General features: G+C 39.1%; 12 protein-coding genes and 1 long non-coding RNA gene across 31 annotated transcripts in view; 7 read left to right on the forward strand and 6 right to left on the reverse strand.

Annotated features, from left to right (window-relative positions):
• The window catches only part of cnp (2',3'-cyclic nucleotide 3' phosphodiesterase), a 5567-nt gene extending 3949 nt beyond the window's left edge, over nt 1-1618 (forward strand). For both annotated transcript variants that reach the window (XM_053615452.1, XM_053615461.1), the window contains exon 4: nt 63-1618. In XM_053615452.1, coding sequence (XP_053471427.1) covers nt 63-539 — 477 coding nt within the window. In that variant the 3' untranslated portion in view covers nt 540-1618. The remainder of the gene's footprint in view (nt 1-62) is intronic.
• A 3912-nt stretch (nt 1619-5530) lies between these two features.
• aclya (ATP citrate lyase a) lies at nt 5531-32872 on the forward strand. 2 transcript variants are annotated; one of them, XM_053615364.1, is made up of 28 exons: nt 5531-5904; nt 11093-11270; nt 12091-12213; nt 12962-13024; nt 14422-14612; nt 16742-16821; nt 18317-18447; nt 20850-20968; nt 22328-22464; nt 22892-22953; nt 24217-24334; nt 24591-24745; nt 25759-25852; nt 26778-26919; nt 27100-27268; nt 27459-27563; nt 27679-27875; nt 28306-28387; nt 28562-28672; nt 28831-28958; nt 29048-29141; nt 29326-29480; nt 29601-29751; nt 29832-29975; nt 30780-30893; nt 31008-31090; nt 31194-31270; nt 32042-32872. In XM_053615364.1, exons 2-28 carry the CDS (start codon nt 11112-11114, stop codon nt 32134-32136), a joined length of 3279 nt encoding a protein of 1092 aa, XP_053471339.1. In that variant the 5' UTR covers nt 5531-5904; nt 11093-11111; the 3' UTR covers nt 32137-32872. The 2 variants fall into 2 exon arrangements, with proteins under 2 accessions (XP_053471339.1, XP_053471347.1); XM_053615372.1 differs by lacking the exon at nt 5531-5904 and having other exon boundaries at nt 10944-11270.
• Nucleotides 32873-33139: 267 nt separating this feature from the next.
• Nucleotides 33140-38368, reverse strand: si:ch73-141c7.1 (coenzyme Q-binding protein COQ10 homolog, mitochondrial). Its single transcript, XM_053615470.1, has 5 exons — nt 38054-38368; nt 36647-36799; nt 36373-36565; nt 35389-35490; nt 33140-34177 (listed from the first exon to the last, which is right to left on the reverse strand). The coding sequence occupies exons 1-5, from the start codon at nt 38152-38154 to the stop codon at nt 34025-34027; spliced, it is 702 nt and encodes a 233-aa protein (XP_053471445.1). The 5' UTR covers nt 38155-38368; the 3' UTR covers nt 33140-34024.
• Nucleotides 38369-44947: 6579 nt separating this feature from the next.
• Nucleotides 44948-49343, reverse strand: hsd17b1 (hydroxysteroid (17-beta) dehydrogenase 1). The gene is made up of 6 exons (XM_053640790.1): nt 49097-49343; nt 48811-48972; nt 47997-48176; nt 47396-47489; nt 46413-46593; nt 44948-45118 (listed from the first exon to the last, which is right to left on the reverse strand). The coding sequence occupies exons 1-6, from the start codon at nt 49191-49193 to the stop codon at nt 44948-44950; spliced, it is 885 nt and encodes a 294-aa protein (XP_053496765.1). The 5' UTR covers nt 49194-49343.
• A 1196-nt stretch (nt 49344-50539) lies between these two features.
• On the reverse strand, nt 50540-53557 carry LOC128602025 (heat shock 70 kDa protein 1). Its single transcript, XM_053615538.1, has 2 exons — nt 53254-53557; nt 50540-52871 (listed from the first exon to the last, which is right to left on the reverse strand). The coding sequence occupies exon 2, from the start codon at nt 52848-52850 to the stop codon at nt 50919-50921; it is 1932 nt and encodes a 643-aa protein (XP_053471513.1). The 5' UTR covers nt 52851-52871; nt 53254-53557; the 3' UTR covers nt 50540-50918.
• Nucleotides 53558-54005: 448 nt separating this feature from the next.
• LOC128602031 (heat shock 70 kDa protein 1-like) lies at nt 54006-56809 on the forward strand. The gene is made up of 2 exons (XM_053615548.1): nt 54006-54298; nt 54680-56809. Exon 2 carries the CDS (start codon nt 54701-54703, stop codon nt 56630-56632), a length of 1932 nt encoding a protein of 643 aa, XP_053471523.1. The 5' UTR covers nt 54006-54298; nt 54680-54700; the 3' UTR covers nt 56633-56809.
• A 322-nt stretch (nt 56810-57131) lies between these two features.
• LOC128602066 (uveal autoantigen with coiled-coil domains and ankyrin repeats-like) lies at nt 57132-73059 on the reverse strand. 10 transcript variants are annotated; one of them, XM_053615631.1, is made up of 14 exons: nt 72739-73058; nt 71572-71642; nt 71082-71195; nt 70408-70578; nt 70133-70204; nt 69687-69758; nt 69271-69345; nt 67907-68077; nt 67694-67786; nt 67181-67278; nt 66804-66957; nt 63481-63577; nt 62850-62946; nt 57132-58480 (listed from the first exon to the last, which is right to left on the reverse strand). In XM_053615631.1, the coding sequence occupies exons 1-10, from the start codon at nt 72884-72886 to the stop codon at nt 67186-67188; spliced, it is 1080 nt and encodes a 359-aa protein (XP_053471606.1). In that variant the 5' UTR covers nt 72887-73058; the 3' UTR covers nt 57132-58480; nt 62850-62946; nt 63481-63577; nt 66804-66957; nt 67181-67185. The 10 variants fall into 10 exon arrangements, with proteins under 10 accessions (XP_053471606.1, XP_053471637.1, XP_053471573.1 ...); XM_053615655.1 differs by lacking the exons at nt 57132-58480; nt 62850-62946; nt 63481-63577 and adding exons at nt 66273-66324; nt 66454-66519 and having other exon boundaries at nt 66825-66957; XM_053615662.1 differs by lacking the exons at nt 63481-63577; nt 66804-66957 and having other exon boundaries at nt 71082-71153; nt 72739-73059.
• On the forward strand, nt 58493-61351 carry LOC128602036 (heat shock 70 kDa protein 1). Its single transcript, XM_053615563.1, has 2 exons — nt 58493-58659; nt 59042-61351. The coding sequence occupies exon 2, from the start codon at nt 59063-59065 to the stop codon at nt 60992-60994; it is 1932 nt and encodes a 643-aa protein (XP_053471538.1). The 5' UTR covers nt 58493-58659; nt 59042-59062; the 3' UTR covers nt 60995-61351.
• Nucleotides 73060-76829: 3770 nt separating the features above from the next.
• Nucleotides 76830-85373, forward strand: LOC128602137 (apoptosis regulator BAX-like). 2 transcript variants are annotated; one of them, XM_053615721.1, is made up of 6 exons: nt 76830-76910; nt 78324-78372; nt 78471-78620; nt 83057-83261; nt 83818-83922; nt 84922-85373. In XM_053615721.1, the coding sequence occupies exons 1-6, from the start codon at nt 76880-76882 to the stop codon at nt 85006-85008; spliced, it is 627 nt and encodes a 208-aa protein (XP_053471696.1). In that variant the 5' UTR covers nt 76830-76879; the 3' UTR covers nt 85009-85373. The 2 variants fall into 2 exon arrangements, with proteins under 2 accessions (XP_053471696.1, XP_053471704.1); XM_053615729.1 differs by having other exon boundaries at nt 83126-83261.
• A 915-nt stretch (nt 85374-86288) lies between these two features.
• LOC128602043 (homologous recombination OB-fold protein-like) lies at nt 86289-107115 on the reverse strand. Of its 3 annotated transcripts, none has more exons than XM_053615581.1 (9): nt 106999-107115; nt 106515-106616; nt 90956-91039; nt 90630-90767; nt 90291-90399; nt 88303-88388; nt 88093-88215; nt 87773-87994; nt 86289-86505 (listed from the first exon to the last, which is right to left on the reverse strand). In XM_053615581.1, exons 1-9 carry the CDS (start codon nt 107098-107100, stop codon nt 86341-86343), a joined length of 1131 nt encoding a protein of 376 aa, XP_053471556.1. In that variant the 5' UTR covers nt 107101-107115; the 3' UTR covers nt 86289-86340. The 3 variants fall into 3 exon arrangements, with proteins under 3 accessions (XP_053471556.1, XP_053471562.1, XP_053471549.1); XM_053615587.1 differs by having other exon boundaries at nt 87796-87994; nt 90630-90863; XM_053615574.1 differs by having other exon boundaries at nt 90630-90863.
• LOC128602151 (uncharacterized) lies at nt 94835-96394 on the forward strand. The gene is made up of 2 exons (XR_008384808.1): nt 94835-94941; nt 95943-96394. It is a non-coding gene; the product is annotated as an uncharacterized LOC128602151 (long non-coding RNA).
• Nucleotides 97312-102044, reverse strand: LOC128602116 (homologous recombination OB-fold protein-like). Of its 4 annotated transcripts, none has more exons than XM_053615682.1 (6): nt 101627-102044; nt 101301-101409; nt 99326-99411; nt 99116-99238; nt 98796-99017; nt 97312-97528 (listed from the first exon to the last, which is right to left on the reverse strand). In XM_053615682.1, exons 1-6 carry the CDS (start codon nt 101705-101707, stop codon nt 97364-97366), a joined length of 786 nt encoding a protein of 261 aa, XP_053471657.1. In that variant the 5' UTR covers nt 101708-102044; the 3' UTR covers nt 97312-97363. The 4 variants fall into 4 exon arrangements, with proteins under 4 accessions (XP_053471657.1, XP_053471665.1, XP_053471674.1 ...); XM_053615690.1 differs by having other exon boundaries at nt 98819-99017; nt 101627-102027; XM_053615699.1 differs by lacking the exons at nt 101301-101409; nt 101627-102044 and adding exons at nt 99504-99765; nt 99874-100499.
• A 19380-nt stretch (nt 107116-126495) lies between the features above and the next one.
• atp2a1 (ATPase sarcoplasmic/endoplasmic reticulum Ca2+ transporting 1) overlaps nt 126496-142028 on the forward strand; it is a 19503-nt gene continuing 3970 nt past the window's right edge. The window contains exons 1-19 of one of the 2 annotated variants that reach the window (XM_053615746.1): nt 126510-126651; nt 126786-126923; nt 127621-127638; nt 128515-128597; nt 130110-130214; nt 131376-131514; nt 134510-134590; nt 134738-134823; nt 135051-135348; nt 136000-136166; nt 137655-137743; nt 137832-137934; nt 139645-139776; nt 140084-140209; nt 140287-140505; nt 140676-140787; nt 140960-141183; nt 141483-141703; nt 141854-142028. The exon at nt 141854-142028 is cut by the window's right edge and continues 28 nt beyond it. In XM_053615746.1, the coding sequence (XP_053471721.1) occupies nt 126806-126923; nt 127621-127638; nt 128515-128597; nt 130110-130214; nt 131376-131514; nt 134510-134590; nt 134738-134823; nt 135051-135348; nt 136000-136166; nt 137655-137743; nt 137832-137934; nt 139645-139776; nt 140084-140209; nt 140287-140505; nt 140676-140787; nt 140960-141183; nt 141483-141703; nt 141854-142028 (2496 nt within the window). In that variant the 5' untranslated portion in view covers nt 126510-126651; nt 126786-126805. Of the gene's footprint in view, nt 126924-127620; nt 127639-128514; nt 128598-130109; nt 130215-131375; nt 131515-134509; nt 134591-134737; nt 134824-135050; nt 135349-135999; nt 136167-137654; nt 137744-137831; nt 137935-139644; nt 139777-140083; nt 140210-140286; nt 140506-140675; nt 140788-140959; nt 141184-141482; nt 141704-141853 lie in introns of both variants that reach the window. The other variant, XM_053615755.1, reaches the window with a different exon arrangement.

Consider the following 142028-nt stretch of genomic DNA (forward strand, 5'->3'; position numbering starts at 1 on the left):
ATTTTTGTGGAAAGTCCTTGTTATACCTCCTAACCAGGAAATCTTTGTTTGGTCCTGTGTAGGTGGTTAAAGATTCCATTGACACACAAACGGAGCTATCTGTTGTTGGTCTCATTGTGACTCCTCGCACTTTCGGTGCCCGTGTGTCATTGACCCCTGAGCAGCTGTCGCTGTGGCCAACTGGAGCTGATAAAGTGGGTATTCCTCAAGCAGACCTCGCCGGTGTCGAGACTCTCCCAGTGGGCAGCCGTGCTCATGTGACCCTGGGCTGTGCAGCAGGTGTGGAGGCTGTTCAAACCGGTATAGACCTGCTTGAGATCCTGATCCTCCAGCAAGGAGAAGAGAAAGCAGCCACCGAGGAGGAGCTGGAGCTGGGCACCCTCTCATACTTGGGCAAGGGTCGCTGGTATCTGGCGCTGAGGGAGGCAGTGACGTGCGATGCCACCTTCTCAAGCTTCTCTGAAGAGCATCGTCCCACTGAACCAGCCAAGAAGGAGGGTGGGGAGAAAAAGAAGAAGCCAAAGTGCTCAATTCTGTGAGGAGATGGAGAGAGATGCTGAGGGGTTGATGGTGTTCTAGGGCTGAGACTGGTTTTGTGTATGTGTGGTTTGTGTGTGAATGTTTTTTCAGCGTTAGGGCTGAGTGTGGGCAATTGGTACGTACTACACCAACTTACCATTCCAAAGCGACCTCTCTTAGCAGGTGCCTTTTCCTTTTCGCTTGGCAGCACAAGCACCAAGGCCTTAGAAATCTGCCTTACTGTCAAGAATCACAGTGCTGTAACTTGTTCATTCTGCGCTAGGTGCTCGCTCAATTGGCATTATTCCTGTTTCCTCCTGCACTGCAGCATTTGGTCTTCCCTGCACTTAATGTAATGGATTGCTTATCTAAATGTATTGATCTATTCGGGTGTATGAGCAGCAGTCCAAGTTCCTGTTTTTCAAGCAGATTGATGATTTGATACCTCTATGTATTTTGAAATTAGGCGGTCTGTAATTGACAAATGAATGAATTGTTAGGTCTGGTACAGTGTGTGACAGTTGGCCTTGATGTGGTGTGTTTGTAGTATGTCAATGTTTTGTTTTCTTCTTTCCTCTTTCTTTTCAGCTGTAATAACATTTTGTGATGAACTTCACTCAGATTGCATGCTGTTAGTGTCCAGCTTTACAGTCACACCCAACTCGTATCCATCTTTAATGTGTACAGTCACAGACCTGTTAACAGTTTCTCCTTTACTACTAATTATCTCTCGGTATTCAGTATAGATGGCTGTTTGCCCATGGGAGTGAAACTTGCCTAACTTTCATGTTCATACAGCATTGCAGTTACTTCATGGCAGAGGAGTTCCTGTCATCTGCCACTTGTCAACTTGTATTATCACTTTCTGTAGCTTTTGAGCTAGTCTCACTTTTGCTCTTTCCAGCTGCTTTCACTTTTGACAAGCTGCACTTGGAATACTGTGACTGGCCACTGCCCTGATGCCTTCGTCTCTAATGGGGTGGTACAAGGCAGAAGCCGTGCTTATGTAGGCCTTGCACGTCGAGGCGCTGTATTTTTGCACTTCTTTTTTTTTTTTTTTTTTTGTACACTTAATAAAGAATTTGCTTGGCTCTGACAATCTCTTGATACTTGTTTTTATTAAAAGGTTGATTCTCACTTAAACACTTCCTCATTTAAAAAAAAAAAAAATAAAAAAATAAAATAAATAAAAATTAATTCTTTGGCTGTTTCAGGTTTCCTTCCAAGGGCAGCGTGTGCAATCACTTGTCACAAAAATAGTTGCACTAAAATAAACCCGTCTACTTCGACCTACGAAACTACTTTGTATTATACGAGATCAGGCGAGGCTGCAGATTTCCATAACGAAAAAAACCATGTCACTTTTTAAAGCAGAAGTAGTAGTAGTCTAATCTACAACTTCAAAAGACCTTACATTTACCAACCTTTATATAACCAACAATGCAAATAAATCCTAGACATACGAGAAATTTAACACCAGCATTATCAAGTGTCAGCTTCAATACTGCTGTAAAAATGTATAATGAATCATTTACAATCCGTCCCCAAGGTGGCACCAATTACTAAAGTGTACTGAAACCGCAGAGTGCACTGGAGGTAACTTCAGGGTTGCCAGGTTGTGTCTCATTTGTACTTTTTGTTTTTAGAAACAATTTTTTTGATGCTTTTCTTTGTGGTTATCTCTTTAAACACAATGGGTTGTAATTTTAATCAGTTTTGGGTAAAGAATAGGAAATTTCTATTAAATCAAAAACGATGGTGAATGTCTGAGCTAAGTAATGTTTCAATGGGTGAGATTTAGCATTGTGTTTGGTTAAGATTCAACTCTGAAACACCCCATAGACCAGTCAGAGACAACCAGGCAGTGAAACAGCTGATTAAACTTTTTTCAGTGATATGGTGCCAATAGGCCCTGTGTATCCTGGATGACTTGGCAAAATGATGAATGAGGTTTGTTCAACCTTTTTTATCCCCCAGCAAATTTACTCAATAAATAATTAAAAATGATCTTTAAACACCACTACGGACACCGCTGTTTTAAACATTTTCCCCATTGTTTTTAATTTAAATTGGACTTTTACATTTTTACTTTTTATTATAGTTACTGCTGCTTCCAGGGGTTTAGCCAGTTTAGACTTGATGACTTTATTGGGGTGGCAATTTAGGGTGGAGCAAATACTATTCCACATCCATAGAAAAAGACATAATGTGGCTCCATCTGTGTATGGCCTGTGTAGGATCCCCAGTGGCTCATGCCTAAGCAACATTTATTTGTTATCTAACAAGTGCCAAAAAGTCACAGCTAACATAACATTCTAATCTAACTATATTTTCTGAAGTACGCTAATGTGGCTTATTGGTTAGCACGTTTGCCTCGCTCCTTCAGGGCTGAGGGTTCAGATCCTGCTTCCGTCCTGTGTATGTAGAGTTTGCATGTCCTCCCCGTGCATTTGGGGTTTCATCCGGGTACTCCATTTTCCTCTCCCAGTCCTAAGACATGTGTAGTAGGCTGACTAACAATTCTACATTGTCTGTCGTGTGTGAATGTGTGTGCAGTTGTGCCTGCAATGGGTTGGCACCCTGTCCAGGGTGTCCCCCTGTTCCCTGGGATAGGCTCCAGGCTCCCCATGACCCTGTGTAGGATAAGCAGTATGGAAAGTGGATGGATGGACTCCCATCCCCCTTCCGCCTCCAACACCTATGCACAAACATGTATGTCCATTTGGTGTAAATGTGGTAATTTGGCAATTTTTTTCTTTCTGGCAGTAAATTCAGGATTGATAAACATCCAGTTCAATGTGCTCATTTTGCCACACTGTCTTATTTGCTTATGAAAGGTGCAATTAAAATGTTTAATCTTAGTATTTCATCATCAGTCATTGCTGCTCCCCAGCGATCAATAGGAACATTTTCTTTTAAAGCTCTTTGACTTATGTCTTCTGGCTGGAGATCTCAGACTGCATTAAGTAATCACACTGGAGGTAAAGAGCCAGACGTGCTCACTTTTATGGCCAAGACCTTGATTTGACCTCCTTATCACAAAGTGAGTCTATACATATGTAAGAAAGTAACTGCTTGGATCATCATTAATTAAAAGTACTTAAAGTTCATAAATTTGTTTTCTGCCATATGTGTGTGTGTGTGTATATATATATATATATATATATATATATATATATATATATATATATAAAATGTATATATAATGTATATATTTGTGTATATATATATAAAATAATTTTCTTAAATAATTCCTATTTATTTCTCAAACCAGTCCTTATCATGAACGTTCACATGCAAGCAGTGTGACAACAGTTTGTTTATTTTGATGATCTCATTCTGGCACAGCTGAGATGATTGCAGACAATTTTAGAAATCATTGATTTCAACACTGACTCACTGTATTTCAGTATTACTCCAACACAAATTTCATGGTAACTTCTAAACACGGAAAAAGGAGGCATTCAAGATAAAACAGTCCGATCGGACGATTGGGGTACATGGATGACAGGGGCCATAGTACTACATGGCATGACAAATATATCATGTCACCATAGACATAGTAATTTTTGAATACCAGATCAGCCTGCATTCAAAATCACATTACATCTAAACATTAATTATTTAAAAGGAGTAATGGTCAAAGCCATGCTTATTCAGCCATTTTCATGAGTGAAAAATTTATATTAGCTTGAATACGGTAAACCAGTACTACATGTTCTACCAGTGCAAATATGTAAGCAGGTAAGTTCTCAATTTCAGCGTTCAATGTTCAAGGGAAGTATCTGATGGACTGTGTCTCAAATTTCTCACATGCTCATATATTACTAGAGTCTACTGTGTTCACATTAAGAAATACAAAAACACTGAAATGATACTTTTTGGCCTATGTTTGCTGCACAAATGAAGTCTAAAGTAATAACCACTTTGTCCGATGCATTGCCTGTTAAAGTGATTGAAATCTTATTGCTGTATTGAAATCAGATCATACAATTTAAAAACCAGCTTCCTGTGGTTCTTTGTTTCTGGGTCATTTATGCTTTATGGTTGCTGCATCAAAAATGGCTGATTTGCATGTGGACCCGGTGTATAATACGGGAGCCAGGGGTTGACACTTTTGACTCTTCTGTAAAATCTAAAATGCTCAAATGCATCTCAACATCCTAAAGTGGTTTAAGGCGAGTCTTGGATGCATTTACACCTGTATCATTTACACATTCTGTGGATAATACACAGAATATCATTACACATCATTACACATTACTGTATCATTACACATTCTGTCTATAATACTGGATGTATTCACGGTAATCCAAGACATATGAAATGAACAGGGTGTTTAAGAGGTTAAAATCTTAGTGGGAATCCCAGGGTAATTGTTTTCCAAAAAAAAGAAAAAGAAAAGTAAAGAAAAAGAACAACAGTAACAACAACAAAAAGCAGAAGGGCATGTTCTACCTGCATGTAGCCTATACTTGATTTTGGACACAGGCTGATGAGTTCAACATGCCTACAACATGCAGAGTGTACAGTACAATGGGCGCTCAGTCTGCTAGAGTCGTTCACGAACGAGTCGGCTCTTTGAACCGACTCCCAGAAATATGAGCCGTTTAGGTTATTACTCTATTATAGTTCTAGGCAATATAATTTCTGTTGCCGTGTAAGTGTAATATAACGTGTTGCGATCAGTTAGCATGATAAATGGAAATGAATCGTTTTAATGAAGCCCAGACACAGCAAACACTAGAACATGAAATCATCATTCTTACTGTATTTGTCAGTGGATATTTGTAATGCCTTGCTGGCCTCACAGTTACTTAAATAGTAATGGTATTTTGTTAATTATAAAGCAGAGTAAGATTCCGTAGTTAGGCCAGGAATACCAACCAATGGATAAAAAAAGATTTCTTTGTCGAGTAGAGAAAAACAACGATGAGAATGAGTCGTTTGGGGAGCCGATTGGAAAGAGTCGGCTCTTAACTGTGAGCTGACACAAATGATCTGAGCCTGAATTCCCATCATTATAAAATACATTATTATAGCGCACTGTAGTAAATACGGTGTGAGTTCGGTCATATTTTAGGTTTACATCCGGGTTTATATTCCTCTGTACTTTAGTAACCTGTATTTTTCATTTGGGATAGAGTCCGACAAGGCCATCGTTAAGCAACGAGCGTTTAGTTGGCTGAATGTACCGGAGCTAAATCACGTTGGACTGAGCGGACCAATCAGAGCGAAGATATATCGGACCAGCCCATCGTCAGATGGAGAGGGGGGGAAGAAAACAGAGGCGTTGAAACAGAGCGCTCGGACAAGAGCAGAGGAAATCGTTGTCTGTTCTCAGGAGGAGAATAAACTCTGACGTTTCAGTTTATACATAAAACGGTGAGTATAACATTGTCAGCTTACCTGAACTTTTTCCCCCCCATTAGATTACTGTATATGATAGCACTTAATCAAAACTTATTTTATTTTAAAAGATATATATTTATGCTGCAATTAATTTTTTAATTTCATTAATGAAATGGACCATTCCGATGTTAAAAATGTTATAAATTAAAGTCTAAAGAGAACATTTCAGCGCTGCTTCTGTGCCATGCTTCATTCATTGTGAGTGCGCAGGATGTGTACAGTATGTGGATGTGGGTGTGTTTGCAAACATGTTCCACCAGTATGTCACTCATTAAAGTAAATAGTCCTGGTGTTAATTATCATATCCTTTTACGCCATCGTCTTGCATATGTCATGTACCTTTCATTTCCCTAGAAGCCTAAAGTAATATCACTCACTCCTATGGAGGTTTTTATTTTAAAAAAAAAAATTTAACAGGATACTCTTCTCAAAAATTATGGCCCTGTCTTATAATAACATGTTATTTATACATATTAGGAAACTAATATACCTAATAAATACTGATAGGTATATGGCCTTGCTCACTAATTTAACTAAGTGCACATCAGATGGGCTGGTTTCCATTTAAACCGCCACTATAAATATCTACAAAGCTATTTATTAGTCCTCTTCGTTCTTTGTGAACTCCTATCACTTCCTTGTCATAGTCTTGTAAGTCACTGATAAACCCACAGAAGACTCTGACAGTGTGTGGTAGGGGTAATGGTGTTTTCTGATGTTTTAGACACATCGACATGGTGTAATGTTCTCACTCAGCTGGTTTACTGATTTATCCAAAGGTTATAGATGTGTGTGTGTTCTGTTTGTGTGACATGGTTTGATACATGGTTGATTAAACTGGTGAGCTCAATGAGTCTCTTCTCTCCTAATTGAACACTTCTGGATCATCCTCAAGCTCTTCATGGGCCCCTGAATAGATTTGATTATTTCATTTAAGATAGAAAATAAGTGCTGAGATGCGTTTGAGGGCAATGCAATGCTGGTGGAGAGAATGAGGGAAGAGAAGGTGGTATGAAAATACAATGTTAACTCTGTACCGTCTTCATTAGAGGCAGAGTAATAGAGATATAGTAATTTGGTTTAAAGATGCAGTTTGTTATTTTTTTACATGTGAGGCAGATTGCATTTACAAGGAAGCATTGCAAAGCTTTATCCTTCCCTCACTCGACCCCACCCCTCTACTGAAATTACATAGTTCTTTTGAGTTATTTAAGGAAATGAGGTACAGTTGAGGCTGGAGGTAATTTCTGGGCCGGAAAAATGCAAGCAGACACCAGAGTGAAGAAACTACCCCTGTATACGAGATTCCTTGTATAAATATAGCTAAGTTATCTCTAGAATTTGATTATTACCACAGATGAAGAAATGTTCATTCATTTATCTTCAGTGCTTTATCCTACTCAGGGTCATGGTGGGTTCTGGGATCACTGAGTGGAAGGTGGGAATACACCCTGGATGGGATACCAGTCCATTACACAGTCCTACAGGATTTCACAGATTTTTTTGTGTGACTGTTGTGGCCAAAAATGCTTTATTTATTTATTTATTTCCCCCCCTGCTGCTTTTTAAAAAAATTTGCGATGTAACTTTTGGAGTTTTTTATGCTTTTTTTTTTTTTTTTTTTCTGCAAACTGTTTGAATTGGCAAAATCGCAATTGCACGAAATTTGAATATTTCACAGTGATATTTGTTGGTAAATGAGACCTCTTAGCTGTACTCATGTTCAACGCACGTAAATCGAAGAGGGCTTTGGTTGAATGCACGCTGTGATGTCACATAATGCCTCATGGCCCAAATTCAATTCAATTCAATTTTATTTGAATAGTGCTTTTAACAATGGACATTGTCTCAAAGCAGCTTTGTAGAAACATAAACACAGGATACAGATTTTAAGTGTGTGAATTTATACCTGTTGTGCAAGCCGGTGGTGACCGTGGCAAGGAAAAACTAACTAAGATGATATGAGGAAGAAACCTTGAGAGGAACCAGACTCGGAAGGGAACCCATCCTCATCTGGGTAACAACGGATAGTGTAAAAGTAAAAGAAAGTTCATTATAGTTTTCACATGAAGTCTCTTTTGTTGAACTAGTCCACTGTTCACCAAAGGAGATCTGAGTGCAAAATTGTATGTGGTAATTGCAGTCCCAAGGCCATAGTAGCAACCGTAGTCCCAGCAACCACAGCGAGAATGTCCATGTGGAATTGAGGTCCAACACTATTTCATGGTACTACAAGCGGTACCATCCTAAGCAATCTCCAGCCTATAGCCTCCAGTTGATGAGAGCTCCATCCAGAGGTAGGGCATCTGGATGAATCAGGATCACTGGCATCTCCATAAAATCATGTGTGGCTCGACAGAAGGAGGTAAAGAGAGGGAGAGATTATTAGGTATGCTTACTATCCTGTGATGGATAAGACTGTGTACTTTGTGTAAAAGAAATTCTACTCATGGTAAGCTTGAGTAAACAAATACGTTTTAAGCCTGGACTTAAACACTGAGACTGTGTCTGAGTCCCGAACACTAATTAGAAGGCTGCTCCATAACTGTGGGGCTTTGTAAGAGAAAGCTCTCCCCCCCGCTGTAGCCTTCGCTATTCGAGGTACCAACAAATAGCCCGCACCTTTTGATCAGTAGGCGTGGCGGATCATAGAAGACCAAAAGTTCGCTTAGGTACTGTGGCCCGAGACCGTTTAGTGCTTTAGAAATTAGTAGTAGTATTTCATAATCAATGTGAAATTTCACTGGGAGCCAACGCAGTGTGGATAAATCTCTGGAAAATCCACTGTAATTTTGAAACATTATACGCTCCTCTGAATATTGCAGAGTTTGCTTGATTTTTGCATTAGGTTCTGTGATCGCAAAATCACAAAATCCTGGAGGGACTGATTACAGCTCATTTATGCACAAACACATTCACACACTCATTCACACGTAGGGGCAATATAGCAAAGCCGGTTTTCCTACCGACATGTTGGTAGGTGGGAGGAAACCAGAGAACTTGGGCAGTACCTGGGCTCAGGATTGAACTGGGACCTTGGAGCTGTGAGGCATTAAAGGTACCCACTCCATCCCTGTGCTACCCAGATCTAGAAACCCTTTAAAAAATTTCAAAACCTTTCAAACTGCACTTTTAACACCTCGACACTAATGCTGAGGGATAATGGAAAAATTCTGAATGTGAAAATGGGCTCCTTGGCTCTGACCGATGAATGGTTATTCCTTTCCTCATTAAAATAGTCTAGACGCATTGAGACAGAAACACACACCAATTTCTGCATATGAATGTGTGTGACCTTTCTGAAGTAAAAACCTTTATAGTCAAGCTGTATTTCTGTCAGATTTTGGAAGTTCTGATTGCTCCGTGTGTATGAGAAGTGCCACAGTGGTGAAGCTCACTGACAAGCTGTTGTTCTCATTTTGATGGATGCACTGACGGGGTTCAGGGAAGTCAAGGGGAAAAAACACACACAAGGCTGCTTGTGTGGATCAAGGGTCTCACAGGAGCTCTGAGATTTGTCAAAGAGACAGCAGTGTTCATACAACATTGGTATACATGACTGTACAGACTATAAGCAAGCCTTTGTCTTGCATTTACAATTCATTAACGTTGTATCATGTGCCAATATACATTATTGCAAATATTTGTCAAGCACTGTCTTGTATTTGCACTGCCTCAGAATCTGTTTAATGAACTAAGATTAAACCTGAAAGGTATCTTCAAATGTGTTGTAAGATTTGTATTAAAGGTGCAGGCTGCATTTAAAAAAAAAAAAAAAAGGAAAAACAAACAAGTCATAATTAATATTGTCTTCGATTCACCTCAGACGAGAAAAAATAAATGACGTAGACTACCAGCATCCAAACAATCAGGACAATGTGACCTCTCTACTCATGTCAGTCATATTGCACATTAATTCAGAACCCTCCACCTCCTGCACTAGCATTCAGTTGTTCTAGCTAAGCTAGCCTACGTGTACATGTTTTGGGGGTGTGGCTCTGGTGGAAACACCGAAGCAAGGGGTTCTATTTTGCATTTTAAGTTTTAAAACATCTAGCCCTACTTAATTTTGTTAAAATCACCTGAGTATACTTTTAACTATGCTAACATAAAACATATTTACATTTCAACACCTTTTTATTCATGTATATGGTGAAAGAATGTTGGTTTGTTGCAAGAGTCGCAGCACAAAGATCCTTGTTTAGAGAGAGCATCACTTTGGACAGTCCTTGCAATTTGTAAGATCTGCCACCGCTGTGCCTCTGATTGCATCGATCAAGTCTTTCTGCAGACACTGTTCTCTTGCAGAGCTGGGCTTGGGCACTAATCATGTTAGCTTTACAATCAAGACTATTTTTAGTCATGGGCTTGCTGTTTAAAGAGAAGGTAAGAAACAGATGAGGAGGCAGAAGGGAGATGGAGGAAACGGTAAGGTAAGAAGCCACAGGTTGAGGAGCAGTATGAAGAAATGTATAATAGTTATCAGTATGCAAGTCTTTTTTTCTAAGTTGTTCTTTCTCTTAACAGTTTCTCATGTAACTAGTTAATATAGGGTGTTTCCAGTACACCATTCATTCATCTTCATTAACTGCTTTATCCTGGTCATGGTGGCTCTGGAGCCTGTTTCAGGAAGACCAGGCATGAAGCAGGAATACACACTGGATTAGATGCCAGTCCATCACAGGGCAGTGTGCACACATATTCATACCATGGAGTAAGTTAAGATTGCCACCTAGAGCTACCCAACGGCATGTTTTTGGGACGTGGTGGAAACCCACATAAACACAGAGAGAACAAGCTCGGAAACTCCAAACAGACAGCATTGGGGGGAGCAGTGGTGGCTTAGTGGTTAAGGCTCTGGGTTACTGATCGGACGGTCAGGGGTTCAAGCCCCAGTACTGCCAAGCTGCCACTGTTGGGCCCTTGAACCCTTATGGATGTTACACTCTGCCAGTCCTGCAATTAAATTAGCAGAAACAACAGTTGAAAGGCTGGGTAGAAGGATTGCGAGTGATTGATTAAACCACTAATCCTTTCATTAGCAGACTTTGTAGGTGTGTTACAGCAGGATAATCACCAAATTGTGCTTGACTCGACTCATAAAGGGCCAGAGTTGAGCTTCCTTGACTGGCACCTAAGATTGTTGTCCATTTTCCTCCAGTTGTGTGAGACTCAGCAGCATGTCAGCAAAGGCCATCTCCGAGCAGACAGGAAAGGAGTTCTTGTACAAGCACATCTGTACCACCGCCGTCGTGCAGAACCGCTTCCGCTATGCTAATGTCACTGCAGCCACCGACTGGGACCAACTGGTTCAGGAGCATCCATGGCTGCTGACTGAGGTGGGTAGAAGACAGCTGGCATCTTCATAAAACACTCATAGTTTTTAGTATATAAATAGATTGATATGCTTTATCCCTCATGTCTTTTAGGCCCAATAAGAGAACTGTAGTGTGTTTTATGTAGTGCTGTCTCAGCCAGCAGCTGTCTGAAGCAGGAGAGGAGAAAGGAGCAAATTGATCAAATAGAATTTATGTATAGTTAAAGATGTATAGGTATACATAAATTATCATCTGCCGGATACATGTAAATTTTGGAATTGGCAGGTAATTGATTTCTGGGCACGGTGGCAGGTACCATTTATGGTGCTGTTCATCTAGGAAAAAAGTTTGTGTATTAGTCATAGTTCATATACAAAACCCACTTAAAGGTATGTTCTACGTACACAGGGATGCACTTCTAGTACACAAGAAATATGTTTCAATATATTAGGTCATTGTATGTAATTGGGGACACAGCTTGTGCATCACCGAGACATCTCCCCAAAGTCTGACTCTAAAAGCTCTCTTAATCACCATTATGGTGAAGGGCAGAGTTTAATCATATTATATATGACTCATCCCTCTCTCTCTCTCTCTCTCTCTCCTTTCACCCACTCAATAGAAAAAAAAAGCGTACGGGCAGAGAATTGATTAGGAAATCCCATTTACATCCACCCTAGACACTCATTCTCTTCTGGCCTCCACCCTCTGTCCTTCCTCCATCACTCCCTCCCTCCTCAGTGGTCACTCTATACTGCCATACTGTGTATTCCTCTTTCTCATATTACTGTTAGATTCTACAAAGGATGTGATGTACAAACCTCACGTTTTCTGTTTTCAGAGATTAGTTGTGAAGCCAGATCAGCTGATCAAGCGCCGAGGGAAGCTGGGATTAGTAGGCGTCAACCTTGACTTACAGGGCGTCAAAGAATGGCTTAAACCCCGCCTTATGAAAGAGACCATGGTGAGCTCACATGCATGCACAGAATGTTCAGTCACTTCATCAGAACGTCTATTCAGTAAACAGAAAGCCAGCCAATGTGTGACATTTGTAATAAATTATCATCAATAACTTGGGTCTGAAGGACCCTCCAGATTAATAGGAATTATGCATTCTTGTGTGTGAATCATTGACATTTTCTTTTCTTTTCTTTTCTTTTTCTTTCTTCCATTCTTTCCTTGCTATATTTTTCCTCTTTCTGTAATATCTATGATTCAAGGCTCGCTGCCTAAATGATCTCCTGTCCCTGGAGGCTTTTAAACAGCTAAATACTCTTGAGTTCTCTCTCCTTTTAACTTTTTCCACCTCGTCATCCTCCCTTTTTTTTTTTCCTCCCCCTCTCTCGCTTGCTCTGAAATGTCATTCCTCCTGGCCACTTCACCCCTGTTGATTTTATATCTGGAGCCGCCTTACTCTGCTGATGTGACTGTACAGCAAGTGCGCGCGAGCGTGTGTGTGTGTGTGTTTGAGTGCCGCTTACAGCAATTGCTGTCCAGTTTTTCTTTGGCATTTTCTTTGTGAAGCCCTGAGGCCCAGTCATTAAGCCTCCAGTTTAGAAGTGTGTCTCTTTGCTACTGCATAGTACATGGTCACACTGTGCCTGCTCTTATATATTTGTTCCAGTGTAGTGTTGTTGTTATTGTTATTACTATTATTATTCTCGATCTATAGAGACTCTGCTGATGACTAAACCATTTTTTTTCTGTCTCAGGTGGGGAAGGCAAAAGGCATTCTGAAGAATTTTCTCATAGAGCCTTTTGTTGCCCATAAGCAGGTAAAGTGGCATCTTAATCTACAAGAGAATTTTAAATACGTTCATAAGAAAATTGTTCTGCGATTATCTCACAAAAAGAATCATTAAACAATGAGGCAGACCCTTCTGGTTAAAGATAGACAATATAGACCAGGGGTGTAACAGGCTACAGTATATAATTTAGTGACCAATAACACAACGTGAATGCACAAGCAGATTGAACATGCAGCACCGACAAAACAGATGAACAAATAAATTTACACATACACACACAGTGGCTTGCATACAGTATGAATTCACCTTTAACCTTTGGCATTTTGTACTGTTATGACTTGACGTGAAATGAACTTTATTGAGAGTTTGTCATGGATCTACACAAAATAGCTCTCTCTATCTATCTATCGATCGATCGATCGATCGTTACCCTGCTAATGAAGAATTACATCATTAATGCATTTTGTCATAATAAACCTGAGTTTATTAATCTTTTTTGTGCCCTACTGGAATAACTGAGAGCTTTTTGAAAAATATATTCCAGTTTAATGATTCCAAATTAATTTGTTGGGACGGATTAGATTCTTTATCTTGTCGGCGCCACCCAGCAGGCCGTATGTTTATTACCCCTGATATAGAGAGTCTGATTCAAGTTTAGTACTGCAGTTGCAAAGTAAATTATTTATTATTTTCATCATGTCAAGATGTCAAAGAATCAAACTACCACCACTGAAGTGTCAAAACATTTAGCACTAGAACATTGGAGCTGTGTTTTTCCCACTGGCCACAAACCCAAAACCAAAGGTTACCGTTATATGGTTTTTGGTACCTGTTTGAAATTGATCCCAGGAGGAACTTATTATGGTGCTTGGCGGCAGGGCTAGTAACAGTGTTTGGTCGCTGATCGGTCAGACACGCAGCTTGGTAGCTTTGATGCTACTAAAAGTAATAATGTACTGTTTCATTTCCAAACCCGCACAAAAGTTAGAATTTCTCTTATAAAATCATACCAGCACAATCATATTAACAACACAAGTGGACTCTAAATAAACCAATGCGTAAGTTTTTCAATCATTGTGGCATGCCGACCTACGGTGCTAAGTCATTATTGAAACAAAATGAAGGCTTTTTTTTTATTGAGACATGTTGTCAGTAATTTTGTTAACCAGTAATCAATCAGACATCAGCAAGCTTAATACAAGCCTTCTTCCATGTTGGTGGCTCAGTGGTTAAAGGGTCTGGGTTACTGATCAGAAGGTCAGGAGTTCAAGCCCTTGGGCAAGGCCCTTAACCCTCAATTGCTCAGTTGTATAAATGAGATAAATGTAAGTTGCTCTGGATAAGAGTGTCTGCCAAATGCAATTGTAATGTAATGTTTGTGTCTCACTCGTAACTTTATGTGTCTCTCTGTATGTTGTGTGTAGGAGGAAGAGTTTTATGTGTGTATCTATGCAGCACGGGAGGGTGACTATGTGCTCTTCCATCATGAGGGAGGAGTTGACGTAGGTGATGTGGACTCTAAAGCTCAGAAGCTCCTGGTAGGCGTAGATGAGAAACTCGACCTGGATTCAGTGAGACAGAAACTCCTTACACACGCCCCAAAAGACAAAAAAGAGTGAGTGTGAGAGGTGGGAAAAATCGAGGGAAGAGAGATGGATGAAATGGTTAAATGGTTCAAGAAGAGTTGCTGAGGTTGATATTGCTGAAACAGTCAAATCAAATCAAACTGTCTTTTTCTGTTCAGTTTATTGAAACTGATATATACATGTTTGTATGTATGTATGTGTGTGTGTGTGTGTGTGTGTGTGTGTGTGTGTGTGTGTATATATACATTGTATGTATCTCAAAATGCCTTCCAAACACTAAACTATATGTGAGCCTATAGTATACAATATACCAAAAACATGCCAAAAATATTTTACATTTTAATTTTCATACAACAATGTGAGTATAAATACACTTTGCATATGATCTTTTTATATATGGGTGACTGGATTGCAAATGAAAATAATAACAATTTCAATTAGGGAGCACTTTTATACATTAAAAAAAACAAACAAGTCTTTTAATATTTTTGCCTTAGTCACTCTGTCCACTGCAGAGAGGATGAGGGTGGAGAAGGGGAGAGGGAGAAAGAGAGAGACAATGTACCCACTTAACATAGCCTATAAGGTGTGTGTGTGTGTGTGTGTCCGTGTCCGTATCCATTAGACAAATTAAAACCTCCCTCTTTTTCTTTCCTCCTTTCTCATTCTATCTTTCCCTTTCTCTCCATTCACTTCAGTATCATTCTAATCACGTACCTGCTTCTTGTCTATTATTTATACACGCACATGCACACACATTTCTTTCTGGCTGTACTCACTGTCTTGGCTGACATTGAGATTGAGGGTTTGATAATCCAGGCCAACATTCATGCCTCTTTCTCTCTGCTTTCCCATTATTCGTATTCCTCTTAACCTATTGCTATCTGTTTCTCTCCTCTCTCTCTCTTTTTCTCTCACTCGCTCCATTTTTCTCTCTCTCTCTCTTTCTCTCTCTCCTCCACTCTGTAGTGTCTCCTGTTTGCCATGCAAAAGAAAACTGTCTCTGTTGCTCTCTCAGGGGGACTATTGGAAACAAAATGCCACTTTGTTCATGGTTGGGGGCTTCTGCTTGTCTAGTCTCTGTTTCTCTCTCTCTCTCTCTCTCTCTCTCCCGTTCTCTCTCTCACATACACACACACGCGCACACACAGACGCACACACTATTCTGTGAAACTGCTGGTGTGGAGTAAATGTACTCCTCCACCACATGCCCTCACAGTCATACAGTAGAAAAGGTAAAGAGTAAAGGCAGATTTTATTTTCTAAATTCTTATTCACTTTATTCCCTGTGTGTGGTCAAATTCAGTTTATTATATATACAGACACATAATGTACGTAATATTAAAAAAAATAAATAAATTATTCACCACACCACATTGCTCAGTCTTTCTGCCTCCTCCTCCTCTCTCAGTCAGTCTCTCAGGCGTGGAGTGACCGTTTGTCTCCCTGACGGATAAGGCACTTTTTCTATTTTTTTAATGTTTTATTTTTTTTTAACTCTCTACTCCCCTACTACTATACACGGCACACTCACGAACACTAGCTCATGCAAGCTCACAAACACCTCACTTGATCTTTACCTCTTTATTTTCCCTTCTTTCTCTTTCTCCAAATTGCCTTCACAACTGACTGGTAAAAATGTATCAAGTAATTAAACTAACTAACACAAAAACTGAAGATAAAATATATATTTTAACATTTTTTAAATGAATAGAAACTCACAAAAACATAATGAAGACTATAGTCATGAGGGAAAAAAAATATTATATTCAAAATATATTTGCAGTTTATAAAATTTGCCAAAAATGTTTAAAACACATTTAAAAATCTATTCAGTTAATAAAAACATACATGCATTTTTATACACATTTTAAATTATTTCCAAAGTGCATTTCAAATGTTTTTCAGACTAAATTATTCTCACTCTCTCTCGCCCCGGCAATTGCTGTAGATTATAGTATTGAACTTGAATATTCCTTAATTGTTTCACAAATTGATTTTTCAGTATAAGTGTAAACAGTAATGCTGATATAAGCTTAACTTTACAATAGGGCATGCTATCACATGATGCTGTACAACTCTTAACTATTTCCTATGCAAGCCTATCTGTGTACAGCATGTAATCTAATGTTGTTTTTCTGTGTTTGTGCATGTTCAGGGTTCTGACTACTTTCCTGGTGGGCTTGTTTAACCTATACGAAGATTTGTACTTCACCTACCTGGAGATCAACCCACTGGGTGAGTTTCACAACTGTAGAAAACTTCTGGCTTGTCCTCACCACCTCTCTATCAACGTTAAACACACAGGGGTCTGTAAACTTTATCAAGGTGTCTGTGGTTGGATTATAATACATTTTGTAAAATAACAAAACAGCATTAGAGATGCTAATTAATCAGGTTTGCTCACTTGAACTGCCAGTCTGTGTACTGTGTTTCTGTAAAGAAAGTAGTCCATTGATTTATTATTATAGCACAGTGCTGTTGAGTTCTTGATTAATATTCTCTAACAGCAGCTCTCTGAAGGCAACTCGCAGGTTTATATTAATGCGCTCATTCCTATAGTAACAACTTATTTACAAGGACTTCATATGATCTTGGACTAATAATTATTAGATTAATTATGTGTGTCTTTTTTTAAAAACAAGGAAAAACATATAATTGTTGATCTGGTGAGGCTTGGAGATGCGTATTTAATATTTAAGGAGTCTCTAGTGTCAGTGCTCTGATACGGGAAGTCTTCAGGACAAAGGAGTTTGTGCTTTGCAGGAACAAGACATGTTCTGGGATTCTTATTAACTTTAAGAGAAAGGAAAAAAAGAGAAGCTGGCGAGGGAACAACTGTTTAGAGCTGAGATATAGCTGTAACTACAGCATTAAATATAACCATAAACGGCAGAAAAGTAAGACATGTTGTTCTTTAATGAACAGAAAAAAAAATGTCCTCTCAAATTTGGCAAATTCCTGTGGTATAAGAAGAATAAAACACTTCTGGACATATTGTTATTAGGACATCTTGCCATGCAAGAGGGTAATGGGTGTGCTAAAACAGTATGTCCACTTAGTCCCTTATCAGAGTAGATCACTATCCTTTTAGTTAATTAGTAAATTATATTACCTCCATGAATAAACTTTAGTGATCAACTTGATATGAAGCAACATATTTGAATCACTGGTAAACAAATCTACATCATAATATTGCACATTTATTATATTACTTAATCAGACATCTGACCTCATTAAAACATTCAGTATATCACTGCTGGATCAAAGCAAATGAGGAAAAACTGCGAGTGTTTCCTAGTCCTGTGCCAGGTTTTTTAATTACATTAGGATGGCTAAGAGAGATTCGTTACTGAATAATTTATACAAGGATTGTGTGTGTGTGTGTGTGTGTGTGTGTGTGTGTGTGTGATGGTAATTATCCATTGGTTTGTGTCCCGTAGCAGCTGCTTCTGTATCTTCGATACTTCTGATGTTTCTTACCAAGTAAACACATAACTAAACAAAATAAACCTGTGAAACTTCATGAGTTATCTGTTTGCGATAGCAGTTCTATAGAAATTGTTTGCATGGTCTGTTGTTGTTTTTTTGTTTTTTCTTAACTGTCCTTTAATGTGGAGCTTTTTTGCTTTGAACCTTACAGATTCACTACATTTTATAGTTAAATGTAGACCTGCATAAGGAAAAACCTTCTGCATTACTAAAATATATATACTTTCTCTCTCGCTCTCAGTGGTGACTAAGAATGGAGTGTATGTATTGGACATGGCTGCTAAGATCGATGCTACAGCTGAATACCTCTGCAAGGCGAAATGGGGCGATGTGGAGTTTCCTCCTCCATTTGGCAGAGAGGCGTATCCCGAGGTAAGATTATGGACGGATGATAATTCTGATTAAAACGCACACAATTTCTTAAAATCGATGCTATTTTGTAATTTGCATTTGAAAAATCAATGTCTCTTTTTTTATCACCTTGCTTTTGTGTTCTGTGATTTGTTAATTGACTTGTTGTTAATCATGTCATTTATTCATGACCATTATTGCTTGATACCTTTCGTGGTACATTAATCATTTAGAAATGTTTTCAAAGTGATTATTTGCTCCTTGTGTTTTAGTACAGGAGTATTCAACTGAAATTTGCAAAGGTCCAGTTACACAAACTTCCTTGCTTGCAAAAATGTCCGGATAAGTAACTAACATGACTCAATTGAGACAACAGCACCTAACTTGCAGTGCTTAACCATTAACACTTTAGACTCATGGACTCTGAACAGATGAGATATATATTGGGAACTTCAAGTAGGGAGCATAAAAGCATACTGCACTATCCAATTATCTTTAAACATTGATTGCATCGTCAACCTTTTTTTTAATTTTTTTTTTTTTTTTTTTTTTTTAAATAAGCAATATTGTCACTTCCTTAATCAGACGACGAGGGGTAAACGGGGGAAAAAAAAAAAAGAAATGCTTGAACGGGGCGCACGGTGGTTTAGTGGTTAGCACGTTCGCCTCACACCTCCAGGGTCGGGGGTTCGATTCACACCATGGCCCTGTGTGTGCGGAGTTTGCATGTTCTCCCTGTGCTGCGGGGGTTTCCTCCGAGTACTCCGGTTTCCTCCCCCAGTCCAAAGAGATGCATGGTAGGCTGATTGGCATGTCCAAAGTGTCTGTAGTGTATGAATGGGTGTGTGAATGTGTATGTGATTGTGTGCCCTGCGATGGACTGGCACCCTGTCCAGGGTGTACCTCGCCTTGTGCCCGATGCTCCCTGGATAGGCTCCAGGTTCCCCGTGACCCTGAAAAGGCGTAAGCGGTAGAAGATGGATGGAAATGCTTGAATCCTCTCTTGTTTTGCAATGAACTTCCTTCAAAGAAATGATCTACATAAATGCATGTGATTGGCCAAAGACACAACACAACACCAGTTCTGCGATAGAAGCGCAATGGAGTTGCTGAGCTACGGCATGTGTTTTTCATATATTGATTGGCTCTGCTACAGTTTTTTTTTTTTTTGGCTCAGTTTGAGAGATGCTGAAATTATTTGCTGGGTCTGCATCTGGACTGTGATGACCCCTGTGTTTTTAGTGCATACCAGCAGCTAACACCTAGGTAGATTATTTTGATCTATTTGCATATAGAGGAATTTGGTACTATGTATAAATACATGTTTAGATTTTGGGTGAGCGATTCACACGTGGTTATACATCTACCCTACATGCAAATTTATTTATATATTTATAGATGTTTGGCTACAAGCAAATATTTGTAAAAAGGCCTATAATTTATTAGTACTAAGCTCTTAGCATTCTTCTCTTCTGAGGTGCCTAAACAGAGCTTGTGACTCAAAGGCTATACCTTTCTATCATGCTTGTTAAACATTTTCAATTCCTCTTATGTAGAAATGTGATATTAACATTTAATTAGAAGCCTTGCTTTATGAATAATTCATATTGTCACCCGTGCATGATTGTGCATGAGTAACATGTGGGGCATGTGTGGTTGTATTATTGTAGGCAGAAGGAGACTGAGCTGTCATTCTGTCTGCTAATAAACACAGTGATGTATACACCCTTTTAGCCTTCTCGAGGATCGGAAAGTGTTTTATTGCAGTCCACAGACTCTCTCTCACACACAAACAGAGACAGAAAATAGAGGCCAATAAAACTATATATTCAGTAAGCAGTGAAAAGTGATGGAATTAATAAGGCTGTCAGTTTACATCCAAATGTTGGACATCCAAACACACACACACACAGACTGATGGTTGTGTATCAGACAGAGGCCTTTAATTCTCTGTGCAGCCAGATGGGACAGGAAGGTAGGCGCACAGACGTCTTTGATTAACAGCTGAGGCATTGCTGATAGAGCTCAGCTAATCATGTGGAGTGTCATATTATTCCCACTGTTGGACTCAGTAATTTGCATTAAGTTCTAATAACTCAGAATATGATCAGATCAGTTGATCAAGCAAACTCAAACTGTCCTCTCACACCGACAGATAAACAGAATATTCATATGGATCTTATGCTTGTATATGGGGCAGTGGTAGCTTAGTGGTTAAGATGTTGGACTAGCGATCGGAAGGTCGGGATCCTAGCACAACTAAGCTGTCACCGCTGGACCATTGAGCAAGGCCCTTAACCCTCAACTGCTCAGATGTATAAATGAGATAAATGTAAGTCACTCTGGATAAGGGTGTCTGCCAAATGCCGTAAATGTAAATATCAGTAGTACCAACTTTACTATTTATGCTCCTTTTCCATTAGGAAGCATATATTGCAGATTTGGATGCTAAAAGTGGTGCAAGTCTGAAACTCACTCTGCTCAACCCTCGTGGACGCATCTGGACCATGGTGGCAGGCGGTGGAGCCTCGGTTGTGTATAGGTACAGTACTGATTAAGCATTCCTTAGTCTGCATATTAACCAGCATTAGAACTATGTAATGGATGAAACGATAAACAAGATAATTTATTGCAATTTTTCGAGTTAGGAACAAAATTTGCTTTATGCGGGCACGGTGGCTTAGTGGTTAGCACTGTTGCCTCACACCTCCAGGGTTGGGGGTTCGGATCCCGTCTCCGCCCTTTATGTGTGGCGTTTGCATGTTTTCCCCATACGTTGGGGGTTTCTTTTGTACACTTCAGTTTCCTCCCCCAGTCCAAAGACATGTGTTGTAGGCTAATTGGCATTTCCAAATTGCCAATAGTTTGTGAATGTGTGTGATTGTGCCCTGCGATGCATTGGCATCCCACCCAGGGTTTCCCCAGTCTTGTGCCCTGAGTTCCCTGACATAGGCTCCAGGCTCCCGTGAGCGACCCTGTTTAGAATAAGCGGTACGGAAAATGGATGGATAGATGGAATTTGCTTTATTGTGCCTTATCATTTAAAGGAGGGTTTTTTTGTTTTTTAAAAAACACAAAAAGTCTATTTTTATTTATTTTGGTGGGGTTTTTTTTCAGTTTGGTGGTCTCTCTATAAAATCTCTATTAAACACCATGACCATGATCACTGACATTACCCACATCATGCTATATGAATAGCATCAACAGCCTATTAAATGCATTTGATCAATCTAAAGAGTGTAAGTATAGTAGTATGCTACTTGGGAAGATACACCCGGCTCTCGACTGAGTGTGCTAGCAATATTAAAATGAATCAATGTGCTTAAAGATTTTTTTTGCTGAAAATGAGGCAAATAAATCCCTTCAAGTATCCCCCAAATGTAAAACTCTATATAGCCACTGGGTAGAGTGACTAAAAAACTGTGTTGATTTGTCATGCTGGAAGCTTCTGGACCGGTGGAGTGTGAGAAGTGTCTCTGAAATATATAGAGAGCCATGTTTTAACTGCTGGTGTCCATTAGAGCTGAACTGCATTAACCAGATGAGTCTGAGAAACGACTGTCTGGAGGAATAAAGTTCGCCCTTAGTGGTGAAGCTTTCTCATCTCTCTCCATCTGTCAAAAGACAAAATGTGAGAGTGTGGGAGCACTAATTAGTGTGCATGTGTGTGTGTGTGTGTGTGTGTTTGTGTGTGTCTCACTGAGGAATCATTTCTCTATACATGTAAACAGATAACACGTGCCTTGATGTTTGTGCTTAAAGGACTCACTCAATTATGTGGAAAGTAAACTGTCATAAAAATGACCCCATGTGTATTTGTGTTTTCATGGTGGATTAATGTTGTTATTCCTGTTCTTGTGGATCTTATGTTAAAATGATTGTTTACTTCCTTTCTTCATAGCGATACAATCTGTGACCTGGGTGGAGTTAACGAGCTGGCCAATTATGGAGAGTATTCAGGCGCTCCAAGCGAGCAGCAGACCTATGACTATGCTAAGACTATCCTGTCCCTAATGACTCGCGAGAAACATCCTGATGGTACGTCGTAACATTCAGTAATAACAAACTCCCTGCAACTGTACATTAGCAGGAAATCCAAACTACAATATATGTATGGGGGGCATTCTGGGAAAACCCTTTACATGGTGAAATCTGTATGTATAATTCTTAAAACCATCCTGAGCTCAAGTTTACATTTATTTCAACCACAAATCCACTGAGAGACGCAACAGAACACTGATTTCCTAAAAGCAAACTCTGTTTATTAATTTCATCTGAATTTAATATGTAATAAATAAGATTACAAAATGAAAACTATCTTGATCTACATTTTAGCCTTTATTCATAGACTGCAGCCTACTATTTTAAAAGCCTCGCCCATTCAATCAAACAAACATCCTTAGATCATTAGAAGTCATTATATTTTCATTATAAATGATTATATGATCTGTGTTCTTTCATGTAGGGAAGGTGCTGATCATTGGAGGAAGCATCGCAAACTTCACTAATGTAGCTGCAACGTTTAAGGTTTGGAGAACTGTTTGATGGCACATACACGTCATGTCGGAGAGTTCAGTAGGAAGGGAAAGATAAATTACAGTTATTTAACATATTCTCTGTTCTCATCTGAGAATTTTGGTCCCCTACACCTGTGATTTTGCAGACATTTGCTGCCACTTGGCAAGAATTCTTTACGTATCTGCTCCTAGCTGTAGTAGGACTAGGAGTCTCCATACATCTCCATCTCAGCCTACATTGGAATCCCGTTAGCAGAAGATTGTAATCCTGCACGCTGATTAAACGGGCTATTATAATCTCCGATACAAGTATAAAGGCACTTTATATTCACATATGCCACAGTCTCATGCAGTTAGTTGTTTGGAAATTAATGAGTGAGCAGTTTTATCACTGTACGTTCCTTAATCATCTAACATTAGATGCTGCCTAATAAATAAACATTATCCTATGACGGGGTGGGCAATCTTATCCGGAAAGAGCCGGTGTGGGTGCAGGTTTTCATTCTGACCAAGCAGGAGGCACACCAGATTCCACCTGTTTAATCAGTTGATCTTGGCTTTCAATAGATTCAGGTGTGGCTTCTGCTTGGTTGGAATGAAAACCTGCACCCACACCGGCCCTTTCCGGATAAGATTGTCCTATGACCTTGCATGATGCAATTGCCTGGGTTTGTAGACAAAGCAACCTTTAATTGCTGTCTGGATGTGAAAGTTTTACCACGGAGGAGGCATGTAACAAACAAAAAAAAAAACCTAAATGTTATTACAAATGTCACCCAGTGAAATTCATTTCATCCAGACTTTGGAAATGTTCATGTAGGCCACCATAATGAATGTCATTACACTTCTTATATGACAGTGAGCTCTAGAATTCTTCACTTCTAGGTATGGTAGAGGATCTCTGTCCACTCCTCAATACAGCTTCTTTATATTTTTTAGCTTTGGGCATTTTAAATCTGTCAAACACTGATTTTATGTCCCTTATTTGTTTCTGTTTATTCGGATGCATGTCTGGGTTCATTATGATCTCTCTTAAAAAAAAAAAAAATAAATAAAAAGACCCATCTATGGTCGAGTCTTAACCTCTTGGCAGAAGCAACCAAGTTTGGTCCCAAAAATTCTGGTATCATAGCAAAATATACGATGTCATAAATTTTCACCACACATATGCCATATTTACTACCATGTGACATTAAATCTCCATTAGCCAAAAAAAAAAAAAAAACTTGAGACGGTATTTAATTGTGTGTGTAAATGTGTTTTGTGTGTTTAGGGTATTGTCAGAGCAATCAAAGACTATCAGGAGCCTCTCAAAGAACATGAAGTCAGCATTTTTGTACGACGTGGCGGTCCAAACTATCAGGAGGGTCTGAGAGTGATGGGAGAAGTTGGTATGTTTGTGTGTATGAGTTAGTAAAAACAAGAGGTAGAGAGATAAGTAGTATATTTCACCGAGCAGGCTTTTAGAGGTTGGATTGTTATGCCAAAGGTCGAGACAGTAGGAAGAAAGATAAAATATATTTTATTACTAGCTATTTTTAGGTAGTAAATACTTCTAAGATTTTAGATAACTGAGGAAAAACTGCTTTGTAACATACATACAGCTGGGCTGTTTTGATTTCTGTGTATGTATGTGTGTGTTTCTAGGTAAGACCACAGGCATCCCCATTCATGTCTTCGGCACTGAGACCCATATGACGGCCATCGTTGGTATGGCACTGGGCCATCGACCAATCGCCTCTCAGCCACGTGTTGCTGCACACACTGCCAACTTCCTGCTAAACACCAGCGGCAGCTCCTTGGTGTGTGTGCGTGCGTGTGTGCGTGCGTGTGTGCGTGCGTGTGTGCGTGCGTGTGTGTGTGCGTACGTGTGTGTGTGTGTGTGTGTGTGTGTGTGTGTGTGTGTGTGTGTACACTACATTTGAATATTTGTAAAATTTTTGTTATAAGTTTGGTTGTTTTTTTTTCCTTTTTTGACATAACGAGGAGCAATGAATGCAAAGCTGGCATACTTTTTTCCCCACAGTCATGAAGTCCTGTCTGTCCTGCCTGCCCCATCTATCAGACTCATCTGTGTCTTCGTAAACCATGTTTTTAGTGTTTCAGTCTGCCCTCTGGAAGAAGGGCCTTTTTTATTTAAAATGGTGCTTTCAGTAGCCTGGAGCATGCTATTAGATATGAGCTGTGTCAAGGCTTTTACTAAAGTGCATACGCAGTATTGCTTTTCATTTCCTCTTTTTCGGGTTTCTGAGGCCGCTCTGCACTGCACATGTGTGTTTAAATCCGTGTCCTCCAAAATCTGCCATTCGTATGTTGACAAAATCATACTCTTGCTGCAAAAGCCAATTATACACTTGTATATATTTTAAAGAATTGAGCATGCCATTTAAGAACACCAAGGACAAAACCTTGAGCTAATATCTATAACTGCTATATTTATATATTATACATGGGCATTATGATATGAATATCATGATGAATCGCATCACAATTTTGTCAGAGTATTTACTTTAATAACTCACTATAACGATTAGATAATTGGTTGTTAAAATGTGTTTTTGACTATTTCCTTTTCTATTTTGTTTTCTTTGTTAAATGGTCTATTTTTGTATATAAGAAAAATACAACTGAAACTTTTTTTCCTTTTTTTTTCTCCCCCATTTAAATGCAGCACTACTTTGTTAGGCTTGCACTTTGTTAGTGAACTAAATATTGTGATTGATATCCTGTGTTGAAATGTCTTGTGTATTATGAAACTATATTTTTATCACATCAGTGATCACAAATATCTTTTTTCTTTACTCCCCCCCCCCAGACTCCCAACTCTAGTAGAACTGCATCTTTCTCTGAAGTCAAGACTGGAGCAGAGGCTTCGCCTGCTAAAAAAACTAAACCAGGGGATCCGCCAGGTCTCTTTCTCTCGCGCGCGCACACACACACACATACATGTGTACATTTGCAACCATGAACAGACACACATCTGGGTTTGTGCTCCCCCTGCAGACCACCAGGTGTCTCTTTAGTTTCTCTACATGCTTTTTCCAGAAACACTAGAACTAACTTTCTGAAGTAATTTCATTCGTGTCTACTAAGAAGGGTTATTTAGGAAAAAAGTTTATTAATAAAGGCTGCTTTACTTAAATAGTATCAGCTTGGCAGTGGTGCAAACCTTGTTTGCTTGGTCCTCCATACTCCAGTCTTTCCCCCAAAGTCCTTGCTGTTAGTCTGTCCTTGGAACACAGACATCTGCCAGGAGACATAAATAACCTTACAGGATCATGGGCATAATCAGGGACATAGTTACACAGTTCATTACACAATTCAAGACATAATTACTAAATAGAGTGCCATTTTTACACCAAACCTACCTGCTTTACATGCTTACAGTGTTCATGTCTAATACTATTAAATTAGATTGTCTAAAAAATATAGACATCTCTAAAAATCTATATACTGTCATTGTTGTATGTTTATTGCAGAACCTCTTTATTTTAAAATGTATTTAAAGAATACCAGTATACAGCACCAATGCTCTTTTTACTGTGTTGCATTTTGGGAACATTACTGTCCTCTTCTCTTTTACTTTCACACAGTAATAAAAGTAATAAATGTTCGGTTTGCACTATGCATCTGCATTATGCACCTGACAGCTCTATAAAAATCCTGGTTCTAGAAATTCTCAAGTACATTTTATAAAACAGAAATAACAGAACGACATGCCAGATACATTTGCCAGTTTTAAAATAAATTGTTTTCTTTTAAATGCATTTCACCTACGAGTGATATGTTCTTCTGTCTGTTTTTTTTTTTTTTTTTTTTTTTTAATCTCTGTAGTGAAAGCCACCACTCTGTTCGGCAAGCACACGAAGGCCGTCGTGTGGGGCATGCAGACCCGTGCCGTGCAGGGCATGCTGGACTTCGACTATGTGTGCTCTCGTGAGCAACCCTCCGTAGCAGCCATGATCTACCCCTTCACGTAAGTGTCCTTTTCTCTGAACCATGCAGAAGTTGGGTATTTTCTTGTAGCGAACATTACTGTACTGGCTAGACCCTCTTAGCTTCTGCCAATCACATTCATGCACAACAAACTTATTCACCGGTGAGCTGTTTGTTATTATAGAATATAATATGGTGTATATAATTGTTTTTCATACAGTGGAGACCACAAACAGAAGTTTTATTGGGGTCATAAGGAAATATTATTGCCAGTCTACAAAAACATGTCAGATGCCATGAAGAAACACCCAGAAGTGGATGTTCTGATTAGCTTTGCCTCTCTTCGTTCTGCCTTCGACAGCACTATGGAAACCTTGCAATACCCACAGGTGTGCAAACCAGGTGTCCAAATAGAAAGAACACTCTCCAATATAAAAGTTTATTAAGGCTTGTAGTATTAATGCCGTATTATGCTAGACCTCCTGAACGCTAGATTCTGGTATACTAACATCTCTAGTTCTTGCTTGGTTTGAACAAGAATCTGAATGCCATAGTGTGAGCTTTTCATGTGTCTTTCAGATTCACACTATTGCTATTATAGCTGAGGGAATCCCTGAAGCTCTGACTCGTAAGATCATCAAGAAAGCAGATGAGCAAGGTGTCACCGTCATCGGGCCGGCAACGGTACGCCACCAACACTGATATTTGTGTATATCATATACTGTTTGACTGTATATCTATTAAAAATCATTAAGGCTATTTAAGATGATGTTTTCATTAACGTGTGTGTGTGTTTTAGGTTGGAGGAATAAAGCCTGGCTGTTTTAAGATCGGTAACACAGGTGGAATGCTCGACAACATCCTGGCATCGAAGTTGTACAGACCAGGCAGCGTGGCCTACGTCTCCCGCTCTGGGGGAATGTCCAATGAGCTCAACAACATCATCTCCCGTACCACTGATGGAGTTTATGAGGGTGTAGCCATTGGAGGAGATAGGTGTGTGTGTGTCTGTGTATGTCTATATCCGTGGTCACCAACCACCTTGAGCTCTACCGTATTGCAGGATTCATTTCCAACCAAAATGTTTTAGTTGATCAAGAACTTCTTAAGGCAGTGATTAGATGGTCAGGTGGCACGATTATGGCTGGAGCTAAAGTCTTCAGGAAGGTAAATCTCCAGGAACAGGGTTGGTGAACACTGGTCTATACAGATGGGTGACCGAGTAAAGGAAAACCCATGGTGGAGGAATGAACACTGGTCTTCCAAAAGATATTCCCTCATTTGGGGATCTCCCATGGTTGTTCAGTTGGGTTGAGAGCATTTTAACAAAATGTAATAGTGGGTGTTCAAGAACATGACTGTATGAAATGTGTGTCTATTTAAAGGTGTGTGCAGTTTGATTATACTATTGGTGTTTATGCTGCAGGTACCCAGGTTCAGTATTCACAGATCATGTGTTGCGGTATCAGGACACACCTGATGTGAAGATGATTGTTGTGCTCGGAGAGGTGAGAGAACCTCACATTCATGACCCTCAGCTCTGCTGTTTATCTGTATCACTTTTTGTCTCCAGCCAAAAGCATTATAACTATAACCGCATTTATTGATTCATTTCTACACTGTTCTCTCTCTCTCTCTCTCTCTCTCTCTCTCTCTCTCTCTCTCTCTCTCTCTCTCTGTAGATTGGAGGTACAGAGGAATACAAGATCTGTCAGGGCATTAAAGAGGGAAGGATCACTAAGCCTGTGGTTTGCTGGTGCATCGGCACTTGTGCTACCATGTTTTCCTCTGAGGTGTGTATGACCAGCAGATTGACAGTACTGGCTTATCTTATTTCTAATCATTTTGATTCATTTAGTGAACTAAATTAGATAAAGAAATTTCTCCTGATTATGAAAGAAATGCGTGACATGACGTAACAAGTTTGGTTTTGGCCCATTTATGGATACAGGTGCAGTTCGGCCATGCCGGGGCGTGTGCAAACCAGGCCTCTGAGACGGCATTGGCCAAGAACAAGGCCCTCCAAGAGGCTGGAGCCTTTGTCCCCAAGAGCTTTGATGAGCTTGGAGAAGTCATAAAGTATGACTAAACATAAATCTACTGGACTTAAACTGGATCTTAGCTGATTAATTAGATGCAAAGGAATGATGTATCTTTTTGTTTTCTAGATCAGTGTATGATGACTTGGTGAACTGTGGTGCGATTGTGCCAGCTAAAGAAGTTCCCCCTCCCACAGTGCCAATGGACTATTCTTGGGCAAGAGTGAGTATGCTGGTGTCCAGAATGTAAGCTCAGAATTGTGAAGTTGTTTTTAGCTTAGTTTTAAGAATCCAAAAAGGACATATCTTTTAGATTCTGTTCTTGTACGCTAGCTATAGGCCATATGGTTTTTGTTCACATGTCTACATTACACATCCTAGACCTATTTCTGTCTGTCTCTCTGCAGGAGCTTGGTCTGATCCGTAAGCCTGCGTCCTTCATGACCAGTATCTGTGATGAAAGAGGACAGGAGCTTATCTATGCCGGGATGCCTATCACAGAGGTCTTCAAGTCAGAGATAGGTCTGGGAGGGACCTTGGGCCTTCTCTGGTTCCAGAGAAGGTATGAATGACCGGATTAAAAGTATTTTTGGTTCACGTTTGTGTTTTAGTGTAAACATTGCTTACCTTATTTTCTCATCTATATAACAGTTAAAGTGAAGAAATGTGTTGTGTATGATAGGTTACCCCGATACGCATGCCAGTTCATAGAGATGTGTTTGATGGTGACGGCGGATCACGGTCCTGCCGTTTCTGGGGCTCATAACACCATCGTGTGTGCTCGTGCAGGGAAAGATCTCATCTCCAGCCTCACATCTGGCCTTCTTACCATCGTAAGACCAGTTACTTTAATGGTATTACTTCAGTTCTTATGCAGCTACATTTGCTACATTTGTATCGTGTCTGTGTTTAGGGTGACCGGTTTGGTGGGGCTCTGGATGCTGCCGCTAAGCAGTTCAGCAAGGCTTTTGACAGCGGCATGCTGCCCATGGAGTTTGTCAACAAGATGAAGAAAGATGGCAAACTGATCATGGGCATTGGACACAGAGTCAAATCTGTGAGTAAACACAGCATAGGAAACCTAGGAGTTACCCAGTTACACCTGCTTTTGTAGCAGTGATGTCTGCTGTCATGGTCTCTGGATTTCTTTATCGTCTTCCTTTTAAGTGAGAGCTCACTGTTGTGATTTTCTGAGCCCAGATCGTTGCAGTTTTACTTTAATCCATTCATCTTCAGTAAGCACTTTATCCTGGTCAGTGTTTCTGTGGATGTGGAGCCTATACTGGGAACACTGGACAGGAAGCAGGAATATATCTAATATTTCTTATTATGAGATTATTATAAATCAAATAAGATAATTCAGCCTGTTTTTGTTTTTCAGTCATTTTAAGCTTTAAATGTTATTTCATTGGCAAAACATTTTAATAAATGTCTATAAATAACTTCAATAGTTTATTATTGATCTTATAATAGGAAATACTACATAAACTTGCTTATTCTCACGACACTGAAATGACTGACTAAAATGTAATTTTTTGGGTGATAATTTTTCATGTTTATTACAATCCCATGATGAACACATGTTGGTTTCAGTAGATTCATTTCCATTCAATATTTAATTTGTGTAACCTTTATAGATGGTTAAACCAGCTTTACAGAAATCCAGATATAGATTTATATTTAGAGCCCTAATTAAAAAAAAAAGAAGCAAGAGACAATGGCAAAGAAGCCTACCTGAGACAGCGTGAGGAAGAAACCCTGATCGGAACAAGGCTCAAAAGGGAACCCGGTGTCTTTTGGGTGACACAGAATAGAAGGATCATAATTCATGGTTATATCTTGTACTGTTTTTGTCTTTCAGATCAATAATCCTGACATGAGGGTGCAGATCCTGAAGGACTTTGTGAAGCAGCACTTTCCTTCTAGCCAACTACTTGACTATGCACTGGATGTGGAAAAGATCACCACCTCCAAGGTACAATGCCAGCATTTGTGAATGTACTTACCCATCAGAATCCTTTTTAAGACTCCTGATTGTGTAAATCATTCTATTAAGTGATAAAATCTCTGTACCTCTGTCTCCCCCCAGAAACCCAACCTTATTCTGAACGTAGACGGCTTTATTGGTGTGGCCTTCGTGGATCTGCTCAGAACATGTGGAGGCTTTACACGGTCAGCATAAGAGCTGCACACATTTACGCAGAGCTCAGATGGCAGCGATCCTTCCTCCATGATGCTACACTCTCTTTCTCACTTTGTTTCTTCATCGTTACAGGGACGAAGCAGATGAATTTGTGGAGATCGGAGCACTGAATGGGATCTTCGTCTTAGGACGCAGCATGGGATTTATTGGTCGGTGTTGTATATTTAATGTGTTTTATCGGTAATATGGTCAACTCCAGAATTATTGGCACTCTTCATGAAACTGAGCATAAATTAATAATGCACAAACATTGTGGGACACTGTATAGTTTTATTCTATCGCAATATTTCTGAAACATTAAATATTTTCTTTAGTAGTGCCGTTTTTTCTGCACAACCCTGGCACCAACCAGAATTTATATAGACTTGACTGGAGAATAACAGCACTAAGCTTCTTCCAGTAATAAGTCTGGAGAAAGGGATCTTGGAAACACCTCAATGGTGTTTGTATGATCATATATTTATACCCCAGGGGAAACAGGAAATGGTTATAGACAACACCACATTTCCTGGATACTGGTAGTAGTAATGTCTTTTTGTTTGTTTTTGCCAATCATTTGGCCAGACATGTATTCAAGAAAACAAAAACAATTCAAAATAAAAGTATGAGATTTTGTTGCAGTAGTTTTCCCTTTTGTTTTAAGCCTAAAATTTTGAATCTGTAGTTAGTTATTTTTAATTAATTATCAATAATTGATTATTTTATATGGATATTTTTGCTTGTTATAATGAAGGGTGAATGTATAGTACTGTATGTGTGTGCTGGGTTTGTGTGTTAAAATGCATGTGAATTAGGTTTGAACTATTAGCTGATGACTTTTGTGTTTATATTACTTCTTGGTAATCTGTGTATCTCATAAGCTCAGTGGTAACTGCACAGTGCTAACGCTGTCTCTCCTCCTCTCCCTTCACTGCCCTCAGGCCACTATCTGGACCAGAAGCGGCTGAAACAGGGTCTGTACCGTCACCCATGGGACGACATCTCTTACGTCCTGCCTGAACACATGTCCATGTAACCGTGGAAACCATACCATCAGCCTATCATCACCACTTCGATCAGCTTTGACCTCTGGGGGGGATGGTCATGTGTCTTTTTGTCTTAAACAGCTTAACTGTGAACATGTGTTTTAATCGTCAGTCCATTAGTCCAGTGATAGCAAATGTGAGTACGTGTCCTGCAATGCTGTGAAAATGTTAATGATCAAATAGTAAGATAATATAGAGCTATAATTTGCACATATTTACAACAGCAGTTATGAAAACTATTACAGTTCACCTGGGCTGTTGATGAAGAGCGTTTATTAGACTCTTTCTTTAGATTATGCAGCTGTGGGTGAGAAGTTTGTGATTAGCAACCAACTAGTGCAATAACTAACTACATTTAGAAATAGATAAGTTGCTATTTTTGAAAATGCCTAAATGTTAGTATTTTTGATGTATTTTTAAAAGTTCACAGTGCCAGGGCATTGTCCATAACGTTTATAAGTCATCTATCATTAGCCAATGCTGCTGTCTAAATGTAATACTGGTATTGTGCTGTTTTGGCTGTGTTACAAAAACCTGTGTAATATGTAGTGCCATTCCATTTAATTATTTATTATTATTTTTTTTTACATCTAAAATTTAAAGTTTGTGTCAAAAAAGCATAAAGTTATATAAAGCCCACATCCTGCTATAACTGAATAATAAAAAAAAACGTGTATGATTGAATGTAATAAAATGAATAAAAATCAGTTCCTTGATTGCACTGGACATGCTTGTGAACGTATCATTTGTACCTTAAAGGGCTTGTTGTATTCTACAGGTCAGAAGTATATCAAAAGTACACACCAGCACAATCAGCTTTGAATCACAGAGGGGTTTTTGTGTGTGTTTTCTTACCATTAAAATCACTTATGGTTAGCAGTCTGAATTGTCTCCACAAGGGGGCACTCTTAATCCAGTAGCCTTCACACTTGTTCAAGTACAAGTGTCTGCTGTTTCTTAAATCATTGCATTAAAATTCAAGTGGTTCCTCTGTGCCATAAAATTGTTTATTAATGAGAGGTAGAATACAGAATCAAACCCTGAGTGTGGACAGACGGAGGTGGCAGGAATCTTATTGACTTGTGGAAGAAAAGTGGGTGTGTCTTTTCCATGGGCTGCTGTGGTCACTGTTGGAATGCTTACATAACTGATCCAACCATTATGTGAGTTTCTTGGAACACCACCAGGTTTCACAAAAGAAGCAGAGTGTTCAAGTTATAACGTTCTAAAAAAAAAAAAAAAAATTCTGATAAGGCTAAATACACTTTGAACAGATACATGATAAGCTTTTGTAACAAACACTGAAAAACTGTGTGCTGTACAGCTTTGTGCAAATATCTTTAAACAAAACGGCAAACTGGCACAAATTCTGAAGTCTTGAGGTGACAATGAAGTATATAACATGTCTGATCAAACACTTAAATATCTGAAAAAATAAAAAGACACACAAATGTATGCTTGGGGAAAATAATAATAATAATAATAATAATAATAATTCCCATTTACAGTGAGTGGAATGTAATCAGAAGCCAAGAACAATTTCTCTTAACAGTCATTTTACACATTAAATCTCTCCAGTGTTCATTTCCACACACACAAAAAAAATTCACTCAATGTTTCACTTCATTCTCACAAATAAAAACATTTATAATAAAATATTGTACTAAATAAATAAAAAGTCATCATGTTTGTTGTGGGTGTGGGTGTCTGTACACATAGAAGTATGCACGAGTGAGGAGCATAGTCCAAGATCCTGGACAATATTACAAAGACGAGCCAGTCTTCTTTGGAGCTAAAACACTGTGATTGTGATTTTTATTAATCTTCTACAAAGTCCTTTTTTCCCTGAGACACCTTTTCCCCCTCACAGCAGAGTTCTCAGGCTGCGCTCATCCTGCTGCCGGTCTCTTGAGAGCGGCCGTAAAGCTTGGCTGCTCGGATCTCAAAAGCCTTCACCATCTGTTTAACCACCTCATCAAAAAACACTGTAGCTAACTGAGAGTGGAGCAGGGACTTGAACTCAAATGTCACCTACAGAGGGAAAGAGAGCAAGAGAACAAGCATTAAATGTGCGGTTTTCGTTTATGTAGAGCCCTCAACTGCCTATGAGTGACTTGTAAGTTGCTTTTTAAAAGAAAAGACGAGCTGAGCAGTTGTTCTGGCATGGTCTTAAAAACATTTTAAACATTATAAACATCATCTTTAAATTCTACCAAATCTCTTGACAACAAATACTTCAAAATGTAATTAAATCACTACTGTGTTTAGTTAGGATGTCGATGTTATAATATAATGCTGTTATACCTTCAATGTATATTTCTCCAGTTATAAAATCATTCAGGCCTTTTATCTTATCTCATAAAAGCCACGAATGAACCCATAAATCTCTTACAAAATCCCTAGTGGCATGTTGTCTGTCCCAAGATTATCGAAAGTGTAGCTGACGGTAATCCTAGTTATAATCAGGGCACAGAGTCTCTTTCCTTTTACGCCAGACACTTCCACTGCTGTATATTTCAGGAGCAGTTGAAAGAGACCCAACCTAGTAAAAATAACCACTTAATCTCTTCTAATCTGTACGTCTACTTCAGCTATGCGCTAAGAGATGTCTGAGAGCATGAAATAGATACAAGTGTCAAAAGTATACTAAAAAAAGTGTAATATATAAAGTTATCCCTCTATTGACAATTAAATAAATAAACAAACAAACAAACAAACAAACAAACAAACAAATGTTCTATCAAATCCCTAAATCTGATTCACTCAGATTCTAATAGGACATTAAAGGAGTCCTTTATTAAAGCACTAAATTGGTGCACACATTTGGTGAAGACCACTTGTAAATTACTATAAGCTGTGATTTGTCTTACAGGTAATATTAGACAGTATTAATATTAAGTATAAGGCAAATATGTTATGTGCTACAAGTGCCTAATTAGAGGGATCCAGGTGGGCCTTTTTCCATTTTTTTCCCCAACTGAATAATCACAAACATTTCTCAGTTTACTCATCCTTATTTCTTACTTACATTTTCTAATCCTAGAGTATTTAGGAGGAATCTATTTCTTGAAGTTTAAGCAAAAAATACAATAATAATAAAATAAAATAAGTAATAATAATAATAATAAAAATAAATAATAAAAATAAATAAATAACAGAAACTTTGACTGGCAGTGTGTGTTTTGGTGAACACAGAGACCTAAATCAATAAGGAACAGCTTGTTTCACATTGCAAAACATACACAGAACTCCACGTTACAGGAATCTCCTTGGTTCCCAGAAGCAGGTGTGAACTGCCACAACGTCTCAAGGTGACTAAAGAGTGATCCATCTGTACACACGGCCTAAAACATAATCACACACACAGTCACACTCAGCTATAACAAAACTAGACCAAAAAGGCTGTAGTCAGTGTAAAATATAAATAATATTATATATAAATAATATATTATATATATATATATATATATATATATATATATATATACACACACACACACACACACACACACACACACACACACACACACGCATTCAGTCATTAAAGTAAAAAAAAAAAATGTTCAAAAGGGACAGTGGGGGAAAGGTTTCAAATGAGAGAAAATCAATACTGCAATGTAAATACGGTAATGGCTTACCTATTAAATTACCTATTAAATCCCCAGAATTTAAAAAAAAATGTTTTTATACAAAACCTACAAATTTGGACATAAGAATATAAAATAATTCACCATGAAATCCAATTTGCTGACTATACAGACAAATAAATACATAAACATTATAATATAGATGGATACTCGTATTTTTCTTCTGCCAGCTGTGGTCACTTATAAAATTATATTATCAGATGTATCTGAGTAATGCATCATCCTGGTACATATCTTTAACAAACTGGAAATTTTCATGCTTTTAACACACTTTATACTTCATGTGAGAGTGAGAATAGTATACATAGCATTCACTTTTGAACACAGTTTGGATTAATATCTTTCACTCCTCCTGCAGCTTGAATACAATGTGATGGGTTAAACAAAGGTCTACAGGACCTCCTGTCCTGCCACTCCCAGCATATTTATCATACCAATGTGACCAATTGTATGGTATTTTGCTATGCTTCTTACCTATCTCAACTCTGAAGTGTTCCTATGTAGAGAATTTGAAAGGTAAATATAGCCTACATTCATTTTTCACAAATTTGTACATTTGACTCAAGAACTAGTCCTTACCCGGACTTGGTGGTTAGGGATGACTGTGACGTCAGACACATAACGTTCAATAATAGGGGGGAATCCAATTTCCAGTTCGGCTTGCACATACCCATTCCTCCTCTTTATGACCTTTGACCTCTTGCACCAAGGCACAAACTGGTGATACTGGTCCACATTGGCAACTATGCTGAAGATCTGCTCCACTGAGTAACTGGAGAGAAACACTTCATTATTTCCTTTTTGCAAAGGTTTGCTTGTATATACAAAATGGTGTGTGTGTACACTCTCTCACCTAATAGTCCTATTCTCAGAGTACTCCATTCTTCGTGCTAAGATGGGGGCAGCCAGGTTAAAGAACTTGCGAGTGGGGACAGACTGTAACATCACAGGAAACAGCGTTAAGCTGTTACTTCGTGTCCCTAACACACCAAATGAGCTCAAACGTCTGGCAGAAAAAAAAAATTATATATAAAGTACATCATCCAATAAGCCACAATACAATACAGTAGACTTACAGTCAAGTGCTTAGGTTTGTTCACCTTTTGGTGAAAATGTATATGACAAAAGTTTAATTTACATCAACAAGATATGTTAGATTTCATGGATTTTACTTTATGGTCACCAATTTTTTTTAAATGAAATGTTTGAACAGTGCATGTTAAGATACTCATAGTGGAAAAAGTAAACATGATATCAGGTTCAATGCGATTTGAATGCGATACACACATTCTCTAATAACTTGTATCCAACCTCTGTTGGATAATTAACACAAAACAACACGAGAAAACCTTTTTACAATGAGATTGTAAGAAATATAAAACACTTTCTTTACAACTTTCTCTCTCTACATACATTAGTTACAATATTGTTGTCAAATAAATATTGACATAGTAAAAAGAAATGTGTTTTTTTTTGTTTTTGTTTTTGCACTTAACTGCACATACCACATTAGACAGTAAAACCATGTGAGCACTCTAAACCTGTGGATGGACAAACATCTTGTGAATTTAAGGGAGGAAAAAAATTTAAGGGCAAACAGTGCGTCACACTGGTAGCAAAATGGAGTAATCAAAGAGTGCACAGCCAATCAGAGCCCACTTCCTTAGTATTATGTAAATAACCTGAAACCATGGATACATGGAATGCAATTTTGGCCGACAGGCGCCTGATCAGGAATATAGATAGATGACACTAATTACAACATTTAGACTACAGCACCAGAGGGGAATTAGGGCGTCTGGAATATGTAAACATGTAGAATAAAATGTACAAAAAAAATAAAAAATCCACCCACACATACTACATACTTCAGGTGGATGGAAAAAAAGCAGAAATTTAAATGTTGGGGAAAAAAGACATGTATAGGCTTTAAGTGAATGACTAAAACCCAGTTCCTAATTTTTAGATGTTGGATTAACAAGTAACAATTAGCAAACAATAAAGAGATCATTTCATTAATAATAATTTAAACAACAGCAACAACAACAACAACAGCATAGAAACACACACAAAAAATACATTGTGCCCTAAGGAAAGCGTCTAAAATATTACAAGAGCTAGCCATATTTATGAATAAATGTCTTACCATTAAGCCAGTAAACAAATACTTATGTAGCCTGTATAAGTAGGCATATAATTAAAAAAGAGCCCAAGTTAATTATTTATAAATCACAATTCACTCAAGGTAAAACGCTCATACCTGATGGGTTGGTTTGAGTTTTTTCTCAAAATACTCAAGGACCGACTCTCGGAGATCTCAGTAAGTGCTCGAAGAAAAAGCTGGGTAGATTTTGTTGCCATCAGTTCAGTGTAACAAACAATAATTTGTCCTTTATTAATTACTGCCGACTGGAGAGGATGATAATGAGAGTTCAACACACACTGTGGTACACTTTACCAGCCGACGTAAAGGGGGAGGGGTCAGAAGAGAACGCCCCGCCCATCCGGTTTTAATCTCCGCTAGAGGGCGTACCTGAAATGATTAGGCTATATGAAAATACCTGTAATTCGTCATATGAAATGTCATTAATTCAATTAAAAAATGTAAAAGTGTTCAAAAATTAGATTTTGGACTTTAAGGGATTACATTTTTTAAACCTGTGAAAGTTAATGAATCTTTCTATCTCAAAGATATAATCTGCTATTAAAACAATGATGTCAATAAGCACTTAAAATAAGCTGTTAATTTTTCATTTTATATGTTTTTTTTTTTTTTTTACACATAAAGAAAACATTACATTGTAGATTTTACATTACATTCTAAAATCATTGTTTAATATTAACTGTCTCTTTAAAGACCACAGGACTTAGTCTTGGAATTCGTGGCACAGCAAGACAATGATTTGCTTCCTACGGTCATATCAGATGACGTGGAAGGGATCCACATCTGCTCCATGTAGGTCCTCCACTGGTGTCCAACAGGGCTCAGTACTTGGTCCTCTTCTGTCCGCCCTCTATACTTGATCTCTTGGTGAGTTCATATCCTCACATGGGTTTTCATACCACTGCTATGCAGATAACACTCAACTCATCCTCTCCTTCCCTTCCTCAGACACTCATGTTTCTGCTCAGATCTCTGCATGGCTGGCTGACATCTCATCATGGATGGCAGCTCATCAGTTGAAACTTAATCCCAGCAAAATTGAACTGCTTTTCATCCCGTGTGATTTATCCCCACGTCTCAATCTTGTGATCTCTTTCACCTTCAGTCACTGCACACAACCTTGGAGCAATCATGGACAGTCAACTTTCCTTTTCCTCTCACATTGCTAATCTGACACACTCATGTCGAATTCTCCTTTACATCAGAAGGATTTATCCATTTCTATCCACACAGGCCACTCAGGTGCTTGTTCAGTCCCTTGTCATTTCGAGACTGGATTACTGCAAGTCTGCCTCTGAGCACCATTCAACCTCTGCAACTGATCCAGAATGCAGCTGCATGACTTGTTTTCAACCTTCACAAGTTCTCCCACACCACCTCATTTCTACACTCTCTCTAGTTTCCTGTAGCTGTCAGCATCAGATTTAAAACACTGTTGCTTGTCTACAAAGCCAAAAGCAGACCAGCACCCACTTACCACAAAGCACATATCACACCCCGCACTGTACCATGTTCCCTCCTCACCGTCTCTCTCGGTACAAAGAAGGCATGCATCAAGACTCTTCTCTGCTCTGACACCTAGGTGGTGGAATAAACTTCTCCTTGATGTCTGAACAGCTGAGTCGCAGGAATTCTTCAAACGGCATCTAAAGACCTACCTCTTCTTGAAGTACTTTTAAAAAATTGTGTTGTCTGTGTGCTTTTCTTACTATATTATATCCCCAACAGACTTTTTAGACCAACTGAATTCTTAGTTCATGACCTAGTGAACCAGTATCAGGATGTATTTATTGATAGAGACTTTAAAGCTCTTCTGTAAGTCACTCTGGATAAGGGCGTCTGCCAAATGCCATAAATGTAAATGTGAATGTAATTGTAAAGAGGACTCAGACAGGTAATTAACTGTCTCTCCTCTCTAGAAAGGTGTGTGTGTGTGTGTGTGTTTGTGTGTGTGTGTCTATGTTAAGTTACTTGGTACTGTATCTGTATCTGTACAGTATCTGTATTGTTCTGGACTCTATGGTATTAAAAGGTTCTTATTTCAGACACAACTGGTATGTGTAAATATCATTTCTTAATAAATAAACAAAGAGAGAGAGGTGAAAGGAACATGACAAGAAAAGAACTCAATAAACACAACAATAAAAACTTTTTAAATTCAGTATTAGAATTTTGTGTCCTTATTCATACACTTTTAGTACCAATTACACTGCATTGTTCCTTGTTGCAGGGATGGTCCTTATCTTTTATACCTTAAATATGTAACGCTCACCTGGAAATGTAGATATAGAGTACCTTTAAAATGATTCAAGGAAACTTAATTACTTTTTAGACTAAAACAATAAGTACACTAGAGATGTTACATTTGAGGCAAATTTCTAGCAACAGACAAAATACAAAATGTCTTCAGTGCTCTGAGTAAAAGTGCACATTGGCTTTGAGGATCCTTACAAAGTTAGTAACTAAATACTGAACGAGAACAGACTCAGCTTTACCTTGTAATTAGGCAGATACCTTTCTGGCTGAAGTGTTATATATCAGTGGGTGTGAAAAAGGATGATGTGCTTGAAATATCTGGTTCATTTTCAAAATGCAGTTTGCACTCTACATGTTTACAGTTTTTATGTGTATTTAATACACATGCATTAAAACACATTTAATCTCTAGTGCAATTTTATAATTCATTACATTACTACATTAGTGAACAGTGCTATTTGTGATCATGGTCTTATGAATTGATTCGATAAACTGAACAGAGCATTAAGAGTCACCAGTATTAATACAGCACTTACTAAAGCCAGAACTGGACACAAACCACAGGTAAGATCATCATAAATGACATTACCACTAGCCAAGAGTAACACGAGTAGTTCTTGAGTTTATACATGTGTATGTGAAATGAAGAAAGCAGGACTAAGACAGTGTAATTATTATTATTATTATTATTATTTTGTGTCCTTTCATCCTCCCTATAAACATGATTCAATTGTTTTGCAGGCTCTAATGATCTTTACAGTTATGCATGCTAGAAGTTACTAATATAATAACGACATAACAAGGTATACATTTGCCTACGTTTTAAGCAATTTGAGAATTGCTTATTTATGGAAGGTTCCAACCATAATAATGAATGCATTACCTCTCTCTGCACAGTGTAACAGCGCCCCCTGCTGCCTCTTCATCCACAGGTGGATGGAGAGTATTGGTGCACTGACTGAGAAAATTTATCTGTAATGTAAACATGCAGGAATTCCATAGACAAAGCAACTGCCAAACATAGTTGGCCATGAAGTACTGAGAACACGTTATATGTGATTTTGTTCAGACCTTGAGTCAGAACATACTGTTTCCCATGGATCTGACGTTTCTTGCTGGCCAAAACAAATCCAGTTTAAGAAAAACAACAGTGTGAGAAGCAGAATGAAAGTTGTGTGTGTGTGTATATATATATATATATATATATATATATATATATATATATATATATATATATATATACATACATACAATATACATACATACTTTCACAATACTATATATACATATATATACATACATACATACAGTGAGGGAAAAAAGTATTTGATCCCCTGCTGATTTTGTACGTTTGCCCACTGACAAAGAAATGATCAGTCTATAATTTTAATGGTAGTTGTATTTGAACAGTGAGAGACAGAATAACAACAAAAAAATCCAGAAAAACGCATGTCAAAAATTTTATAAATTAATTTGCATTTTAATGAGGGAAAAAAGTATTTGACCCCCTCTCAATCAGAAAGATTTCTGGCTCCCAGGTGTCTTTTATACAGGTAACGAGCTGAGATTAGGAGCACACTCTTAAAGGGAGTGCTCCTAATATCAGTTTGTTACCTGTATAAAAGACACCTGTCCACAGAAGCAATCAATCAGTCATATTCCAAACTCTCCACCATGGCCAAGACCAAAGAGCTCTCCAAGGATGTCAGGGACAAGACTGTAGACCTACACAAGTCTGGAATGGGCTACAAGACCATTGCCAAGCAGCTTGGTGAGAAGGGGACAACAGTTGGTGCGATTATTCGCAAATGGAAGAAGCACAAAAGAACTGTCAATCTCCCTCGGCCTGGGGTTCCATGCAAGATCTCACCTCGTGGAGTTGCATTGATCATGAGAACAGTGAGGAATCAGCCCAGAACTACACGGGAGGTCCTTGTCAATGATCTCAAGGCAGCTGGGACCATAGTCACCAAGAAAACAATTGGTAACACACTACGCCGTGAAGGACTGAAATCCTGCAGCGCGCGCAAGGTCCGCTGCTCAAGAAAACACATATACATGCCCATCTGAAGTTTGCCAATGAACATCTGAATGATTCTGAGGACAACTGGGTGAAAGCGTTGAGGTCAGATGAGACCAAAATGGAGCTCTTTGGCATCAACTCAACTCGCCGTGTTTGGAGGAGGAGGAATGCTGCCTATGACCCCTGGAACACCATCCCCACCGTCAAACATGGAGGTGGAAACATTATGCTTTGGGGTTTTTTTTCTGCTAAGGGGACAGGACAACTTCACCGCATCAAAGGGACGATGGACGGGGCCATGTACCGTCAAATCTTGGGTGAAAACCTCCTTCCCTCAGACAGGGCATTGAAAATGGGTCGTGGATGGATATTCCAGCATGACAATGACCCAAAACACATGGCCAAGGCAACAAAGGAGTGGCTCAAGAAGAAGCACATTAAGGTCCTGGAGTGACCTAGGCAGTCTCCAGACCTTAATCCCATAGAAAATCTGTGGAGAGAGCTGAAGGTTCGAGTTGCCAAACGTCAGCCTCGAAACCTTAATGATTTGGAGAAGATCTGCAAAGAGGAGTGGGACAAAATCCCTCCTGAGATGTGTGCAAACCTGGTGGCCAACTACAAGAAACGTCTGACCTCTGTGATTGCCAACAAGGGTTTTTAAACCAAGTACTAAGTCATGTTTTGCAGAGGGGTCAAATACTTATTTCCCTCATTAAAATGCAAATCAATTTATAACATTTTTGATGTGCGTTTTTCTGGATTTTTTTGTTGTTATTCTGTCTCTCACTGTTCAAATAAATCTACCATTAAAGTTATAGACTGATCATTTCTTTGTCAGTGGGTAAACATACAAAATCAGCAGGGGATCAAATACTTTTTTCCCTCACTGTACATATATATATATATATATATATATATATATATATATATATATATATATATATATATATATATATATTATATTCTTGTATGAGTGAGAGAGGGTTTTATGTTTTTTTAGTGTAGACTCAACCCTCTACTGCATTCATTATTACATTTACATCGGGAAATATTTTATTGAATTTGTTCAAGTATTGTTGAATTTATTGAATTGAATTTTTTAATAAGTTCAAGTAAAAAAAATAACAATTTTGATTTTATTGTTTTTGTAGAAAGTATGTGGATGGATTTACTCAGTCAAAATACATACAAAAATTAGATCCAAATATGTTTTGGGTGAAGTATCTTTTTAATTCTTCCTTTTGAATTCTTTTTTTTTCTTTCTCTTGAAACATAAACTTTAGAAAATAAGGTGCAATTGCAAAATTTCTGAAATGACAACAGTTTTCTTACTTTGAATGTCAAAAAATATAAATATACTATTAGAGAATCCTAGTGTCTTTTTTGCTGTGTAGGTTTTAATTCATGAATGCACATACCACTGTTCCATTATTGCATGTTGTTGCCATATGGCAACAATTATGTTTTACCGTTTAACAGAATACTCCATCCATCCATTTTCTGTACCGCTCATCCTATACATTGTTGTGGGTAGCCAAGGTGGGGGACACCAACACACACACACACACACACACACACACACTCACACACACTCATTCACACACTATGGACAATTTGGAAATGCCAATCAGTCTACAGTGCATGTCTTTAGACTGGGGGAGGAAACTGGAGTAGCTAGAGGAAAACCCCAAAGCACAAGAACATGCAAATTCTGCACACACAGAACTCCCAACCCTGGAGATATGAGGCAAAATTTGTTAACCACTAGGACCCTAACAGAATACTTAAAATATATCAACTTGTTTATATGACAAAAAGAAACATTGACTTGTCTCAATTTTTCCCTCTTTAAGTACTTTTGCCTAAATATTGAAAAATTAATAAAATTTTGAGAGCCCTCTGATGATGACTTTCACCATGCCATATGATTACAGAAAAGGAAGTGCAAACAGCACTTCCTGGTCATGTGACATGGCAGTTTTTGTTATGTCAAAGATCAATCCCCCTTTTCCAGTTACATAGGAAAATAGTAGTTTTGTATTATTGCCTATCAAAAAATTGGAGATAAATTAATTGTTGCCATATGGCAACACCATGCAATAAAGGGTTAATGAATCAGAATAATGAATCTAACTTACTAACTTGATTTAAATTGTTCTGAAGTCCCACTATAAAACTAGCTATTCATTTTGCCATAATTAATATATTTGGTATTTTGCAAATGCAACATGGTCATAAACATAATCAGTGTGCTCTTTTTCCCCTGTTGCCACACAATATCTAAAACAGTGGACATACCACTGAATTACCACTGAATACCAATTTTTATATTTTTCCTTTCCTACCTGTATAGAAGTAGATTCTGGTTTATATAAATTCTATTTTCATGTCATGGACAGCCATGAAGCGTTTCACTACATGTCGTACTGTGTATGATTGTGTATGTGACCAATAAAATTTTAATTGGAATTATGGTATTAATAAAAACACGAGCTGTGATCCTTGTGCATTTTTATTTCAGTAAGAAAAGATTTTGGTTATACATCTGCATGCATGTATAACAACATGCTAGACAACAAGCATGTGTCAAAATATAAGCGTGTACAGTATAATAATCACATGCAAGAGATTAGAACTGAAGCAAACTAGGCCTAATTATATAACTTCACTAAATAAAATGGAATTTTACACCTTGGCACTGATGTGTGTTGTTATTTCTGTGTGCCTGCATTTTCAGCGGAAGAAAAGATAAGCCTACTCATGGCTCTGATGTATTGTGAGCCATCATGCGCAGTCAGCTTGAGGCTACTCAGAGGGAGAAGAGCGCTGTTAGTGTAGTACCTGAAGACTGGACACTGAGCTTGGATCACCTCCATAAAGACCTAAGGGACAATTAGAGCAGCTGTAGAATAAAATAAATACTATATCCAGAGAGAATGATGCAGAAGTATACATTATATCAAATCTGGAACACACCCTCACACTGTACTGATACAAAAATATGGAGTTAGAATTCAAACCACATCCTAACACAGCTTCTCACTGGTGTCAGCATCATGGTGTATTTACATATCTACTTGTATGGTGTCTTCTCATATCATTGCTATGCTGATGACACCCAGCTCAATTTGTCCTTCCAGCCTGATGATCCAGCTGTCTCTGCACGAATCTCTGCTTGCCTGTCTGTCATCTCGGACTGGATGAGGGAACACCACCTTAAGCTCAACTTGGCAAAATCTGAGCTTCTCGTCATCCCAGCCTGCTCCTCAATCAACCACAACCTCACTATACAGCTCGACTCAACCACACTCAAGCCAACCAGGACAGCCAGGAACCTTGGGTGACTTCTGATGACATCTTGACCTTTACAGACCACATTTGAACAACTGCAAGATCCTGTAGGTTCATTCTATATAACATCAAGAGAATCAGACCCTCTCTCACTGAACAGGCCACACAGCTACTAGTCCAGGCTCTTGTCATATCAAAACTGGACTACTGCACCGCACTACTCTCGGATCTCCCAGCCAGCTCCATCAAACCCCTTCAGATGATTCAGAATGCAGCAGCACACCTCATCTTCAACCAGCACAAAAGAACCCACATCACACCCCTCTTCATCTCCCTCCACTGGCTTCCTGTAGCCACCCGTATCAAATTCAAGGCCTCACTGCTGACGTACAAGACCTTGTCTGGAACAGCACACCCTCTACCTCAACTCTCTCCTGAAGGCTTACGTTCCCTCACGCAATCTGCGATCGTTTAACGACTGACGATTAGTAGTGCTTACTCAGCGTGGCTCAAGGTCCCTTTCCAGAACCTTCACACTAACCGTCCCTCAGTGATGGAATGAACTTCCAACCTCAATCCGGACTGCAGAATCTGTCACTATGTTTCCGTGAGCACTTACTTAACTAACACCTAAAACCCCAACTCCACATTATCCTTAAAAACAAACAAACAAAAAAAAAAACCCTTACTCTGGCTCTTACACCTCTACTCTGCACACTTTGCTCCTCTAGAACTCAATTAAATATCTTGTATGGCAGCACTACATATATTGTTCTCTGCTTGATATATCGCTTTTGCTTGTATTTCCTCATTTGTAAGTCGCTTTGGATAAAAGCATCCGCTAAATGAATAAATGTAAATGCAAATGGTGTCACCTGGGCTCACCTGAATGATGTCATCAGTGTCCTGTGCTGCGTTCTGAAACATCTTCTCGCAGTGCTGCAGGTACATCTCATACAGATGGCGTGTGTGTGCGTCCACTTCCACAGACTCGTCAGTCACCTCTGTCTTCTTCAGGTTTCTCAGGAAGTCTGTATTCACCGGCCCACACTCTATCAGACTCACACTGCATCATGGGAAAGTGGATTTGAATTTGTAACGTTTTTCTTCTTTTTTGAAGTATATAGCATGTTTGCATTCTGAGTCCATGTTTTACACATAAAAGATTAGAAGATTAAACAATGATTTTTTGTTAAGGCAAATTTATTAATGATTTAATTGTGGAGTTCCAGACTATAATTTGATAGAAGTGTTGATCATAGCCTGGCATAATGGTGATGATATTTATATTAATGTTTCAATTGTAAAATGTTTCCTTCTGTCAAGCCAACTGGACTTTTGATCATTAAAGTAAAATGTGTTTCTTTCCCCCCTAGTTTAAAGGCTTTACAGTGTCATGTACTGTATCTTTCCCATTTAAACAACAACAACAACAACAACAAATAAAACAGAGAAACTGTAAATACCTAAAAGTAACTTAGGATCTGGCCACTCAGGGCTTACTTAGTTAGATTAAACCCTTAACCTTTAAAAAGTCATATCCATCATGTGTTCTGATGGAAACTTCAATAATAACGTGGATAAAAGAAGTAGGGCGTCTGCACCTCCGAATTCACAATTTTCCCCATCTCTATTAATAACTATGTAATCAAAACAAAAACAAAACACAATGTATGACCATTACACAAATATAAGAGTCAGTATGGAATGTATGGAACCATCATCTATGGTGTCTTGCAACTTAGGAGACTGATGAATTACTAGAAATTTCTCATTAAAATGAATATTTAGTGTTATGTCTCTGGTGTTCTAATTTAATGAGTTTCATATTTGTCAGTAACACACTCAAATAAACACAGAGAACTCACTGGATAGTGAACTGTTGTAGCAGGATTGCCAGGCTCTCACAGACACCCTCTATCGCAAATTTGCTAGCACAGTACACTTCATTAAAGGGAAGACCTGAGATACACACACACAAACACACACAGCTATAGTACTGCCATCAAAAAAGAGAAAGCACTATAAAAATTTATATCATATACAAATATCTTGAATGCAGGCAAATTCAACTAATAAGTATCTTTATTAGTCTTTTAATCAAATATTTATTAAGCGTATTTATAGATCATTTATAGACTGTGTCAAACTTGGAATTGTTTTATTCTATATTCTACGTGCATTTTATATCTATATGTAAGACAATGGAAAATAAGTGGAAAATAAGTCAAATCCAACCCAGAGCCTATCCAGTGCTTGTATCAGTACAAATAACATTATAAACATTATCATTGAGGACTCCCCGATTTTTGGTACTCTGTTGGATTTCAGCATCTTTCTGTATACCTTGCATACTCTCTACACACCGGATTTCAAACCTTGAGTGATTTCCTGGTGGTCTACTGCATGCACAAAATAAAAGGGGATTTCTCCCCTACAGACCCAAAAGCCTTTCTTTTAATTTCTCACCTTGTAGCCCTCCCATGCTGCCAGTGACCAAGATCCGTCCTTGTCTCCTCCTCTTCATGTCGGGTAGGAAGGTCTGGATGGTGCGGATCGTACCCAGCAGATTCACTTCTAGGATTCCTCTCATAATGTCTTCTGATTGTGCTTCCAGAGGTCCCATCAGCCCCACACCTGCATTACACACTGGGGGTTGGGGGGCGGGGGTCAACGGACAATTATAATTACAGATTAATTGCTCTAATTAAGGAAACCAAGCCCAAACCATGCAAATTTGTTATAATCTGTCATAATCTATCTGTAGCAACTGTACACTGTTAGAAAAATGGGTTTCTTAGCTAATGAGTTCTACTTGCAATCCTCTTTGGTAGAAAAACACTCAAAGGTTCCTTTAAGCATCCTCCAGAGGGACCCTGAAGATTTATTTTTTGAAAGAGTTTATTACAGCGAACAAATATACCAGAACATGTATCTTAAATTTTTTTCAGTGTAGCCATTTTAAAAACAACTGATATCAGATACAGACATATTGGAGAGCATTATAAATAACGTCATTTAATATGGTTATGTCCTTGAAGCCTCTGTAATTTGGTAACAATGCTTTGCAAGGTTTATAAAATCGTTACGTTCTGAAAAAGTACTGTAATTCCTTCACGGTTTAGAAACATATTATAATGTGTGTTCCTGTAATTTCCGTCTTATTTTCAGGTTGTGTTTCAGGACATTTAAAGACAAACCGATATAATTGACATCCAGCTATATTTTATTTAAGTCTTGTGTTTTGTTGAGGTTTTACTGAGCCTTATTTTTTTTCTCTCACCCAGTATGTCCACTCGGCCCTCTGTGATGCTTCTCTGGACTGTCCCTATGGACTGCTGGTCTGTGATGTCCATCTGCAGAATGTCCATGGTGTCGTTGTGCAGGTCTCTCACACTCTCCAGCAAGCGCTGCTTCTTATCCAGATTACGCATGGTGGCATACACTAAACAGTATTCACAAAGCAAAATCCAATCCATATTGTGTTGTTCCATCTAACAATCAAGCTCCATAGCAAACAAATCATCATATACAAGTATCGTGCATCACTCATTCAGTGCAATAATTACCCTTGTATGTTTTAGATGGATCTGATGCGAGATGTATGGCTAGACTGAGTCCGATTCCTGACGAGCAGCCGGTGATGAGAACTATTTTCTGCTCCATCAGAACCAAGCCAAAGTCAGTCCACAGTGCTGGAGAAAGGAAAATAGAGAGGACCACTTTGCAGAGGCTAAGAGCAGGAGGTAATGCTCTTGCAGGAGGTGAGACGTTTTTGTCAGCTGCTTGATGTTGTGTCTTTTACTTTCAACCATTGGGAGGGTGTTTTAGGATTCCTTTCAATCACAAGGTCAAATTGGAAGCAAACATTTTTTTTTCAAAGTCACACTGTCTAAATAGCCACACAGGTGCACTGAGAACGCATGCTTTCAGACACACATGGTCAAACACCATTTTCTCTTACAATGTCATAGATGAATACTGCCTCTGATTTTAGTTGAAAATATTAATTACATGCAATTATATAAACTTTCAGTTTTTCCCTTTGGAAATACATATTGAACAAAATCCTTTTTCTCAGAGTTTTCTTTCCTTGTCTCAATTTCTACATAAAACTTTCTCCCATAAATATAAAAAGTACACCCCTCACATTTTTGTAAATATTTGATTATATCTTTTAATGTGACAACACTGAAGAAATGACACTTTGCTACAATGTAAAGTAGTGAGTGTACAGCTTGTGTAACAGTGTAAATTTGCTGTCCCCTCAAAATAACTCAACACACAGCCATTAATGTCTAAACCGCTGGCATCAAAAGTGAGTACACCCCTAAGTGAAAATGTCCGTATATGGTATGGAAAAATGTATATGTTTTTTCAGAGCAATTAAATTAGCCAAAACAGTCGATCGTAATTGCACATATAATTTAAGTAGAGATTATGTTGAAAAACTCTGGAGTATTTTGTAACCAAAATAGTTGAAGTGGCTGTTCATATAAAGTGCATTAAACAGGCATATTTCTTTATAAGATCCATGAATTTTAGATAAGTGCTACAAGGAGAATTGTGTGGATATTTTGCAAAATGTTTGGTATTTTGTTTTGTCAAATTTGTTTGTTTGCTGCTATCTGTCCATCCATATATATATATATATATATATATATATATATATATATATATATATATATATTCTTGTGGACCAAAACATTTCATAGCATTGGTAGTTTTCTACAGCATTCTGAGCTAATGTTCATTTAATTTATTCGACAGACTCTAAATAGAGTCAAATAGACTAAAATGGGGAATATAAAACAGTAAACTGTGCCAAGTAGTCAGTGACTACAGGCTAATGCTGACCTCTGCTGTCCAAATAGAAAACCACATTTATTATTGTCTACTTGTTACTGAATATACACATAAATATTTGCAGCATTTGTTTCTATTATTTCTTTTCTCACTCATAGGGGAATTGTGTTTATGTGTACATTTAAAAATATTCCACAATGAACATTGAGACAACAAAATCAGTATTTTGACATGTAATATAAAAGTTTATTAGCAATAAGTACATAAAAAAAACTATATATTCACCAGTATTTACAGCACAAATCTTTGTATAATTAGCCCAAAGATTGGTACAGTATTAAATCTAATTTTGGATCATATTAACAATGATTGTCACCCAGACATTTTCAAGAGAATAGCTTAATATAGCTTAACGCAATGTATAATCAGCTCAAAGTTTGATACAGTACTTAACCTAAATCTCATTTGGATCATATTAACACTTATTTCCCAAACATTGCCAAGTAAATATTTATGACATTTGGCAGACGCTCTTTAGCATAACCTTTACTCATAAGTCCACAAATTAAGTCCATATAAGTTTTTTTAATCCACTTCTTCAATAGTCGGTCCCTGGGTGTTTGCTCCTGAAGCTGCTCGTGCCTGAGCTCCACAGCTTCCGGCTGGCATTCCTCCCTGGTACAGCTTAGTGATGATGGGGTTGCAGACTTTCTCCAGTTCTTTCAGCTCATGTTCGAACTCCTCTTTTTCGGCCAGCTGGTTGTTCTCCAGCCAGGTAACGGCCTGGTTACACCTCTCAATGACCATCTTCTTGTCCTCTTCACTGATTTTGCCTTTCATGCTTTCAGCTTCCACACTGTTTTTCATGTTAAAGGCATACGACTCCAGGGAGTTCTTGGCTGCAATCTTCTCTCTCTGACGGTCGTCCTCTGCTTTGTACTTATCTGCTTCCTGCACCATCCTCTCAATCTCCTCCTTGCTCAGCCTGCCCTTGTCATTAGTGATGGTGATCTTGTTCTCTTTGCCAGTGCTTTTGTCCACAGCAGACACGTTCAGAATGCCGTTGGCGTCAATGTCAAAGGTCACTTCAATCTGAGGAACTCCACGTGGTGCAGGTGGGATGCCCGTCAGATCAAACTTCCCGAGCAGGTTGTTGTCTTTGGTCATGGCTCTCTCACCTTCATACACCTGGATCAGAACCCCAGGCTGGTTGTCTGCGTACGTGCTGAAGATTTGTGTCTGCTTGGTGGGGATGGTGGTGTTGCGTTTGATGAGAGTGGTCATGACTCCTCCTGCTGTCTCAATGCCCAGGGACAGTGGAGCCACATCCAGCAGCAGCAAGTCCTGGACGTTTCCAGAGGTGTCGCCCATGAGGATGGCGGCCTGAACTGCAGCACCGTAAGCTACTGCCTCGTCTGGGTTGATGCTTTTGTTCAGTTCCCGTCCATTAAAGAAGTCCTGCAGAAGTTTCTGGATCTTGGGGATTCTTGTAGAACCTCCAACCAGGACAATTTCATGGATCTGAGATTTGTCCATCTTGGCATCTCTCAGGGCCTTCTCCACCGGCTCTAGCGTTCCCCTGAACAGATCCGAACACAACTCTTCAAAGCGTGCTCTGGTGATGGAAGTGTAAAAGTCAGTGCCTTCATACAGGGAGTCGATTTCAATGCTGGCTTGAGAGCTGGAGGACAGGGTTCTCTTGGCTCTCTCACAGGCCGTACGCAGCCTCCTCAGGGCTCTCTTGTTCTGGCTGATGTCCTTCTTGTGCTTTCTCTTGAATTCCTCCACAAAGTGGTTGACCAGGCGGTTGTCAAAGTCCTCTCCGCCCAGGTGAGTGTCTCCGGCTGTGGCTTTCACTTCAAAGATGCCATCTTCGATGGTCAGGATGGACACATCGAAGGTACCACCTCCCAGGTCAAAGATCAGGACATTGTGCTCTCCTTTCTTGCCTTTGTCCAGGCCGTAGGCGATCGCTGCAGCTGTGGGCTCGTTGATGATCCTCAGGACGTTCAGTCCAGCAATCACTCCAGCATCTTTAGTGGCTTGTCTCTGAGAGTCATTGAAGTAGGCAGGAACAGTAATAACAGCGTTTGTTACTTTCTGTCCAAGATAGGCCTCTGCGATTTCTTTCATTTTCACCAGAACCATGGAGGAGATCTCCTCAGGGTAAAAGGATTTCTTCTCCCCTTTGTACTCGACTTGAACCTTCGGCTTGCCTCCATCGCTGGTCACTTGGAAAGGCCAATGCTTCATGTCAGACTGTACGACTGGATCGTCAAACTTCCTGCCAATCAGCCTCTTGGCATCAAACACTGTGTTGTTGGGGTTCAAGGCCACTTGGTTTTTTGCAGCATCTCCAATGAGCCTCTCAGTGTCCGTGAAGGCCACGTAGCTGGGTGTTGTCCTGTTTCCCTGGTCATTAGCAATGATCTCCACGTTTCCATGCTGAAACACCCCCACACAGGAGTAGGTGGTGCCCAGGTCAATCCCAACAGCAATTCCTTTAGCAGAGGACATCTTGATTGTTTTGTCAGATGTCTATAAATGACACACACAAAAACAAAAGCAGAAGTTAGTTCAGGTACATTTTAAAAGTTGCATCTGTATGGTCAATTTAAACCAATAAACTATTCATTAATAAGTAACGACAATAAAAATCAAATACGGAAATACACACGCGTATCAAAGTTATTATTCGAGCACCCCAATTTAATTTCAGTTATTACACATGTAATGATTTCTTCTTCTACCAGTAGTAAAATGAACGAAAGGTAGTTTTGTAAAGTTATAATAAGGACTCAGAATACATTTTAATATTATTCTCCAGTCCAGTTCCTTTATAACAATATGTGTCCTCAAAAGAGATTATAAATCCTGTCATATAACCACAGTCATAGAGGAGTTAAATGATCGTACTTACATTTATTAGGCTCCTGAAATGTATGAAGATTATGTCTTATCTCTTATTAAATCTGCCGCTTTGCTCCTCTTCGTTGCTGCAACTCTCACTGCTCGTAGACGGCTGTTTGTTACACACACTTTCAATCTCGCTTTTATAATCACCAGCGGACTCAGTCAGTCTCTTCTCCATCTTTCTAGGCGCTTCTCCAAAGCTCGTGCGAATGCGACCAATCAGCAGTTATCCAGCTGACTAAGCCACGCCCACCGCTGGTTCAGGAACATACCATTCTGCCCAGAACAGAGGACTGACTTCTAGCGTGTTCTGGATCATTCCTCTCTTCCTCCACTACTTGATCCGCTGCTCTGTTAAAATGCGCAAAAATAAAAAAAAAATGTATAGTGATTATTATTTTACAGTGTGAATCAGCGTTGGAGCTGTAGGAGAGTTGGTTTGATTGTCTACCAATTTTAAATGTCCACTTTACTTCAGCATTAAGACGAAATAAAATATTATTTTGGTGTCAGATTTCCTCTTTGAAATTAACCATCTACACGTTTTAAAAATGTATTTATGGATAGCTTTATAACAACAAAAACAACAACGTTAATAATGTAGTTTCTTAAAATATATTTTTACTATTTTTAATTTTATTTGGCATATTTTATTTATTTATTTTTTTGCGGATTTTAAGATAGTTGTACTAGGTCACATTTTAACAGAGCAGCGGATCAAGTAGTGGAGGAAGAGATGAATGATCCAGAACACACTAGAAGTCAGTCCTCTGTTCTGGGCAGAATGGTATGTTCCTGAACCAATGGTGGGCGTGGCCTAGTCAGCAGGATAACTTCTGATTGGTCGCATTCGCACGAGCTTTGGAGAAGCGCCTAGAAAGATGGAGAAGAGACTGACTGAGTCCGCTGGTGATTATAAAAGCGCGAGTGAAAGCGTGTGTAACAAACAGCCGTCTACGAGCAGTGAGGGTTGCGGCAACGAAGAGGAGCAAAGCGGCAGATTTAATAAGAGATAAGACATAATCTTCATACATTTCAGGAGCCTAATAAATGTAAGTACGATCATTTAACTCCTCTATGACTGTGGTTATATGACAGGATTTATAATCTCTTTTGAGGACACATATTGTTATAAAGGAACTGGACTGGAGAATAATATTAAAATGTATTCTGAGACCTTATTATAACTTTACAAAACTACCTTTCGTTCATTTTACTACTGGTAGAAGAAGAAATCATTACATGTGTAATAACTGAAATTAAATTGGGGTTCTCGAATAATAACTTTGATACGCGTGTGTATTTCCGTATTTGATTTTTATTGTCGTTACTTATTAATGAATAGTTTATTGGTTTAAATTGACCATACAGATGCAACTTTTAAAATGTACCTGAACTAACTCTGCTTTTGTTTTTGTGTGTGTCATTTATAGACATCTGACAAAACAATCAAGATGTCCTCTGCTAAAGGAATTGCTGTTGGGATTGACCTGGGCACCACCTACTCCTGTGTGGGGGTGTTTCAGCATGGAAACGTGGAGATCATTGCTAATGACCAGGGAAACAGGACAACACCCAGCTACGTGGCCTTCACGGACACTGAGAGGCTCATTGGAGATGCTGCAAAAAACCAAGTGGCCTTGAACCCCAACAACACAGTGTTTGATGCCAAGAGGCTGATTGGCAGGAAGTTTGACGATCCAGTCGTACAGTCTGACATGAAGCATTGGCCTTTCCAAGTGACCAGCGATGGAGGCAAGCCGAAGGTTCAAGTCGAGTACAAAGGGGAGAAGAAATCCTTTTACCCTGAGGAGATCTCCTCCATGGTTCTGGTGAAAATGAAAGAAATCGCAGAGGCCTATCTTGGACAGAAAGTAACAAACGCTGTTATTACTGTTCCTGCCTACTTCAATGACTCTCAGAGACAAGCCACTAAAGATGCTGGAGTGATTGCTGGACTGAACGTCCTGAGGATCATCAACGAGCCCACAGCTGCAGCGATCGCCTACGGCCTGGACAAAGGCAAGAAAGGAGAGCGCAATGTCCTGATCTTTGACCTGGGAGGTGGTACCTTCGATGTGTCCATCCTGACCATCGAAGATGGCATCTTTGAAGTGAAAGCCACAGCCGGAGACACTCACCTGGGCGGAGAGGACTTTGACAACCGCCTGGTCAACCACTTTGTGGAGGAATTCAAGAGAAAGCACAAGAAGGACATCAGCCAGAACAAGAGAGCCCTGAGGAGGCTGCGTACGGCCTGTGAGAGAGCCAAGAGAACCCTGTCCTCCAGCTCTCAAGCCAGCATTGAAATCGACTCCCTGTATGAAGGCACTGACTTTTACACTTCCATCACCAGAGCACGCTTTGAAGAGTTGTGTTCGGATCTGTTCAGGGGAACGCTAGAGCCGGTGGAGAAAGCCCTGAGAGATGCCAAGATGGACAAATCTCAGATCCATGAAATTGTCCTGGTTGGAGGGTCTACAAGAATCCCCAAGATCCAGAAACTTCTGCAGGACTTCTTTAATGGACGGGAACTGAACAAAAGCATCAACCCAGACGAGGCGGTAGCTTACGGTGCTGCAGTTCAGGCCGCCATCCTCATGGGCGACACCTCTGGAAACGTCCAGGACTTGCTGCTGCTGGATGTGGCTCCACTGTCCCTGGGCATTGAGACCGCAGGAGGAGTCATGACCACTCTCATCAAACGCAACACCACCATCCCCACCAAGCAGACACAAATCTTCAGCACGTACGCAGACAACCAGCCTGGGGTTCTGATCCAGGTGTATGAAGGTGAGAGAGCCATGACCAAAGACAACAACCTGCTCGGGAAGTTTGATCTGACGGGCATCCCACCTGCACCACGTGGAGTTCCTCAGATCGAAGTGACCTTTGACATTGACGCCAACGGCATTCTGAACGTGTCTGCTGTGGACAAAAGCACTGGCAAGGAGAACAAGATCACCATCACTAATGACAAGGGCAGGCTGAGCAAGGAGGAGATTGAGAGGATGGTGCAGGAAGCAGATAAGTACAAAGCAGAGGACGACCGTCAGAGAGAGAAGATTGCAGCCAAGAACTCCCTGGAGTCGTATGCCTTTAACATGAAAAACAGTGTGGAAGATGAAAACATGAAAGGCAAAATCAGTGAAGAGGACAAGAAGACGGTCATTGAGAGGTGTAACCAGGCCGTTACCTGGCTGGAGAACAACCAGCTGGCTGAAAAAGAGGAGTTCGAACATGAGCTGAAAGAACTGGAGAAAGTCTGCAACCCCATCATCACTAAGCTGTACCAGGGAGGAATGCCAGCCGGAAGCTGTGGAGCTCAGGCACGAGCCGCTTCAGGAGCAAACACCCAGGGACCGACTATTGAAGAAGTGGATTAAAAAAACTTATATGGACTTAATTTGTGGACAGGTTAAGCTGTTCACTGGAAACTGTTTGTGTTCTAATCCCAGCTAGTATGATCCTCATCTTAGATTTAATACTGTACCAAATTCTGAGCCAGTTAAACCTGGAGCTGCAAAAATGTATGCTGTAAATATTGGTGTGTGTGTGTGTGTGTGTGTATATATATATATATATATATATATATATATATATATATATATATATATATATACACTTTTATTTATGTACTTCTTGTTAATAAAATTTTATATTACATGTGAAAAGACAGCTTCTCTTTTTTCTTTAATAAGAAAAGCTTTTTCATATAGTATGTGGTTCACTATAATGTTAAATTGTTACGCTAGTACAAGTTAAAAAACATTCAGCAATTGCACTTGCTTTGGATTTTCATGAGGAAACATTTAGGTAGAATTTTGTAATAATAATTGATAAATAGTATTTAATAAATGAGGAAAAAAATGTTCAGATCTGTGAATTTCCATGATGTAATTGTTACAGTGTAATAAAAACGAGACAAACACATAAGCTAGACTGAGCATTTTTTAAAGTAGATTGTGTTTATTAAAATAACAGAAGAGAAACCGATGTTTCCGCTCAAGTCACTATATGTTTATGTGATGCTCAGTGATGAACACATACATGTAGCAATGACAGTATGTTGGTTGATTTGGACAGCAGAGGTCAGTGCTTGCCTACAGTTTCTAGCACACTTTAGTGTCTTCTCTTATTCCCACATCAAGTATTGTACATGTGTTGAGGTTTTAAATCAGGCTTGTTAGATTAGGGAAAACTAAACATAAGGCTGTGTAGTGCTGTGGGAGAAAAAGAAAAGAATCGTCACTTTTTCACTGTATAATCCAGTCTTTATCTTTTTGCTTGTTTCTTTGTTTGTTAGTTTGTTATTTCGTTTGTTTTGGGTTAAAAGGAGTTCAGTTTTTAACATACTTTATAGAGACGTCATAATGGAAGGGATTCCTTCAGGGTTTTATTCATTATTGCCAGATTGCCACTTTCAAAAATGCTTCTTTTTGTTGAAATCCAATTATATATATATTTTAAATAATGTATAAAGTGTTAGTCTACAGTTGTCAGTTAATTGATATGATATGAAGGAATTGATGGCTTGAATGATTATTAAGATCAGTGGCTGTGATCTTAACTTGGAGGAAGGTCATAACCGAGAAACAAACAAACAAATAAATAAATTCAACTGTGTGAGATAACAGCTAATACCATTTATTGTCAAACTCTCAGGATGACTTTATCACAGTAATGATTAATCTACTCAGATTCTTTTATCACCAAATGCAGTTATTTTACACAGTTACTCATGTACATGTGTTGAGGGCAGATTATTAGTGATATCTACTTTCAGATCATCTCTTCATATTGTACAGAAAGGTGGATAAGATGCAGACCGTTCCTCATAAATGTGAATTTCATCACCATCGTGATATTGTAGGCATTGAATACAGACACTGTTATTTAATTAAAAGTGAATATATTTATAGGAACAACTATAGCCTTGTTTTACCAAAACACCCTAATTCACTCTCAGGTCTACAGATCAGTTTGTTTCTACACTATTTCTCTTTTATTTCTTATTTGTTGCCCATTTTAAGAAAGCTTAATTACGCTACATTATATTTTGGTATCAGAGCAGCGGATCAAGTAGTGGAGGAAGAGAGAAATGATCCAGAACACGCTAGAAGTCAGTCCTCTGTTCTGGGCAGAATGGTATGTTCCTGAACCAGGGGTGGGCGTGGCCTAGTCAGCTGCATAACTTCTGATTGGTCGGTTTCGCACGAGCTTTGGAGAAGCGCCTAGAAAGATGGAGAAGAGACTGACTGAGTCCGCTGGTGATTATAAAAGCGAGATTGAAAGCGTGTGTAACAAACAGCCGTCTACGAGCAGTGAGAGTTGCAGCAACGAAGAGGAGCAAAGCGGCAGATTTAATAAGAGATAAGACATAATCTTCATACATTTCAGGAGCCTAATAAATGTAAGTACGATCATTTAACTCCTCTATGACTGTGGTTATATGACAGGATTTATAATCTCTTTTGAGGACACATATTGTTATAAAGGAACTGGACTGGAGAATAATATTAAAATGTATTCTGAGACCTTATTATAACTTTACAAAACTACCTTTCGTTCATTTTACTACTGGTAGAAGAAGAAATCATTACATGTGTAATAACTGAAATTAAATTGGGGTGCTCGAATAATAACTTTGATACGCGTGTGTATTTCCGTATTTGATTTTTATTGTCGTTACTTATTAATGAATAGTTTATTGGTTTAAATTGACCATACAGATGCAACTTTTAAAATGTACCTGAACTAACTTCTGCTTTTGTTTTTGTGTGTGTCATTTATAGACATCTGACAAAACAATCAAGATGTCCTCTGCTAAAGGAATTGCTGTTGGGATTGACCTGGGCACCACCTACTCCTGTGTGGGGGTGTTTCAGCATGGAAACGTGGAGATCATTGCTAATGACCAGGGAAACAGGACAACACCCAGCTACGTGGCCTTCACGGACACTGAGAGGCTCATTGGAGATGCTGCAAAAAACCAAGTGGCCTTGAACCCCAACAACACAGTGTTTGATGCCAAGAGGCTGATTGGCAGGAAGTTTGACGATCCAGTCGTACAGTCTGACATGAAGCATTGGCCTTTCCAAGTGACCAGCGATGGAGGCAAGCCGAAGGTTCAAGTCGAGTACAAAGGGGAGAAGAAATCCTTTTACCCTGAGGAGATCTCCTCCATGGTTCTGGTGAAAATGAAAGAAATCGCAGAGGCCTATCTTGGACAGAAAGTAACAAACGCTGTTATTACTGTTCCTGCCTACTTCAATGACTCTCAGAGACAAGCCACTAAAGATGCTGGAGTGATTGCTGGACTGAACGTCCTGAGGATCATCAACGAGCCCACAGCTGCAGCGATCGCCTACGGCCTGGACAAAGGCAAGAAAGGAGAGCGCAATGTCCTGATCTTTGACCTGGGAGGTGGTACCTTCGATGTGTCCATCCTGACCATCGAAGATGGCATCTTTGAAGTGAAAGCCACAGCCGGAGACACTCACCTGGGCGGAGAGGACTTTGACAACCGCCTGGTCAACCACTTTGTGGAGGAATTCAAGAGAAAGCACAAGAAGGACATCAGCCAGAACAAGAGAGCCCTGAGGAGGCTGCGTACGGCCTGTGAGAGAGCCAAGAGAACCCTGTCCTCCAGCTCTCAAGCCAGCATTGAAATCGACTCCCTGTATGAAGGCACTGACTTTTACACTTCCATCACCAGAGCACGCTTTGAAGAGTTGTGTTCGGATCTGTTCAGGGGAACGCTAGAGCCGGTGGAGAAAGCCCTGAGAGATGCCAAGATGGACAAATCTCAGATCCATGAAATTGTCCTGGTTGGAGGGTCTACAAGAATCCCCAAGATCCAGAAACTTCTGCAGGACTTCTTTAATGGACGGGAACTGAACAAAAGCATCAACCCAGACGAGGCGGTAGCTTACGGTGCTGCAGTTCAGGCCGCCATCCTCATGGGCGACACCTCTGGAAACGTCCAGGACTTGCTGCTGCTGGATGTGGCTCCACTGTCCCTGGGCATTGAGACCGCAGGAGGAGTCATGACCACTCTCATCAAACGCAACACCACCATCCCCACCAAGCAGACACAAATCTTCAGCACGTACACAGACAACCAGCCTGGGGTTCTGATCCAGGTGTATGAAGGTGAGAGAGCCATGACCAAAGACAACAACCTGCTCGGGAAGTTTGATCTGACGGGCATCCCACCTGCACCACGTGGAGTTCCTCAGATCGAAGTGACCTTTGACATTGACGCCAACGGCATTCTGAACGTGTCTGCTGTGGACAAAAGCACTGGCAAAGAGAACAAGATCACCATCACTAATGACAAGGGCAGGCTGAGCAAGGAGGAGATTGAGAGGATGGTGCAGGAAGCAGATAAGTACAAAGCAGAGGACGACCGGCAGAGAGAGAAGATTGCAGCCAAGAACTCCCTGGAGTCGTATGCCTTTAACATGAAAAACAGTGTGGAAGATGAAAGCATGAAAGGCAAAATCAGTGAAGAGGACAAGAAGACGGTCATTGAGAGGTGTAACCAGGCCGTTACCTGGCTGGAGAACAACCAGCTGGCCGAAAAAGAGGAGTTCGAACATGAGCTGAAAGAACTGGAGAAAGTCTGCAACCCCATCATCAGTAAGCTGTACCAGGGAGGAATGCCAGCCGGAAGCTGTGGAGCTCAGGCACGAGCAGCTTCAGGAGCAAACACCCAGGGACCAACTATTGAAGAAGTGGATTAAAAAAACTTATATGGACTTAATTTGTGGACTTATGAGTAAAGGTTATGCTAAAGAGCGTCTGCCAAATGCCATAAATATTTACTGGGTAATGTTCAGGAAATAAGTGTTGTTAATATGATCCAAATGAGATTTAGGTTAAGTACTGTATCAAACTTTGAGCTGATTATACATTGTGATACAAACATTTATGCTGTCTTCATGCTGTGAACGTATGAGTAGAGGTTAAGCTGTTCACTGGAAACTGTTTGTGTTCTAATCCCAGCTAGTATGATCCTCATCTTAGATTTAATACTGTACCAAATTTTGAGCCAGTTAAACCTGGAGCTGCAAAAATGTATGCTGTAAATATTGGTGTGTGTGTGTATATATATATATATATATATATATATATATATATATATATATATATATATATATATATATATACTTTTATTTATGTACTTCTTGTTAATAAAATTTTATATTACATGTGAAAAGACAGCTTCTCTTTTTTCTTTAATAAGAAAAGCTTTTTTATATAGGATGTGGTTCACTATAATGTTAAATTGTTACACTAGTACAAGTTAAAAAACATTCAGCAATTGCACTTGCTTTGGATTTTCATGAGGAAACATTTAGGTAGAATTTTGTAATAATAATTGATAAATAGTATTTAATAAATGAGGAAAAAATGTTCAGATCTGTGAATTTCCATGATGTAATTGTTACAGTGTAATAAAAACGAGACAAACACATAAGCTAGACTGAGCATTTTTTAAAGTAGATTGTGTTTATTAAAATAACAGAAGAGAAACCGATGTTTCCGCTCAAGTCACTATATGTTTATGTGATGCTCAGTGATGAACACATACATGTAGCAATGACAGTATGTTGGTTGATTTGGACAGCAGAGGTCAGTGCTTGCCTACAGTTTCTAGCACACTTTAGTGTCTTCTCTTATTCCCACATCAAGTATTGTACATGTGTTCAGATTTTAAATCAGGCTTGTTAGATTAGGGAAAACTAAACATAAGGCTGTGTAGTGCTGTGGGAGAAAAAGAAAAGAATCGTCACTTTTTCACTGTATAATCCAGTCTTTATCTTTTTGCTTGTTTCTTTGTTTGTTAGTTTGTTCGTTCGTTTGTTTTGGGTTAAAAGGAGTTCAGTTTTTAACATACTTTACAGAGACGTCATAATGGAAGTGATTCCTTCAGGGTTTTATTCATTATTGCCAGATTGCCACTTTCTAAAATGCTTCTTTTTGTTGAAATCCAATTATATATATATTTTTAAATAATGTATAAACTGTTAGTCTACAGTTGTCAGTTAACTGATATGATATGAAGGAATTGACGGAATCCATTCTGCCTATTTCTGGCCCTTTCTTTCAATGTGGTGTTCATGAAAGCACAGCAAACGCTGTTGAAGCCCAGGGAAAGATATTATGTACAATGCTGATTATAAATGCAACCTCTAGAACAGCAAATGCTTTTCTCTTGATCTGGAAGAACCTTATCATTTCATTTCCATCTTATAATTCAGGTGTCACTTTTAAGGTTTGTGCAGACGTATTATAAAAAATTATAAGCTTAGCTCTTCAAAAGAAAGTGTATTACAGCTCAAAAACTCCATGGTGAGATTCCTTTAAATAAAAATCTACTTTTGTTGTTGGTCTTTTTTTGGTTTTTGGTGATAAAAGTGAAATCCATGTTAATGTTACACATGCACTACAAGGAGTTCATCTGTAACGCACATGCGCAGGATTTCACACTCAAATTTAGTTTTCTTTTTGTAGGTCTTCAGGCATTTCCTTCAGTCCCAGTCTGTTTTTGAGTGAGTGTGAGAGTGTGTGTGAGAGAGTGTGTGAGAGAGAGACCTGGTGGTGGATGACAGGAGCTCGGTTTCTCCAAATCTCACCAGGCGCGGTGTCCTCTTTTATACCTAGCTGTAAAACTGCGAAACAGTGCAGGCCTCTTGTACACACACACACACACACACACACACACACACACACACACACACACGGTGTAAATTAATCATGTTTTATTTAAACACTCACATTCCTTCAGAATTCAACAAAGTGAAGTTGGCACCCCATGAAATTAAATAATCACTAAAACTATGCCATTCATTTGTGCTGATTTCTGTGGCAAAAACAAACATTTGTTCTGCTATGGTGTTTGAGATATTAGACATTTATTGGCCGCGTGACGTCACTCTCCACCGCATATCGCTCCAAACCGGTGCTGTTTTTTTTTTGCCGATATGTGCCATTAAAATGAACATTGTATCTGTTTCCCTTCCCTAGAAATATCAAACATAATTCGGGGCAGTGACGTCACTCTCCACCCCAGAAAAACTGCTCAGGAATGGTTTGAGGAACATGACAAGGAGTTCAAGGTGTTGACTTGGGCCCCAAATTCCCCAGATCTCAATCTGATAAAGCATCTATGAGATGTCCTGGACAAAAAAAGTCAGATTCATGGAGGTCCCACCTCACAACTTACAGGACTTAAAGGATCTGCTGCTAACATCTTGGTACCAGATACCACATCACCGATTCACCTCGACGGGTCAGAGCTGTTTTGGTGGCACAAGGGGGACCTACACAATTTTAGGCAGGTGGTTTTAATGTTATGGCTCTTGGGCTAATTATAATAAAACAGATGGTATTTGTGACTTTAAAAAATAAATCATAGAGTGTAAAATCTTTTACGTTAAAAAAAAACTACATTTCTTCAGCTCTCCTGAGTAACAAGTGGTAAAAGGGTAGAGTCATATCTGTGTTCCTGCTGAACCACCATTTAATGGTGTATTTTTAAAAGTTTACATCAGTTACATGCTGTACTAAAGAAGCTGAGATGCCTCTGGCCTGGTGTCAGGGTTCACGGCTAAAGAGAGGACATTCTCTCTCTCTCACCCACACCCACCGACCCACCCACACACACACACACACACTCAGCAAAATCACAGTGAACTTCACATCACAATTTCGGCCTCATATTGACTTTTACTTTAACATTTCCTCTTTTTAGTGAGGGAAATGGACTCTAATAACCGAAATGTGAGTGTGTGTTTTGGTTATAATAACATTTAACATCTCTAGAGTTCGTGAATGCAACTGTCAGTCAATAAATACACATATTTCTGTATGACGTTCCGCAGTTAATAATTTTGCACATGGCCAGGATTCACGACTGTGAAAATCCTTCTTAAGTTTACACATAACCTCTAAATAGAATTGAGGCTATATAATTTCATCCAAAATTAAAATTGAGTTTAATTAAGAGCTTAAATCACATCATTTCAACACACCTTGGACATTGGCACTAATTGTCTGTTACTAATTACGGCTACACTAACAGGACAAACACTAAATCTAAATGAAAACAATACATACTCTGATGAGAAGCCATAGAGGCTAGACAAGCATTTTATGTGTAAATTAAAATTGCTTTTACATGTGTTGTCAACAAAATTGGGTAAAAATCCAAAAGTCCAAAATTTTACAAAACAAATTCTTTTCTTTTCTTTTCTTTTTTTTCCTTTTTTTTTGTAGATTCATGCATCTGAGTAGTCTGGAGGTCTTAGTTGTGTGATTTCTTAGTTAGCTATGTAATTTATTAAAATTCAGAAAGCAACTGTGTTGGAACATCTCATGTTGTCACATACAGTCAACGCCATAATTATTGGCACCTATAATGATAATGTAAAAAGCGATATCACATGCAACGAGTGATACTTTAACAAATGCGTAAAAAACAAAACAAAACATGGAACAGTTTTACTGGAAAACACTGTTTTTTCCCCCCACCTTTTCTGCAGACATTTCAAAGGACAAGTCATTACTTAATGCAGCAAGGAGCGATTAAAAAGTACTCATGGAAGAGCATGTAGTGAAGAAAGAAAATAATTCCTGGCTTCAGAAGGAGAGTGAAATACACTTTTCCTGACTAGCTAACTGACTGACTGATTAAAATGCTCCATGGAGAGAGATGAAATGAACTGTTCCAGAGAAATAAATTTATTTATTTATGATTTATTTCTTACATATACCATACGGTTTTTTTTCTTAAATACACTTAGATTTCTTTCTGTGGGATTGTCAAATTCTTTGTGTTGATTTCTTGTTTAAATTTTTCCTTGTAGCTTATGACGTATGAAGGGTGAAAATTGCAAAGTTAAAATCAAGCTAGAAAAAAAATGTGTGGGAGCCTAATAAATTCAACAGTACAGATCAGATCTGATAAAGACGTTCTTAGAGAGTTTAAACTGGGTTGGCACTACGAGGGGGGATAAACCTATTGATCTGTTCTATACGAATATTAAAGAAGTTATGTTGTAAAGCTGCTTCCCTCACTGGAGCAATCGGACCACAATTTAACATCTAAATATTCTCCTGTGATTCGAAATGAACCGATTGCCTCCAAGACTGTGTGGGTGTGGTCGGAGGACACCTGTGAAAAGCTAAGAGGATGTTTTGAATGTACAGACTGGTCAGTGTTCTTTGATGACAATGATTTGGACAGTATCGCTGACAAAGTCACTTGTTACATTAATTACTGTGTTGAATATGTTATCACATGTACACAAATTTAATTTTTTCCTAATAATAAACCATGGGTGACAAGGGAGGTTAAAGTGGCTAGTAATAGAAAAAAGCTACTTTTTAGTAGTGTGACAGATCAGATTAAAATTGCTCCAAAGGAGCTGAAAAAATTATTAAACAGAGTAAGTTTTAATATAAGGGAAAGGTTGAAGGTCAGATGTCAAATTGTAACACACAGGGTCTTTGGAGTGGTATGAAATCTCTCACTGGTTATGCGATTAGAAATACCAGTTTTTGTGGGACTGGGCTGAATGTGAATGATTTCTCTGCCTCCCATGACAGTATTTTAGCATCACTTGTACAGAATAATAATGCGGACTGTAGTCCAGCAACAGTCATTAATTTAAATGAGGTTTGGCAGCAGTTAAGGTGTCTTAAGACTAGCAAAACAGCAGGCACTGATGGTATCCATCCACATACTCTGAAAGTTTGTGCCAATCAGTTGTGCTCAGTCCTTCATTCAATTTTTTCTATGTCTGTGTCTTTATAAAAAATACCTGTAATGTGGAAAACATTGTGCCTGGTTCCTACTCCTAAAAATGTTAATGTGGGCGGTAGTTTGAATAATTTGAGAATGTGGGCTAAAATTCTGACCACTACACAGTTACTATTATAAGTTATTTACAAAATCAAGTCTACTTACAACCAATTGCCCGGGTGCAGAGTAAAATACCACACGGAACCAGAGAGTGAGGAAAAGCAAGGCCCAAGTTTTATTGTTCCGTTCCACCAAGACCCATAGCTTTAACGTCACATGTAATGAAATGTTTTGAAAGGATTATCCTTGGTCACCTGAGAAGATAGGTATCAGTTTTCGAAGACCCCTTACAATTTGCACATAGGAAAGGTGTGGGAATAGATGATGCCTTACTTTTTATATTACACAATATTTATAGTCACCTGGAAACATCTGGTTATTGGTTTTACTCCAGATTGACTTGTGGTCACGGTGGAAAAGAGAACAAGGGCAAAATTAAAAATTTTGACTTATGAAGGTCACCCACTACATAGTATTTTTAGTGGACTTAAAAGTTAATTTAGTAAGAGATTAGTGATGCCTCAGTGTTCTACTGAGCGATTTAGAAGGTCTTTTATTCCTGCTGTAGTGAGGTTTTTTAATGAAACCGTGTAATTATTGTATGGATTGATTGTGCTGTAATGTTTAATTGTTTGTGATGTGTAATGAGTTTCCCCTCAAGGGGATTAATAAAGATTTCTAACCTGTTCACACAGGAGCCTCACCTATGCCCTGACTGACTCTGCTGGGCCATTGCTCCCAGGCTATCCATCCAATTTCAGTACCGCTTTTACTACACAGGGTCACGTGGAGCCTGGAGACTATCCCAGGGGACTCGGGTAAAAGGCGGGGAACAATCTGGATGGGGTGCCAACCCATCGGAGGACACAATTGCACAAATATTCACACACTATGGACAATCTGGAAATGCCTACAAAGCATGTCTTTGGACTGGGGGAGGAAACCCTCCTCAGGCAACCCTTTTTTTTAAAATTGACCAGCTTGACTTTTTACTTCACATTAAATTATGTTTTACTTTCTTCTTATTTTCACCCCTATATATATATATATATATATATACCCCCATCATGTTGTTTCTGCTGGGGATCCATTTCTGTTCTCACAGACTTCTGTCTCAATACTTGTTGTCTCCTTGGATCCAAGAGGTATGCAATGTTTCTGTAAAAAAAAAAAAAAAAAGAGGCAGATTTAATGTATGAAAACACACGATTGAATTTTTTTTTTTTAAATCGAGTGCTTAATGTTCATATATGCGATGGGTCACTTCAATTCAGTAAAAAATTAGCAACTTGAAAATACATTTTTTATTTTAGTTAAATGAACCTCACCATGCAGCATAAACATGAAAAGTCCTCATAATATTATTAAAGGAGCTGCTAAATGCAGCGATTGTCATGTTACGTTTGTTAGCTCATCACTCTCCCTTTGAGTCTCAGCTAGCAGGTTGCCCAGGTCCTGCACTGTTCCTTGCAGCAGGTCAGACTTCTGCACCCCAAAATGTCGGAAACACACACACACATACACACACACAGCTTACAATAGCAGTTATAGTTTCATGAAAAGGAAGGATTACCTTTGGTAATTCCTCCATGTGCATCAGAGTCTTCTTCATCTTATCGTACTCAGACTGGAGGAAGCTGTGAGCCTCCCGCTCTTCCGCACGCGCCTAAAACACACACATGGGGCAAATTATTTTTTAAATCTGAGTGCTTAATACTTAAACATGAAAAATCTTCATAATATTACTAAAGGAGCTGCTAAACGCAAGGAATTTTTTCTTGCTTACTGTTGTTAGCTCATCACACTCCTTTTCACTCTTAGACAGCAGGTTCCCCATGTCCTTCACTATTCCGTGCAGTGTCTCCACCTGGTTTTTCAGGTCAGACTTCTCCACCTCTAGCTGAGCAATGGTCTCCACGGCCTTCTGGTGTTTCTCCTCAGCTTCAGCCAGTGAGACCTAAAAAGGTACAACAATTAAGGCTTATTGGCTTTATTTACTTCTACACACATGTTCAGATGCTTTTACATTTTGGTGACAAAAGGTCTGTGTGTGTACACATATACACACACAGTCAGCAAGGCAGAGAGGGAGAGGCGTTGCAGAGAACACTGCTGCTTTTACTGCGGCCACCAGGACCATCCCACTGAGCAATGCCCCCTCCGTGCCAGAACCAGCCCAGTCACGAGCGGAAGCTCCAGCCTCTGCTCGCAAACTGCTCCAGTCCTTCTTTAGCCAAGCCCATTACAATACAGCACTCAGCTATATTTTCTGTGTTGACAGTGCTGGGCTGGTGGACTCCACTACAAAACCATCACACTTCTGGTCACCACCGCACCCAAAAATCCAGTGATCCTGGGCCTCCCATAGATGGAGCTTCATAGCCCCCAAATATCCTGGTCAGAAAAACAGCTCACCTGCTGGTCCCCCTTTGTCTGACCCACTGTTTCCAGGTCCCCGAGCTCACCACCGCCTCCACTTCAATGTAGAGCCCAGGGAACCAGGCAGAATTACCTCAGAATACCACAATTTAAGTGAAGTTTTCTATAAGACCAAGCCTATCAGGCTGCCCCCACATTGGCCCTATGACTGTACCATCGAGCTGCTGTACCATTCTGCCATGCAGCTTTTGTCTATCCCCAGTCCATGGCCAAGCAGCTGGCGATGGAGGAATACATTCAGGATGTGCTCCGGCAAGCATTTCTCAACTTTTAAACTTTTACTGGCGCTTCATCCGAGGTTTCAGCTCCATCACACACCCTCTCACAGCCCTGCTCTGAGGCCATCCCAATTGCCTGGCTGAACAACCCCACAGCCGAACAAGCTCTGACCCAGGTCAAGACTGCATTTACCACCGCTCCCATTCTAAAAATCCTGACCCTTCAAAACACTTTGTGGTAAAGGTAGACTCCTCCAAGATTGGAGAAGGGGCTGTCCTTTAGCAGTTGTTCTGGGAGAAGCCCAAGCACCATCCTGTCGCTTTCTTCTCCATAAAGCTCTCCCTGGCCATGCACAATTACGACACTGGTAATTGGGAGCTACTGGCAATCAAACCAACACCGGAGGAGTGGCGGCACTGGCTCGAGGGAGCAGAATATCACACACACAGGGCTTACAATAGCAGCTGTAGTTCCATGAAAAGGAAAGTTTACCTTCAGTAACTCCTCCTTGTGAATCAGAGTCTCCTTCCTCTCATTTTTCTCTGCCTCGTGCTCTTGCTCACACTCCTAAAACACACACAGGGCAAAAGATGTTCAAACTTTGTGCTTAATGTTCACATTTGCAATGGGCCACTATTATTTACAAAAAAACAACAACTAGAAACTTGAAAATATAATTAAAATTTTGGCAAAATTTATCTCATCATGCAGCATAAACATGAAAAGTCCTCATATTGTTATGAAAGAGTTTCTTAATGCAAGGATTTAGGATGCACACACTCCTAAAATGTGAATGCACACATTCAGACGTGTTCTGGTGACAAAAGGAAAAATTTTCTGTGACTGTACAACATTACACACACACAGCTTACAATAGCAGTTGTAGATCCATGAGAAGAAAAGCTTACCATCAGAATGTCTTCACAGAGTTTTAACTTCTCCTTCATCTCTTTGTTCTCCTCCACCACTTTCTCATACCCCTAAAACACACACATGGTTGAAAAGATGTTCAACTTTGAATGCTTAATGTTCATATATGCAATGGGGCACGTCTATTTAGTAAAAAAAAACAAACAAACTAATAACTTGAAAATACAGTTGCCATTTTGGTTAAATGAACATCATCATGCAGCATGAATATGAAAAGTCCTCATATTATTTATAAAGTAGCTGCTTAATGCAAGGATTTAGGATGCTCACACTCCTAAAACTCGAGTGCACACATTCAGACACATTTATGTTCTGGTGACAAAAGGAAAAGTTTTCTGTGACTGCACAACATTACACACACACACACACACACACACACAGAGCTCACAATAGAAGTTGTAGTTTCATGAGACGAAAAGCTTACCATCAGTAAGTCTTCACAGAGTTTTAACTTCTCCTTCATCTGTTTGTTCTCCTCCTGCACTTTCTCACACTCCTAAAACACACACATGGTTGAAAAGATGTTCAACTTTGAATGCTTAATGGGGCACTTCTATTCAGTAGAAGAAAAAAAAAACAACTAACATCTTGAAAATACAATTGTCATTTTGGTTAAATGAGCCTCATCATGCAGCATAAACATGAAAAGTCCTCATAATATTTCTAAAGTAGCTGCTTAATGCAAGGATTTTTGCATACGTTCTCTAGCTCATCAAACACCAAGCGAATCTTAGTTAGCAGGTGCTCCATGTTATGCGCTGTTCCTTGCAGTGTCTGAACCTGGTTTTTCAGGTCAGACTTCACCACCTTCAGCTGAGCAATGTTCTCCACAGCCTTCTTGAATTTCAAATCTGCTTCAGCCAGGGAGACCTAAAAAAGTACCACAATTAAAAGCTTGTTGGCTTCATTTACTTCTACACATACATTCAGACACATTTAAAAACTGATTCATTACTCATGACAAACACACACACACTCACACACATGCACACGCACACACACACACACACACACATTCCCTTGCACAACTAAAACACAGCCATTGGGCAAAAAAGGTTAAAAATCCAGTACTTAAATATCACATCTGCAAGTTGCCCCAACATCACTGTTACTATACCATTATGATAGCAATAATAATAAACCTGATAATAAATAATAAACCTCATGATATACTACATTACATAACTATTATCCCTAATAAGTTCAAAGCTTGTGATAGAGATGACATTTTAGCCTCCCATCTAATCTAATGTCATCTTCATCACTGAGTCAAACTCCAGTGTGCAGATATTTCCTATTCTCAATCATTCCCATCATATGGTTCTCATAACATTTTGAAAAGTACTTTTTAATCAGACACTTATCTCACGCACCTTGCTTTTCATGTCACAATCTCTGCATTCCTCACAGAGCAGTTCCTCCAGCTCCTTCACTCTGTTCTGCAGCTGAATATTGGACACCACAAGGGTCAGAATCGTCACAGTATCCTGAAATTCACCGGGCAAATATTGTTGGCATTAGGTGTTTGTAGCATTTCTGAGAACTAGCATTCAGTCCAAACATCATGTTTAGTTGCAACTGTCTGATCTACCTAAAGGGCCATACAGCCTGACACGTCTGACACGGAATCCTTATATTCATCAGACTTCTGATCAAATTTTAACGCATTGTTTTCTTGATAAAAAACTGCAATTAATGAACATCAGGTCTGGATTGCTGTCTTTAGCCTTGTGCTGGAGTACAAACTTCATTTCCTCCTCCATAAGGGCCAAACTTCAATCCAGATATTTAAAATGCTCATATAATGAAAAATTGGATTTTTGGATTTTCCCTCTATGAAAGTTAGGAGCAGAAAAAACTTACCATGACCTGGTCCTGAGGAACCTCTGTGGGTTGGACCACAGCCGGTTCCGTGGCCTGGTCACACACTGAATCTAAATAAATAAATAAATTTAAAAAACATCAGACATCATCATCTATTACTAATGTTTTGAATTCCAGACCAGCAGTGCAGTGTAGGAGAGCTGCACCACTCAGCTGTACAACTCCTGAATTAGTACTGAAACTTTATATTTTAACACTAACATGAATCCACATCTAATCATTTTACCACCAAAAAATATACTACTATGACTACTACTACTTTAACTACTAGAATAATAAAAAATAAAATAAAATAATAATAATAATGTTTTATTTTCTAAGATTAATATTATTAAATTAATCTTGATATTAGGCCTATATTAATATAGAAGTCTATTTCACTATGACCACTAACCAAGAGCAAACAATAAGCCGCAGTATGGTACAGTAGGACAGCAGCTTATTAAAATATTCTTATTTTTTCTAAATTATGGTAATATTTAAACACATTTATTTGAAGTAGCACTGAACATGAATCCACACCTGAATTGCACACCATCATGATGAGACATTAAACTCACATATGATCAGAGTTCAGTTTCATTTGGGCAGAGAGAGAGAGAAAGAGAGAGACAAAGAGAGAGAGACAAAGAGAATTAACCCTGTTGTCTGTCTCAGCCTCGCTGTTCTTTGTCTGTAATGTTAGAGCCTTGTCTACACATACGTCTAAACATAATTAATTAGCGAAAAGTAAAAACAAAACTTTCTTAACCATAAGTTTATGCACCGTTTTGGGGGCCTTGGGGGCTCGGGGCTCAATGCAATTGCCGACCTTTGCCTAATGGTAAGTCTGCCCCTGATTCCTACTTTCTCACTGGCCCACGGAAAAAATACACTTTACTGATGTTCATGTCTAATGTTAATGTCTAATGCACATGTCTAATGTGGGCTAAGGCTAAGAACACGCTGACAGATTTTATTACACATTCATGAGGCTAAACTCCTCCATGAACCTGGACAGAAAGAGTGAGTGCTTTCACCCATCAGTGCATCTAAAGCCTCTTAGCTTATGAAGGACTGAACAAATATACTAAATTCATTTCTTTTAAAGGACAGAAGTAAACAGCACTGTATGGTTATAGCAGCACGACTGAGAAATAGTTGTACCTTCAGTTGTGTCCTCGGGGCCCGCTGTTTTCTCTCGACTGCGTCGTTTAACATAATAGTAAATGCCGGCTGCCGTGGATGCAGCTACGGCCGTGTACAACAGGGGGCGCAGTGGAAAATCCACTACAGCAGCGCGAAGTGCACTCATTTTCTCTCCTGATCAGAGCAACCTCAATAATCACCTTACTCGCACAAACTTCAGCGAATGTCTGAAAGTTTCGGAGCTCTTCTGTGACGTCACAGATGCTAAGCAACAATAAACAGTAATAGCGTGATGCGTAAAAACACCGTTACAACAATCTGGAAGTTCTAACCATTCCACATTTCTTTCAGCAAGGTCTTATTATTATTATTATTATTATTATTATTATTATTATTATACAGTATATTGTCCTAAATTAATGATTGTTATGAGAATGGATAAAGCAAATCCCTAAGCAGTTTAGGAGCCTGTACGCTTTGGGCATAAATCAACTGTTTTGCTTGAATGGAAATATACTTAATTGTATATAAATAATGACTATAATGTGCACACAAATACATTTCTAAGCTTTTGGGTTACAATATATTTTCATAATATTCATACACAAAGTGATACAAGCTGCATGAAGCTAAAATGAAATGACTCTTAATTTTATTATCATATTTATCCCACATAAACTTTTACATTCACCCTAAATCATTTAAGAGAGAAAACACAATGCATTTCAGTGGTGAATGAATTGTAGCTGTTATAGTCTGTTATCATGTTTACGTGACAGTCGATTGTTTTTTCTCAGTTTATTTTATCTCTTAAAATTCTCGTCTTTTTGACTAATTTTACAATAATTTTTTTTTAAATTTATCCATTAATTTGCACATTTATAAACGGAAGAGGAAACATTTGTTTGACATATTAATTAACTAAATTTATTCATCAATAAATATATGTATATATAATATAATTGATTTATTGATTTGCACAGCTCTTAAGGCAAGACACTACAAGTGAATGAATAATCTGTTTAAAACAATCCTAATTAATCCTAATTAATCTGAGTACTGACATAGGATATGATGTAGTGTGTAGGGAAACAGGAGGCTCCACTTGGGTTAAATATGGGTTAATGTGGAACAGCAGCAGAGCGATATGGAGGCTCCTGTATGGGGCTGTACACGGGTAGTTAAAACACCTATATATATATATATATATATATATATATATATATCTGTGTGTGTGTGTGTGTGTTATATTTTGGTTGAAGATGAAACCTGCAGATAGTAGATCTCCAGGAACAGGGTTGGTGAGCTCTTTCGTATCAGTATGGTGGTGCAGTGAGGACAGCGTTTCAACAGTTACAACAAAAACAGGGATTTTATCTTTCATACTGTCTTTAATACTTTCATAGTTTCATTTTATCTTTCATACTGTCTTTAACTTTCCCATAAGATGGAATGAGAGTATTTTCTTACCAACTCAGTGTGCACAACCATTCTGATCTGTTACTACAATGTCTGATCTGAAGCCATAGATGAAAACATTTTAGCCAGAATTAGAGCTCAAATTGGGCCTGGTGTAGTTTGAAAGCTATGGCTCTTTTTAATGGCTATCATGTGGCATATGTCGGTTGTTCCAACCCAGAACTATTGGTCATTTCCCAAGTGCAGATGATTCCTGTTCTGGTAATGGTGGAGTGACACATGACAACATGACTACGTGTGTGTTCTACACTATTCCTGGGGTGTAGCATTAATAAAACAGCGTCCCACCAATAACAACAAAAAGGATGAAGTTAAGAAGGTGATGTGCTGCCTCAGAAAAGAAGGTGTTTTAAATAAGAGATAAAGATAATATTAACACAAATAACATTTGCATAAAGATCAGAGACTTGAAGTGTTTAATACCCCAACAACAACACCTGAATATTAAAACTGACTAATCAGTGGCTCTAGAGTTGAAAAGCTAATAGCTGTTAATTTCATGAAGGAAATGTATTCACGGAGCATTTTAAAATAATAACTAAAATAAAACAAGATAAATGTTTATTAATCTCTCATAGGGAAATTGAAGTGTTATAGCAGCATGATATTATGTTGATAATGTAGATAGAAGAAATACAATTAAAACAGCAGTGTCAATATGACAAGAATGTGCAAAAATACAAAAGTGTACGAGAGGAAAATGTAAAAAAAAAAAAAACCCACCTAAATAATAATAATAATAATAATAATAATTATTATTATTATTATTATTACTATTATTATTACAGGAAAAAATTCTGTTAAAAATAATGAATTTAATAAATAATGAAAAACTTTTGATAAAAACATTTTTTAAATGCTGTGTGCAAATTAGGAAACTATCAGCTAATTAATTTAATAACATCTAGTAGTAATATACATACAATTGGAATATTTTATTTAAGGATAATTTCAAAAACACTTTGAACTGCTTTACTGCAATTAATAGCAGTTCAGCCTATTGATTAAACTCAGTACAGCTGATAAATGCAACAAAAACAAACAAACAAACAAAAAACTATTTTTATATCTAATATTTGGATAATGTACAGAAATGACACTGTCTGAATGAATATGATAATGTTGTAAGTCTTATTTTGCTCTGTAATCATTTCTAGTCCTGATGTTATAATTTAATATACAATGTACATTTGCTTTCTATCTAATTAATTAGTTTTATATTTGAAATTAATTAAAAATATATTATTTTAATATTAAACACTTCTGTAATGCTGAATGACCATGCATCCAAGTGGTTCAACAAAGGATCAGATTGTGTAAGTCTTCTCTAATGAGTATAACAGCATAATCCTTCAAAGAAGTATCATATTATTTGTTTTGGGCAGAAAAATCGTTTAAGGTTTAAGTTACAAGGTAGTTTACTGTAGTTTTCAATGAACATTAAACTGTAATCAGTTTACATTTGGATAACTGAAATGAAAAGAAGTCAGACTGTGTTCCTGAAACAGCTCCTCATCTCTCACACTCACTCTGAAAAAAAGAAAAGGAAGAAAGAACAAAGATGAGAATGAGGCATAATTCAATTTGGATTCATGCAGCATGAAATATACATACTGGAACCAAGTCAGATTTCACAGTAGTTACAGATTACTGCTCAGAGAAGATAAAGCAGCCTGGACATGTAACATTCATTTCCAACTCAAATGAATGTTTCATGTTCATTTATTTGACAAGTAATCTTGTATTGAGGTGTGATTATGAGCAGTGATGACAATCATTATTTCTCACTACATGACAGGGCTGGGACATAATTTCAGGCCGTGTCATGTCTGTGATTTGTTTATTTGTAAATAAAGAAAGAAAGAAAGAAAGAAAGAAATGAAGAATACAAAAGCTGGGTGAGCATCCTCCAAGTGTTTTATTCAGTAATTTTTTGCCAGGAGTTTTACTGACCGTCATTCACCAGCAGAGGTCAGGATTTATCTGAATTGAGAGATAGTTAGAATGGATTATGGTTTAATTTCCCAAAACTAGATTTATGTGTTTGTTAAAATGCAGCACAGGTAAACAGCTACAGAAATATTACAGAAACCCTTGAGTTTGAAACCTATAACATGTCTGTCATATTTTATTACTTACAAGCTGTTACAGGAAGATAATCAACAACCATTTGGTGTGATGTGGCCTGGCGCAAAGCGGAGTTTATATTACTGATAATATACTGATGGCTTCTTCTTGGAGAATGCATATGCACAAGAGAGACATTTATTAATAGCTGTATTATACAAGTGCCAAAGGACTGAAGACATACTGCTACTAAATGTTATATCAGACTATTACAAAACTACCATTACAAACTATCGGCTTATCATTACTGGTCCTTAATGGTATCCTCTAGACATAACATGCCACCAGTAGAAGGGAACAAATTACCACTAGGGACACATAGGAACCATTAGTTTGCATAAAATAAAATAACAAAATCATATTTATGATTTTCCGCTTCTCTAATGCTGTATTAATAACATACCACTCTATTTAATAATTAAACTAACAATTTAATAATAATTTTAAAAAAACCCAGATGTAGATGAGTGTGTACTTCCGGTTACGTCCTTCTTCCCGCCGTTTTTTGAGTCCCTCAAGGCGGGAGTCCGGTGTAACAACTTTTCATACAAACATGGCAGCAGCACGATCAGGAGAAGATCCGGGTAAGACTAATTTAACCAATGATGTTCAACGCAGTATTCAAGATGTCTAGCAAAACACTCGTGTATTTGAATCGTCTTATATATTTTATTTTATTTTTTTTGCCGATATAAAAGGGATACGGAAGCTTTGTGAACCTCATGTCGGCTAGCAGGCTAGTTAGCATAGCTAAGAATGTACAGCGAATGTCCGATATAAACCCACCTTTAACACGGGTCGCGCGCCGTTTGCAAAACTGAGGGAACGGATTGCACTCGGTTCTCCCTCTCTCTTTTTTTTTTTTTAATTTTATTTATTTATTTATTTATTTATAAACCTGGCACTAGGGGGCTCCGTATAAAACAAAAATAATCACACACAAATAAAATAACACTAATAAATGACTTAAATAAAGATGAAAAGATTAATCAGAACTGAATAAAATCCTACCTCTTCCATGAAGACACATAGGCAGAGGAGGAGCCAAATCAAGAAACCACACAAACCAATGATATGACAATTGAAAGGAAAAGCACTCGCACAGACAGCCACACCAGGTACACATCTCCTTTTTGTGTAATTCTGCACATTAAATTCATGGACTATTTTCCATACACGTTACATCAGCTCGCTGTCAGTGTGAGCGTCAACAAAGACCCGCGTTCACACTCGCTAATGTTTAATAAACAGGCAACATCTTAACAGCCTCCGGGAAATGAAGTATGAGCTGCTCGTGATTTTCCTGACGGAGGGATATAATCTCTGATTGTTTAGCTCCACGGGTTAGTCAGGGTTTACTTGAATTAGTGTTGCTCATGTAGGAAGTGTAGTCTTGTATAAATAATAATGTCCTGTCTCCTATTTAGAACATAAAGTAAAATCCTCTACATTACACATAATTCATATATAGGTCATGTGAGCATGTTGTGCAATTTCGATTTAACTTACTTTGCTGAGTCATTGTTTGTCGTTGTTTCTCTCCAAACAAGCCAGCAGCCTCATCTTCAACCTGTGGGCCTTCTTTCACAATCACGTACAGAATCAAAAAATATGTAGGTGGCAACGCGCTCAACAGTGGGAAATGTTATTGTACTGCCGTCAACAGATTATTGTCGGTGAGAGTGCCGTGATCCTGTGCCTCATCCTGTCATCGACAGTTCATGGCGTTGAGCGATGACTCGCAGCGCATACCAGCGCGAACTCTTCAGCTCTTGTTCTACGTCTGGGCTGCGAAGTATAAACTGAAACTTCACGTCGCTGTATGCCTTTTTATGTTTCCTCCCTGTCGTGTTTGGTGAGAGATGAGTAACACATGGGCTGAATTGTAACCATGTCCCTAAATATCAGCTCTGTCTGGTTTCTCGTATGAGATTAAACCGAGTTCTAACAGACAATGGCCTGAGCTGTGACATTTTTTTTTTTCTTTTCTCTTTCAGGCACCAGCAATGATTCAGTACTTGAATTAGGAGCTGTGCTGCTGAGGGAGTGAGGCGCCATCCTGTCTTCCTTTATTAGATTTTATTATATTATATTTTGCCTCATCCCTCCATCAAGTCTGACCCTTCTTTCTCTATGACCCACAGGTTCATTTACGAGCGACTCCGTCGTGTTGGGATCAATGTATTGCGGTCCGTACTGGGCGGGAGCGAGCCGAGCGACCCCACCGTTAGAGAACTTGCTCAATGCTTCCAGCAGATTGCAGAACAGCTGGATGGCGACGAAGACCTACAGAGGTGAGATTACAATTTTGAGTGGCGACAAATAAAATTCACCCTGCGGTGAAGTCAGTTCATTGGACATAAAGTAAACAAACCTTGGTCTGAGCTAACAGAAACCAAATAATGAAAGTGTTTTGCATTTCTGTGTTGATAAATACGTCATTCAATAACAAGTTTCCTGTTGTGTCAGTAATAAGAAGCAGGCAGACGTCACTTATGTTTATATATAATTATAATTTATATTTATGTGTTCGGTTCAACCTGTGTGTGTGTGTGTGTGTGTGTGTGTGTGTGTGCGCGCGCGCAGTGGGGGAAATAATTATTGAACGTGGCAACTTTTTCTCTCGCAGTAAATATTTTTCCAAAGAGGCTATTCACATACAGTTTTCACCAGACAAACTCAAGAAATCCACCAATTTAACGAATTCACAATGTTAAGTGAAGTTATGTGTAATAAAGAGGAATGACGCGGGGGGAAAAAAATGATTGTACACGCTAACTGAAATTTATTTAATACTTCGGGAGAAAGCTTTGTAATGACTGCTTCAAGTCACTTCTTGTATGAAGAAATTAATGGGCCGCAGTATTCAAGTGTGATTTTGGCCCATTATTCTAAACTTATTGTGTTTAAATCTTGTTCAATTTGATTCGAGTCAGGTGATTGACTGGGCCATTCTAACTTTTTTTTTTCTCCTCTCAAACCAATTGAGTTTTCCTTTGCTGTGTGCTTTGGATTGTTGTCCTGCTGGAAGGTCCACCCATGTCTCATCTTTATCATCCTGGTGGATGGCAGCAGATTCTTAAGAATCTCCTGGTAAAGAGCTCCGTTCATCGTTCCTTTTTACACTAGACGTTGTCTCAAAGCAGCATTACAGAAATATCAACACGGTATACAGATATTAAAAGTGTGAATTTATCCCAACTGAGCAAGCCGGTGGCAAGGAAAAACTCCTGAAGATGTTAAGAGGAAGAAACCTTGAGAGCAACCAGAGAAACAGTGTGAGAAGTTCATTATGGATTTATATGAAGTCTGTTTGGCCTTAGAAGCAGCCGTAGTCCCAGCAATCCGGATTTGGAGTAGATGAGGGCTCCATCCAGGTAGGACATCCAAAACGGATCAGGCAGGTTCGGAGAGCGGAAAGGATCAGGATCTCTACTATCTCCCTAAAATCATGTGTGGCTCGAGAGAGGGAGAGAAAAGATGATTATTAGGACTGTGCTTAGCGAAACAAAGTCTTGTCACAGTCCTAATAATCTTTTCTCTCCCTCTCTCTCGCCACACATGAAACAAATATGTTTTAAGCCTAGATTTAAACGCTGAGACTGTGTCTGAGTCCTGAACACTAATTGGAAGACTGTTCCATAACTGTGGGCTCTAGAAGAGAAAGCTCTTCCCCCTGCTGTAGCCTTCGCTATTCGAGGTACTGTCAAATAGCCTGCATCTTTTGATCCAAGTGGGCGTGGTGGATCATAGAAAACCAAAAAGTCACTTGGATACTGTGGCGCGAGACCATTTAGTGCTTTATAGGTTAATGGTATCTTATAATCAATGCATGAACTAATATTTCTGCATCATGTAGTCACAGTATTTCTTATCTTGGAAATATTTGAGATGAAGGAAGGCTATCCTAGTAATATTATCTACATGAGCATCAAATGATCGACTGGAGTCAATCACACCAAGGTCTTTTACTGCTGCACATTATGAAACAAAGACCATCCAGAGTAACTGTGATCAGAAAGCTTACTTCTAGCTACATGTGGTCCTAGTACAAGTACTTCTGTCTTATCAGCATTAAGTAAAAGGAAGTTAGTTAGCATCCAACGTCTAATGTGCTTTACACAATCCTCAACTTTACTAAGCTGCTGTCTGTCCTCTGGCTTCGCTGAAACGTACAACTGTGTATCATCAGCAGAACAGTGGAAGCTAATTCCATGTTTACAAATAATTTGACCTAGATGTAGCATGTATAAAGTAGTGGGCCTAAAACAGAACCTTGTGGAACACCAAATTTAACCTCGGTATGCGTCTCCATTTACATCTACGAACCGATAACGATCGGTCAGATAAGACCTGAGGCAGGAGAGGACCGTTCCCTTAATGCCAACATTTTCTAATCTATCAAGGAGAATAGTATGATCTCTAGTATCAAAAGCTGCACTAAGGTCAAGTAACGCAAGCAGCGAGACACAACCCTGATTAGAGGCCAGTAGTAGGTCGTTTACTACTTTAACTAACGCTGTCTCTGTGCTATGATGAGGTCTAAATCCTGACTGATGCATTTCATGAATGTTGTTCCTATGCAAGTATGAGCATAACTGCTGTGCTACAACCTTTTCTAAGATCTTGGAGATGATCTTAGAAAGGGGGGTTTAATAACTGCTAATTTAAGTGATTTAGGTACATGGCCAGTGCTGAGGGAAGAATTGATTATATTTAAAAGTGGTTCAGTTACTCCAGGACAAATCTGTTTAAAGAAACCTGTAGGTACAGGATCTAGTATGCAAGTTGACGAATTTGCTGAAGAGATTAATGTAGCTAGTTCGGTCTCTCTAAGGGGAGTAAAACATTTTCAACGTTGATCAGATATTGCTATATTATCCTCTATAGGGTTAGTTATAATACTGTCAGGTTTTAATTTAATAGCCTGAATTTCACGTCTAATATTTTCAATCTTACCAATGAAAGATTTAATGAAACCTTCAGTGCTATGTAAGGATTGAGCACTTCTTTCTGTAGTGGTTTTATTCCTAGATAATTTTGCTACTGTGTTGAATAGAAATCTAGAATTGTTTTTTATCTCCTATTTAAGGTGGAGAGAGACTTTTCTAGCATCGCTAAGAGATTTTTCAATAGTTCAGCAGGCTCTCTTTCCATGCTGTTTGAAATACTACCAATTTGGTCTGACTCCATTTACGTTCTAATTTTGTTTTAAGGTACGCATCTTATCGTTATACCAGCGTGCTAGTTTTTACTCTCTAATGAATTTTCTTTTGAGTGGAGCCACTCCATCTAGTGTGTAGCGGAGCGTTGACTCTAAGCATTCGGTCGCCTGATCGAGTTCTATTGGATCAGACGGTGATCGAAATCTAATTGTCTCTGGGAGGTTGTTTATGAAGCTCGGTGCAGTAGCTAATGTGAATACGTTTTACGTGGTGGCGAGGTGGAAATATTATGATCAATATGTATTATGAACGAGGTAAGATAATGGTCTGAGACAACTTCAGACTGTGTAAAAATTACAATATTTTCTGTATTTAATTCGTATGTTAGTATGAGGTCAAGAGTGTGACCGCCATTATGAGTAGGTCCGATTACGTTCTGATTAATCCCTTCTGAATCTAAGATGGACACGACTGCTGTTCTCGGAGGGTCTTCCGGGTTATCAAAATGAATATTAAAATCACAGACGATTAATGCTTTATCTACAGAAACGGCCAGGTTTGAGAGAGTCTGCAGATTCACTAAGAAATTCCGTATATGGCCCTGGGGGTCTGTAAATAATGGAGGAATTGACTTTTTTTTTTTTTTTTTTTTTTTTTGTGGCTACATAAGTTATACTGGTATAAAGAATTTCAAAAGAATTAAATTTATGACTAGGTTTTTGTGACTCCTAGATTTTGACTATGGAGGAGACCAACACCACCTCCTCTACCAGTTGAACGAGGTTGATGTGTATATAACTGTATCCAGGAGGACTGGCTTCATTTAATGCTATGTACTGTTTGGTTTAATCCAAGTTTCCGTTAAACACATTAAATTACATTCCTGATCAGTAGTGATTTCGTTAACAATAAGAGCCTTGGATGCAAGAGATCTAATGTTTAATAGTCCTAGCTTCAGATTAAAGGTGCTGAATGTGCATCTAGTGTGATCCAAGTTTGTTAATTAGGTTACTAAAACAAACTTTCTGAAATTTTCTATGTATTTGTATAGCTCAGGGAACAGACACAGTCTCTATTGTATGTACTACAAGTGTTGAACTATTAAATGAACATTGCTTATGATGAACGTTGTTATTGTAGGAAGATGTACTTACGGTAGGCAGTCACTTGGTGTGTAGCGCCTTAGAGATGTTGTCTAACAGCAGTTCCACTCCGAGGCTGCTGGGGTGCAGGCCATCAGGACGAAACAACCTAGGATGCTCACAGAAGAGAGATCAGTTATGAACAGAATCTGTTTGTTAATTACACCAAGAAACTAACCAGTCATTCAAAGCAAGAAGTTTACTGAACTTTTCAGCTCCACGTCTGTATGTGGGAAGAGGTCTGGAGACTATGATCTTCATGGTGGGTGATCTGCCTCGTACCATCTCGATCAGGTTATGTATATGTATGTGATTGCTGTCCTAAGATTACAGGTGATTATGGAGGATGTTCCTGTCATTTATTTTAAAATATACAACTTATATATTTTTTATTTTTATTATTTACACGTGTGTGCGCGCCAGAGTCCGATGGAACAAGGAGGAAAATCCCACTTTCGTACCATATTCTCTCTCTCGCTCTCTCACTCTCAGAGTCCTTGACAGCTCAACACTGCAGCCAACTAGAGAAACGTTTGTGAGGGTGGCGAATGAGCTTTTTAGGGATGGGACTTTTTCCTGGGGCAGAGTGGTGTTGCTGTTCTACCTAGCTGGTCAACTTGTGATCAAGGCAAGGACACTAATTAACTCGGCGTTAATGAAAGCCTTCCTTCCGTCTCCAAGACAGGATTCTTTATCCTTTTCATGCCCAGTTACTCTCAGTGCGCAGTAGTGCTTGAAAGTTTGTGAACCCTGTAGAACCTTCGACATGTCTGCATAAATACGACCTAAAACCTCATCCTATTTTCACAAAGTAGACCAAGAGAACCCAGTTAAACAAATGAGACAAAAATATTATACTTGGCCGTTTATTTATTGAGAGAAATGATCCAACATCCATCCCATATCTGTGAGACAAAAGTATGTGAACCTTTGCTTTCAGTATCTGGCGTGACCAGTACTGTTAGGACTTTTGACTATGTTTCATGTCATATTTATGCAGATGTATAGTGACTTCTACAAACTATATACAAACTTTCAGGCACCACTCTAACTTGAAACCGAGGGAAGTCTTGTTTCTTTTGTAAAGCTCCCCATCCCTGTATCTGCCTCTATTAGCTATCTTTACATTTGCATGAATCCTCATTGCATTTTTCGACCTGTCTCTCGTTCACACGCGATCTCAGGCTATCGAGCAGAAAATGACAGACCTCATCAAAAACATCATCGAATGGACTCTGGACTACCTGCGGGAACATGTGGTTGACTGGATTAGGGAACAGGGAGGCTGGGTAAGTGTCTCGTTGCTTATTTTTTGATTGGGACATGCAAGACAACCTTTCATATTCACTTAAGCTCATACATTATGGGTGTTTAACTATATTGGATACTAATATCCCACCTAGATTATTTAAACAAGTACTTTTTTTTTTTTTTTCTCTTTTTCTCTTCAATGATTTATTCTTTATTGGGTTTTCTTATTCTTACAGACAAGAATGTAGAACAAATCAATGCAAATAATAATGGTACATACAAAAATTTTACACATTCTTTATTATTCTAAAATGTGGGGAAATATAGCCAACAAAACTCTGGAATAACACAAGTGGAACTATGGGGAATTATGTTGTGATGAAAAAATCCAAACTAAATCTAAACTTTGTATTTTAGCATCGTCAAAGTAGACGTCCTTTTCGCCTAGAATTTCCAGAAATGTATTCTTGGCGTTTTCTCGACCGATTTCTTGAGGAATTTCCCTGAGATGCTTTTTAAACAGTATTAAAGGAGTTCACACCTACGCTGGACTCTTAGCGGTTGATTTCCCTCAGAGTCGTCTGTTTTAAAAAAAAAAAAAAAAAAGTTTGTAAATTTATTTTTCTAATGAATGTCAGCACAATTATATTTTTGTCTTCAACACCAATTTCAAACATTTAATCATACACCTTCAGATCAAAAGGTTTTTAAGATCATGAGAAACATTTCAGGCGAGTGTCCACAAACTTTTGACAAAAATTTAATAAAATAACATTTAAAAGGGGGGAGGCTATATCGGGTTCAATATGAAACTGACATTGTTACCGTGACCATTGGTGCAGTATTGTTCCTTCCTCTCCACAAAAGTACCACAAAACTTGCAGCAAATAATCAAGAAATTTCCTCCACTTAGAGCAATAGGTATCTATCCTCCTGTGTAAACTAAAGGAAGGTCTCTCGTAGGCTGCCATAAACCAGGAGTGGAGACCAACAAAGATCAGAGATCAAGTATAATATTGTTTTTCTCTCTCTCTCAGGGGGTGATGTGTTCCTTCTTTGGCACTCCTACCGGTCAGACTGCCTGCATCCTTCTGGCTGCTGTCCTGGTCATGCGCAGGTTGTGACAGAGAATGGACAGGTCCCTGCTAATGTATATGCGGTTTATGCACAGATTATCTCTCCTCTGGGACATGACCAAGAACAAATACATTTCTCTGTCTGTATGGAAAATGGAGCCCTTTTGGAAGCATGACTACTTTACAGATTACTTTCTGATAATTCTTGTCTGAGCCTGGGATTCTCTGTGCTGAATCTTGGGGCTCATTAAAGTTCAAGGGACATGTTTCTGCAGAGAAAATGGCACTTGGTGGTGGTTGTTGTTGTGTTTTTTTTGTTTGTTTGTTTGTTTGTTTTAAACCTTTGACACGCTTTGGTCGTGGAATTAGTTCAAATAAAAAGTTCAAATAAACAGTTTAGCAACACCCAAAAAGACTGTCTGTTAACTTAATCAAAGCAAAACCATTTTTATTACTACAACGTTTGGGCTTGGTCACAGACACTTTTCAAAAATATGTCTTACAGGTAGAAGACAAACTTGCACCATCTGGCAGTGCCTCGTTCACTGATTTCCTCTCTAAACACTCCAACATTTACAGTCCATCAATCTCTGTCCATTGGTCTGAAGAGTTAAAACAAGAAGTGTGAATGGGATGTGACACTACGGTCATTAATTCAATTATATATAATTACATATTATTCAAGTGGGAATACACCTCATCTGGGTGTGATAGAGACATGATAACTTGCATGAGGAGTAGGAAGAAACAAGAGCAAGATGAGAAAGCATAAAGAGGGGAGGGGGAGAAAAGAAGAAAAGGAAAGGGGAAAAAAGAGCAAGACTAGAGAGCTAGAGATGGCTATATTAAAAAAAAAAGTTAAAAACAATAAATAAATAAGTAAAAATAACCACCACAATACTCCTTATTCAACACGCAGACCAGCACAGGACAGGGTTTTGACATGAATAAAGTCCATTAAAACCATTCTCCCAGTGACCCTGGAAGACCCGTTACGTCTTCACAAGTGGATCAAGCTGTCAGACTTTTGTCTCGAGAACCTCTTTAAATTCAAGGGCACAGGATGAAGTAACCATGGAAACCTACACCAGCACACCTGTCTCTATGACAGCTCAAATATTACACGAGACAAAACCCAGATTTCATTCACATACGCACTGAGAATTCATTCGCACTGCTAATGCCTGAGTAACCCGTCAGTGTTGGTGCGCAAAAGAAAAATCATGATGTTAAGTTAGCATGAACTCATCTGGTATTATTATTTAACCAGGAAGAATTAAACCTACAATACTCAGGTTGGGGGAGGAGGGGGAAAAAAAACCTTAGTAGACAGTTCAAACTCGAAAATTTATTCATCTCGTCTAGATGACTGTTTTCTGATTATGTACATATCTTACAACAGCTTCTACAGAAACACAAACTGAACAAAAAGCATGTTCGGCTATGCCATTTTGCTGTGGTCTGGCACATTTCTATATTAATGGTGTCGGCGTCAGGCGGAGTAAGACTCGACAGGCAACTCCCCAAGCAGCTCGTCAAGATCATCTGCACGACACAAGCAGATGAACATTAATCAGCATTGAGGAACATATGCACAATATTTGTTTCACAGATGTTCACCTTTAACGAGGGTGTAATAATTTCATCAGACTTCAGGGAATTAATGCATCGATTTGGACGCATATTATAAAATTGTGTTTAACAAACTAGAATGGGGAAATAAATAAATAAATGACCCAAATCCATTGTTATACAACGTCGAATCTCAAAAGATGTATGTACTTTACTGGATTCGTTGACTGTTACCATAGAAACAAATGTCTTACTATAACTGGATTTACATGTAGAACACTGACAAGTTTCAATCTAGATTGAAACTTGTCAGTGTTCTACATGTAAATCCAGTTATAGTAAGACATTTGTAAACGTCTACCTATAGTAGATTGAAACGTCTTACATTTTCATGTTACTTTCATTTACATTTATTCATTTAGCGGACGCTTTTATTCAAAGCGACTTACAATTTACTGCAATCCCGGACATACTACATCCGACACATTGTCATGTGACCTTCGACGTCATCATAAACACAAAAATCTTAAACAAGTTAACAATTTATTCGGGTATTGTTAAACAAGTCGTGTTTAACCGAGGTTTAATACTTAAAAAGAACCGACGCGGTCTTCCGCAGTTTTTTTTCTGAGCTCGTCCGCACCAGTCCCATTGCATTGTGGGATTGTTTGACTCGTGTAGTGCCCATCGGTAGCAAACTGCAAAATCTTGTTGGAAATAGTACGCCATCCGGGTATTTCTCACCTACTGTTTCTCGCATATTTAGAATTCGGACATACTGCCCCTCTGGCGTACTGCTTTTCGCATACTATATAGTAGGCAAATGTGCGGTTTCAGACGCAGCCAGTTTCACTAAATCACTATTTAAAAAATGTTCTTTTCTGTCTAAGCAGGTTGCTTTTCTAGACATAACCGGGTTTGTTTGTTTTTTGTGCATGCGGGTCGGCTCAGAAGTACGTGTCAGATCAAGGCCACGGTGAAATGATGATGGGTGTCCAATGTTATCTGGAAAGGGCGGAACCGGGCAGAAGCCACACCCGAGTCTACTGAAAGCCAAAATTAACCGATTAAACAGGTGGAATCAGGTGGGGCTCCTGGTTGATCGGTATGAAATCCTACACCCACACACCGGCCTTCTGGGGATAAGATTGGACACAACTAATGTAAACAATCCGACTAAAAAAAGGATTTGTGCAGTAAATCACAAACAAGGCGCAAGTGTTTGATTGATCCAACACACTCGGTTTCTCGACATCACTGCACCTGCATCCCATTGAGCATCCTCTGAGCAGTCAGGTCGTGTAGTAGACCGGACCACCCCATTAGCTGGGACCCTAGGTTTAGCCGGGATGCTGCCCTGCTCCTGCTCCTCATCCTCATGGTCGTCAAAATGCAGTTCCATCTGAGATATGGGCCCCCCTTCAGGCTTGGAGGACACACAATGCAGTAATCCAGCAGGTTGCTATATTTCCATTCAACACATCAACAAAAAATACATCAGCAAAACTTTGCTGAACAATGAATATTAATCAAAAATATCTTGAAGAGTGCAAATCTAACCAGTGCAGGCTGAGAATGCTGGGAGGACGCGTGGACTGCTCCGTCAGGAGGGTAGATTCGAAGAAGGTTATTGGGGGTTACGTTCAGGTAGTGGTTCCGATTAGAGGGGGAGAACACGCTCACCTAGGCAAGAGCATCACGGCAATTCCTTAAGAATTCTAGGGATCACATGGCGGGTAAGGCAGTATGATGTAAGCAGCGGTATATTACTTGTTTGAGCAGCAGCACTGCGCCAGTCTTCAGCTCTCCCTGTCTCTCCTCCAGCAACCGTCTGTGAACTGTACCCTGCATCTCACCTAGATCAAATATGAATACATTTGCAAATCATCATAAGTGTGACACAATGTACAGGGAGGAAAAAAAGGTTGTAGGTAAACAGCTGTAATACGGATGGAGCTGATTTCCAGCAGATGCTCTCAGTGGTGAATGGTCAGAACATTACCCCTCCACCAACCACCATGCTTGACAGTTCGTATGAGGTTTTTGTGGTGATGTGCTGCGTTTGGTTTTTGGCAAACAAACATAGTGCTGTGCACGATGACCAAACCTCCATCTTGGTCTCATCAGTTCAAAGGAAATTGTTCCAGAACTTTCATGGTTTGTTCACGCTCCATAATCTTTTTGGAGAGAAGGCCTTTTTCCTAGCCACCCTTCCATGAAAGACATAGCTGTTCAGTATTCGTGCTGTCACGAACAAACATTTAATGTGCTTACAAAGGCCTATATGTCTCATGATGTAGCTTTTGGGTTTTTCTGACCTTGGAATTTGGAGAATTTGCCGAGGCACCCACCCAAGGGAGGACTGGCAGTCTGTCTTGAAATCTCTCAGTTTGTAAACAATCCTTCTCGAGTTAGAAATGATGAAAGTTCAGATTGTTTGGAGATGGCCTTATAACTCTGCCCAGATTGATGAGCAGCAACAATTACTTCTCTGAGGTTATGGCTGATGTCCTTTCTTTTTGGCATGGTGTAGACACACACCTGAGAGCTCCAGAACACCTAACTATCAAAACTTCTGCTATTATAGAGGCAATCACACTTCTTAATGATGAACCAATCTTACTCATTTTATTTGTAACACATGGCTACTAATTACTCTCTTAATGGTTGTGGAAGTAGGAAAGGTGTACTCATTTTTCCCCCAACTGGTTTCTGAATGTTGGTTTAATTTGGGGACAAAATGCTTGAAATCCATTGTGGGGGATTTTTGTTGCCACTTGAGGTTAGGTGTTTGTTTACAGAAGTTGGTGAGGATAATATAAGCAGCCATGTAAAAAACTGATAATATAAGCAGACATAAAAACACAACTGGCTATAGTGAAAATTAAAGGAAAAGTTATTATTAAATATAAACATCATTCACACATACCTTTCATTTAACATATACCTTAAACTATAGTTTTGAACAAATATTTAAATGCTTTTAAAACATTTTCCACATTTTGTTAGTTACAAGTTACATTAGTTTACAAGTAACACAAAGCACTTTTGTTAATTCCTGAAAGGTGTGCCTGCGCCTAATTACAGTTGCTGAGTCATGATGGTTGTTTAGGAAGAATTTTAGCATTGGAAATATGACCCTAGATTTAACCTGGCTGTAACATTTCCACTTTGACACAATGCTAATTTGTAGGAACACTACCTATGAAAGTCAAAATATTATTATTTATTATTAGTATATTATTATTTTTTATTATATAATTTTGTATATTATTTTTATTATATTATATTTTGTTATATTTTATTTATTATATATTCTTTTTTATTATATTATTTTTACTATATTGTTTTTATGATGTTATATTTTATTTATTGGCACACTTTTTTTTGAGGTAAATGGCACACTTATATAGCGCTTTTATCCAAAGCACTTTACACTGTGTCTCATTCACCCATTCACACACACACACACACCAATGGTAACAGAGCTGCCATGCAAGGTGCTAACTTGCCATCGGGAGCAACTTGGGGTTCTTGCCCAAGGACACTTCGGCATGTGGAGTCATGCGGGCCGGGAATCGAACCGCCAACCCTACGATTAGTGGACAACCCGCTCTACCAACTGAGCCACAGCCGCCCCAATATAATTATTATATTGTATTTTATTATATTTTATTATATCATTTCAAATATTTTGTATTATATTTTATTATAATATAACACACACACACACACACACACACACATAGACGTCTTACCCGTGGGGTCCCTGAACACTGCTATGGCATCTCCATGGGTGTGTAAAATGCTCTTTAACATCACCGCCATGTTAGGCACCTTATTCATGGACAGTTGTCTTGATGCCGCCTAAGAAAGACAATTTGTTCAAATCAGTAACAAAAGGAGCAGAAGAGTCATTAAGCAACGAAGAAAGAAAAACGACAGAAAATAAAAACTAATTAGACACAACACCAAGGTCTCTGGAACACTAATGAATTAACAACCATGAATTAGCCTGACAAATAATTTACATCTGCAATTAGAGCATATTTATATTTTGCAGTGAGAACAAACTGTTGTTAGAATGTTTTGCTTACTTTCCGCAGCACCATGACAATGCTGTACGAATGGAGGAAACAGGAAGGGTTTCTCTCATCCAAACCCATCTCAGCCTTCATTGCTGCCCACGGACCGACACTGAACTCCTCTTCGTCATTTACTTGAGAGCTCGGGACCTGTTCACACACACGCACGCACGAACGCACGCACACACACACACACACGGGTTCCGATTGGTTCCCTGATTGGTAACTATCATGCCATGGAGAAAACTAGGAAGAGAGTGGGACTGAGACTATAAGAACAATGCTCTACAGAAAGGGTTATGTATAAAGTTTGTGTGATAACATATGTAGCATAGTACCTCACTGCTTGTGGAAGCCACAGCCCCATGTGCTGGTGTCTGTGGAACTGCCACAACGATGTCATCCAGACCCCGCCCACTGATCTGTGGAATTAAAAAAAAAAAAAAAGGGTATACAAAAACCTTTATTCAACTGACAGAACTATTTAAACCCTCCGCCTACAACACCTTCCACATTTCTGTAAAATCTATCAAGTGAGCTAAAGCCCAGACTCTCAGGAGTCACCTGTTGCGGCAGTGCACCCGCTGGAACAGGAAACCAACACATTTTGGGATGAGCGGAATCGCTCCTCGGCCTCCGAGGCGTCTTACTGGCTGCGGACACCAGCTGGACCTGGTTATTAGGGCATGTGGAGAGGGCATGTGGAGAGGACGTGGTGTTTGGGGAGTCGATGGAGATACAGCCTGGAATAAAGAGCGATTTTCTGCTCGAGGAGTAACAGCTCCTCTTTGCCACAAAGATGTCGCTCTCATAGGTCCAGGAGTCACTGGACCGGTGAAGCGGCAGGCTGGAGGTACAGGGGCTTGCAGGGAGTTTTGTGGGGAAAAACGTACTAGAGCATGGGGGACGAATAAAAGACTGCAGGGGTGCAGATTTTGGCGTAGTGTTGCAGAATCCTCGAAGAGAAGTTACAACCGGTGCATCTTCACTAACAGCTTATAATCTCGTCCGTTTAGCTGGGGAAATGCTGTCGGGTTCAACGTCTTTGTCTGGAACAGAAACTTTCTGAGGAACACACTCGTCCAACTCCTCCAGTAATGGTGGCTGCAGCTATGACCATGTACAACAGAGGGAGCAGTGGAAAATCCACTACAGCAGCGAGAAGTGCACTCAGAAACGTCTTCATTTTCTCTCCTGATCAGAGCAACCGCAATAATTACCTTACTCGCACAAAGTTCAGTGAATGTCTGAAAGATTCTGAGCTCTTCTGTGATGTCACAGATGCTAAGCAACAATAAACAGTAATAGCATGATGCGTAAAAACACCGTTACAACAATCTGGAAGTTCTAACTGTTCCACATTTCTTTCAGCAAGGTCTTATTATTATTATTATTATTATTATTATTATTATTATTATTATTGTATACAGTATATTGTCCTAAATGAATGATTGTTATGAGAATGGATAAAGCAAATCCCTGAGCAGTTTAGGGCTGTGTTTGGCATTTTCATCCGCTCAGTTTAGGAGCCTGTACGCTTTGGGCATAAATCAACTGTTTTGCTTGAATGGAAATATACTTTATTGTATATAAATAATGACTATAATGTGCACACAAATACATTTCTAAGCTTTTGGGTTACAATATATTTTCATAATATTCATACACAAAGTGATACAAGCTGCATGAAGCTAAAATGAAATGACTCTTAATTTTATTATCATTTTTATCCCACATAAACTTTTACATTCACTCTAACTCATTTAACGTCATTTAACATTTAAACTTTAACACTAACATTTAACATTTATCATTTAACCCGGGGGGGTCACCTGGGTGACTAGGAACAGGAAATTGTTCAACCATGACTCCCTGTTTCACGCGGGTGGGTATAAATATGGGGTAACACACAGGACAAATTCCCTTAGTCATTCATAACAATGGGTTAGACCAAGGAATATAGGTGTGATGTGCGGCAAAAGTTTGTTGAGTTTCACAAAATGGGAAGTGGCTATAAGAAAATAGCACAAGCATCGAAAATGCCCATTTCCACCATCAGGGCAATAATTAAGAAGTTCCAGTCAACTGGAGATGTTATGAATCAACCTGGAATTGTACGTGTGTCTATATTGTCTCAGCGCACTGTGAAGAGGATGGTTCGAGTGGCCAAAAAATCTACAAGGATCACAGCTGGAGAATTGCAGAAGTTAGATGCGTCTTGGGGTCAGAAACTCTCCAAAACTACAATCCGAAGTCACCTACATCACCACAAGTTGTTTGGAAGGGTTTCAAGAAAAAAGCCTCTACTCTAATCCAAAAACAAACTCGAGCGTCTTCAGTTTGCCAGACAGTACTGGAACTTCAAATGGGATCGGGTTCTATGGTCAGATGAAACCAAAATAGAGCTTTTTTCGCAATAAACACCAGAGGTGGTTTTGGTGCACACAGAGAGGTGGCTATAGGGAAAAGTACCTTATGCGGTTAAATATGGTGGTGGCTCTTTAATGTTTTGGGGCTGTTTTTCTGCCAGAGGACCTGGACATTTTGTTAGGATACATGGCATCATGGACTCAAATATCAACAGATATTAAATGAAAACCTGACTGTCTCTGCCAGAAAGCTTAAAATGGGCCGTGGTTGGATCTTCCAGCAGGACAATGATCCAAAACATACATCAAAATCAACACAAAAATGGTTTACTGACCACAAAATTGTCTGGGTTGTAACCCTGTTCCCTGAGAAGGGAACGAGACGTTGTGTTTATCATAACACTATGGGAGCGCCTCTCACGCGTGACCGGTATCTGAAGCTTGTGTAAAATCATGCCTATTTATAGGCCTGCCATGATCAGGTGACGTGGCAATTAATATATATAAATATGGCTCCTGTGAACCGCGCCATCAGCCTTTATTATCTGAAGCGAAGACACAATTCACAGGCCTGCCCTGGTATGACAAAGCTACGCAACGTCTCGTTCCCTTCTCAGGGAACAGGGTCACATGCGTAACCCAGATGTTCCCTTTCAAAGGGAACTTTGACGTTGCGTTTAGCATAACACTATGGGAACGAGAATACCCAGTCCGTCATAACCGAGGGTACGGCCTGTTCAAAAAGACCCAAGCCCGAGGGTCACTGCAAGACACTCGAGCCCGGGGTGGAATGAACTTCCAGGCTGTAATAATGAATGAATGTGTGTGGCGTAGACCACCCTGCAGCAGCATACACATCTTGTAAGGATACCCCTTTGGACAGCCTTCCACGACCCCCTGTGGAAGAGCCCTAGAGACTATGATCTTCATGGTGGGTGATCTGCCTCGTACCATCTCGATCAGGTTATGTATATGTATGTGATTGCTGTCCTAAGATTACAGGTGATTATGGAGGATGTTCCTGTCATTTATTTTAAAATATACAACTTATATATTTTTTATTTTTATTATTTACCACGTGTGTGCGCGCCAGAGTCCGATGGAACAAGGAGGAAAATCCCACTTTCGTACCATATTCTCTCTCTCGCTCTCTCACTCTCAGAGTCCTTGACAGCTCAACACTGCAGCCAACTAGAGAAACGTTTGTGAGGGTGGCGAATGAGCTTTTTAGGGATGGGACTTTTCCTGGGGCAGAGTGTGTTGCTGTTCTACCTAGCTGGTCAACTGTGATCAAGGCAAGGACACTAATTAACTCGGCGTTAATGAAAGCCTTCCTTCCGTCTCCAAGACAGATTCTTTATCCTTTTCATGCCCAGTTACTCTCAGTGCGCAGTAGTGCTTGAAAGTTTGTGAACCCTGTAGAACCTTCGACATGTCTGCATAAATACGACCTAAAACCTCATCCTATTTTCACAAAGTAGACCAAGAGAACCCAGTTAAACAATGAGACAAAAATATTATACTTGGCCGTTTATTTATTGAGAGAAATGATCCAACATCCATCCCATATCTGTGAGACAAAAGTATGTGAACCTTTGCTTTCAGTATCTGGCGTGACCAGTACTGTTAGGACTTTTGACTATGTTTCATGTCATATTTATGCAGATGTATAGTGACTTCTACAAACTATATACAAACTTTCAGGCACCACTCTAACTTGAAAACCGAGGAAGTCTTGTTTCTTTTGTAAAGCTCCCCATCCCTGTATCTGCCTCTATTAGCTATCTTTACATTTGCATGAATCCTCATTGCATTTTTCGACCTGTCTCTCGTTCACGACGCGATCTCAGGCTATCGAGCAGAAAATGACAGACCTCATCAAAAACATCATCGAATGGACTCTGGACTACCTGCGGGAACATGTGGTTGACTGGATTAGGGAACAGGGAGGCTGGGTAAGTGTCTCGTTGCTTATTTTTTGATTGGGACATGCAAGACAACCTTTCATATTCACTTAAGCTCATACATTATGGGTGTTTAACTATATTGGATACTAATATCCACCTAGATTATTTAAACAAGTACTTTTTTTTTTTTTTTCTCTTTTTCTCTTCAATGATTTATTCTTTATTGGGTTTTCTTATTCTTACAGACAAGAATGTAGAACAAATCAATGCAAATAATAATGGTACATACAAAAATTTTACACATTCTTTATTATTCTAAAATGTGGGGAAATATAGCCAACAAAACTCTGGAATAACACAAGTGGAACTATGGGGAATTATGTTGTGATGAAAAAATCCAAACTAAATCTAAACTTTGTATTTTAGCATCGTCAAAGTAGACGTCCTTTTCGCCTAGAATTTCCAGAAATGTATTCTTGGCGTTTTCTCGACCGATTTCTTGAGGAATTTCCCTGAGATGCTTTTTAAACAGTATTAAAGGAGTTCACACCTACGCTGGACTCTTAGCGGTTGATTTCCCTCAGAGTCGTCTGTTTTAAAAAAAAAAAAAAAAAAAAAGTTTGTAAATTTATTTTTCTAATGAATGTCAGCACAATTATATTTTTGTCTTCAACACCAATTTCAAACATTTAATCATACACCTTCAGATCAAAAGGTTTTTAAGATCATGAGAAACATTTCAGGCGAGTGTCCACAAACTTTTGACAAAAATTTAATAAAATAACATTTAAAAGGGGGGAGGCTATATCGGGTTCAATATGAAACTGACATTGTTACCGTGACCATTGGTGCAGTATTGTTCCTTCCTCTCCACAAAAGTACCACAAAACTTGCAGCAAATAATCAAGAAATTTCCTCCACTTAGAGCAATAGGTATCTATCCTCCTGTGTAAACTAAAGGAAGGTCTCTCGTAGGCTGCCATAAACCAGGAGTGGAGACCAACAAAGATCAGAGATCAAGTATAATATTGTTTTTCTCTCTCTCTCAGGGGGTGATGTGTTCCTTCTTTGGCACTCCTACCGGTCAGACTGCCTGCATCCTTCTGGCTGCTGTCCTGGTCATGCGCAGGTTGTGACAGAGAATGGACAGGTCCCTGCTAATGTATATGCGGTTTATGCACAGATTATCTCTCCTCTGGGACATGACCAAGAACAAATACATTTCTCTGTCTGTATGGAAAATGGAGCCCTTTTGGAAGCATGACTACTTTACAGATTACTTTCTGATAATTCTTGTCTGAGCCTGGGATTCTCTGTGCTGAATCTTGGGGCTCATTAAAGTTCAAGGGACATGTTTCTGCAGAGAAAATGGCACTTGGTGGTGGTTGTTGTTGTGTTTTTTTTGTTTGTTTGTTTGTTTGTTTTAAACCTTTGACACGCTTTGGTCGTGGAATTAGTTCAAATAAAAAGTTCAAATAAACAGTTTAGCAACACCCAAAAAGACTGTCTGTTAACTTAATCAAAGCAAAACCATTTTTATTACTACAACGTTTGGGCTTGGTCACAGACACTTTTCAAAAATATGTCTTACAGGTAGAAGACAAACTTGCACCATCTGGCAGTGCCTCGTTCACTGATTTCCTCTCTAAACACTCCAACATTTACAGTCCATCAATCTCTGTCCATTGGTCTGAAGAGTTAAAACAAGAAGTGTGAATGGGATGTGACACTACGGTCATTAATTCAATTATATATAATTACATATTATTCAAGTGGGAATACACCTCATCTGGGTGTGATAGAGACATGATAACTTGCATGAGGAGTAGGAAGAAACAAGAGCAAGATGAGAAAGCATAAAGAGGGGAGGGGGAGAAAAGAAGAAAAGGAAAGGGGGAAAAAAGAGCAAGACTAGAGAGCTAGAGATGGCTATATTAAAAAAAAAAAGTTAAAAACAATAAATAAATAAGTAAAAATAACCACCACAATACTCCTTATTCAACACGCAGACCAGCACAGGACAGGGTTTTGACATGAATAAAGTCCATTAAAACCATTCTCCCAGTGACCCTGGAAGACCCGTTACGTCTTCACAAGTGGATCAAGCTGTCAGACTTTTGTCTCGAGAACCTCTTTAAATTCAAGGGCACAGGATGAAGTAACCATGGAAACCTACACCAGCACACCTGTCTCTATGACAGCTCAAATATTACACGAGACAAAACCCAGATTTCATTCACATACGCACTGAGAATTCATTCGCACTGCTAATGCCTGAGTAACCCGTCAGTGTTGGTGCGCAAAAGAAAAATCATGATGTTAAGTTAGCATGAACTCATCTGGTATTATTATTTAACCAGGAAGAATTAAACCTACAATACTCAGGTTGGGGGAGGAGGGGGAAAAAAAACCTTAGTAGACAGTTCAAACTCGAAAATTTATTCATCTCGTCTAGATGACTGTTTTCTGATTATGTACATATCTTACAACAGCTTCTACAGAAACACAAACTGAACAAAAAGCATGTTCGGCTATGCCATTTTGCTGTGGTCTGGCACATTTCTATATTAATGGTGTCGGCGTCAGGCGGAGTAAGACTCGACAGGCAACTCCCCAAGCAGCTCGTCAAGATCATCTGCACGACACAAGCAGATGAACATTAATCAGCATTGAGGAACATATGCACAATATTTGTTTCACAGATGTTCACCTTTAACGAGGGTGTAATAATTTCATCAGACTTCAGGGAATTAATGCATCGATTTGGACGCATATTATAAAATTGTGTTTAACAAACTAGAATGGGGAAATAAATAAATAAATGACCCAAATCCATTGTTATACAACGTCGAATCTCAAAAGATGTATGTACTTTACTGGATTCGTTGACTGTTACCATAGAAACAAATGTCTTACTATAACTGGATTTACATGTAGAACACTGACAAGTTTCAATCTAGATTGAAACTTGTCAGTGTTCTACATGTAAATCCAGTTATAGTAAGACATTTGTAAACGTCTACCTATAGTAGATTGAAACGTCTTACATTTTCATGTTACTTTCATTTACATTTATTCATTTAGCGGACGCTTTTATTCAAAGCGACTTACAATTTACTGCAATCCCGTACATACTACATCCGACACATTGTCATGTGACCTTCGACGTCATCATAAACACAAAAATCTTAAACAAGTTAACAATTTATTCGGGTATTGTTAAACAAGTCGTGTTTAACCGAGGTTTAATACTTAAAAAGAACCGACGCGGTCTTCCGCAGTTTTTTTTCTGAGCTCGTCCGCACCAGTCCCATTGCATTGTGGGATTGTTTGACTCGTGTAGTGCCCATCGGTAGCAAACTGCAAAATCTTGTTGGAAATAGTACGCCATCCGGGTATTTCTCACCTACTGTTTCTCGCATATTTAGAATTCGGACATACTGCCCCTCTGGCGTACTGCTTTTCGCATACTATATAGTAGGCAAATGTGCGGTTTCAGACGCAGCCAGTTTCACTAAATCACTATTTAAAAAATGTTCTTTTCTGTCTAAGCAGGTTGCTTTTCTAGACATAACCGGGTTTGTTTGTTTTTTGTGCATGCGGGTCGGCTCAGAAGTACGTGTCAGATCAAGGCCACGGTGAAATGATGATGGGTGTCCAATGTTATCTGGAAAGGGCGGAACCGGGCAGAAGCCACACCCGAGTCTACTGAAAGCCAAAATTAACCGATTAAACAGGTGGAATCAGGTGGGGCTCCTGGTTGATCGGTATGAAATCCTACACCCACACACCGGCCTTCTGGGGATAAGATTGGACACAACTAATGTAAACAATCCGACTAAAAAAAGGATTTGTGCAGTAAATCACAAACAAGGCGCAAGTGTTTGATTGATCCAACACACTCGGTTTCTCGACATCACTGCACCTGCATCCCATTGAGCATCCTCTGAGCAGTCAGGTCGTGTAGTAGACCGGACCACCCCATTAGCTGGGACCCTAGGTTTAGCCGGGATGCTGCCCTGCTCCTGCTCCTCATCCTCATGGTCGTCAAAATGCAGTTCCATCTGAGATATGGGCCCCCCTTCAGGCTTGGAGGACACACAATGCAGTAATCCAGCAGGTTGCTATATTTCCATTCAACACATCAACAAAAAATACATCAGCAAAACTTTGCTGAACAATGAATATTAATCAAAAATATCTTGAAGAGTGCAAATCTAACCAGTGCAGGCTGAGAATGCTGGGAGGACGCGTGGACTGCTCCGTCAGGAGGGTAGATTCGAAGAAGGTTATTGGGGGTTACGTTCAGGTAGTGGTTCCGATTAGAGGGGGAGAACACGCTCACCTAGGCAAGAGCATCACGGCAATTCCTTAAGAATTCTAGGGATCACATGGCGGGTAAGGCAGTATGATGTAAGCAGCGGTATATTACTTGTTTGAGCAGCAGCACTGCGCCAGTCTTCAGCTCTCCCTGTCTCTCCTCCAGCAACCGTCTGTGAACTGTACCCTGCATCTCACCTAGATCAAATATGAATACATTTGCAAATCATCATAAGTGTGACACAATGTACAGGGAGGAAAAAAAGGTTGTAGGTAAACAGCTGTAATACGGATGGAGCTGATTTCCAGCAGATGCTCTCAGTGGTGAATGGTCAGAACATTACCCCTCCACCAACCACCATGCTTGACAGTTCGTATGAGGTTTTTGTGGTGATGTGCTGCGTTTGGTTTTTGGCAAACAAACATAGTGCTGTGCACGATGACCAAACCTCCATCTTGGTCTCATCAGTTCAAAGGAAATTGTTCCAGAACTTTCATGGTTTGTTCACGCTCCATAATCTTTTTGGAGAGAAGGCCTTTTTCCTAGCCACCCTTCCATGAAAGACATAGCTGTTCAGTATTCGTGCTGTCACGAACAAACATTTAATGTGCTTACAAAGGCCTATATGTCTCATGATGTAGCTTTTGGGTTTTTCTGACCTTGGAATTTGGAGAATTTGCCGAGGCACCCACCCAAGGGAGGACTGGCAGTCTGTCTTGAAATCTCTCAGTTTGTAAACAATCCTTCTCGAGTTAGAAATGATGAAAGTTCAGATTGTTTGGAGATGGCCTTATAACTCTGCCCAGATTGATGAGCAGCAACAATTACTTCTCTGAGGTTATGGCTGATGTCCTTTCTTTTTGGCATGGTGTAGACACACACCTGAGAGCTCCAGAACACCTAACTATCAAAACTTCTGCTATTATAGAGGCAATCACACTTCTTAATGATGAACCAATCTTACTCATTTTATTTGTAACACATGGCTACTAATTACTCTCTTAATGGTTGTGGAAGTAGGAAAGGTGTACTCATTTTTCCCCCAACTGGTTTCTGAATGTTGGTTTAATTTGGGGACAAAATGCTTGAAATCCATTGTGGGGGATTTTTGTTGCCACTTGAGGTTAGGTGTTTGTTTACAGAAGTTGGTGAGGATAATATAAGCAGCCATGTAAAAAACTGATAATATAAGCAGACATAAAAACACAACTGGCTATAGTGAAAATTAAAGGAAAAGTTATTATTAAATATAAACATCATTCACACATACCTTTCATTTAACATATACCTTAAACTATAGTTTTGAACAAATATTTAAATGCTTTTAAAACATTTTCCACATTTTGTTAGTTACAAGTTACATTAGTTTACAAGTAACACAAAGCACTTTTGTTAATTCCTGAAAGGTGTGCCTGCGCCTAATTACAGTTGCTGAGTCATGATGGTTGTTTAGGAAGAATTTTATCATTGGAAATATGACCCTAGATTTAACCTGGCTGTAACATTTCCACTTTGACACAATGCTAATTTGTAGGAACACTACCTATGAAAGTCAAAATATTATTATTTATTATTAGTATATTATTATTTTTTATTATATAATTTTGTATATTATTTTTATTATATTATATTTTGTTATATTTTATTTATTATATATTCTTTTTTATTATATTATTTTTTATGATGTTATATTTTATTTATTGGCACACTTTTTTTTGAGGTAAATGGCACACTTATATAGCGCTTTTATCCAAAGCACTTTACACTGTGTCTCATTCACCCATTCACACACACACACACACCAATGGTAACAGAGCTGCCATGCAAGGTGCTAACTTGCCATCGGGAGCAACTTGGGGTTCTTGCCCAAGGACACTTCGGCATGTGGAATCATGCGGGCCGGGAATCGCACCGCCAACCCTACGATTAGTGGACAACCCGCTCTACCAACTGAGCCACAGCCGCCCCAATATAATTATTATATTGTATTTTATTATATTTTATTATATCATTTCAAATATTTTGTATTATATTTTATTATAATATAACACACACACACACACACACACACACATAGACGTCTTACCCGTGGGGTCCCTGAACACTGCTATGGCATCTCCATGGGTGTGTAAAATGCTCTTTAACATCACCGCCATGTTAGGCACCTTATTCATGGACAGTTGTCTTGATGCCGCCTAAGAAAGACAATTTGTTCAAATCAGTAACAAAAGGAGCAGAAGAGTCATTAAGCAAAGAAGAAAGAAAAATGACAGAAAATAAAAACTAATTAGACACAACACCAAGGTCTCTGAAACACTAATGAATTAACAACCATGAATTAGCCTGACAAATAATTTACATATGCAATTAGAGCATATTTATATTTTGCAGTTGTTAGAATTTTTTGCTTACTTTCCGCAGCACCATGACAACGCTGTACAGATGGAGGAAACAGGAAGGGTTTCTCTCATCCAATCCCATCTCAGCCTTCATTGCTGCCCACGGACCGACACTGAACTCCTCTTCGTCATTTACTTGAGAGCTCGGGACTTGTTCACACACACGCACGCACGCACGCACAAACGCACGCACACACACACACACGGGTTCCGATTGGTTCCCTGATTGGTAACTATCATGCCATGGAGAAAACTAGGAAGAGAGTGGGACCGAGACTATAAGAACAATGCTCTACAGAAAGGGTTATGTATAAAGTTTGTGTGATAACATATGTAGCATAGTACCTCACTGCGTGTGCAAGCCACAGCCCCATGTGCTAGTGCCTGTGTAACTGCCACAAAGATGTCATCCAGACCCCAACCACTGATCTGTGGAATTAAATAAAAAAAAAAAAAAAAAAAAAAAAAAAAAAAAAAAAAGGGTATGCAAAAACCTTTATTCAACTGACAGAACTATTTAAACCCTCCGCCTACAACACCTTCCACATTTCTGTAAAATCTATCAAGTGAGCTAAAGCCCAGACTCTCAGGAGTCACCTGTTGCGGCAGTGCACCCGCTGGACCAGGAAACCGACGCATTTTGGGATGAGCGGAATCGCTCCTCGGCCTCCGAGGCGTCTTACTGGCTGCGGACACCAGCTGGACCTGGTTATTAGTCAGGACGGGCATGTGGAGAGGACGTGGTGTTTGGGGAGTCGATGGAGATACAGCCTGGAATAAAGAGCGATTTTCTGCTCGAGGAGTAACAGCTTCTCTTTGCCACCGAGATGTCGCTCTCACAGGTCCAGGAGTCACTGGACCGGTGAAGCGGCAGGCTGGAGGTACAGGGGCTTGCAGGGAGTTTTGTGGGAAAAACGTACTAGAGCATGGGGGACGAATAAAGGACTGCAGGGGTGTGGATTTTGGCGTAGTGTTGCAGAATCCTCGAAGAGAAGTTACAACCGGTGCATCTTCACTAACAGCTTATAATCTCGTACGTTTAGCTGGGGAAATGCTGTCGGGTTCAACGTCTTTTTCTGGAACAGAAACTTTCTGAGGAACACACTCGTCCAACTCCTCCAGTAATGGTGGCTGCAGCTATGACCATGTACAACACAGGGAGCAGTGGAAAATCCACTACAGCAGCGAAAAGTGCACTCAGAAACGACTTCATTTTCTCTCCTGATCAGAGCAACCGCAATAATTACCTTACTCGCACAAAGTTCAGTGAGTGTCTGAAAGATTCTGAGCTCTTCTGTGATGTCACAGAGGCTAAGCAACAATAAACAGTAATAGCATGATGCGTAAAAACACCGTTACAACAATCTGGAAGTTCTAACTGTTCCACATTTCTTTCAGCAAGGTCTTATTATTATTATTATTATTATTATTATTATTATTATTATTATTGTATACAGTATATTGTCCTAAATGAATGATTGTTATGAGAATGGATAAAGCAAATCCCTAAGCAGTTTAGGGCTGTGTTTGGCATTTTCATCCGCTCAGTTTAGGAGCCTGTACGCTTTGGGCATAAATCAACTGTTTTGCTTGAATGGAAATATACTTTATTGTATATAAATAATGACTATAATGTGCACACAAATACATTTCTAAGCTTTTGGGTTACAATATATTTTCATAATATTCATACACAAAGTGATACAAGCTGCATGAAGCTAAAATGAAATGACTCTTAATTTTATTATCATTTTTATCCCACATAAACTTTTACATTCACTCTAACTCATTTAACGTCATTTAACATTTAAACCTTAACACTAACATTTAACATTTATCATTTAACCCGGGGGGTCACCTGGGTGACTAGGAACAGGAAATTGTTCAACCATGACTCCCTGTTTCACGCGGGTGGGTATAAATATGGGGTAACACACAGGACAAATTCCCTTAGTCATTCATAACAATGGGTTAGACCAAGGAATATAGGTGTGATGTGCGGCAAAAGTTTGTTGAGTTTCACAAAATGGGAAGTGGCTATAAGAAAATAGCACAAGCATCGAAAATGCCCATTTCCACCATCAGGGCAATAATTAAGAAATTCCAGTCAACTGGAGATGTTATGAATCAACCTGGAATTGTACGTGTGTCTATATTGTCTCAGCGCACTGTGAAGAGGATGGTTCGAGTGGCCAAAAAATCTACAAGGATCACAGCTGGAGAATTGCAGAAGTTAGATGCGTCTTGGGGTCAGAAACACTCCAAAACTACAATCCGAAGTCACCTACATCACCACAAGTTGTTTGGAAGGGTTTCAAGAAAAAAGCCTCTACTCTAATCCAAAAACAACTCGAGCGTCTTCAGTTTGCCAGACACTACTGGAACTTCAAATGGGATCGGGTTCTATGGTCAGATGAAACCAAAATAGAGCTTTTTTCGCAATAAACACCAGAGGTGGTTTTGGTGCACACAGAGAGGTGGCTATAGGGAAAAGTACCTTATGCGGTTAAATATGGTGGTGGCTCTTTAATGTTTTGGGGCTGTTTTTCTGCCAGAGGACCTGGACATTTTGTTAGGATACATGGCATCATGGAATCAAATATCAACAGATATTAAATGAAAACCTGACTGTCTCTGCCAGAAAGCTTAAAATGGGCCGTGGTTGGATCTTCCAGCAGGACAATGATCCAAAACATACATCAAAATCAACACAAAAATGGTTTACTGACCACAAAATTGTCTGGGTTGTAACCCTGTTCCCTGAGAAGGGAACGAGACGTTGTGTTTATCATAACACTATGGGAGCGCCTCTCACGCGTGACTGGTATCTGAAGCTTGTGTAAAATCATGCCTATTTATAGGCCTGCCATGATCAGGTGACGTGGCAATTAATATATATAAATATGGCTCCTGTGAACCGCGCCATCAGCCTTTATTATCTGAAGCGAAGACGCAATTCACAGGCCTGCCCTGGTATGACAAAGCTACGCAACGTCTCGTTCCCTTCTCAGGGAACAGGGTCACATGCGTAACCCAGATGTTCCCTTTCAAAGGGAACTTCGACGTTGCGTTTAGCATAAAACTATGGGAACGAGAATACCTAGTCCGTCATAACCGAGGGTACGGCCTGTTCAAAAAGACCCAAGCCCGAGGGTCACTGCAAGACACTCGAGCCCGGGGTGGAATGAACTTCCAGGGTGTAATAATGAATGAATGTGTGTGGCGTAGACCACCCTGCAGCAGCATACACATCTTGTAAGGATACCCCTTTGGACAAAGCCTTCGCAGAGGCGACCGCCCTAGTGGAATGAGCCCTTATGCCCAGAGGCATAGCGAGTCCATGCGCCTCATGAGCAATCGAGATTGCTTCCACTATCCAATTAGAGATGCGCTGCTTTGACACAGCATCACCTCTACTGTCGCCACCAAAGCAGACCAGCGGCTGCTCCAACTTACGCCGCTGGCCGGAGCGGTGGACGTAAGTACAGAGAGTCCTTACTGGACACAGCAGGTGCATTCTCTCTTGTTCCGTTGTGGAGAATGGAGGAGGGCAGAAAGCCTGCAACACCACAGAGTGGGCAGCCGATGTAAGCACTTTAGGAATATAATCCGTCATAGGATACAGGAAGGCCTTGGCTAATCCAGGGGCATCAAGGCAGGAAGGGGCAACAGAGAGAGCTTGTAGGTCTCCTATTCGCTTGAGAGATGTCAGGGCCAGCAGAAGAGCTAGCTTTAGAGTCAGAAACTTCTCAGAGGCTGACCCTAAGGGCTCAAATGGGGTCCCTGACAGACCTTCCAGGACCACAGAAAGGTCCCAGAAAGGTATGCGCGGCCTGCAGATGGGCCTCAGCCACCTGACACCATGCATGAACCTCGAAGTTAGAGGATGTTGCCCCACAGAGGCTCCATCAACAGGGGCGTGGCTGGCCGAAATGGCAGCCAAGTAAACCCTGACTGTAGAAGGAGCCCACCCCGCTGAGAAACGTTCTTGTAAGAACTCCAGGACTGTAGCTATTGCGCAGTTCACTGGGTCTACAGTGGATCCCTGCGGATGGGAATCTCCCAAGGAGTGCCATCTCGCAGGGATATTATCTCTCAGAACCATATTCGAGCTGGCCAATAAGGTGCTACCAGCAGCAGACATAGACTGTCTTGGCGAACTCTCGCTAGAACTTGTGGGAGCAGAGCGATGGGGGGAAAAGCGTACAGATGTGACCTCGGCCACATGTGCACCATGGCGTCCAGCCCTAATTGTGCGGGAGGAGTGAGGGCGAACCACAGCGGGCCGTGTGTTGTCTCCTCGGAGGCGAACACATGCAATCCCGCTTGGCCAAACCTCGCCATATGGACTCCACCACTTGTGGATGGAACCACCCTGCTCCCGATGAGGGCCGCACCAGAGACCGTGAGCTGGACAGCTGTCTAAGGCCGTGCTCCAGCCCGTGAGGGAGGTGTCTGTCATTACCGTCTTGCGCTAAGGAGACACCGCTAGAGTGTGACCCAAGGCTAGAAACCGGGGACACTCAAATTCTCAGAGCACGTAGGCATCGCCGCGTGACACTGATTATTCTCCGAGGTTTCATCCTTGGACGAAACCCCCAACTTCTCAGCCACCACTGAACTGTCAACTGTGCAATAGGCCCATAAGCGCCAATAGTCTCCCAAGATGCCGCTTTATCTTGCTCCGTGTTGACAGGATTGACCCTACGCATGTTGGGGATAGAAACACCCTCATCGTAGTAGAATCCTTATAACCCCTAGAAAAGTTGTCCACTGCACTGGGGGAAGCATACTTTTCTGAGATTCAACCTGACCAGATTTCCTATTCTCAATCATTCCTATCATATGGTTCTCATAACATTTTGAAAAGTACTTTTTAATCAGACACTTATCTCACGCACCTTGCTTTTCATGTCCCAATCTCTGAGTGCCTTACAGATCTGTTCCTCCAGCTCCTTCATCCTGTCATCGGACAAAATACGGCTCAGAATCTTCACAAGCTCCTGAAATTCACCGGGCAAATATTGTTGGCATTAGGTGTTTGTAGCACTCCTGAGCACTAGCATTCAGTCAAACATCATGTTTAGTTGCAAATCTCTGATCTATCTAAAGGGCCATACAGCCTACAGTACAAAGTCTGACACGGAATCCTTATATTCATCAGACTTCTGATCAAATTTTAATGCATTGTTTTCTTGATAAAATCTGCAGTTAATGAACATCATCAGGTCTGGATTGCTGTCTTTAGCCTTGTGCTGGAGTACAAACTTCATTTCCTCCTCCATAAGGGCCAAACTTCAATCCAGATATTTAAAATGCTCATATAATGAAAAATTGGATTTTCGGATTTTCCCACAACGAAAGTTAGGAGCAGAAAAAACTTACCGTGTCCTGGTCCTGAGGAACCTCTGTGGGTTGGACCACAGCCGGTTCCGTGGCCTGGTCAAACAATGAATCTAAATAAATAAATAAAAAGCCATCAGACATCAGCTATTATTAATGTTTTGAATTCCAGACCAGCAGTGCAGTGTAGGAGAGCTGCACCACTCAGCTGTACAACTCCTGAATTAGTACTGAAACTTTATATTTTAACACTAACATGAATCCACATCTAATCATTTTACCACCAAAAAATATACTACTACGACTACTACTACTTTAACTACTAGAATAATAAAAAATAAAATAATAACAATAATAATGTATTTTATTTTCTAATATTAATATTATTAAATTAACCTTGATATTAGGCCTATATTAATATAGAAGCCTATTTCACTATGACAACTAACCAAGAGCAAACAATAAGCCGCAGTATGGTACAGTAGGACAGCAGCTTATTAAAATATTCTTATTTTTTCTAAATTATGGTAATATTTAAACATATTTATTTGAAGTAGCACTGAACATGAATCCACACCTGAATTGCACACCATCATCATGAGACATTAAACTCACATATGATCAGAGTTCAGTTTCATTTGGGCAGAGAGAGAGAAAAAGAGAGAGAGAGAGAGAAAGAGAGAGAGAGAGAGAGAATGAACCCTGTTGTCTGTCTCAGCCTCACTTCAGCGAATGTCTGAAAGTTTCGGAGTTCTTCTGTGACGTCACAGATGCTAAGCAACAATAAACAGTAATAACGTGATGCGTAAAAACACCGTTACAACAATCTGGAAGTTCTAACCGTTCCACATTTCTTTCAGCAAGGTCTTCTTCTTCTTCCTCTTCCTCTTCTTCTTCTTCTTATTGTTGTTGTTATTGTTATTATTATTGTTGTTAATATTATTATTATTATTATTATTATTATTATTATTATTATTATTATTATTATTGTATACAGTATATTGTCCTAAATGAATGATTGTTATGAGAATGGATAAAGCAAATCCCTAAGCAGTTTAGGGCTGTGTTTGGCATTTTCATCCACTCAGTTTAGGAGCCTGTACGCTTTGGGCATAAATCAACTGTTTTGCTTGAATGGAAATATACTTAATTGTATATAAATAATGACTATAATGTGGACACAAATACATTTCTAAGCTTTTGGGTTACAATATATTTTCATAATATTCATACACAAAGTGATACAAGCTGCATGAAGCTAAAATGAAATGACTCTTAATTTTATTATCATATTTATCCCACATAAACTTTTACATTCACCCTAAATCATTTAAGAGAGAAAACACAATGCATTTCAGTGGTGAATGAATAGTAGCTGTTATAGTCTGTTATCATGTTTACGTGACAGTCGATTGTTTTTTCTCAGTTTATTTTATCTCTTAAAATTCTCGTCTTTTTGACTAATTTTACAATAATTTTTTTTTAAATTTATACATTAATTTGCACATTTATAAACGGAAGAGGAAACATTTGTTTGACATATTAATTAACTAAATTTATTCATCAATAAATATATGTATATATAATATAATTGATTTATTGATTTGCACAGCTCTTAAGGCAAGACACTACAAGTGAATGAATAATCTGTTTAAAACAATCCTAATTAATCCTAATTAATCTGAGTACTGACATAGGATATGATGTAGTGTGTAGGGAAACAGGAGGCTCCACTTGGGTTAAATATGGGTTAATGTGGAACAGCAGCAGAGCGATATGGAGGCTCCTGTATGGGGCTGTACACGGGTAGTTAAAACACCTATATATATATATATATAGCTGTGTGTGTGTGTGTGTGTTATATTTTGGTTGAAGATGAAACCTGCAGAAGGTAGATCTCCAGGAACAGGGTTGGTGAGCTCTTTCGTATCAGTATGGTGGTGCAGTGAGGACAGCGTTTCAACAGTTACAACAAAAACAGGGATTTTATCTTTCATACTGTCTTTAATACTTTCGTAGTTTAATTTTATCTTTCATACTGTCTTTAACTTTCCCATAAGATGGAATGAGAGTATTTTCTTACCAACTCAGTGTGTGCAACCATTCTGATCTGTTACTACAATGTCTGATCTGAAGCCATAGATGAAAACATTTTAGCCAGAATTAGAGCTCAAATTGGGCCTGGTGTAGTTTGAAAGCTATGGCTCTTTTTAATGGCTATCATGTGGCATGTGTCGGTTGTTCCGACCCAGAACTATTGGTCATTTCCCAAGTGCAGATGATTCCTGTTCTGGTAATGGTGGAGTGACACATGACAACGTGACTACGTGTGTGTTCTTCACTATTCCTGGGGTGTAGCATTAATAAAACAGCGTCCCACCAATAACAACAAAAAGGATGAAGTTAAGAAGGTGATGTGCTGCCTCGGAAAAGAAGGTGTTTTAAATAAGAGATAAAGATAATATTAACACAAATAACATTTGCATAAAGATCAGAGACTTGAAGAGTTTAATACCCCAACAACAACACCTGAATATTAAAACTGACTAATCAGTGGCTCTAGAGTTGAAAAGCTAATAGCTGTTAATTTCATGAAGGAAATGTATTCACGGAGCATTTTAAAATAATAACTAAAATAAAACAAGATAAATGTTTGTTAATCTGTCATAGGGAAATTGAAGTGTTATAGCAGCATGATATTATGTCCATAATGTAGATAGAAGAAATACAATTATAACAGCAGTGTCAATATGACAAGAATGTGCAAAAATACAAAAGTGTATGAGAGGAAAATGTAAAAAAAATAAAATAATAATAATAATTACAGGAAAAAATTCTGTTAAAATGCTCACTGAAAAATTGGGAAACAATTTAATAAATAATGAAAAACTTTTGATAAAAACATTTTTTAAATGCTGTGTGAAAATTAGGAAGCTATCAGCTAATTAATTTAATAACATCTAGTAGTAATATACCTACAATTGGAATATTTTATTTAAGGATAATTTCAAAAACACTTTGAACTGCTTTACTGCAATTAACAGCAGTTCAGCCTATTGATTAAACTCAGTACAGCTGATAAATGCAACAAAAAAAAACAAACAAACAAACAAAAAACTATTTTTATATCTAATATTTGGATAATGTACAGAAATGACACTGTCTGAATGAATATGATAATGTTGTAAGTCTTATTTTGCTCTGTAATCATTTCTAGTCCTGATGTTATAATTTAATATACAATGTACATTTACTTTCTATCTAATTAATTAGTTTTATATTTGAAATTAATTAAAAATATATTATTTTAATATTAAACACTTCTGTAATGCTGAATGACCATGCATGCAAGTGGTTCAACAAAGGATCAGATTGTGTAAGTCTTCTCTAATGAGTATAACAGCATAATCCTTCAAAGAAGTATCATATTATTTGTTTTGGGCAGAAAAATCGTTTAAGGTTTAAGTTACAAAGTAGTTTACTGTAGTTTTCAATGAACATTAAACTGTAATCAGTTTACATTTGGATAACTGAAATGAAAAGAAGTCAGACTGTGTTCCTGAAACAGCTCCTCATCTCTCACACTCACTCTGAAAAAAAGAAAAGGAAGAAAGAACAAAGATGAGAATGAGGCATAATTCAATTTGGATTCATGCAGCATGAAATATACATACTGGATCCAAGTCAGATTTCACAGTAGTTACAGATTACTGCTCAGAGAAGATAAAGCTGCCTGGCCATGTAACCTCACGCCTTTCTGCAGGAAACCTGTCAGTTCCATGAACCTCCTAAAACATCAGGCGGTCAGCGCCCTCTTTCGGTAGGTAATCGTAAAATGGTCGCCAGAGCACTTCCGGTGGCTTCACCTATCAGTGATGTAATTATGTTGTACAGCAGTGAAATGTCAGACAATATTCGAAGCAATCGGTTCTTCTGCAGACTTTGACTGTCGCACTTGAGTCTTATTTCTGCAGCAGTGTTTTTTGTCTGAAAAGTGGTCTCGTGTAATATGCTGCTTTCTTTATTGACTTGCAAACATTTTTCTGTAGCATTTAATTTTGTGCTGGAACACTAATGTTTGGAAATCTAAAATGTTTTTGTACTCAATAATGTGTGTCATAAAATGAAAATCTACAACAAAGTTTGTACTAAAAAAAAATAGGGTGGCTAAAACTTTTGCACAGTACTGTAAATGCAACTTCCAAATAAGCAAACGCTTTCATCTTGATCTGGCAGGACCTTACCATTTCTCTAGGTCCCCATTTTAATTTTTGTATCACACCAATTTTTTTTAAACAATGACAGATTAATGACAGATAGTAATCTACTCCTCAGTACTACCAGGATAATGCAATAAACAAAGATAGAAACTTCCCAGATTTCTTTATTCGTATCGGTTCGGTACTTGTGTAGTTTTCTGGCTCAAGTCACTTTTTCCACTCTGTAATCTCTAATCTGTAATCCAGTCTGTAACGTCCTTTATTTGGGTAAAAATGGGTTCACCGGTTAACATCATTTACAGATACATCATGATGGAACTGAGTCCTTCAAAGTTTTATTCATTATTGCTTATTTTGGTTGAATCCAATATAATTCCTTTTTAAAATAGTGTAGGCCCATAAACTGTTTTTGTAGCCTACAAGTCACACCATTTAGAGTAAAGTTTCACATAGCCTTGTCAGTGGTTCTACACTATAGAAACTGGGCCACTTGTGCTTGTAGGGGGCACGCTTTAACATTTAACCAAACCTGTTTTTAGGATTATTGCAAGTAATTTTCCACTGTCATGTATCAGTCTGTGAGCTCTACAAGTAAGATACTAAAATAATCCCAACTCAAATGAATGTTTCATGTTCATTTATTTGACAAGTAATCTTGTATTGAGGTGTGATTATGAGCAGTGATGACACTCATTATTTCTCACTACATGACAGGGCTGGGACATAACTTCAGGTCATATCTGTGATTTGTTTATTTGTAAATAAATAAATAAATAAATAAAGATTACAAAAGCTGGGTGAGCATCCTCCAAGTGTTTTATTCAAAAAATTTTTGCCAGGAGTTGTATTGACCGTCATTCACCAGCAGAGGTCAGGATTTATCTGAATTGAGAGGAAGTTAGAATGGATTTTGGTTTAATTTCCCAAAACTAGATTTATGTGTTTGTTAAAATGCAGTACAGGTAAACAGCTACAGAAATATTACAGAAACCCTTGAGTTTGAAACCTATAACATGTCTATCATATTTTATTACTTACAAGCTGTTACAGGAAGATAATCAGCAACCATTTGGTGTGATGTGGCCTGGCGCAAAGCGGAGTTTATATTACTGATAATATACTAATGGCTTCTTCTTGGAGAATGCATATGCACAAGAGAGACATTTATTAATAGCTGTATTATACAAGTGCCAAAGGACTGAAGACATACTGCTACTAAATGTTATATCAGACTATTACAAAACTTTATTGTTTTTTTACTCTATGAGCATTTTAAGCTGACTGGTCAAGTGTCAGATAGTGAGGGACTGGTCACTTTAAGACATGAGTTACCAAATGTAAATTATTAATTAATTTTTTTTAACGAAAGGTCCCCCATGTAGGACAGAAAATGGCAAGTGGACTATTTATGTGGCACTAAAACATACACCATTCCTAGCTACATTAGCGTGTAGTTTACTTCAATGAGTATATATTTTGGGGATTTTTGAGTCAGAAAGCTTTTTTTTTTAAATTCCACATATTGTAACTGTAAATCATTGTCTGATTAAGACAAAAAAAAACTCTGTTCTCTACCGACTATGCCTTCTTATCTGGAAGATTTATTATCGGTTTCCTTTTTGAGAGCACACTAACAGTAATCCATTTGTTGCTAATTTACAATAAGTGACCCTTCAAGAATCTGGTGTACAAGGGACATCAAGGAATTTTATGGTGTCTGTCTGGTATGTATCGTGCTCTCTTCTAATATTGGCACCCTTGGTAAATATGAGCAAAAAAGTCTGTGAAAACTTGTCTTTATTGTTTAACCTTTTGATCTTTTGTTTAAAAAAAAATCACAAAAATATTCTACTCTCATGGATATCAAACAATTGCAAACACAACACAGGATTATCCAGAAACTATCTTTGTTAACTATAGGTGTGCAACAATTATTGACACCCCTATGAATTCATATGAGAATAATATATTTTATAAGTATATTCCCATTGATATTTTACATTTTTATTAGTACACCTGGGTGACTAGGAACAGGAAATTGTTCAACCATGACTTCCTGTTTCACAGGGGTGGGTATAAATATGGGGTAACACACAGGACAAATTCCCTTAGTCATTCTCAACAATGGGTTAGACCAAGGAATATAGCTGTGATGTGCGGCAAAAGGTTGTTATGTTTCACAAAATGGGAAATAGCTATAAGAAAATAGCACAAGCATTGAAAATGCCCATTTCCACCATCAGGGCAATAATTAAGAAGTTCCAGTCAACTGGAAATGTTATGAATCAACCTGGAATTGGACGTGTGTCTATATCGTCTCAGCACACTGTGAAGAGGATGGTTCGAGTGGCCAAAAAATCTCCAAGGATCACAGCTGGAGAATTGCAGAAGTTAGTTGTGTCTTGGGGTCAGAAAGTCTCCAAAACTACAATCCGAATGGTGGTGGCTCTTTAATATTTTGGGGCTGTTTTTCTGCCAGAGGACCTGGACATTTTGTTAGGATATATGGCATCATGGACTTTATCAAATATCAACAGATATTAAATGAAAACCTGACTGCTTCTGTCAGAAAGCTTAAAATGGGCCGTGGTTGGATCTTCCAGCAGGACAATGATCCAAAACATACATCAAAATCAACACAAAAATGGTTTACTGACCACAAAATCAAGGTCCTGCCATGGCCATCCCAGTCCCCTGACCTGAAACCCATAGAAAACCTGTGGGATGAACTGAAGAGGAGAGTCCACCAGCGTAGACTGCAAAATTTGAATGGAGAGATTCTGTATGGAGGTATGGTCTCAGATCCCTTGCCATGTACTCCCCAACCTTATCAGACATTATAGGAGGCTTTTTTTTTTTTTGGATAAACCTGTGTTTTGTTTGCAATTGTCTGATATTCATGAGAACAGAGTATTTTTGTGAATTTTCTGAAGAAAAGATCAAAAGTTTCAACAATAAAGACAATTTTTCACAGCTTTCTTTGCTCATATTTACCAAGGGTGGTAATATTAGTGGAGGGCACTGTACATGCTGCAACAAGATGTTCTTGGCTCTGTGCAAGTATGTGACGTATGAAATGTAAAGTATATCCTCTTTGTCCTCTCTTCATTTTCCCCCTTAAGAAATTTCTCCCTGTGTCTAAAGTTGTTTTAACACGAGTGGCCTTCTCTTCCTGGAACACCAACCCTGAAATAAGAGCCCAAAAAAACACGTGCATGAAAACAAAACTCGGGCTTAGGAACAGAACAATAAAAGTGGCTAGGACCTCCTCCCAGCTTGAGGACTAGAGTAAAGTGTATTCATCCATGCATGACAACTGATCCATCCTGAACAGGTGGTCTTTCTATATCTAAAAACACATGCGTACATAAGCTTTGGCCTCTAATTATTATTAGAAAATTAGTTAGGCTGTATATATACATGGTGTAATTGTATACGCATACTCAAACACATAAAGTTCCCTTCGGGCTGTGGATCTTATCCACTGATATCTTAACAATGTACAGCAAAGTGGAGCACAGGTGTATATTCATCCTTAGTACATCAGCATAAACAATAAACTAGTTTGGCTTTTACTTGACACATCCAAACAGAACACTGTAGCTGGACTTGCGAGAACATGAAATGATATCACAATATGTGCACACTCTAATGCAGCCATTCTCAATTGTTTCACATGCAGGAACTATAACTATGAAATAAATTTCAAAGATCCCATAAGTACAGATTTATTTCATGGACATAATCCAATTATTTACATATTAAGGCCATTGTTTAAAGGTGTATTCTTGAACTTTTCACTCACAGAACACCTGAGCAGTCAATTATTCTAATCACAATGAAAACTCAATAATAAACATATTAACTTTGATAATGGTAGGTTGTGATTTCCACCGCTTTATGTCTCTCTCTCTCTCTCTCTCTCTCTCTCTCTCTCTCTCTATATATATATATATACATATATATATACATACATATATACAGTATCTCACAAAAGTGAGTACACCCCTCACATTTTTGTAAATATTTGATTATATCTTTTTATGTGACAACACTGAAGAAATGACACTTTGCTACAATGTAAAGTAGTGAGTGTACAGCTTGTGTAACAGTATAAATTTGCTGTCCCCTCAAAATAACTCAACACACAGCCATTAATGTCTAAACCGCTGGCAACAAAAGTGAGTACACCTCTAAGTGAAAATGTCCAAATTGGGCCTAAAGTGTCAATATTTTGTGTGGCCACCATTATTTTCCAGAACTGCCTTAACCCTCTTGGGCATGGAGTTCACCAGAGCTTCACAGGTTGCCACTGGAATCCTCTTCCACTCCTCCATGACAACATCACGGAGCTGTTGGATGTTAGAGATCTTGTGCTCCTCCACCTTCCGTTTGAAGATGCCCCACAGATGCTCAATAGCGTTTAGTCCATCACCTTCACCCTCAGCTTCTTTAGCAAGGCAGTGGTCATCTTGGAGGTGTGTTTGGGGTCGTTATCATGCTGGAATACTGCCCTGCGGCCCAGTCTCAGAAGGGAGGGGATCATGCTCTGCTTCAGTATATCACAGTGCATGTTGGCATTCATGGCTCCCTCAGTGAACTGTGGCTCCCCAGTGCCGGCAGCACTCATGCAGCCCCAGACCATGACACTCCCACCACCATGCTTGACTGTAGGCAAGACACACTTGTCTTTGTACTGCTCACCTGGTTGCCACCAAACACGCTTGACACCATCTGAACCAAATAAGTTTATCTTGGTCTCATCAGACCACAGGACATGGTTCCAGTAATCCGTGTCCTTAGTCTGCTTGTCTTCAGCAAACTGTTTGCGGGCTTTCTTGTGCATCATCTTTAGAAGAGGCTTCCTTCTGGGACGACAGCCATGCAGACCAATTTGATGCAGTGTGCGGCGTATGGTCTGAGCACTGAAATTGTTTTCTTCGCATACCCCAACCTGTGAGGAAGCTGGGGTCAGAGCGCAGGGTCAGCCAGGATACAGCGCGCCTGGAGCAGAGAGGATTAAGGGCCTTGCTCAAGGGCCCAAAAGTGGCAGCTTGGCAGTGCTGGGGCTTGAAGCCCCGACGTTCCGATCAGTAACCCAGAGCCTTAACCACTAAGCCACCACTGCCACATATATATATACAGTTGAATGCAAAAGTTTCCACATTCTCAGGACAAAATGAAGGACATGTGAACAGAAATTTTATTTATAGCAATAAGACAAGTTTGTATCCCCTTGTCTTCTTCACATATATAACCCCAATTCCCAGAAAAGTTGGGACAGTATGGAAAATGGAAAAAAAAACCAAAAGAGTCATTTGAAAATTCAATTCAATTGAAAATCCTCTCTGGATTATAATGAGGTCAGCACTTTCTCCCACACATACTCACTTTCCTGCATAACTTTTCTTCAATTTCTTGCTAATGTTCATATGAAGTGCTTGTATTGGTAAAGTTTTGTCTTTATTTTTCGTCTCTATTCTGCTCCAGCTGTTTCTATTACAACCCCAAGTTAGGACAGTATGGAATATGCAAAAAACAGACAAACAAAAAGAGTCATTTGAAAATTCAGTTCATCCTGTACTAAATTGAACACACATTATTAACACATTATTTACACATTATTTGATGTTTTACTTTGTGAATTTAATTTATTTAAATATAAACTCATTTCAAATCTGATGACTACAGCACACCCCAAAAAAGTTGGGACAGTCGACTGTTTACCACTGTGTAACATCACCTTTTCTTTTAATAACACTTTAATAACATTAAGCGTTTGGACGATGAAGACACCAGTTGGTTAAGTTTAGCAAGCGGAATTTTCTCCCATTCATCCATTATGCATTTCTTCAGCTGCGCAACTGTACTTAATTGCCTTATTTTGCACTTCATAATTCACCACACATTCTCAATCGGAGACAGGTCAGGACTGCAGACAGGACATGCTCGCACCCACACTCTCTGCTTACGCAACCATGCGCTTGTAATCCAGGTAGAATGTGGTTTGGCGTTGTCCTGCTCTGGATGGCAGCATATGTTACTCCAAAATGTGTACATATCTTTCTGCATTAATGCTGCCCTCACAGATGTGCAGGTTACCCATGCAATGGGCACTGACACACCCCTGTACCATGACAGACAAGATCAGTCAGATGAGACCGAGCCCAGAGAAGTCGGCGGTGCTTCTGGACAGTGTTGATGTATGGCTTCTGCTTTGCATAGTAAAACCTTAACTTGCATCTGTGGATGCAGCGGCGAATGGTGTCGACTGACAAAGGCTTACCAAAGAATTCCATGTCAGGATATCCATTACAGACTCATGACGGTTTTTAAGACAGTGACGTCTGAGGGATCGGAGATCATGCGCACATTCAGAAGTGGTTTCTGCCTTGCCCTTTACGCACCGAGTTTTGACCGGATTCTTTGAATCGTTTTATATTGTGCAGTGTAGAAGGTGAAATGCCCAAAATCCTACTGATTTGTTTTTGGGGAATATTGTTCTCAAAGTGTTGAATTATTCACTGACGGATCTGTTGGTAGATTGGTGAGCCTCGACCCATCCTTGCTCTTGAATGACTAGGCCTTTTTTGGAGGCTCCTTATATACTATGATTAGACGATTGCCTCACCTGTTTCTCATCACCTTCTTATTTCAACTTTTTACATCACTATTAGTCCTAAACTGCCCGTCCCAGCTTTTTTTTCGAATGTGTTGCATGCATCAATTTCATAATAAACGTTTATCTTCAAAAAACTAAGCAGTTGATTAGGTACAACATCAAATACCTTGTCGTTATATGTTTTTTGCTTAACTACAACTCAAAGTACAATTACAAATCACTCCTCTTTGTTTTTATTAGCATTTTCCATTCTGTCCCAACTTTTTCGGAATGGGGTTGTATAAGCTAACAAATTTAAAAAAAAAAAAAATCAGAATATGTTTTATAGTGTTGCAAGATACAACCACATTTTATTATTAACATTCTAAAATCTTGTAAATCAGAGATGTTTTAGTCATTTTTTCTGTTCAGCAACCATGGGGGGATGAAAACCTTTGCACTCGACTGCACAGTTTGCATAGTGCTACAGCTGCTGATGACGATAATCATTAATCAAATCAGATGTTCTGCATTTTTTTTTGTCAGTGATTGATGTGTTTGTGTTTGTGTTTCCTGTTATTTAATATTCAGTGAGGTCGCAGTGAACAACGCCCCCCACCCCCACCTCCCACCCCACAGTCCTGCAGCTGTTACTTCTTACTGAGCCTCTTTATGACCTCTGTCACACATTGTCTTCCTCCTGTTACTCTCTCTCCCTTTCACGTGTACAAAGCAATTAAAACGAAATAACAAAACAAACTCTCATGAACCGAACTAATAGAGAGGATAACCAATGAGCTGGAATAGTGCAGTACCAAAAGAATGACTTTTTGACACGGAGTGGTGATGATGCTGTCAGGATGGTGATGAGACAATAATTATCGCATTGAGCAAGGTTGATTAACGAACCCTCTCTGCTTCAGTGAAAACACACCGAGTTGCCAGGCAACAGAGACAGGGGGCCTTGTAAGGCCTGATACACTAGCAAAGCAAGGGGTCGAAAAGCAAGCCTGACTAAAAATAATCCACAAAGTGAAAGACAGACAGAGAGAGAGGAGAGAGAGAGAGAGAGGAGAGAGAGAGAGAGAGAGATATGGATGGTGCTTTCTTTGGGATATCCTCCGCCCTCTCCTCTTTTAAGAATACCCAAGGACATCCCTCACTATCTGTCCCATCAGAAATGCTCTCTCAGTCTGTTCCTAACAGTCTATTCCCTCCCTCCTCAAAGCACCTGATCAGCTCACTCACACATGCTTCTAAACCCTGCTGCGTTCCACAGTGCCATCTGATCCTCCTCTGTCTTTCAGCGGCAGTGGAATTATGAAATGTCTATACTCTCAATGATGTATGAATGGTAATATAATGTCCAGTCTCTCACGCCAACGTTCATGTAATAAAGTCTGTTATGTCCAGCGTTATTACAGTTTGTACTTGTGTTACAGTGTCATTAAATTACTTTTGTTCATTTATTTATTTATTTATTTTTGTTACATATTTCTCAGAGCAGATTGAACATGTTTGCGTCTTATTTTTCTTTAGAGAAGAATACACTTTAAATACACACTGCACATTGTGTAACATCTTTGAAATGAGTATTCATTTTCTTCCCATATGCTGACATTTATGTTTGCACACAATATGTTTTAAGTTTTTGTATGGTTTAATTTTTTAAATTTAATTTCAGTTTATTCAGTTCTGTTTCCTTTTGATTGTTTTAGTTTAGTTAATTACCCCTGATTATGTCGTTCACTCTTCGTAGGTTAGAGTTGTGTCTTGATTTTCTAGTACCACTTTCTTACACTTTTTTAAAACATTTTTAGGAGCTTGTTAACATCCATTAATCCCTCTTCCATACTGCTTATCCTACACAGGGCTGTGGGGCCCAGGGAACTCGGGGCACGAGGCAGGGAACACCCTGGACGTGGTGCCAGCCCATTGCAGGGCACAATCGCACACACATTCACACACTACGGACAATTTGGAAACACCAATCAGCCTACAAAACATGTCTTTAGACTGATGGAGGAAACCCCAAAGCATGTGGAGAACATGCAAAGTCTGCACGCACACAGGGCAGAGTGACCTTACAAAGATGAACAATTGTAATAATTTTCCATTTCTTTCATTAAGAACTTACTTGCTGATTATGTAAAGAATAAAAGCTTGCTAATACTGACAATTTAAAAAAACAATTTAAGCATGAAGTCATATTTTAATCAGTTTACAGTTATATTTATTATTGTGGAATGTCTACAAAACAAGTTATTAAGTTAATAAGGCAAAAATGTTACAGAGAAACCACAAACTCATCTGTCCTGAAGAGACTTCTATCAAAAAGTCAAATAAACATCTCCGGTCCCTGTGAATGAGTTGTTTTTATTTGTATAGCGCTTTTTACAATAGACATTGTCTCAAAGCAGCTTTACAGAAATATCAACATGGTATACAGATATTAAAGGTGTGAATTTATCCCAACTGAGCAAGCCACTGAGTGGCGACGGTGGCAAGGAAAAACTCCCTAAGATGTTTTAAGAGGAAGAAACCTTGAGAGGAACCCGACTCAGAAGGGAACCCATCCTCATCTGGGTAACAACAGTTAGTGTGAAAAAGTTCATTATGGATTTATATGAAGTCTGTATGGCCTTAGGAGCAGCCGTAGTCCCAGCAGTCTGGAATTAGAGAAGATTTGAGCTCCATCCAGAGGCAGAAAGGATCTGGATCTCTAGTATCTCCATAAAATTGTGTGTGGCTCGGCGAAAGGAGAGAGGGAGAATTTATGAAATAATGTATTAAATGAGCACTTTAATTTAAACCTGTGATTTGAGCTATAGCCAGTTCTACCTTCAGAGCTGCAGTTATGGAAAATTAATCAACAGTTTCTGACCAATCAGAAACAAGAATTCAGTAGTTCTGTGGTATAACATGGACTAGCTCATTTTTGCTTGGATATTTTCAGTTGTGAATATTATTCTGATGCACTCATAAACAGGGTATAACAGTCATCCATATGTGTGTGTGTATCAAGTGTGTGTGCTTAAATTTCTGTGTCTGCATATGTACTTTTAGAAAGGATGAAAACGATGTAAGGATGTAAGTGAAATGAATAAAAACTTGGTGGGACATTTATCAGGAGCATATCTATCATATCCATACACAGTTATTATCAAATCTGACAAAAGCTCATCATGAGGTCATATCCATTGCTTCATATGTCCTATCTTACCCTTTTGCTATTTCACCATTCTCATTTATCCATCACACGTTTTGATTTTATTAATCACTGCATTCTTTCATGACCCCAGCTTTCTCATTCCCACTCTGATATTATCCTCTACATTATTCTTCTGCTTTGGTGTCAGTGCTCTGTCAATTTTTCTATTCATTCATTTCACTTTTTCAGCAGAGTGCTTCTCAGTGAGGATCACTCTTACCCTGTGCTAAATACTCACACGTTCAAAGACAATTGAGGCCAACAACTGTTTAGACAGCTGCTTGCACTGGTTTCTCCCATACATCATTGTTCTGTTGTCCTGTCTAATTATTGTCCCTAAAAATTATTTGCTCGTTATGTAGTCCTGTGTACTCTGTTATAGTCTGTTGTATGTGTTGTACCATTGTCCAGGAGAAATAATATGCTTCAATGTATATGAGTTATATACAGGTGCATCTCAAAAAATTCGAATATTGTGGAAAAGTTCTCTTTTTTTCTGTAATTTAATTCAAAAAGTGTAACTTTCATATATTCTATATTCATTACACAAAAAGTGAAATATTTCAAGCCTTTTTTAGTTTTAATCTTGATGATTACGGCTTACAGCTCATGGAAATCAAAAATCCAGTGTCTCAAAATATTAGAATAAAGAATTTATAATACAGTAATTTCAACCTTCTGAAAAGTATGTTAATTTATGCAGTCAATACTTGGTCGGGGCTCCTTTTGCACAAATTACTGCATCGATGTGGCATGGAGGCAATCAGCCTGTGGCACATGGTTGGGTCTGGTGTCTCTCATAGATTCTCTATGGGGTTCAGGTCAGGTGAGTCAGCTGGCCAATCAAGCACAGTAATACCACGGTCAGCAAACCACTTACTAGTAGTGTTGACACTGTGGGCAGGTGCCGAGTCCTGCTGGAAAAGGAAATCAGCATCTCCATAAAGCTCGTCAGCAGATGGAAGCATGAAGTGCTCTAAAATCTCCTGGTAGATGCTTCATTGGGTCTCGACTTGAGAAAACACAGTGAACCAACACCAGCAGATGACATGGCAACCCAAATCATCACTGACTGTGGAAACTTCACACTGGACTTCAAGCAACTTGGATTCTGTTCCTCTCCATTCTTCCTCCAGACTCTGGGACCTTGATTTCCAAACGAAATGCAACATTTACTTTCATCTTCCCCATGATTGCGGTTGTGTGTACTGAACCAGACCGAGAGATTAAAGACTCAGGAAACCTTTGCAGGTGTTTTCAGTTAATTAGCTGATTAGAGTTCTTCTCAGGTCGACATTTCTGTATTATAAATTCTTTATTCTAATATTTTGAGATACTGGATTTTTGATTTCTGTGAGCTGTAAGCCGTAATCATTGAGATTAAAACAAAAAAGGCTTGAAATATTTCACTTGATGTGTAATGAATCTAGAAAATATGAAAGTTCCACTTTTGAATTAAATTACGGAAAAAAATAACTTTTCCCTGATATACAAATTTTTTGAGATGGACTTGTAGAGGAATGACAATAAAAACCACTCCACTTGACTTGACTAAAATATTAAAATTATAAAGCGTCTCAGCACAATGGCAGGCTCATTGGTATATCATTAACATTAATTTGGAGAGACTCCCGTTAATGGGCTCAGCCATATATGACATGTTATTTAGGTAATTAGTTACAGTTACATTTATATAGCGCTTTTCTAGACACTCAAAGCACTATACGTAGTATGGGGGAGGGGTCTCCTCAACCACCACTAGTGTGTAGCATCCACCTGGATGATGCGGCGGCAGCCATAGTGCGCCAGAACACCTGCCACACACCAGCTATTAGTGGGGAGGAGAGAGTGATGTAGCCAATTCAGAGATGGGGATTATTAGGGGGCCATGATAGATAGGGGCCAATGGGGGAATTTCGCCAGCACAACAGAGTATACCCCTACTCTTTTACGATAAGTGTCCTGGGATTTATAATGACCACAGAGAGTCAGGACCTCGGTTTAACGTCTCATCTGAAAGATGGATGGAGCACAACTAGGGCTCAAACTCACTTCACAGTGGTACAGATACTCCTGCATAGACGGTTCATCAACTAGTCATACAGATGATGGATTACTGAGCCAGCACTTAGTATCTAGCACAAATTGCTATGTAAACTTCCATAACAGTGTAAAACTATCAAACATTAATTCATTCATTCATTCATTAGTTCATTTTCAATAACCAGTCCATCATGGTCAGGATTGCATTGAATCAGAAGTCTATCCCAGGAACACTTGGCATCAGATGGGAATACACCCTGGATGGGACGGCAGCCCATGACAGGCCCCCATGTGCACACACTCACACATACACACTCACACACACACACACACACACACACACACACACACACACACACACACACAGGGTTACCATATCTCCAACATAACTTGATTGGAGGAACCCGGAGAACCCGTAGGAAGTGGACATAGGTAGAAAATGCAAACTCCACACAGATATTAGGAATTTGAAACAGGGACCCTGGAGCTGTGAGGTGCCAACACCCTAGAACAAAACATATATTGTTTTATTTCAGTAGTTTGTTTATCCATTATCTAAATACAGAGTACAAAATGTGGTTAATAATAACTTGTACAAAGATATTGTTAGACACAGGGCTATATTAAACACTAAACTTAGCTACACATTACAGAATGCTGTTTACAAATACATTAAAAAAATATATTTCTGCAAGTTGCTCTAATTCTTCATATCAAATAGTCTGATGAATATTTGTGGTGGACACTTAACTGAGACAAAAGGATGATCAAGAGGGGGAAATGAGTTCAAGAATGACTTATGTTTAAGGGTTATAACCAGTGTTCATAAACACTCACCTGAAAATGAGTGAAGACCTTGAGGGGGAAAGCCTCGATTGAGTTCTTTGAAGCACAGTGGTGGATAACATCAGTGTGAAAGCAAGGATACTTGGGGTGAATCTGTGGTCTCAGCGTTCAAAAAAAATGAAAAGGTTCACAGGTTAAAAGTTAGAAGTAGGTGAGAATGAAAAATAAGAAAACAATCCAAAAAGATTGATATTGTGCCAGAAAAACTGATCAGTAAAAGTAAAAATAGAAGCTTTATTTTAAAGTGTCATATCACAGCAAACCAGTGACTACATTTCCCATTCTGCACTGCGGCCTACAAACATGGCCGCCTTGGACTGCAATTCCCAGAACACTCATTCATTCTAATTGTACACCTGCATCCAATTTCACACACTCACTCCACAGTATAAAGAGACAAGAGTGTTCTACAATGTCTTTGCGAAGTATTAGTGTTATCACTGTACCAAGCGATATTACCCTGTTCCTCGTTTTGTTACAGGGTTCTTGATCTTATTCTCGTTTCTTGTTTCTCGTTCTCGATTCTAGCCTTGCCCTTTTTATGGCTGTTTGCCAATCGCTTGACCATTTGCCCTGTTTCTTGACCTCGCTATTGTCTCGTGTTTTGGATTTGTCTGCCTGTCTATCTCTCATTAAACTCTTACCTGCATTTGCATCCGTCCTACCTTTATTCCGAGGAAAATGTGACATAAAGAAAGTTCATGCATTTAGTGATCAATTCATTTTTTTTTTTTTTTTTTAGAAATTATGTAAGTGTGATAGCAGGTGGACCTGGTAGCACTGTAATAATAAAATCAGTAGATAGCTTAAAACATTCTGTCACAAAAAGGAGTGTTGTTTATCTCAAATGTTTCAGCAATATTGCACACTCATGTATGAATTTCATGAATGTTGTATGGCATGGGGTTGGTCATATACATTTTCCACCTCTGATATGTAAACACAGACAAGAAAAAGACAATTGGTCTGAGCTGTTGTTGGCCTATGTCACATAAAATCTATTTATACTGAACAGACACAACTGCTGCTCAACAAATAGTGACACGGGTTCCAGGCTGAGGTAATACACTCCTAATACACTCCTGCTTCTAATACACACGATCATTCACACAGCTACACTGGGACTGGGAGTGATTCGTTAGTCAAGGACGATAACCTATGCTCATTCCCCAAGATCGAAGATGTAGGTGGGAGGCAGAAAATGTAAAGATGCACAGACAGAAATAGCATGGCACGTAGTATGTATAGAACATGATAGTGATATAGTGAAGTATAACATATATACATATAACAAAGAAGTTACAAAGTGTAAAATGTAAGTATTTAACTATGTAGACTAGGGTTCTACTTGGAACCATTTTTGATAGGAAAACACTGTCAGAGGGACTGATGGACAAGCTGAAGAAACCTTTAAAGGTTGTACATTTAACTTTTTTCCCCAATAGTGTACAAATTAAGTTTGTAAGAAAAGAAAGTATTGAGGAAAGTCTGTTTAGAGATCACTGCACGTGTGTGGTGTAAGAGTGTGTTCAGTAGCGAAAGGTTTCTATGGAGTGTGTAGGGCGCATTAACGTTGATCAGTTTGTGTACGTACGTGTGTTGTGGGTCTGTAAGTTGATCTTGGGGGATAGTGAGTTAAATGTCATTGAGCCTCCGTGAGGTACACGATGACAGATCAGGCTGTGTTAAGGTCAAAGGTCAAAGTACAGAACAGCAGCTGAACATGTCTGGAAGAAAGAATGGAAGAAAGAATGGAAGAAAGAAAGAAAGATTTCCACACATATACTCCTTTGATGGTTTCTAACCATGTTTGTGCATTTTTTTTTGTCATGACACCCTGTGAGCCATCTTGAGATGATTATCATAAAGGTGTACTATTTAAATAAGCTCTATAAATATATATATATGAAAATCCTGAGACACCCGTGATGGCTCCTTTCCACTTGAAGGGTCTACTTGAAAAGTCCCACTTTGTGCCTTTCTAATTTCTGTAACATTATAGACTATACTTCTAATAATTCATATTTAATAAATAGAGAATCGGGATGAGCTGTAGCATTGGATTCATCCTGTGATTGGCGGCATGTGGAGGCAGTGGTCCTGCAGGTTCACAATGACTTACTGTAATAGTGTACTATAGCAGACACACACACACACTTTTCCATGCCTAGTCATTTGGGCTGTTAATCCCCTGAACAGAATGTCCTTACTTATTCTCAGACCCATAGCTATGTCTCTTTCTCTCACATAGGAGTTACACTTGTTACATACTAGCGCCCTGATGGTGAGCCAAGGTGACCTCTTTCTGCTGCTGTAAGACCAATAAGACACTTGAGCCATCACTCACTATGCCTCCTATCCCTCACCACTCAATACCACAATCCCTGACTCCATGCCTTCCATCCTATACTGACCATGTATGTTCCAAAAACAGACACCATTTTCAGACCCCTGCTTCAAGGCTAACCCCCTCTCACACACAAATACACTCAGGCCCACAGTTGCTGCCAAATTACTCCAGTCACCTCTCTTCATCCCAAACCCTGCCCCTTCTCCATATGCATGCCACCTCAGCCAATAGGGGGTCTTGCAAGAGTGTGCCTCTAGGCAAGTGGCTTTGCGATATCTTTATAAAACCATATGGAGGTGAGCAACAGTTAGCACTTTCTGTCAGCCCAGGGAGGAGAGGAGGCAAGAGCGAGCGAGGGGAGAGAGAGAGCGAACGACTGGGGCTGTTGATTTTGTCCCAATTTCCACACTTTTAGAAAGTGTTGGTGGGTAAACTCTGTCTCTAACGGAATTAGACCTACTTTTTCCACTTCATGGTGGACTTTTCTGAGCTCTGATTTGGGATCTGAACTTTGGTTGTTGGTTTTTTTTTGTTTTTGTTTTTTTGTTTTTTGCAAAGCCTCCCCTTGAGCTGAGAGGATGGAGAATGCTCACATCCAGGAGCCAGCTGCATGCCTGTCCTACTTTAGTGTCAGTGAGAACACGGGCCTCTCACCTGACCAGGTCAAGCGGAACCTGGACAAGTTCGGCTATAACGGTGAGGGGCACGTGAACACCTGGATGTATGGCTGGATGGATGGATGGATGCATAGATAAGGACGAAGAAGAACATTCTTTTTGAGATAGACTTCTCTTTAGATTGTCTTTTAGGTTGTCCTCTCAGACTTGTAGGCTAAGTAGACAAAAGATCAAAGTCGAAATGCACAGAAAATATGGAATAATGGCAAAAAAAACAAAACAAACCCAGAATGATCTTTGAGTAATTATATCTTACATTGTTATCGTTGGAGTACACATCCAAGCTAACATCTGTTTTCCAAGGTATCGTTTATTTTATCCATAAATCTTTAGGCCTGGAAGTCTGGATGTCCAATTAATTGTAGATGTTTTGGGGAAAATAAGCCTTGATGATGAAAGATAGTAAAAGAAAAAGAAAGGTTGAGATATTAAGCAGTGGTTCATTAAAAATAAGACATCTATAAGGCAACTAAGACATCAATAAGGCATCTAGAGAAATCAGGGGCAGTCTTTAACCATGTGCATGAAGTCTGCCGGACACTAAAAGGCAAAGCCTCATATTAAGATAATATAAATGCTGTATTGACTAGAAATAATTAACCATAATAATTACGCAAGACAATAATGAATATGACTGTAACAATGTACACATTAATAATCTTTATTGTGTATTATTTCCTTTATCCCACCTCTTGGACTGAACTGACGAATCACAGAGCTGCCTGCTGAGGAAGGTGAATGATTTTTGTGTGTGTTTGTGTGTGTGTGCTTACTCTGCTCCTTCTTGCAAGCAATTTTCAAAATTATTAGCTGATATATACACTGAGTATGGAATGAAATATGATGAATCACAGTGTTATAGGAAAATAATCAATGATATACGAGAGAAGGGTCAGTCGATTATTTTCCATCAACAGTGTTTTAATCCTTTTATACCACAGTAATTTGCCAATGATTTTCCAGTGAATTTTTTTTATTTAATATAGAACAAGGCATCATACATTTGTCCATTTATAGTCATGTTTAATGCTGTGGAATGTCTGCAAAACAAGATAGTTCCCATTATTACTTGTGTTATAGCAACTACAATACATACTATAATACTATATGCAGTCTTCTTTTTTCTCTTTTTTTTCTAGAAGTTAATAAGCAAGAAAATAGCAACACTTTTTATATCCGTTTATTGTTAGGCTTATATCATGTGGAGCATCTGCCAGTTTAAATTCCTGTGAACGAGCTGTTACTATAGAAACGAGACATTATTAATATATTACAACAAGTACATTAAATAAATCCGTGATTTGAATTGCAGCCGGAACTATTGTCAGAGCTGCTATAGAAAATAATTGATACTATTTGACCAATCAGAATCAAGAATTTAACAGTGCTGTGGTATAGCAAAATACCATAAACACCAAATAAACATGCTACCAGATACGCTAACAGAACTTATCAGTATCAGTCTCATAAAAAATGGAATGGGAATAGTCTACGCTTTACAAACTCAACTACCTTGGGATTTAACTGTAGCTTTCAGTAGTTTAAATGCAGTATTCAGTAGTTCCAGCATTCATAAATACAAACATGTATACTTTCTCAATTTCTGGTAGGTAAATCGATCTGGGAGCTGGTGGCGGAGCAGTTTGAGGATTTGTTGGTCAGGATCCTGCTGCTAGCTGCCTGCATCTCTTTTGTAAGTAAATCAAAATCACCTCTTTTATTTATGTAAAAATAAAAATAAACTATAAAAATAAATTAAGAAAATAACACTGATGTACTGAGTGGGCTGTATCTGAATTCATAAGCAACCTGTAGTTTTCCCCCAGTATTTTCCCCCTTAAATAAAATACAAACTTCTTTTACCCATCCTTTACAGGATGTAAAGAAAGAGGCTATTGTTGAAAGTGAGGTGCCAATTGTGGGTGTGTAGTGCACTTAAAAGGAAGCAGGACTTCATACTCAGACACAGATAGGCATAGTTAACACTGATGTGAATGGCAGGGACACATTTGTTGCATGCCCAAGCCCTCCTGTCCATCAAAAAGTGTCCTCTTCAACCTTTAGCCCTGAGCAATGCATTGTGGGTAAACAGCAAGTTCAGAAGCGTGATGTATGGCAGAAGTGTTAGACTTCACAGGGATATAGTTTCACACGTGCTACGTACTATTTTTAACAGATCTGAGAATTTTAGAAGATATATGTTCTTGTACAGCTTTTAACAAGTATAAAGTTTAGCATTTTATACAGTATGTTAACGATTAATCAAATACAACATTTTTTCATCGTACAAGTCTCTAGAAGTGTGTGTAGGATTTTGTGTCTACTTCTAAAGCGTGGCTGTTTATTGTTTCTTGCTAGTGGTGTACTGGTGATTTTTTTTTTAATGGTGACAGTCTTAAATAATAATGTCCTTTATGATGCCTCGTAATGACAATATTTGTAAAAATCTGGTACAACTTTGATTTGCTGAAAAACTACTTTACCCATAAGTCACATCTGTGGTGTTACAAAATGGTCACCAATCAGAGACCATCATTCTCTCACACTTTTGCTCTGCCACTTTTTGTTTTGAAGTGTGATCATGGGGGTGACTATGCAACACTAATTCTCCTCTGTCCAGAACAGCTGACATTGTGGCCATAAACGGCTGGAGAAAGAAAGACAGGACGGAAGGGGGGGGGGGTTAAAGAAAAAAGGAGATCATTATTTAAAGCCAGGCTGAGGAACAGGACCCATGTACAAAAGGTCAGGGATGCAAGATATGAGGATTACTTGGTAGAGGGACAGAGATAGAAACAAAGAATAGAGCAAAGGAGAGAAGGTATTCCAGAGAGCTGGTGTTAATGTGCCATAAAATAAGTGCTGTGTGTGAGAGATTCAGGAGGAAGACACAATGAGCCGGAGCAGCTGTTCTCACACCATCTCTCCATCACAGAGAAACAGACAGAGAAAGAGGGAGAGGAATTAGAAGGGAGTATGCGATGCCGGATATGTTCATGGTGCGAAGAGAAGATGGGGCCAAGAAGATAAGAAAGATATATGAATAATGATTGTGATACAATAGAGTATTCAGGACCGAATGTCTTCTCTCTTTCTTGTTGCTTTACTAGGGTGGGGAAATAACACCTTTACTGTGACACAAACAAACACACAGATTATTGCTGTTATGATGTTATTCTGAGGAGTTTTTCTCATTGCACCTCAGGTTCTGGCGTGGTTTGAGGAGGGCGAGGAAACTGTAACTGCCTTCGTCGAGCCTTTCGTTATTCTGCTCATCCTTATTGCCAATGCTGTGGTCGGTGTTTGGCAGGTGAGGTCTCTCTCTCTCACTCACTCACTCTCACTCTCTCACTCTCTCTCTCTCTCTCTCTCTCCCTCCCTCTCTCGGCACTTTTAAAAAAGAATAAGCAAAAATGGATGTATAAAATAAATCTTTTTTAAACATAAACTCCAAACAATTCCAAATTTCCATTTAAAAAACTGGAGGAACTTAACGTTCTCATAATTTTCTCGAAAAAAGATGTGGCACAAATATTGGCATCCCTAAATAAAAGAAAAATAAATCCCAAAAAATTGGACACTCTGTCAGTCCTTTACTACTTTAAATATGTGTTGTGTTTGAAAAATGTTTGTTTCCCTGAGGTATATATGGAGACAAACTGGAAAGAAAGCAAAAGACGCAAAATAAGCAGTTAAAATACTAATAAGCACGATCAGGGGATTGATAAAAAAAAAAAAGGACGAAAAGTCTGGAACAGTTGAAAATTTGAGATGTAGAGTACACATAAACATACAGTCTGTCATCATTGTTACAGCCAACATGTTGGCCACAGTACCGTCTTGATCATTAGTGAAAAGAAAAAACAATAACGGCATACAAGGAAAAGCCCTGTACAAACAAACTGTGAATTACTGATGATTTTCATCATTTTTTCCCAGACCCTGGTTGCCTCTGCAGGAGGTTAATACTTGATCATTCTTAGATCAATTATATAAATGCAAAATGTATCAAAATCAACACAGAAATAATAGCAGGGGTACAAAATGTAACAATGGCAACCTTAGTCATCATATATTTCAAAACATGTGGGTTGAACCAGGGAGTCCACATGCACAAACCTAACAACATGAAGGACCTTAATATGTTCTGCATGAGGATTCATTTTCACAAAGGGCCAAGACTTTTTAAACTGACTATACATGTGCAGAGATTGGAAAGGGAATATGGTATCTTTTTGTGGTGCAATGGTCAAATGTGAATCCCAGTAGATCCTTAGGCTCTTGAAGGCTTGTAATAAAGTAGCCTTATTGTCATGGTATAGAAGGCTGGTCAGATTTCAGTAAGGTCCATATGGACATAACAGTGCTCATCTGGAAACTATGCATGCCAGGGGAAGAAGAAGGGCTCTGTGCAGTAAAGGGAGGGGGTGGGAAATAAGGACTGACTTTGGATGAATACTTCCTTCCTCAGGAGCGCAACGCCGAGAGCGCCATTGAGGCTCTGAAAGAGTATGAGCCAGAGATGGGCAAGGTGTACCGAGCTGACAGGAAGAGCGTGCAGAGGATCAAGGCCAGGGAGATTGTCCCTGGAGACATTGTGGAAGTGTCAGGTACACACACACACACACACACACACACACACACACACAAATCACTGGCTTCATCAAACCTAAAATGGGAAATACCAACGCAGATGACCAACATGGCCACCTATGATACTCATGTCCTTGAGGGAGTTAAACTATTCTTTTATGGTAATCAGAATAAGTGTGTGTGTAAAAGGGAATTAAAAGAAAGAGAGATAGAGAGAGGGAGAGAGAGGGGGAATAAAGGGATCAGAGAAGGTTAAGAGATCTCATCAAGAGCACGGTGTATAAAGCTGGTGTATAAATATGGCCCAGCACCTGTCTTCCACTTGCCCCTTCTCAATCCCTCTTTCTCTCTCTCTCTCTCTCTCTCTCTCTCTCTCTCCTTCTCTTTCATTCTCCCACCTGTTCACTCCTCATCACTCTTTTCTCTCTGTTGTCAGCTGGTTCATGGCTTTTTGCAGACTCAGTGTGTTCTTTTTCTCTGTCTATACCTCTTTTCAAGCTCAATTTTTCCTAATACATTCCCAAAAATGTATTTACAGTGAGGGAAAAAAGTATTTGATCCCCTGCTGATTTTGTATGTTTACCCACTGACAAAGAAATGATCAGTCTATAACTTTAATGGTAGATTTATTTGAACAGTGAGAGACAGAATAACAACAAAAAAATCCAGAAAAACGCACATCAAAAATGTTATAAATTGATTTGCATTTTAATGAGGGAAATAAGTATTTGACCCCTCTGCAAAACATGACTTAGTACTTGGTTTAAAAACCCTTGTTGGCAATCACAGAGGTCAGACGTTTCTTGTAGTTGGCCACCAGGTTTGCACACATCTCAGGAGGGATTTTGTCCCACTCCTCTTTGCAGATCTTCTCCAAATCATTAAGGTTTCGAGGCTGACGTTTGGCAACTCGAACCTTCAGCTCTCTCCACAGATTTTCTATGGGATTAAGGTCTGGAGACTGCCTAGGTCACTCCAGGACCTTAATGTGCTTCTTCTTGAGCCACTCCTTTGTTGCCTTGGCCATGTGTTTTGGGTCATTGTCATGCTGGAATATCCATCCACGACCCATTTTCAATGCCCTGTCTGAGGGAAGGAGGTTTTCACCCAAGATTTGACGGTACATGGCCCCGTCCATCGTCCCTTTGATGCGGTGAAGTTGTCCTGTCCCCTTAGCAGAAAAAAAACCCCAAAGCATAATGTTTCCACCTCCATGTTTGACGGTGGGGATGGTGTTCCAGGGGTCATAGGCGGCATTCCTCCTCCTCCAAACACGGCGAGTTGAGTTGATGCCAAAGAGCTCCATTTTGGTCTCATCTGACCTCAACGCTTTCACCCAGTTGTCCTCAGAATCATTCAGATGTTCATTGGCAAACTTCAGACGGGGATGTATATGTGTTTTCTTGAGCAGCGGACCTTGCGCGCGCTGCAGGATTTCAGTCCTTCACGGCGTAGTGTGTTACCAATTGTTTTCTTGGTGACTATGGTCCCAGCTGCCTTGAGATCATTGACAAGATCCTCCCGTGTAGTTCTGGGCTGATTCCTCACTGTTCTCATGATCAATGCAACTCCACGAGGTGAGATCTTGCATGGAGCCCCAGGCCGAGGGAGATTGACAGTTCTTTTGTGCTTCTTCCATTTGCGAATAATCGCACCAACTGTTGTCACCTTCTCACCAAGCTGCTTGGCAATGGTCTTGTAGCCCATTCCAGACTTGTGTAGGTCTACAATCTTGTCCCTGACATCCTTGGAGAGCTCTTTGGTCTTGGCCATGGTGGAGAGTTTGGAATATGACTGATTGATTGCTTCTGTGGACAGGTGTCTTTTATACAGGTAACAAACTGATATTAGGAGCACTCCCTTTAAGAGTGTGCTCCTAATCTCAGCTCGTTACCTGTATAAAAGACACCTGGGAGCCAGAAATCTTTCTGATTGAGAGGGGGTCAAATACTTTTTTCCCTCATTAAAATGCAAATTAATTTATAAAATTTTTGACATGCATTTTTCTGGATTTTTTTGTTGTTATTCTGTCTCTCACTGTTCAAATACAACTACCATTAAAATTATAGACTGATCATTTCTTTGTCAGTGGGCAAACGTACAAAATCAGCAGGGGATCAAATACTTTTTTCCCTCACTGTATCTTATATAACTATAACGATATAACTATACGATAATTTTTGTATAACTTTGTAACTTGTAAATATAAAAGATTATTATCGGATTATGAGGCCACACATTTTTTGTGAATCATCAGTTTTAGCTGGAATTTTTTTTTTTAGAAATTCTCTTCCATTGTTGGTCTGATGAAGACCAAAACAACAACAGCAAAAACAAAAAACAAACAAACAAAAAAAAGAAATCAGACCTGGAATAAAAATATATATATATTTTTATAATTATCTCCTATTATATATAGGTAAAGCCTAGACAGTGAAAACATCCTATTATTATTATTATTATCATTATTATCATTATTATTATTATTATTATTATTATTATTATTATTATTATTATTAGTAGTAGTAGTAGAAGTAGTAATAATAGTACTAGCAGTAGTAGTAGTAGTAGTAGTAATAGTACTAGTAGCAGTAGTAGTAGAAGTAGTAGTAGTAGTAGAAGTAGTAGTAGTAGTAGTAGTAGAAGTAGTAGTAGTAGTAGTAGAAGTAGTAGTAGTAATAGTAATAGTGCTACTAGCAGTAGTAGTAGTAGTAGTAGTAGTAGTAATAGTAATAATAGTAGTAGTAGTAGTAGTAGTAGTAGTAATAGTAATAATAGTAGTAGTAGTAGTAGTAGTAGTAGCAATAGTAATAGTAATAATAGTAGAAGTAGTAGTAGTAGAAGTAGTAACAGTAATAGTAATAGTAGTAGAAGTATTAGTAGTAATAGGAGTAATAGTAATAACAGTAGAAGTAGTAGTAGTAGAAGTAGAAGTAGTAATAGTAATAGTAATAGAAGTAGTAGAAGTAGTAGTAGTAGTAGTAATGTGTGTGTGTTCTCTCTTTCCTGCAGTTGGTGATAAAGTCCCTGCTGATATCAGAATCACTTCAATCAAATCCACAACTCTGCGTGTTGATCAGTCCATCCTTACTGGTACAGGCTCCTAGACATATAACATTAAAGACATTAACCACTATAAAAGGTTGCAGTCTGACATTTAGTCAGACATTTATACATACAATGAAGTCAAATAATATTGTTAACCACCAATAAACACCCGTAACTCTCCGTTTCTTATAGGTGAGTCTGTGAGTGTGATTAAGCACACAGAAGCTGTACCTGACCCCAGAGCCGTCAATCAGGACAAGAAGAACATGCTCTTCTCTGTGAGTCTCTCTTTCATTACCATTCAATATTCATTCATTTTATCTCACATCAGCCCTTTAACCATTTCTCCATTAAGCATTTCGAGTATGTAACTACACATCTGTTTATCAGTCTTCCTTACAAAATATCAGCAGTTTTCATCATCTATCCACACCTCCTCCTTTCTATAGCCTACCATCTTCATCAATTGTATATTAACTAACCCATTTATGTCTATCCTGTACAGGGAACTAACATCGCTGCAGGAAAAGCCATTGGTGTAGCTGTGGCCACCGGCGTCTCCACCGAGATTGGAAAGATCCGTGACCAGATGGCAGCCACTGAACAGGAGAAGACGCCACTGCAGCAGAAGTTGGATGAGTTTGGAGAGCAGCTCTCAAAGGTCATCTCGCTCATCTGTGTGGCCGTGTGGCTCATCAACATTGGCCACTTCAATGACCCCGTTCACGGTGGCTCCTGGATCCGTGGCGCCATTTATTATTTTAAAATCGCTGTGGCCCTGGCTGTGGCTGCCATCCCTGAGGGTGAGATACTAATGACTATTATACCACATCCCTGTAGAATTCTTCATTCTGATTGGTCAGACAGTTCCAGCTCTAACAAAAGGCGGAGGCAGCAAGGCAAATCACAGGTTTTACTTAATGCAGTTTTTCTAATACATTATTGTTTCTATAGCAACAGCGAATAACTTGTATGGTGGATGCTCCACATAACCTAAGCCTAATAATAAATGCATTAAAAATGTTATTCAACAAGAACAACATATGAAATGATGAAGTTGGGAGACATTTATTTAACATTTATGAAAGGAGTGTCAGTGCTTTGTAATAGTAGATTTTCCACCACAGGAAAGTCTTCAGGACAGAAGAGTTTGCTCTTTTAGGTTTCTCAGAAACAAGCTACTTTTAACCTATATTGTAAAAGATAACAGGAACTAACTTGTTTCACAGATGTTCCACAACATTAAATGCAACTATAAACTGCTAAAAATGATGACATGCCTAATATAAATGCTGAAAATTTGTTATAGATTAAGAGCAATAAAACGCATTGGGACGTGATGTTAAAAAAAAAAAAAATCAACTTCAGGGACGTAACAGTAGTTCTGCTTTACATCGGGTTGCATGTAGTCTTGTTTAATGGATTCTTTTCTGTATCTGACTGGGGGTTGGTAGGTCTTCCTGCTGTGATTACTACATGCTTGGCTCTGGGCACCCGCCGTATGGCGAAGAAGAATGCCATTGTGCGCTCTCTGCCATCTGTGGAGACGCTGGGCTGTACCTCAGTCATCTGCTCTGACAAGACTGGCACTCTGACCACCAACCAGATGTGTGTGACCAAGGTGGGTAACACACACAGGTTAGGTTTGGTTAAACTAGGCCTGGTTAAATTTAGCTAAGTTTGATTAGGTTAAGTTTCATTAGAAAAAAAGAGTTTGGCAAGCATTAATTGGACTGTTAATAGTTGTAGCTGTCTAAAGGGGTTCTATTTGAGATGTTCCTGAAATAGACATGTTTTGTTGTAAGGGTTTTTAGGGACAAACCTTTGGGGTGCTAAAGATACAAAGAATTTGTGAACCCATTTCTTTTAGATTCCAGCAGTATGTAACAGAATCTAACCTAACTGAACGTAACCCAAAGGAACCTGAACTGAGCCTAAGATAATCTAACACAACCTAGCCAAAACTAATAAAACAGACATTTATTTCATCTAGCACCCTAAAAAAATCATTGGTTTGTCCAAACCATGTAGGAACCCTTAGAAATTCATACAAGAACCTGGCAACAAAGTGTTGTTCTTTCAGAAACTGTTTCAAGTAGAACTCCTTTGGGATAACTCTTGAGTTGTGTGATCTAACTCAGTGGAACCTAAACTACGTGAGCCTACTCTATACTTTTAAAGAAGTATAGTTAATGGTTAATGGTTTCTAACAAGGATCTGCTGGGTTCTATTGGATTAAGTTATACTCTTAGAAAAAGGAGCCTCTGTGGTTCTTTGGATAGTTCATGGTTGCTTTTCTGAAAGGAAAATCTTTCTACATAGATGTATGGATTTACATAGAACCTTTAAAGACATAGACAAACCAACAAGTTCTTTACTTACTACATGGAACTTTTTTTAACCAAAGAATGCAGGTTAAACATATTAATGTTTGGTTCTTTTGCCTCTGTTCATTTAGACATACTCATAAGCATACTCCTGATGGAAAAAAAGCTCTTACTTCAAAGACTAAGCTTACAGTATGTCTTGTATCAGAAAGAAGACAGAAGTGCATAGATGTAAGGGATGCTCAGTGTCTTGGGGCATCACATAAGTCTTTTGCAAGATGGTTCAGTTGTTACGATGCATATGTTATGAATAGGGAGACCTATAATTTTGGAGGTATTAACTATACTTGGTTTTGGTTTGCTGTTGGTGGTTGGTAGCTTGGTAAAGAAACTGGTTTAAACATTATATTAAAATAAATTACAATGTCACAACAGGAGATGGGGGGGGGGGGGGGGATGGGCAAACAACATGAAGTACTCCAAGTTTTAGATTACAAACAGTGTTTATAGATATCAAATCAATTACATTTCATTTCAATTCAGTTTTATTAGTTGTACTGTATGCTGATTGAAACTGATGTGATTATTCCAAGATATGTGAGGATCCACCACAGACAGTATTTTCTGTAATTGGAATAAGGTTCAGAGCAGAAAAATTAGACTTGGGTCAGTTCTTTTGTTTTAGCAGATACACTTGAGCAAAGTGTGTCTTTTTTTTTTTCTTCCAAATTTGTTACTATAAAAATATAATCCTAATAAAAGTGTCTAAATTGTCTGTTTAGATGTTCATCATTGAGAAGGTGGAAGGGGACAATGTGACTCTTGATCAATATGATATCTCTGGCTCAAAATACACACCTGAAGGAGAAGTGTAAGTAAACAACAAATTACTGGGCAAATATGAACAAAACAAAAAAATATACGCATACTGATTATGGAGACACACTCACTTTCTACAGAACTAAAAGTGGTCTTCCAGTGAAATGTGGCCAGTATGATGGGCTGGTTGAGCTGGCTACCATCTGTGCCCTGTGTAACGACTCCTCTCTGGATTATAATGAGGTCAGCACTTTCTCCCACACATACTCACTTTCCTGCATACCTTTTCTTCAATTCCTTGCTAATGTTCATATGAAGTGCTTGTAATGGTAAAGTTTTGTCTTTATTTTTGGTCTCTATTCTGCTCCAGTTGTCTCTACTACAACCCCAAGTTGGGACAGTATGGAAAATGCAAAAAACAAACAAACAAAAAGAGTCATTTGAAAATTCAGTTCATCCTGTACTAAATTGAAAGCACATTATAAACACATTATTTGATGTTTTACTTTGTGAATTTAATTTATTTTTGAAAATATACACTCATTTCAAATCTGATGACTACAACACACTCCAAAAAAGTCGGGAAAGTCAACTGTTTACCATTTTGTAACATCACCTTTTCTTTTAATAACACTTTAATAACATTAAGCGTTTGGACGCTGAAGACACCAGTTGGTTAAGTTTAGCAAGTGGAAATTTCTCCCATTCATCTATTATGCATTTCTTCAGCTGCGTAACTGTATAGGGTCTTCGTTGCCTTATTTTGCGCTCCATAATGTGCCGATTCTCAATCGGAGACAGGTCAGGACTGCAGCAGGCCATGCTAGCACCCACATGCTCTGCTTACGCAACCATGCGCTTGTAATCCAGGCAGAATGTGGTTTGGCGTTGTCCTGCTCTGGATGGCAGCATATGTTGCTCCAAAATGTGTGCATATCTTTCTGCATTAACGCTGCCCTCACAAATGTGCAGGTTACCCATGCCATGTGGACTGACACACCCCTGTACCATGACAGACGCTGGCTTTTGGACTTGACACTGATAACAGCTTGGATGGTCCTTTGCCTCTTTGGCCCTAAGAACACGACGGCTGTTTTGTCCAAAAACTATTTGAAATGTTGACTCATCAGACCACAAAACACGATTCTACTGTGCTACTGTCCATCTCAGATGAGACCAAGCCCAGAGAAGTCGGCGGTGCTTCTGGACAGTGTTGATGAATGGCTTCTGCTTTGCATAGTAAAACCTTCACTTGCATCTGTGGATGCAGCGGCGAATGGTGTCATCTGACAAAGGTTTCCCAAAGTATTCCCGAGCCCATGTCAGGATATCCATTACAGACTCATGACAGTTTTAAGACAGTGATGTCTGAGGGATCGAAGATCACGCACATTCAGAAGTGGTTTTCAGCCTTGCTCATTACGCACAGAGATTTGACCAGATTCCTTGAATCTCTTCATTATATTGTGCACTGTAGAAGGTGAAATGCCCAAAATCCTACTGATTTGTTTTTGGGGAATGTTGTTCTCCAAGTGTTGGATTATTAGTTGAAGCATCTATTGGCAGATTGGTGAGCCTCGACCCATCCTTGCTCTTGAAGGACTAGGTCTTTTTTGGAGGCTGCTTATATACTATGATTAGACGATTGCCTCACCTGTTTCACATCACCTTCTTATTTCAACTTGTCACATCGCTATTAGTCCTAAACTGCCTGTCCCAACTTTTTTGGAACATGTTGCATGCATCAATTTCAAAATAAACATTTACCTTCAAAAAACTATGCAGTCGATTAGGTAAAACATCAAATACCTTGTCTTCATACATTTTTTTGTTTAAATACAACTCAAAGTACATTTACAAATCACTCCTCTTTGTTTTTATTAGCATTTTCCATACTGTCCCAACCTTTTTGGAATTGGGGTTGTATGAAAATGTATTCTTTCTGTCTGATAGTCTAAGGGAATCTATGAGAAGGTAGGTGAAGCCACTGAGACTGCACTCTGCTGCCTGGTGGAAAAGATGAATGTGTTCAACACTGAAGTCCGTAGCCTGTCCAAGGTGGAGCGAGCCAATGCCTGTTGCACTGTAAGTATGATTAGTGTACTATTTTATTATATTACTTCAGCATTTCATGGGTTATAACAATGCCAAATAATCCACTACACCTTAATTCTCGAAATTTCTCATTGTACACCAGTTTTTCTTTTACACCTGTAAAAATGGCTTGATCACATTTCAAAATTCTACAAAAATGATTTTTAAAAGATGTGGACTGTATAAAACCCATCATTGCACTCTTAGAAAAGGGTTACTTAGTGGGTCTTCAGAGAGTTCTAGCTTTCTAAAAGGATTCTACTTTGTCTAATTGTGTTACCTCTGGCTTCTTCACTAGGTAATCAAGCAGCTGATGAAGAAGGAGTTCACACTGGAATTCTCCCGTGACAGGAAGTCCATGTCTGTCTACTGCTCTCCATCCAAGCCCTCCAAGGCGTCTCTTGGCAATAAGATGTTTGTCAAGGTTAGTGAACCTTTTGACAAACATTTATAGTCAAAATATGCACTCACTGAACCTTCTCTTAACAAATCTTCATGCAGGGTGCTCCTGAGGGTGTGGTTGACAGATGTGCGTATGTGCGTGTGGGATCTACCCGCATACCCCTGACTGGCCCTGTGAAAGAAAAGATCATGGCTGTGATTAAAGAATGGGGAACTGGCCGTGACACCCTGCGCTGCCTGGCTCTGGCCACTCGAGACTCCCCTCTGAGGAAGGAGGAGATGAAGCTGGAGGATGCCACTAAGTTTGCTGACTATGAGGTGAGTAGATAGATAGATGAAAGAGCAGGTTCTAACAAAAAAGGGGTAGAACCCGATGAATGCCACTGGTAGAACATCTATGTATGTTATGACATTTTTAAGAGTGTATTCTTGGATGCTGTTAAGATCTAATCTCCACCGACCTCACCAAGCTTTTCTATGCTCCTCAGACTGATCTCACCTTTGTGGGATGTGTTGGCATGTTGGATCCCCCTCGCAAAGAGGTCATGGGCTCCATCAAGCTGTGCAAGGCTGCTGGCATCCGAGTCATTATGATCACTGGTGAGAGGCATCGCTTCCTACATATCAACTTTCTATTACTTTTTAATCTATACTAGATCTTGCACCAGATCTTCTTCCACTATTTCTCACTCTTTGACATGTCCTGTTTCTCCTCCTTCATTATCCCATTATCAGCCCTGTAGAACTACAACATCTTCTCCCTCTCTCACAGGTGATAACAAGGGCACTGCTGTGGCTATCTGCCGTCGTATTGGCATCTTCGGAGAGGATGAAGATGTCACCGGGCGTGCTTTCACTGGTCGAGAGTTTGATGACCTACCCCTGACACAACAGAGAGAGGCGGTGCGAAAGGCCTGCTGCTATGCCCGTGTCGAGCCTTCTCACAAAAGCAAGATTGTAGAATTCCTGCAGAGTTATGATGAGATCACGGCCATGGTGAGAGGGCTACAAAACTCTCAGAGCATCCTCAACAGTAGACCTTTACTAGGTTACAATTACAATATATTTATTTATAGATATCTTCATGCTGCTTAAATGGAATTTAGCACATTTGAATTATATGTCAACAATATATCCTTATGTATGATATAGACTTAGATATAGTCAGTTATTCCTATGGAGTCCCTATGGAGTTCTCGTCATTGCTGTTCTGATGGTTTCCAGCACATTTCCTATTCCAGCAATAAGTCAGTATGTTCAGCTTTTAAAAATAAAAACATAATGTCCTTCAACAGACTGGTGATGGTGTGAATGATGCTCCTGCCCTGAAGAAGGCAGAGATTGGTATTGCCATGGGATCTGGTACAGCCGTTGCCAAGTCAGCCTCTGAGATGGTCCTGGCTGATGACAACTTCTCTTCTATCGTGTCTGCTGTTGAGGAAGGCAGAGCCATCTACAACAACATGAAGCAGTTCATCCGCTACCTTATCTCCTCCAATGTGGGAGAGGTTGTCTGGTGAGTAACATTGCAATCTCAGTTCTCACTCAGAACTGTTCCTGTGTTATCCCACTTTCCTCATGATGACATCAAGCAATCCGAATACATTCAAGACTAATTTTAACTACTGAAACTGTTATAAACTTCCCTATCCTCTTTCCCTATCAGTATCTTCCTGACTGCTGCTCTTGGTCTGCCTGAGGCCCTGATCCCAGTGCAGTTGTTGTGGGTGAATCTGGTCACTGATGGTCTACCTGCTACTGCTCTGGGTTTTAACCCCCCTGACTTGGATATCATGGGAAAGGCTCCTCGATCTCCCAAAGAACCACTAATTTCTGGCTGG

Source organism: Ictalurus furcatus, chromosome 2 (genome assembly GCF_023375685.1).
Source record: "Ictalurus furcatus strain D&B chromosome 2, Billie_1.0, whole genome shotgun sequence".
NCBI lineage: Eukaryota > Metazoa > Chordata > Actinopteri > Siluriformes > Ictaluridae > Ictalurus > Ictalurus furcatus.

Excerpts from the sequence above, each read along its gene's own strand:
- LOC128602116 (XM_053615682.1), bottom strand. The coding sequence starts at position 101,707 with ATGAAGGCTGAGATGGGATTGGATGAGAGAAACCCTTCCTGTTTCCTC. Across the intron at positions 99,239-99,325 it reads CAGTGCTGCTGCTCAAACAA|GTGAGCGTGTTCTCCCCCTC; the intron begins GTAATATACCGC and ends GCTCTTGCCTAG. Across the intron at positions 97,529-98,795 it reads CAGTGATGTCGAGAAACCGA|ATGATCTTGACGAGCTGCTT; the intron begins GTGTGTTGGATC and ends TGTGTCGTGCAG.
- LOC128602043 (XM_053615574.1), bottom strand. The coding sequence starts at position 107,100 with ATGTCTGATGGCTTTTTATTTATTTATTTAGATTCATTGTTTGACCAG. Across the intron at positions 90,400-90,629 it reads TTGTCATGGTGCTGCGGAAA|GCGGCATCAAGACAACTGTC; the intron begins GTAAGCAAAACA and ends TGTCTTTCTTAG. Across the intron at positions 87,995-88,092 it reads AGCATTCTCAGCCTGCACTG|CAACCTGCTGGATTACTGCA; the intron begins GTTAGATTTGCA and ends ATGGAAATATAG.
- LOC128602036 (XM_053615563.1), top strand. The coding sequence starts at position 59,063 with ATGTCCTCTGCTAAAGGAATTGCTGTTGGGATTGACCTGGGCACCACC.
- LOC128602066 (XM_053615598.1), bottom strand. The coding sequence starts at position 72,886 with ATGAGTGCACTTCGCGCTGCTGTAGTGGATTTTCCACTGCGCCCCCTG. Across the intron at positions 70,579-71,081 it reads ATTGTGACATGAAAAGCAAG|GTCTCCCTGGCTGAAGCAGA; the intron begins GTGCGTGAGATA and ends GTACTTTTTTAG. Across the intron at positions 69,346-69,686 it reads TCTGTGAAGACATTCTGATG|GAGTGTGAGCAAGAGCACGA; the intron begins GTAAGCTTTTCT and ends TGTGTGTTTTAG.
- hsd17b1 (XM_053640790.1), bottom strand. The coding sequence starts at position 49,193 with ATGGAGCAGAAAATAGTTCTCATCACCGGCTGCTCGTCAGGAATCGGA. Across the intron at positions 48,973-49,096 it reads TCCATCTAAAACATACAAGG|TGTATGCCACCATGCGTAAT; the intron begins GTAATTATTGCA and ends AATACTGTTTAG. Across the intron at positions 48,177-48,810 it reads GGGCCGAGTGGACATACTGG|TGTGTAATGCAGGTGTGGGG; the intron begins GTGAGAGAAAAA and ends CCCAACCCCCAG.
- si:ch73-141c7.1 (XM_053615470.1), bottom strand. The coding sequence starts at position 38,154 with ATGGCAACAAAATCTACCCAGCTTTTTCTTCGAGCACTTACTGAGATC. Across the intron at positions 35,491-36,372 it reads TCCCTAACCACCAAGTCCGG|GCCGTGTGTACAGATGGATC; the intron begins GTAAGGACTAGT and ends ATTATGTTTTAG. Across the intron at positions 34,178-35,388 it reads CCTGTAACGTGGAGTTCTGT|GTGACATTTGAGTTCAAGTC; the intron begins GTATGTTTTGCA and ends TTCCCTCTGTAG.
- LOC128602031 (XM_053615548.1), top strand. The coding sequence starts at position 54,701 with ATGTCCTCTGCTAAAGGAATTGCTGTTGGGATTGACCTGGGCACCACC.
- LOC128602025 (XM_053615538.1), bottom strand. The coding sequence starts at position 52,850 with ATGTCCTCTGCTAAAGGAATTGCTGTTGGGATTGACCTGGGCACCACC.
- LOC128602137 (XM_053615721.1), top strand. The coding sequence starts at position 76,880 with ATGGCAGCAGCACGATCAGGAGAAGATCCGG. Across the intron at positions 78,621-83,056 it reads GGCGACGAAGACCTACAGAG|AGTCCGATGGAACAAGGAGG; the intron begins GTGAGATTACAA and ends TGTGCGCGCCAG. Across the intron at positions 83,923-84,921 it reads TTAGGGAACAGGGAGGCTGG|GGGGTGATGTGTTCCTTCTT; the intron begins GTAAGTGTCTCG and ends TCTCTCTCTCAG.
- aclya (XM_053615364.1), top strand. The coding sequence starts at position 11,112 with ATGTCAGCAAAGGCCATCTCCGAGCAGACAGGAAAGGAGTTCTTGTAC. Across the intron at positions 22,954-24,216 it reads ATGTAGCTGCAACGTTTAAG|GGTATTGTCAGAGCAATCAA; the intron begins GTTTGGAGAACT and ends TTGTGTGTTTAG. Across the intron at positions 25,853-26,777 it reads TAAACCAGGGGATCCGCCAG|TGAAAGCCACCACTCTGTTC; the intron begins GTCTCTTTCTCT and ends TAATCTCTGTAG.